This window comes from Macaca nemestrina, chromosome 10 (genome assembly GCF_043159975.1).
Source record: "Macaca nemestrina isolate mMacNem1 chromosome 10, mMacNem.hap1, whole genome shotgun sequence".
In the NCBI taxonomy this organism is placed as follows: Eukaryota; Metazoa; Chordata; class Mammalia; order Primates; family Cercopithecidae; genus Macaca; species Macaca nemestrina.
The window spans coordinates 99,061,074-99,205,252 of NC_092134.1; positions in this window are offsets into that span (position 1 = coordinate 99,061,074).

Here is a 144,179-nt window from a genome sequence, read left to right on the forward strand (position 1 = left end):
TGAGAAGGCTTCTTTCTCTTTGTTATCGGAGGATATTTCCTTTGGCCCTATAGTCTTCAAAGGGATCCGAAATATCTGTTCTCAGATTCCACAGAAATAAGGCTAGCAAAGAGATCTACGAAACACAGATGTAACTGTGAGATGAATTCACAGAACACTAAGCAGTTTCTCAGAAAGCTTCTTTCCAGATTTCATCTGAGGATATTTCCTTTTTCACCGTAGCCCTCTATGGGCTTCCAAATATCACTTTGCCAATTCCACAAGAACTGACTTAGCGAAAGGCTTCTTGAGGGGAAAGCTGTAACTCTGTGAGATGATTTCACAGAACACAAAGAAGTTTCTCAGAAAGCTTCTTTCTCTTTGTTATCGGAGCATATTTCCTTTGGCCCTATAGTCTTCAAAGGGATCCGAAATATCTGTTCTCAGATTCCACAGAAATAAGGCTAGCAAAGAGATCTACGAAACACAGATGTAACTCTGTGAGATGAATTCACAGAACACTAAGCAGTTTCTCAGAAAGCTTCTTTCCAGATTTCATCTGTGGATATTTCCTTTTTCACCATAGCCCTCTCTGGGCTTCCAAATATCACTTTGCCAATTCCACAAGAACTGTCTTAGCGAAAGGCTTCTTGAGGGGAAAGCTGTAACTCTGTGAGATGATTTCACAGAACACAAAGAAGTTTCTCAGAAAGCTTCTTTCTCTTTGTTATCGGAGGATATTTCCTTTGGCCCTATAGTCTTCAAAGGGATCCGAAATATCTGTTCTCAGATTCCACAGAAATAAGGCTAGCAAAGAGATCTACGAAACACAGATGTAACTCTGTGAGATGAATTCACAGAACACTAAGCAGTTTCTCAGAAAGCTTCTTTCCAGATTTCATCTGAGGATATTTCCTTTTTCTCCATAGCCCTCTATCGGCTTCCAAATATCACTTTGCCAATTCCACAAGAACTGTCTTAGCGAAAGGCTTCTTGATGGGAAAGCTGTATCTCTGTGAGATGATTTCAAAGAACACAAAGAAGTTTCTCAGAAAGCTTCTTTCTCTTTGTTATCGGAGGATATTTCCTTTGGCCCTGTAGTCTTCAAAGGGATCCGAAATATCTGTTTTAAGATTCCACAGAAATAAGGCTAGCAAAGAGATCTACGAAACACAGATATAACTCTGTGAGATGAATTCACAGAACACTAAGCAGTTTCTCAGAAAGCTTCTTTCCAGATTTCATCTGAGGATATTTCCTTTTTCACCATAGCCCTCTATGGGCTTCCAAATATCACTTTGAAAATTCCACAAGAACTGTCTTAGCGAAAGGCTTCTTGAGGGTAAAGCTGTAACTCTGTGAGATGATTTCACAGAACACAAAGAAGTTTCTCAGAAAGCTTCTTTCTCTTTGTTATCGGAGGATATTTCCTTTGGCCCTATAGTCTTCAAAGGGATCCGAAATATCTGTTCTCAGATTCCACAGAAATAAGGCTAGCAAAGAGATCTACGAAACACAGATGTAACTCTGTGAGATGAATTCACAGAACAGTAAGCAGTTTCTCTGAAAGCTTCTTTCCAGATTTCATCTGAGGAAATTTCCTTTTTCACCATAGCCCTCTATGGGCTTCCAAATATCACTTTGCCACTTCCACAAGAACTGTCTTAGCGAAAGGCTTCTTGAGTGGAAAGCTGTAACTCTGTGAGATGATTTCACAGAACACAAAGAAGTTTCTCAGAAAGCTTCTTTCTCTTTGTTATCGGAGGATATTTCCTTTGGCCCTATAGTCTTCAAAGGGATCCGAAATATCTGTTCTCAGATTCCACAGAAATAAGGCTAGCAAAGAGATCTACGAAACACAGATGTAACTGTGTGAGATGAATTCACAGAACACTAAGCAGTTTCTCAGAAAGCTTCTTTCCAGATTTCATCTGAGGATATTTCCTTTTTCACCATAGCCCTCTATGGGCTTCCTAATATCACTTTGCCAATTCCACAAGAACTGTCTTAGCGAAAGGCTTCTTGAGGAGAAAGCTGTAACTCTGTGAGATGATTTCACAGAATACAAAGAAGTTTCTCAGAAAGCTTCTTTCTCTTTGTTATCGGAGGATATTTCCTTTGGCCCTATAGTCTTCAAAGGGATCCGAAATTTCTGTTCTCAGATTCCACAGAAATAAGGCTAGCAAAGAGATCTACGAAACAAAGATGTAACTGTGTGAGATGAATTCACAGAACACTAAGCAGTTTCTCAGAAAGCTTCTTTCCAGATTTCATCTGAGGATATTTCCTTTTTCACCATAGCCCTCTATGGGCTTCCAAATATCACTTTGCCAATTCCACAAGAACTGTCTTAGCGAAAGGCTTCTTGAGGAGAAAGCTGTAACTCTGTGAGATGATTTCACAGAATACAAAGAAGTTTCTCAGAAAGCTTCTTTCTCTTTGTTATCTGAGGATATTTCCTTTGGCCCTATAGTCTTCAAAGGGATCCGAAATATCTGTTCTCAGATTCCACAGAAATAAGGCTAGCAAAGAGATCTACGAAACACAGATGTAACTCTGTGAGATGAATTCACAGAACACTAAGCAGTTTCTCAGAAAGCTTCTTTCCAGATTTCATCTGAGGATATTTCCTTTTTCCCCATAGCCCTCTATCGGCTTCCAAATATCACTTTGCCAATTCCACAAGAACTGTCTTAGCGAAAGGCTTCTTGAGGGGAAAGCTGTATCTCTGTGAGATGATTTCAAAGAACACAAAGAAGTTTCTCAGAAAGCTTCTTTCTCTTTGTTATCGGAGGATATTTCCTTTGGCCCTGTAGTCTTCAAAGGGATCCGAAATATCTGTTTTAAGATTCCACAGAAATAAGGCTAGCAAAGAGATCTACGAAACACAGATATAACTCTGTGAGATGAATTCACAGAACACTAAGCAGTTTCTCAGAAAGCTTCTTTCCAGATTTCATCTGAGGATATTTCCTTTTTCACCATAGCCCTCAATGGGCTTCCAAATATCACTTTGAAAATTCCACAAGAACTGTCTTAGCGAAAGGCTTCTTGAGGGGAAAGCTGTAACTCTGTGAGATGATTTCACAGAACACAAAGAAGTTTCTCAGAAAGCTTCTTTCTCTTTGTTATCGGAGGATATTTCCTTTGGCCCTATAGTCATCAAAGGGATCCGAAATATCTGTTCTCAGATTCCACAGAAATAAGGCTAGCAAAGAGATCTACGAAACACAGATGTAACTCTGTGAGATGAATTCACAGAACACTAAGCAGTTTCTCAGAAAGCTTCTTTCCAGATTTCATCTGAGGATATTTCCTTTTCCCCATAGCCCTCTATGGGCTTCCAAATATCATTTTGCCAGTTCCACAAGAACTGTCTTATCGAAAGGCTTCTTGAGACGAAAGGTGTAACTCTGTGAGATGATTTCACAGAACACAAAGAAGTTTCTCAGAAAGCTTCTATCTCTCTGTTATCGGAGGATATTTCCTTTGGCCCTATAGTCTTCAAAGGGATCCGAAATATCTGTTCTCAGATTCCACAGAAATAAGGCTAGCAAAGAGATCTACGAAACACAGATGTAACTCTGTGAGATGAATTCACAGAACACTAAGCAGTTTCTCAGAAAGCTTCTTTCCAGATTTCATCTGAGGATATTTCCTTTTTCACCATAGCCCTCTATGGGCTTGCAAATATCACTTTGCCAATTCCACAAGAACTGTCTTAGCGAAAGGCTTCTTGAGGGGAAAGCTGTAACTCTGTGAGATGATTTCACAGAACACAAAGAAGTTTCTCAGAAAGCTTCTTTCTCTTTGTTATCGGAGGATATTTCCTTTGGCCCTATAGTTTTCAAAGGGATCCGAAATATCTGTTCTCAGATTCCACAGAAATAAGGCTAGCAAAGAGATCTACGAAACACAGATGTAACTCTGTGAGATGAATTCACAGAACAGTAAGCAGTTTCTCAGAAAGCTTCTTTCCAGAATTCATCTGAGGAAATTTCCTTATTCACCATAGCCCTCTATGGGCTTCCAAATATCACTTTGACAATTCCACAAGAACTGTCTTAGCGAAAGGCTTCTTGAGGGGAAAGCTGTATCTCTGTGTGATGATTTCACAGAACACAAAGAAGTTTCTCAGAAAGCTTCTTTCTCTTTGTTATCGGAGGATATTTCCTTTGGCCCTATAGTCTTCAAAGGGATCCGAAATATCTGTTCTCAAATTCCACAGAAATAAGGCTAGCAAAGAGATCTACGAAACACAGATGTAACTCTGTGAGATGAATTCACAGAACACTAAGCAGTTTCTCAGAGAGCTTCTTTCCAGATTTCATCTGAGGAAATTTCCTTTTTCAACATAGCCCTCTATGGGCTTCCAAATATCACTTTGCCAATTCCACAAGAACTGTGTTAGCGAAAGGCTTCTTGAGGGGAAAGCTGTAACTCTGTGAGATGATTTCACAGAACACAAAGAAGTTTCTCAGAAAGCTTCTTTCTCTTTGTTATCGGAGGATATTTCCTTTGGCCCTATAGTCTTCAAAGGGATCCGTAATATCTGTTCTCAGATTCCACAGAAATAAGGCTAGCAAAGAGATCTACGAAACACAGATGTAACTCTGTGAGATGAATTCACAGAACACTAAGCAGTTTCTCAGAAAGCTTCTTTCCAGATTTCATCTTAGGATATTTCCTTTTCCCCATAGCCCTCTATGGGCTTCCAAATATCATTTTGCCAGTTCCACAAGAACTGTCTTAGCGAAAGGCTTCTTGAGTCGAAAGGTGTAACTCTGTGAGATGATTTCACAGAATACAAAGAAGTTTCTCAGAAAGCTTCTTTCTCTCTGTTATCGGAGGATATTTCCTTTGGCCCTATAGTCTTCAAAGGGATCCGAAATATCTGTTCTCAGATTCCACAGAAATAAGGCTAGCAAAGAGATCTACGAAACACAGATGTAACTCTGTGAGATGAATTCACAGAACACTAAGCAGTTTCTCAGAAAGCTTCTTTCCAGATTTCATCTGAGGATATTTCCCTTTCCACCATAGCCCTCTATGGGCTTCCAAATATCACTTTGCCAATTCCACAAGAACTGTCTTAGCGAAAGGCTTCTGGAGGTGAAAGCTGTAACTCTGTGAGATGATTTCACAGAACACAAAGAAGTTTCTCAGAAAGCTTCTTTCACTTTGTTATCGGAGGATATTTCCTTTGGCCCTATAGTCTTCAAAGGGATCCGAAATATCTGTTCTCAGATTCCACAGAAATAAGGCTAGCAAAGAGATCTACGAAACACCGATGTAACTCTGTGAGATGAATTCACAGAACACTATGCAGTTTCTCAGAAAGCTTCTTTCCAGATTTCATCTGAGGATATTTCCTTTTTCACCATAGCCCTCTATGGGCTTCCAAATATCACTTTGCCAATTCCAGAAAAACTGTCTTAGCGAAAGGCTTCTTGAGGGGAAAGCTGTAACTCTGTGAGATGATTTCACAGAACACAAAGAAGTTTCTCAGAAAGCTTCTTTCTCTTTGTTATCGGAGGATATTTCCTTTGGCCGTCTAGTCTTCAAAGGGATCCGAAATATCTGTTCTCAGATTCCACAGAAATAAGGCTAGCAAACAGATCTACGAAACACAGATGTAACTCTGTGAGATGAATTCACAGAACACTAAGCAGTTTCTCAGAAAGCTTCTTTCCAGATTTCATCTTAGGATATTTCCTTTTCCCCATAGCCCTCTATGGGCTTCCAAATATCATTTTGCAAGTTCCACAAGAACTGTCTTATCGAAAGGCTTCTTGAGACGAAAGGTGTAACTCTGTGAGATGATTTCACAGAACACAAAGAAGTTTCTCAGAAAGCTTCTATCTCTCTATTATCGGAGGATATTTCCTTTGGCCCTATAGTCTTCAAAGGGATCCGAAATATCTGTTCTCAGATTCCACAGAAATAAGGCTAGCAAAGAGATCTACGAAACACAGATGTAACTCTGTGAGATGAATTCACAGAACACTAAGCAGCTTCTCAGAAAGCTTCTTTCCAGATTACATCTGAGGATATTTCCTTTTTCACCATAGCCCTCTATGGGCTTGCAAATATCACTTTGCCAATTCCACAAGAACTGTCTTAGCAAAAGGCTTCTTGAGGGGAAAGCTGTAACTCTGTGAGATGATTTCACAGAACACAAAGAAGTTTCTCAGAAAGCTTCTTTCTCTTTGTTATCGGAGGATATTTCCTTTGGCCCTATAGTCTTCAAAGGGATCCGAAATATCTGTTCTCAGATTCCACAGAAATAAGGCTAGCAAAGAGATCTACGAAACACAGATGTAACTCTGTGAGATGAATTCACAGAACACTAAGCAGTTTCTCAGAAAGCTTCTTTCCAGATTTCATCTGAGGATATTTCCTTTTTCACCATAGCCCTCTATGGGCTTCCAAATATCACTTTGCCAATTCCACAAGAACTGTCTTAGCGAAAGGCTTCTTGAGGGGAAAGCTGTAACTCTGTGAGATGATTTCACAGAACATAAAAAAATTTCTCAGAAAGCTTCTTTCTCTTTGTTATCGGAGGATATTTCCTTTGGCCCTATAGTCTTCAAAGGGATCCGAAATATCTGTTCTCAGATTCCACAGAAATAAGGCTGGCAAAGAGATCTACGAAACACAGATGTAACTCTGTGAGATGAATTCACAGAACACTAAGCAGTTTCTCTGAAAGCTTCTTTCCAGATTTCATCTGAGGATATTTCCTTTTTCACCATAGCCCTCTATGGGCTTCCAAATATCACTTTGCCAATTCCACAAGAACTGTCTTAGCGAAAGGCTTCTTGAGGGGAAAGCTGTAACTCTGTGAGATGATTTCACAGAACACAAAGAAGTTTCTGATAAGGCTTCTTTCTCTTTGTTATCGGAGGATATTTCCTTTGGCCCTATAGTCTTCAAAGGGATCCGAAATATCTGTTCTCAGATTCCACAGAAATAAGGCTAGCAAAGAGATCTACGAAACGCAGATGTAACTGTGAGATGAATTCACAGAACACTAAGCAGTTTCTCAGAAAGCTTCTTTCCAGATTTCATCTGAGGATATTTCCTTTTTCACCGTAGCCCTCTATGGGCTTCCAAATATCACTTTGCCAATTCCACAAGAACTGACTTAGCGAAAGGCTTCTTGAGGGGAAAGCTGTAACTCTGTGAGATGATTTCACAGAACACAAAGAAGTTTCTCAGAAAGCTTCTTTCTCTTTGTTATCGGAGCATATTTCCTTTGGCCCTATAGTCTTCAAAGGGATCCGAAATATCTGTTCTCAGATTCCACAGAAATAAGGCTAGCAAAGAGATCTACGAAACACAGATGTAACTCTGTGAGATGAATTCACAGAACACTAAGCAGTTTCTCAGAAAGCTTCTTTCCAGATTTCATCTGTGGATATTTCCTTTTTCACCATAGCCCTCTATGGGCTTCCAAATATCACTTTGCGAATTCCACAAGAACTGTCTTAGCGAAAGGCTTCTTGAGGGGAAAGCTGTAACTCTGTGAGATGATTTCACAGAACACAAAGAAGTTTCTAAGAAAGCTTCTTTCTCTTTGTTATCGGAGGATATTTCCTTTGGCCCTATAGTCTTCAAAGGGATCCGAAATATCTGTTCTCAGATTCCACAGAAATAAGGCTAGCAAAGAGATCTACGAAACACAGATGTAACTCTGTGAGATGAATTCACAGAACACTAAGCAGTTTCTCAGAAAGCTTCTTTCCAGATTTCATCTGAGGAAATTTCCTTTTTCACCATAGCCCTCTATAGGCTTCCAAATATCACTTTGCCAATTCCACAAGAACTGTCTTAGCGAAAGGCTTCTTGAGGGGAAAGCTGTAACTCTGTGAGATGATTTCACAGAACACAAAAAAATTTCTCAGAAAGCTTCTTTCTCTTTGTTATCGGAGGATATTTCCTTTGGCCCTATAGTCTTCAAAGGGATCCGAAATATCTGTTCTCAGATTCCACAGAAATAAGGCTAGCAAAGAGATCTACGAAACACAGATGTAACTGTGTGAGATGAATTCACAGAACACTAAGCAGTTTTTCAGAAAGCTTCTTTCCAGATTTCATCTGAGGATATTTCCTTTTTCACCATAGCCCTCTATGGGCTTCCAAATATCACTTTGCCAATTCCACAAGAACTGTCTTAGCGAAAGGCTTCTTGAGGAGAAAGCTGTAACTCTGTGAGATGATTTCACAGAATACAAAGAAGTTTCTCAGAAAGCTTCTTTCTCTTTGTTATCGGAGGATATTTCCTTTGGCCCTATAGTCTTCAAAGGGATCCGAAATATCTGTTCTCAGATTCCACAGAAATAAGGCTAGCAAAGAGATCTACGAAACACAGATGTAACTCTGTGAGATGAATTCACAGAACACTAAGCAGTTTCTCAGAAAGCTTCTTTCCAGATTTCATCTGAGGATATTTCCTTTTTCCCCATAGCCCTCTATGGGCTTCCAAATATCACTTTGCCAATTCCACAAGAACTGTCTTAGCGAAAGGCTTCTTGAGGGGAAAGCTGTATCTCTGTGAGATGATTTCAAAGAACACAAAGAAGTTTCTCAGAAAGCTTCTTTCTCTTTGTTATCGGAGGATATTTCCTTTGGCCCTGTAGTCTTCAAAGGGATCCGAAATATCTGTTTTAAGATTCCACAGAAAAAAGGCTAGCAAAGAGATCTACGAAACACAGATATAACTCTGTGAGATGAATTCACAGAACACTAAGCAGTTTCTCAGAAAGCTTCTTTCCAGATTTCATCTGAGGATATTTCCTTTTTCACCATAGCCCTCTATGGGCTTCCAAATATCACTTTGAAAATTCCACAAGAACTGTCTTAGCGAAAGGCTTCTTGAGGGGAAAGCTGTAACTCTGTGAGATGATTTCACAGAACACAAAGAAGTTTCTCAGAAAGCTTCTTTCTCTTTGTTATCGGAGGATATTTCCTTTGGCCCTATAGTCTTCAAAGGGATCCGAAATATCTGTTCTCAGATTCCACAGAAATAAGCCTAGCAAAGAAATCTACGAAACACAGATGTAATTCTGTTAGATGAACTCACAGAACACTAAGCAGTTTCTCAGAAAGCTTCTTTCCAGATTTCATCTGAGGATATTTCCTTTTTCACCATAGCCCTCTATGGGCTTCCAAATATCACTTTGCCAATTCCACAAGAACTGTCTTAGCGAAAGACTTCTTCAGGGGAAAGCTGTAACTCTGTGAGATGATTTCACAGAACACAAAGAAGTTTCTCAGAAAGCTTCTTTCTCTTTGTTATCGGAGGATATTTCCTTTGGCCCTATAGTCTTCAAAGGGATCCGAAATATCTGTTCTCAGATTCCACAGAAATAAGGCTAGCAAGGAGATCTACGAAACACAGATGTAACTCGGTGAGATGAATTCACAGAACACTAAGCAGTTTCTCTGAAAGCTTCTTTCCAGATTTCACCTGAGGATATTTCCTTTTTCACCATAGCCCTCTAGGGGCTTCCAAATATCACTTTGCCAATTCCACAAGAACTGACTTAGCGAAAGGCTTCTTCAGGGGAAAGCTGTAACTCTGTGAGATGATTTCACAGAACACAAAGAAGTTTCTCAGAAAGCTTCTTTCTCTTTGTTATCGGAGGATATTTCCTTTGGCCCTATAGTCTTCAAAGGGATCCGAAATATCTGTTCTCAGATTCCACAGAAATAAGGCTAGCAAAGAGATCTACGAAACACAGATGTAACTCTGTGAGATGAATTCACAGAACACTAAGCAGTTTCTCAGAAAGCTTCTTTCCAGATTTCATCTGAGGATATTTCCTTTTTCACCATAGCCTTCTAGGGGCTTCCAAATATCACTTTGCCAATTCCACAAGAACTGTCTTAGCGAAAGGCTTCTTCAGGGGAAAGCTGTAACTCTGTGAGATGATTTCACAGAACACAAAGAAGTTTCTCAGAAAGCTTCTTTCTCTTTGTTATCGGAGGATATTTCCTTTGGCCCTATAGTCTTCAAAGGGATCCGAAATATCTGTTCTCAGATTCCACAGAAATAAGGCTAGCAAAGAGATCTACGAAACACAGATGTAACTCTGTGAGATGAATTCACAGAACACTAAGCAGTTTCTCAGAAAGCTTCTTTCCAGATTTCATCAGAGGATATTTCCTTTTTCACCATAGCCCTCTATGGGCTTCCAAATATCACTTTGCCAATTCCACAAGAACTGTCTTAGCGAAAGGCTTCTTGAGGCGAAAGGTGTAACTCTGTGAGATTATTTCACAGAACACAAAGAAGTTTCTCAGAAAGCTTCCCTCTCTTTGTTATCGGAGGATATTTCCTTTGGCCCTATAGTTTTCAAAGGGATCCGAAATATCTGTTCTCAGATTCCACAGAAATAAGGCTAGCAAAGAGATCTACGAAGCAAAGATGTAACTCTGTGAGATGAATTCACAGAACACTAAGCAGTTTCTCAGAAAGCTTCTTTCCAGATTTCATCTGAGGATATTTTCTTTTTCACCCTAGCCCTCTATGGGCTTCCAAATATCACTTTGCCAGTTCCACAAGAACTGTCTTAGCGAAAGGCTTCTTGAGATGAAAAGTGTAACTATGTGAGATGATTTCACAGAACACAAAGAAGTTTCTCAGAAAGCTTCTTTCTCTTTGTTATCGGAGGATATTTCCTTTGGCCCTATAGTCTTCAAAGGGATCCGAAATATCTGTTCACAGATTCCACAGAAATAAGGCTAGCAAAGAGATCTACGAAACACAGATGTAACTGTGAGATGAATTCACAGAACACTAAGCAGTTTCTCAGAAAGCTTCTTTCCAGATTTCATCTGAGTATATTTCCTTTTTCACCATAGCCCTCTATGGGCTTCCAAATATCACTTTGCCAATTCCACAAGAACTGTCTTAGCGAAAGGCTTCTGGAGGTGAAAGCTGTAACTCTGTGAGATGATTTCACAGAACACAAAGAAGTTTCTCAGAAAGCTTCTTTCACTTTGTTATCGGAGGATATTTCCTTTGGCCCTATAGTCTTCAAAGGGATCCGAAATATCTGTTCTCAGATTCCACAGAAATAAGGCTAGCAAAGAGATCTACGAAACACCGATGTAACTCTGTGAGATGAATTCACAGAACACTATGCAGTTTCTCAGAAAGCTTCTTTCCAGATTTCATCTGAGGATATTTCCTTTTTCACCATAGCCCTCTATGGGCTTCCAAATATCACTTTGCCAATTCCAGAAAAACTGTCTTAGCGAAAGGCTTCTTGAGGGGAAAGCTGTAACTCTGTGAGATGATTTCACAGAACACAAAGAAGTTTCTCAGAAAGCTTCTTTCTCTTTGTTATCGGAGGATATTTCCTTTGGCCGTCTAGTCTTCAAAGGGATCCGAAATATCTGTTCTCAGATTCCACAGAAATAAGGCTAGCAAACAGATCTACGAAACACAGATGTAACTCTGTGAGATGAATTCACAGAACACTAAGCAGTTTCTCAGAAAGCTTCTTTCCAGATTTCATCTTAGGATATTTCCTTTTCCCCATAGCCCTCTATGGGCTTCCAAATATCATTTTGCAAGTTCCACAAGAACTGTCTTATCGAAAGGCTTCTTGAGACGAAAGGTGTAACTCTGTGAGATGATTTCACAGAACACAAAGAAGTTTCTCAGAAAGCTTCTATCTCTCTATTATCGGAGGATATTTCCTTTGGCCCTATAGTCTTCAAAGGGATCCGAAATATCTGTTCTCAGATTCCACAGAAATAAGGCTAGCAAAGAGATCTACGAAACACAGATGTAACTCTGTGAGATGAATTCACAGAACACTAAGCAGCTTCTCAGAAAGCTTCTTTCCAGATTACATCTGAGGATATTTCCTTTTTCACCATAGCCCTCTATGGGCTTGCAAATATCACTTTGCCAATTCCACAAGAACTGTCTTAGCAAAAGGCTTCTTGAGGGGAAAGCTGTAACTCTGTGAGATGATTTCACAGAACACAAAGAAGTTTCTCAGAAAGCTTCTTTCTCTTTGTTATCGGAGGATATTTCCTTTGGCCCTATAGTCTTCAAAGGGATCCGAAATATCTGTTCTCAGATTCCACAGAAATAAGGCTAGCAAAGAGATCTACGAAACACAGATGTAACTCTGTGAGATGAATTCACAGAACACTAAGCAGTTTCTCAGAAAGCTTCTTTCCAGATTTCATCTGAGGATATTTCCTTTTTCACCATAGCCCTCTATGGGCTTCCAAATATCACTTTGCCAATTCCACAAGAACTGTCTTAGCGAAAGGCTTCTTGAGGGGAAAGCTGTAACTCTGTGAGATGATTTCACAGAACATAAAAAAATTTCTCAGAAAGCTTCTTTCTCTTTGTTATCGGAGGATATTTCCTTTGGCCCTATAGTCTTCAAAGGGATCCGAAATATCTGTTCTCAGATTCCACAGAAATAAGGCTGGCAAAGAGATCTACGAAACACAGATGTAACTCTGTGAGATGAATTCACAGAACACTAAGCAGTTTCTCTGAAAGCTTCTTTCCAGATTTCATCTGAGGATATTTCCTTTTTCACCATAGCCCTCTATGGGCTTCCAAATATCACTTTGCCAATTCCACAAGAACTGTCTTAGCGAAAGGCTTCTTGAGGGGAAAGCTGTAACTCTGTGAGATGATTTCACAGAACACAAAGAAGTTTCTGATAAGGCTTCTTTCTCTTTGTTATCGGAGGATATTTCCTTTGGCCCTATAGTCTTCAAAGGGATCCGAAATATCTGTTCTCAGATTCCACAGAAATAAGGCTAGCAAAGAGATCTACGAAACGCAGATGTAACTGTGAGATGAATTCACAGAACACTAAGCAGTTTCTCAGAAAGCTTCTTTCCAGATTTCATCTGAGGATATTTCCTTTTTCACCGTAGCCCTCTATGGGCTTCCAAATATCACTTTGCCAATTCCACAAGAACTGACTTAGCGAAAGGCTTCTTGAGGGGAAAGCTGTAACTCTGTGAGATGATTTCACAGAACACAAAGAAGTTTCTCAGAAAGCTTCTTTCTCTTTGTTATCGGAGCATATTTCCTTTGGCCCTATAGTCTTCAAAGGGATCCGAAATATCTGTTCTCAGATTCCACAGAAATAAGGCTAGCAAAGAGATCTACGAAACACAGATGTAACTCTGTGAGATGAATTCACAGAACACTAAGCAGTTTCTCAGAAAGCTTCTTTCCAGATTTCATCTGTGGATATTTCCTTTTTCACCATAGCCCTCTATGGGCTTCCAAATATCACTTTGCGAATTCCACAAGAACTGTCTTAGCGAAAGGCTTCTTGAGGGGAAAGCTGTAACTCTGTGAGATGATTTCACAGAACACAAAGAAGTTTCTAAGAAAGCTTCTTTCTCTTTGTTATCGGAGGATATTTCCTTTGGCCCTATAGTCTTCAAAGGGATCCGAAATATCTGTTCTCAGATTCCACAGAAATAAGGCTAGCAAAGAGATCTACGAAACACAGATGTAACTCTGTGAGATGAATTCACAGAACACTAAGCAGTTTCTCAGAAAGCTTCTTTCCAGATTTCATCTGAGGAAATTTCCTTTTTCACCATAGCCCTCTATAGGCTTCCAAATATCACTTTGCCAATTCCACAAGAACTGTCTTAGCGAAAGGCTTCTTGAGGGGAAAGCTGTAACTCTGTGAGATGATTTCACAGAACACAAAAAAATTTCTCAGAAAGCTTCTTTCTCTTTGTTATCGGAGGATATTTCCTTTGGCCCTATAGTCTTCAAAGGGATCCGAAATATCTGTTCTCAGATTCCACAGAAATAAGGCTAGCAAAGAGATCTACGAAACACAGATGTAACTGTGTGAGATGAATTCACAGAACACTAAGCAGTTTTTCAGAAAGCTTCTTTCCAGATTTCATCTGAGGATATTTCCTTTTTCACCATAGCCCTCTATGGGCTTCCAAATATCACTTTGCCAATTCCACAAGAACTGTCTTAGCGAAAGGCTTCTTGAGGAGAAAGCTGTAACTCTGTGAGATGATTTCACAGAATACAAAGAAGTTTCTCAGAAAGCTTCTTTCTCTTTGTTATCGGAGGATATTTCCTTTGGCCCTATAGTCTTCAAAGGGATCCGAAATATCTGTTCTCAGATTCCACAGAAATAAGGCTAGCAAAGAGATCTACGAAACACAGATGTAACTCTGTGAGATGAATTCACAGAACACTAAGCAGTTTCTCAGAAAGCTTCTTTCCAGATTTCATCTGAGGATATTTCCTTTTTCCCCATAGCCCTCTATGGGCTTCCAAATATCACTTTGCCAATTCCACAAGAACTGTCTTAGCGAAAGGCTTCTTGAGGGGAAAGCTGTATCTCTGTGAGATGATTTCAAAGAACACAAAGAAGTTTCTCAGAAAGCTTCTTTCTCTTTGTTATCGGAGGATATTTCCTTTGGCCCTGTAGTCTTCAAAGGGATCCGAAATATCTGTTTTAAGATTCCACAGAAAAAAGGCTAGCAAAGAGATCTACGAAACACAGATATAACTCTGTGAGATGAATTCACAGAACACTAAGCAGTTTCTCAGAAAGCTTCTTTCCAGATTTCATCTGAGGATATTTCCTTTTTCACCATAGCCCTCTATGGGCTTCCAAATATCACTTTGAAAATTCCACAAGAACTGTCTTAGCGAAAGGCTTCTTGAGGGGAAAGCTGTAACTCTGTGAGATGATTTCACAGAACACAAAGAAGTTTCTCAGAAAGCTTCTTTCTCTTTGTTATCGGAGGATATTTCCTTTGGCCCTATAGTCTTCAAAGGGATCCGAAATATCTGTTCTCAGATTCCACAGAAATAAGCCTAGCAAAGAAATCTACGAAACACAGATGTAATTCTGTTAGATGAACTCACAGAACACTAAGCAGTTTCTCAGAAAGCTTCTTTCCAGATTTCATCTGAGGATATTTCCTTTTTCACCATAGCCCTCTATGGGCTTCCAAATATCACTTTGCCAATTCCACAAGAACTGTCTTAGCGAAAGACTTCTTCAGGGGAAAGCTGTAACTCTGTGAGATGATTTCACAGAACACAAAGAAGTTTCTCAGAAAGCTTCTTTCTCTTTGTTATCGGAGGATATTTCCTTTGGCCCTATAGTCTTCAAAGGGATCCGAAATATCTGTTCTCAGATTCCACAGAAATAAGGCTAGCAAGGAGATCTACGAAACACAGATGTAACTCGGTGAGATGAATTCACAGAACACTAAGCAGTTTCTCTGAAAGCTTCTTTCCAGATTTCATCTGAGGATATTTCCTTTTTCACCATAGCCCTCTAGGGGCTTCCAAATATCACTTTGCCAATTCCACAAGAACTGACTTAGCGAAAGGCTTCTTCAGGGGAAAGCTGTAACTCTGTGAGATGATTTCACAGAACACAAAGAAGTTTCTCAGAAAGCTTCTTTCTCTTTGTTATCGGAGGATATTTCCTTTGGCCCTATAGTCTTCAAAGGGATCCGAAATATCTGTTCTCAGATTCCACAGAAATAAGGCTAGCAAAGAGATCTACGAAACACAGATGTAACTCTGTGAGATGAATTCACAGAACACTAAGCAGTTTCTCAGAAAGCTTCTTTCCAGATTTCATCTGAGGATATTTCCTTTTTCACCATAGCCTTCTAGGGGCTTCCAAATATCACTTTGCCAATTCCACAAGAACTGTCTTAGCGAAAGGCTTCTTCAGGGGAAAGCTGTAACTCTGTGAGATGATTTCACAGAACACAAAGAAGTTTCTCAGAAAGCTTCTTTCTCTTTGTTATCGGAGGATATTTCCTTTGGCCCTATAGTCTTCAAAGGGATCCGAAATATCTGTTCTCAGATTCCACAGAAATAAGGCTAGCAAGGAGATCTACGAAACACAGATGTAACTCTGTGAGATGAATTCACAGAACACTAAGCAGTTTCTCAGAAAGCTTCTTTCCAGATTTCATCAGAGGATATTTCCTTTTTCACCATAGCCCTCTATGGGCTTCCAAATATCACTTTGCCAATTCCACAAGAACTGTCTTAGCGAAAGGCTTCTTGAGGCGAAAGGTGTAACTCTGTGAGATTATTTCACAGAACACAAAGAAGTTTCTCAGAAAGCTTCCCTCTCTTTGTTATCGGAGGATATTTCCTTTGGCCCTATAGTTTTCAAAGGGATCCGAAATATCTGTTCTCAGATTCCACAGAAATAAGGCTAGCAAAGAGATCTACGAAGCAAAGATGTAACTCTGTGAGATGAATTCACAGAACACTAAGCAGTTTCTCAGAAAGCTTCTTTCCAGATTTCATCTGAGGATATTTCCTTTTTCACCCTAGCCCTCTATGGGCTTCCAAATATCACTTTGCCAGTTCCACAAGAACTGTCTTAGCGAAAGGCTTCTTGAGATGAAAAGTGTAACTATGTGAGATGATTTCACAGAACACAAAGAAGTTTCTCAGAAAGCTTCTTTCTCTTTGTTATCGGAGGATATTTCCTTTGGCCCTATAGTCTTCAAAGGGATCCGAAATATCTGTTCACAGATTCCACAGAAATAAGGCTAGCAAAGAGATCTACGAAACACAGATGTAACTGTGAGATGAATTCACAGAACACTAAGCAGTTTCTCAGAAAGCTTCTTTCCAGATTTCATCTGAGTATATTTCCTTTTTCACCATAGCCCTCTATGGGCTTCCAAATATCACTTTGCCAATTCCACAAGAACTGTCTTAGCGAAAGGCTTCTTGAGGGGAAAGCTGTAACTCTGTGAGATGATTTCACAGAACACAAAGAAGTTTCTGAGAAGGCTTCTTTCTCTTTGTTATTGGAGGATATTTCCTTTGGCCCTATAGTCTTCAAAGGGATCCGAAATATCTGTTCTCAGATTCCACAGAAATAAGGCTAGCAAAGACATCTACGAAACACAGATATAACTCTGTGAGATGAATTCACAGAACACTAAGCAGTTTCTCAGAAAGCTTCTCTCCAGATTTCATCTGAGGATATTTCCTTTTCACCATAGCCCTCTATGGGCTTCCAAATATCACTTTGCCAGTTCCACAAGAACTGTCTTAGCGAAAGGCTTCTTGAGACGAAAGGTGTAACTCTGTGAGATGATTTCACAGAACACAAAGAAGTTTCTCAAAAAGCTTCTTTCTCTTTGTTATCGGAGGATATTTCTTTTGGCCCTATAGTCTTCAAAGGGATCCGAAATATCTGTTCACAGATTCCACAGAAATAAGGCTAGCAAAGAGATCTACGAAACACAGATGTAACTGTGAGATGAATTCACAGAAGACTAAGCAGTTTCTCAGAAAGCTTCTTTCCAGATTTCATCTGAGGATATTTCCTTTTTCACCGTAGCCCTCTATGGGCTTCCAAATATCACTTTGCCAATTCCACAAGAACTGTCTTAGCGAAAGGCTTCTTGAGGGGAAAGCTGTAACTCTGTGAGATGATTTCACAGAATACAAAGAAGTTTCTCAGAAAGCTTCTTTCTCTTTGTTATCGGAGGATATTTCCTTTGGCCCTATAGTCTTCAAAGGGATCCGAAATATCTGTTCTCAGATTCCACAGAAATAAGGCTAGCAAAGAGATCTACGAAACACAGATGTAACTCTGTGAGATGAATTCACAGAACACTAAGCAGTTTCTCTGAAAGCTTCTTTCCAGATTTCATCTGAGGATATTTCCTTTTTCACCATAGCCCTCTATGGGCTTCCAAATATCACTTTGCCAATTCCACAAGAACTGTCTTAGCGAAAGGCTTCTTCAGGGGAAAGCTGTAACTCTGTGAGATGATTTCACAGAACACAAAGAAGTTTCTCAGAAAGCTTCTTTTTCTTTGTTATCGGAGGATATTTCCTTTGGCCCTATAGTCTTCAAAGGGATCCGAAATATCTGTTTTCAGATTCCACAGAAAGAAGGCTAGAAAGAGATCCACGAAATACAGATGTAACTCTGTGAGATGAATTAACAGAACACTAAGCTGTTTCTCAGAAAGCTTCTTTCCAGATTTCATCTGAGGATATTTCCTTTTTCACCATAGCCCTCTATGGGCTTCCAAATATCACTTTGCCAATTCCACAAGAACTGTCTTACCGAAAGGCTTCTTCAGGGGAAAGCTGTAACTCTGCGAGATGATTTCACAGAACACAAAGAAGTTTCTCCGAAAGCTTCTTTCTCTTTGTTATCGGAGGATATTTCCTTTGGCCCTATAGTCTTCAAAGAGATCCGAAATATCTGTTCTCAGATTCCACAGAAATAAGGCTAGCAAAGAGATCTACGAAACACAGATGTAACTGTGAGATGAATTCACAGAACACTAAGCAGTTTCTCAGAAAGCTTCTTTCCAGATTTCATCTGAGTATATTTCCTTTTTCACCATAGCCCTCTATGGGCTTCCAAATATCACTTTGCCAATTCCACAAGAACTGTCTTAGCGAAAGGCTTCTTGAGGGGAAAGCTGTAACTCTGTGAGATGATTTCACAGAACACAAAGAAGTTTCTCAGAAAGCTTCTTTCTCTTTGTTATCGGAGGATATTTCCTTTGGCCCTCTAGTCTTCAAAGGGATCCGAAATATCTGTTCTCAGATTCCACAGAAATAAGGCTAGCAAAGAGATCTACGAAACACAGATGTAACTCTGTGAGATGAATTCACAGAACACTAAGCAGTTTCTCTGAAAGCTTCTTTCCAGATTTCATCTGAGGATATTTCCTTTTTCACCATAGCCCTCTATGGGCTTCCAAATATCACTTTGCCAATTCCACAAGAACTGTCTTAGCGAAAGGCTTCTTGAGGGGAAAGCTGTAACTCTGTGAGATGATTTCACAGAACACAAAGAAGTTTCTGAGAAGGCTTCTTTCTCTTTGTTATTGGAGGATATTTCCTTTGGCCCTATAGTCTTCAAAGGGATCCGAAATATCTGTTCTCAGATTCCACAGAAATAAGGCTAGCAAAGACATCTACGAAACACAGATATAACTCTGTGAGATGAATTCACAGAACACTAAGCAGTTTCTCAGAAAGCTTCTCTCCAGATTTCATCTGAGGATATTTCCTTTTCACCATAGCCCTCTATGGGCTTCCAAATATCACTTTGCCAGTTCCACAAGAACTGTCTTAGCGAAAGGCTTCTTGAGACGAAAGGTGTAACTCTGTGAGATGATTTCACAGAACACAAAGAAGTTTCTCAAAAAGCTTCTTTCTCTTTGTTATCGGAGGATATTTCTTTTGGCCCTATAGTCTTCAAAGGGATCCGAAATATCTGTTCACAGATTCCACAGAAATAAGGCTAGCAAAGAGATCTACGAAACACAGATGTAACTGTGAGATGAATTCACAGAAGACTAAGCAGTTTCTCAGAAAGCTTCTTTCCAGATTTCATCTGAGGATATTTCCTTTTTCACCGTAGCCCTCTATGGGCTTCCAAATATCACTTTGCCAATTCCACAAGAACTGTCTTAGCGAAAGGCTTCTTGAGGGGAAAGCTGTAACTCTGTGAGATGATTTCACAGAATACAAAGAAGTTTCTCAGAAAGCTTCTTTCTCTTTGTTATCGGAGGATATTTCCTTTGGCCCTATAGTCTTCAAAGGGATCCGAAATATCTGTTCTCAGATTCCACAGAAATAAGGCTAGCAAAGAGATCTACGAAACACAGATGTAACTCTGTGAGATGAATTCACAGAACACTAAGCAGTTTCTCTGAAAGCTTCTTTCCAGATTTCATCTGAGGATATTTCCTTTTTCACCATAGCCCTCTATGGGCTTCCAAATATCACTTTGCCAATTCCACAAGAACTGTCTTAGCGAAAGGCTTCTTGAGGGGAAAGCTGTAACTCTGTGAGATGATTTCACAGAACACAAAGAAGTTTCTGAGAAGGCTTCTTTCTCTTTGTTATTGGAGGATATTTCCTTTGGCCCTATAGTCTTCAAAGGGATCCGAAATATCTGTTCTCAGATTCCACAGAAATAAGGCTAGCAAAGACATCTACGAAACACAGATATAACTCTGTGAGATGAATTCACAGAACACTAAGCAGTTTCTCAGAAAGCTTCTCTCCAGATTTCATCTGAGGATATTTCCTTTTCACCATAGCCCTCTATGGGCTTCCAAATATCACTTTGCCAGTTCCACAAGAACTGTCTTAGCGAAAGGCTTCTTGAGACGAAAGGTGTAACTCTGTGAGATGATTTCACAGAACACAAAGAAGTTTCTCAAAAAGCTTCTTTCTCTTTGTTATCGGAGGATATTTCTTTTGGCCCTATAGTCTTCAAAGGGATCCGAAATATCTGTTCACAGATTCCACAGAAATAAGGCTAGCAAAGAGATCTACGAAACACAGATGTAACTGTGAGATGAATTCACAGAAGACTAAGCAGTTTCTCAGAAAGCTTCTTTCCAGATTTCATCTGAGGATATTTCCTTTTTCACCGTAGCCCTCTATGGGCTTCCAAATATCACTTTGCCAATTCCACAAGAACTGTCTTAGCGAAAGGCTTCTTGAGGGGAAAGCTGTAACTCTGTGAGATGATTTCACAGAATACAAAGAAGTTTCTCAGAAAGCTTCTTTCTCTTTGTTATCGGAGGATATTTCCTTTGGCCCTATAGTCTTCAAAGGGATCCGAAATATCTGTTCTCAGATTCCACAGAAATAAGGCTAGCAAAGAGATCTACGAAACACAGATGTAACTCTGTGAGATGAATTCACAGAACACTAAGCAGTTTCTCAGAAAGCTTCTTTCCAGATTTCATCTGAGGATATTTCCTTTTTCACCATAGCCCTCTATGGGCTTCCAAATATCACTTTGCCAATTCCACAAGAACTGTCTTAGCGAAAGGCTTCTTCAGGGGAAAGCTGTAACTCTGTGAGATGATTTCACAGAACACAAAGAAGTTTCTCAGAAAGCTTCTTTTTCTTTGTTATCGGAGGATATTTCCTTTGGCCCTATAGTCTTCAAAGGGATCCGAAATATCTGTTTTCAGATTCCACAGAAAGAAGGCTAGAAAGAGATCCACGAAATACAGATGTAACTCTGTGAGATGAATTAACAGAACACTAAGCTGTTTCTCAGAAAGCTTCTTTCCAGATTTCATCTGAGGATATTTCCTTTTTCACCATAGCCCTCTATGGGCTTCCAAATATCACTTTGCCAATTCCACAAGAACTGTCTTACCGAAAGGCTTCTTCAGGGGAAAGCTGTAACTCTGCGAGATGATTTCACAGAACACAAAGAAGTTTCTCCGAAAGCTTCTTTCTCTTTGTTATCGGAGGATATTTCCTTTGGCCCTATAGTCTTCAAAGAGATCCGAAATATCTGTTCTCAGATTCCACAGAAATAAGGCTAGCAAAGAGATCTACGAAACACAGATGTAACTCTGTGAGATGAATTCACAGAACACTAAGCAGTTTCTCAGAAATCTTCTTTCCAGATTTCATCTGAGGATATTTGCTATTTCACCATAGCCCTCTATGGGCTTCCAAATATCACATTGCCAATTCCACCAGAACTGTCTTAGCGAAAGGCTTCTTGAGGTGAAAGCTGTAACTCTGTGAGATGATTTCACAGAACACAAAGAAGTTTCTCAGAAAGCTTCTTTCTCTTTGTTATCGGAGGATATTTACTTTGGCCCTGTAGTCTTCAAAGGGATCCGAAATATCTGTTCTCAGATTCCACAGAAATAAGGCTAGCAAAGAGATCTACGAAACACAGATGTAACTCTGTGACTTGAATTCACAGAACACTAAGCAGTTTCTCAGAAAGCTTCTTTCCGAATTTCATCTGAGAATATTTGCTATTTCACCATAGCCCTCTATGGGCTTCCAAATATCACTTTGCCAATTCCGCAAGAACTGTCTTAGCGAAAGGCTTCTTGAGGTGAAAGCTGTAACTCTGTGAGATGATTTCACAGAACACAAAGAAGTTTCTCAGAAAGCTTCTTTCTCTTTGTTATCGGAGGATATTTCCTTGGGCCCTATAGTCTTCAAAGGGATCCGAAATATCTGTTCTCAGATTCCACAGAAATAAGGCTAGCAAAGAGATCTACGAAACACAGATGTAATTCTGTGAGATGAATTCACAGAACACTAAGCAGTTTCTCAGAAAACTTCTTTCCAGATTTCATCTGAGGATATTTCCTTTTTCACCATAGCCCTCTATAGGCTTCCAAATATCACTTTGCCAATTCCACAAGAACTGTCTTACCGAAAGGCTTCTTCAGGGGAAAGCTGTAACTATGTGAGATGATTTCACAGAACACAAAGAAGTTTCTCAGAAAGCTTCTTTCTCTTTGTTATCGGAGGATATTTCCTTTGGCCCTATAGTCTTCAAAGGGATCCTAAATATCTGTTCTCAGATTCCACAGAAATAAGGCTAGCAAAGAGATCTACGAAACACAGATGTAACACTGTGAGATGAATTCACAGAACACTAAGCAGTTTCTCAGAAAGCTTCTTTCCAGATTTCATCTGAGGATAGTTCCTTTTTCACCATAGCCCTCTATGGGCTTCCAAATATCACTTTGCCAATTCCACAAGAACTGTCTTAGCGAAAGGCTTCTTGAGGGTAAAGCTGTAACTCTGTGAGATGATTTCACAGAACACAAAGAAGTTTCTCAGAAAGCTTCTTTCTCTTTGTTATCGGAGGATATTTCCTTGGGCCGTATAGTCTTCAAAGGGATCCGAAATATCTGTTCTCAGATTCCACAGAAATAAGGCTAGCAAAGAGATCTACGAAACACAGATGTAACTCTGTGAGTTGAATTCACAGAACACTAAGCAGTTTCTCAGAAAGCTTCTTTCCAGATTTCATCTGAGGATATTTCCTTTTTCACCATAGCCCTCTATGGGCTTCCAAATATCACTTTGCCAATTCCACAAGAACTGTCTTAGCGAAAGGCTTCTTGAGGGGAAAGCTGTAACTCTGTGAGATGATTTCACAGAACACAAAGAAGTTTCTCAGAAAGCTTCTTTCTCTTTGTTATCGGAGGATATTTCCTTTGGCCCTATAGTCTTCAAAGGGATCCGAAATATCTGTTCTCAGACTCCACAGAAATAAGGCTAGCAAAGAGATCTACGAAACACAGATGTAACTCTGTGAGATGAATTCACAGAACACTAAGCAGTTTCTCAGAAAGCTCCTTTCCAGATTTCATCTGAGGATATTTCCTTTTTCACCATATCCCTCTAGGGGCTTCCAAATATCACTTTGCCAATTCCACAAGAACTGTCTTAGCGAAAGGCTTCTTCAGGGGAAAGCTGTAACTCTGTTTGATGATTTCACAGAACACAAAGAAGTTTCTCAGAATGCTTCTTTCTCTTTGTTATCGGAGGATATTTCCTTTGGCCCTATAGTCTTCAAAGGGATCCGAAATATCTGTTCTCAGATTCCACAGAAATAAGGCTAGCAAAGAGATCTACGAAACACAGATGTAACTCTGTGAGATGAATTCACAGAACACTAAGCAGTTTCTCAGAAAGCTTCTTTCCAGATTTCTCTGAGGATATTTCCTTTTTCACCCTAGCCCTCTATGGGCTTCCAAATATCACTTTGCCAGTTCCACAAGAACTGTCTTAGCGAAAGGCTTCTTGAGACGAAAGGTGTAACTATGTGAGATGATTTCACAGAACACAAAGGAGTTTCTCAGAAAGCTTCTTTCTCTTTGTTATCGGAGGATATTTCCTTTGGCCCTATAGTCTTCAAAGGGATCCGAAATATCTGTTCTCAGATTCCACAGAAAGAAGGCTAGCAAAGAGATCTACGAAACACAGATGTAACTCTGTGAGATGAATTCACAGAACACTAAGCAGTTTCTCAGAAAGCTTCTTTCCAGATATCATCTGAGGATATTTCCTTTTTCACCATAGCCCTCTATAGGCTTCCAAATATCACTTTGCCAATTCCACAAGAACTGTCTTAGCGAAAGGCTTCTTGAGGGGAAAGCTGTAACTCTGAGTGATGATTTCACAGAACACAAAGAAGTTTCTCAGAAAGCTTCTTTCTCTTTGTTATCGGAGGATATTTCCTTTGGCCCTATAGTCTTCAAAGGGATCCGAAATATCTGTTCTCAGATTCCACAGAAATAAGGCTAGCAAAGAGATCTACGAAACACAGATGTAACACTGTGAGATGAATTCACAGAACACTAAGCAGTTTCTCAGAAAGCTTCTTTCCAGATTTCATCTGAGGATAGTTCCTTTTTCACCATAGCCCTCTATGGGCTTCCAAATATCACTTTGCCAATTCCACAAGAACTGTCTTAGCGAAAGGCTTCTTGAGGGTAAAGCTGTAACTCTGTGAGATGATTTCACAGAACACAAAGAAGTTTCTCAGAAAGCTTCTTTCTCTTTGTTATCGGAGGATATTTCCTTGGGCCGTATAGTCTTCAAAGGGATCCGAAATATCTGTTCTCAGATTCCACAGAAATAAGGCTAGCAAAGAGATCTACGAAACACAGATGTAACTCTGTGAGTTGAATTCACAGAACACTAAGCAGTTTCTCAGAAAGCTTCTTTCCAGATTTCATCTGAGGATATTTCCTTTTTCACCATAGCCCTCTATGGGCTTCCAAATATCACTTTGCCAATTCCACAAGAACTGTCTTAGCGAAAGGCTTCTTGAGGGGAAAGCTGTAACTCTGTGAGATGATTTCACAGAACACAAAGAAGTTTCTCAGAAAGCTTCTTTCTCTTTGTTATCGGAGGATATTTCCTTTGGCCCTATAGTCTTCAAAGGGATCCGAAATATCTGTTCTCAGACTCCACAGAAATAAGGCTAGCAAAGAGATCTACGAAACACAGATGTAACTCTGTGAGATGAATTCACAGAACACTAAGCAGTTTCTCAGAAAGCTCCTTTCCAGATTTCATCTGAGGATATTTCCTTTTTCACCATATCCCTCTAGGGGCTTCCAAATATCACTTTGCCAATTCCACAAGAACTGTCTTAGCGAAAGGCTTCTTCAGGGGAAAGCTGTAACTCTGTTTGATGATTTCACAGAACACAAAGAAGTTTCTCAGAATGCTTCTTTCTCTTTGTTATCGGAGGATATTTCCTTTGGCCCTATAGTCTTCAAAGGGATCCGAAATATCTGTTCTCAGATTCCACAGAAATAAGGCTAGCAAAGAGATCTACGAAACACAGATGTAACTCTGTGAGATGAATTCACAGAACACTAAGCAGTTTCTCAGAAAGCTTCTTTCCAGATTTCTCTGAGGATATTTCCTTTTTCACCCTAGCCCTCTATGGGCTTCCAAATATCACTTTGCCAGTTCCACAAGAACTGTCTTAGCGAAAGGCTTCTTGAGACGAAAGGTGTAACTATGTGAGATGATTTCACAGAACACAAAGGAGTTTCTCAGAAAGCTTCTTTCTCTTTGTTATCGGAGGATATTTCCTTTGGCCCTATAGTCTTCAAAGGGATCCGAAATATCTGTTCTCAGATTCCACAGAAAGAAGGCTAGCAAAGAGATCTACGAAACACAGATGTAACTCTGTGAGATGAATTCACAGAACACTAAGCAGTTTCTCAGAAAGCTTCTTTCCAGATATCATCTGAGGATATTTCCTTTTTCACCATAGCCCTCTATAGGCTTCCAAATATCACTTTGCCAATTCCACAAGAACTGTCTTAGCGAAAGGCTTCTTCAGGGGAAAGCTGTAACTCTGAGTGATGATTTCACAGAACACAAAGAAGTTTCTCAGAAAGCTTCTTTCTCTTTGTTATCGGAGGATATTTCCTTTGGCCCTATAGTCTTCAAAGGGATCCGAAATATCTGTTCTCAGATTCCACAGAAATAAGGCTAGCAAAGAGATCTACGAAACACAGATGTAATTCTGTGAGATGAATTCACAGAACACTAAGCAGTTTCTCAGAAAGCTTCTTTCCAGATTTCATCTGAGGATATTTCCTTTTTCACCATAGCCCTCTATGGGCTTCCAAATATCACTTTGCCAATTCCACAAGAACTGTCTTAGCAAAAGGCTTCTGGAGGGGAAAGCTGTAACTCTCTGAGATGATTTCACAGAACACAAAGAAGTTTCTCAGAAAGCTTCTTTCTCTTTTTTATCGGAGGATATTTCCTTTGGTCCTATAGTCTTCAAAGGGATCCGAAATATCTGTTCTCAGATTCCACAAAAATAAGGCTAGCAAAGAGATCTACGAAACACAGATATAACTCTGTGAGATGAATTCACAGAACACTAAGCAGTTTCTCAGAAAGCTTCTTTCCAGATTTCATCTGAGGATATTTCCTTTTTCCCCATAGCCCTCTATGGGCTTGCAAATATCACTTTGCCAATTCCACAAGAACTGTCTTAGCGAAAGGCTTCTTCAGGGGAAAGCTGTAACTCTGTGAGATGATTTCACAGAACACAAAGAAGTTTCTCAGAAAGCTTCTTTCTCTTTGTTATCGGAGGATAATTCTTTTGGCCCTATAGTCTTCAAAGGGATCCGAAATATCTGTTCTCAGATTCCACAGAAATAAGGCTAGCAAAGAGATCTACGAAACACAGATGTAACTCTGTGAGATGAATTCACAGAACACTAAGCAGTTTCTCAGAAAGCTTCTTTCCAGATATCATCTGAGGATATTTCCTTTTTCACCATAGCCCTCTATAGGCTTCCAAATATCACTTTGCCAATTCCACAAGAACTGTCTTAGCGAAAGGCTTCTTCAGGGGAAACCTGTAACTCTGAGTGATGATTTCACAGAACACAAAGAAGTTTCTCAGAAAGCTTCTTTCTCTTTGTTATCGGAGGATATTTCCTTTGGCCCTATAGTCTTCAAAGGGATCCGAAATATCTGTTCTCAGATTCCACAGAAATAAGGCTAGCAAAGAGATCTACGAAACACAGATGTAATTCTGTGAGATGAATTCACAGAACACTAAGCAGTTTCTCAGAAAGCTTCTTTCCAGATTTCATCTGAGGATATTTCCTTTTTCACCATAGCCCTCTATGGGCTTCCAAATATCACTTTGCCAATTCCACAAGAACTGTCTTAGCAAAAGGCTTCTGGAGGTGAAAGCTGTAACTCTCTGAGATGATTTCACAGAACACAAAGAAGTTTCTCAGAAAGCTTCTTTCTCTTTATTATCGGAGGATATTTCCTTTGGCCCTATAGTCTTCAAAGGGATCCGAAATATCTGTTCTCAGATTCCACAGAAATAAGGCTAGCAAAGAGATCTACGAAACACAGATGTAACTCTGTGAGATGAATTCACAGAACACTAAGCAGTTTCTCAGAAAGCTTCTTTCCAGATTTCATCTGAGGATATTTCCTTTTTCACCATAGCCCTCTATGGGCTTCCAAATATCACTTTGCCAATTCCACAAGAACTGTCTTAGCGAAAGGCTTCTTCAGGGGAAAGCTGTAACTCTGTGAGATGATTTCACAGAACACAAAGAAGTTTCTCAGAAAGCTTCTTTTTCTTTGTTATCGGAGGATATTTCCTTTGGCCCTATAGTCTTCAAAGGGATCCGAAATATCTGTTTTCAGATTCCACAGAAAGAAGGCTAGAAAGAGATCCACGAAATACAGATGTAACTCTGTGAGATGAATTAACAGAACACTAAGCTGTTTCTCAGAAAGCTTCTTTCCAGATTTCATCTGAGGATATTTCCTTTTTCACCATAGCCCTCTATGGGCTTCCAAATATCACTTTGCCAATTCCACAAGAACTGTCTTACCGAAAGGCTTCTTCAGGGGAAAGCTGTAACTCTGCGAGATGATTTCACAGAACACAAAGAAGTTTCTCCGAAAGCTTCTTTCTCTTTGTTATCGGAGGATATTTCCTTTGGCCCTATAGTCTTCAAAGAGATCCGAAATATCTGTTCTCAGATTCCACAGAAATAAGGCTAGCAAAGAGATCTACGAAACACAGATGTAACTCTGTGAGATGAATTCACAGAACACTAAGCAGTTTCTCAGAAATCTTCTTTCCAGATTTCATCTGAGGATATTTGCTATTTCACCATAGCCCTCTATGGGCTTCCAAATATCACATTGCCAATTCCACCAGAACTGTCTTAGCGAAAGGCTTCTTGAGGTGAAAGCTGTAACTCTGTGAGATGATTTCACAGAACACAAAGAAGTTTCTCAGAAAGCTTCTTTCTCTTTGTTATCGGAGGATATTTACTTTGGCCCTGTAGTCTTCAAAGGGATCCGAAATATCTGTTCTCAGATTCCACAGAAATAAGGCTAGCAAAGAGATCTACGAAACACAGATGTAACTCTGTGAGATGAATTCACAGAACACTAAGCAGTTTCTCTGAAAGCTTCTTTCCAGATTTCATCTGAGGATATTTCCTTTTTCACCATAGCCCTCTATGGGCTTCCAAATATCACTTTGCCAATTCCACAAGAACTGTCTTAGCGAAAGGCTTCTTGAGGGGAAAGCTGTAACTCTGTGAGATGATTTCACAGAACACAAAGAAGTTTCTGAGAAGGCTTCTTTCTCTTTGTTATTGGAGGATATTTCCTTTGGCCCTATAGTCTTCAAAGGGATCCGAAATATCTGTTCTCAGATTCCACAGAAATAAGGCTAGCAAAGACATCTACGAAACACAGATATAACTCTGTGAGATGAATTCACAGAACACTAAGCAGTTTCTCAGAAAGCTTCTCTCCAGATTTCATCTGAGGATATTTCCTTTTCACCATAGCCCTCTATGGGCTTCCAAATATCACTTTGCCAGTTCCACAAGAACTGTCTTAGCGAAAGGCTTCTTGAGACGAAAGGTGTAACTCTGTGAGATGATTTCACAGAACACAAAGAAGTTTCTCAAAAAGCTTCTTTCTCTTTGTTATCGGAGGATATTTCTTTTGGCCCTATAGTCTTCAAAGGGATCCGAAATATCTGTTCACAGATTCCACAGAAATAAGGCTAGCAAAGAGATCTACGAAACACAGATGTAACTGTGAGATGAATTCACAGAAGACTAAGCAGTTTCTCAGAAAGCTTCTTTCCAGATTTCATCTGAGGATATTTCCTTTTTCACCGTAGCCCTCTATGGGCTTCCAAATATCACTTTGCCAATTCCACAAGAACTGTCTTAGCGAAAGGCTTCTTGAGGGGAAAGCTGTAACTCTGTGAGATGATTTCACAGAATACAAAGAAGTTTCTCAGAAAGCTTCTTTCTCTTTGTTATCGGAGGATATTTCCTTTGGCCCTATAGTCTTCAAAGGGATCCGAAATATCTGTTCTCAGATTCCACAGAAATAAGGCTAGCAAAGAGATCTACGAAACACAGATGTAACTCTGTGAGATGAATTCACAGAACACTAAGCAGTTTCTCAGAAAGCTTCTTTCCAGATTTCATCTGAGGATATTTCCTTTTTCACCATAGCCCTCTATGGGCTTCCAAATATCACTTTGCCAATTCCACAAGAACTGTCTTAGCGAAAGGCTTCTTCAGGGGAAAGCTGTAACTCTGTGAGATGATTTCACAGAACACAAAGAAGTTTCTCAGAAAGCTTCTTTTTCTTTGTTATCGGAGGATATTTCCTTTGGCCCTATAGTCTTCAAAGGGATCCGAAATATCTGTTTTCAGATTCCACAGAAAGAAGGCTAGAAAGAGATCCACGAAATACAGATGTAACTCTGTGAGATGAATTAACAGAACACTAAGCTGTTTCTCAGAAAGCTTCTTTCCAGATTTCATCTGAGGATATTTCCTTTTTCACCATAGCCCTCTATGGGCTTCCAAATATCACTTTGCCAATTCCACAAGAACTGTCTTACCGAAAGGCTTCTTCAGGGGAAAGCTGTAACTCTGCGAGATGATTTCACAGAACACAAAGAAGTTTCTCCGAAAGCTTCTTTCTCTTTGTTATCGGAGGATATTTCCTTTGGCCCTATAGTCTTCAAAGAGATCCGAAATATCTGTTCTCAGATTCCACAGAAATAAGGCTAGCAAAGAGATCTACGAAACACAGATGTAACTCTGTGAGATGAATTCACAGAACACTAAGCAGTTTCTCAGAAATCTTCTTTCCAGATTTCATCTGAGGATATTTGCTATTTCACCATAGCCCTCTATGGGCTTCCAAATATCACATTGCCAATTCCACCAGAACTGTCTTAGCGAAAGGCTTCTTGAGGTGAAAGCTGTAACTCTGTGAGATGATTTCACAGAACACAAAGAAGTTTCTCAGAAAGCTTCTTTCTCTTTGTTATCGGAGGATATTTACTTTGGCCCTGTAGTCTTCAAAGGGATCCGAAATATCTGTTCTCAGATTCCACAGAAATAAGGCTAGCAAAGAGATCTACGAAACACAGATGTAACTCTGTGACTTGAATTCACAGAACACTAAGCAGTTTCTCAGAAAGCTTCTTTCCGAATTTCATCTGAGAATATTTGCTATTTCACCATAGCCCTCTATGGGCTTCCAAATATCACTTTGCCAATTCCGCAAGAACTGTCTTAGCGAAAGGCTTCTTGAGGTGAAAGCTGTAACTCTGTGAGATGATTTCACAGAACACAAAGAAGTTTCTCAGAAAGCTTCTTTCTCTTTGTTATCGGAGGATATTTCCTTGGGCCCTATAGTCTTCAAAGGGATCCGAAATATCTGTTCTCAGATTCCACAGAAATAAGGCTAGCAAAGAGATCTACGAAACACAGATGTAATTCTGTGAGATGAATTCACAGAACACTAAGCAGTTTCTCAGAAAACTTCTTTCCAGATTTCATCTGAGGATATTTCCTTTTTCACCATAGCCCTCTATAGGCTTCCAAATATCACTTTGCCAATTCCACAAGAACTGTCTTACCGAAAGGCTTCTTCAGGGGAAAGCTGTAACTATGTGAGATGATTTCACAGAACACAAAGAAGTTTCTCCGAAAGCTTCTTTCTCTTTGTTATCGGAGGATATTTCCTTTGGCCCTATAGTCTTCAAAGGGATCCTAAATATCTGTTCTCAGATTCCACAGAAATAAGGCTAGCAAAGAGATCTACGAAACACAGATGTAACACTGTGAGATGAATTCACAGAACACTAAGCAGTTTCTCAGAAAGCTTCTTTCCAGATTTCATCTGAGGATAGTTCCTTTTTCACCATAGCCCTCTATGGGCTTCCAAATATCACTTTGCCAATTCCACAAGAACTGTCTTAGCGAAAGGCTTCTTGAGGGTAAAGCTGTAACTCTGTGAGATGATTTCACAGAACACAAAGAAGTTTCTCAGAAAGCTTCTTTCTCTTTGTTATCGGAGGATATTTCCTTGGGCCGTATAGTCTTCAAAGGGATCCGAAATATCTGTTCTCAGATTCCACAGAAATAAGGCTAGCAAAGAGATCTACGAAACACAGATGTAACTCTGTGAGTTGAATTCACAGAACACTAAGCAGTTTCTCAGAAAGCTTCTTTCCAGATTTCATCTGAGGATATTTCCTTTTTCACCATAGCCCTCTATGGGCTTCCAAATATCACTTTGCCAATTCCACAAGAACTGTCTTAGCGAAAGGCTTCTTGAGGGGAAAGCTGTAACTCTGTGAGATGATTTCACAGAACACAAAGAAGTTTCTCAGAAAGCTTCTTTCTCTTTGTTATCGGAGGATATTTCCTTTGGCCCTATAGTCTTCAAAGGGATCCGAAATATCTGTTCTCAGACTCCACAGAAATAAGGCTAGCAAAGAGATCTACGAAACACAGATGTAACTCTGTGAGATGAATTCACAGAACACTAAGCAGTTTCTCAGAAAGCTCCTTTCCAGATTTCATCTGAGGATATTTCCTTTTTCACCATATCCCTCTAGGGGCTTCCAAATATCACTTTGCCAATTCCACAAGAACTGTCTTAGCGAAAGGCTTCTTCAGGGGAAAGCTGTAACTCTGTTTGATGATTTCACAGAACACAAAGAAGTTTCTCAGAATGCTTCTTTCTCTTTGTTATCGGAGGATATTTCCTTTGGCCCTATAGTCTTCAAAGGGATCCGAAATATCTGTTCTCAGATTCCACAGAAATAAGGCTAGCAAAGAGATCTACGAAACACAGATGTAACTCTGTGAGATGAATTCACAGAACACTAAGCAGTTTCTCAGAAAGCTTCTTTCCAGATTTCTCTGAGGATATTTCCTTTTTCACCCTAGCCCTCTATGGGCTTCCAAATATCACTTTGCCAGTTCCACAAGAACTGTCTTAGCGAAAGGCTTCTTGAGACGAAAGGTGTAACTATGTGAGATGATTTCACAGAACACAAAGGAGTTTCTCAGAAAGCTTCTTTCTCTTTGTTATCGGAGGATATTTCCTTTGGCCCTATAGTCTTCAAAGGGATCCGAAATATCTGTTCTCAGATTCCACAGAAAGAAGGCTAGCAAAGAGATCTACGAAACACAGATGTAACTCTGTGAGATGAATTCACAGAACACTAAGCAGTTTCTCAGAAAGCTTCTTTCCAGATATCATCTGAGGATATTTCCTTTTTCACCATAGCCCTCTATAGGCTTCCAAATATCACTTTGCCAATTCCACAAGAACTGTCTTAGCGAAAGGCTTCTTGAGGGGAAAGCTGTAACTCTGAGTGATGATTTCACAGAACACAAAGAAGTTTCTCAGAAAGCTTCTTTCTCTTTGTTATCGGAGGATATTTCCTTTGGCCCTATAGTCTTCAAAGGGATCCGAAATATCTGTTCTCAGATTCCACAGAAATAAGGCTAGCAAAGAGATCTACGAAACACAGATGTAACACTGTGAGATGAATTCACAGAACACTAAGCAGTTTCTCAGAAAGCTTCTTTCCAGATTTCATCTGAGGATAGTTCCTTTTTCACCATAGCCCTCTATGGGCTTCCAAATATCACTTTGCCAATTCCACAAGAACTGTCTTAGCGAAAGGCTTCTTGAGGGTAAAGCTGTAACTCTGTGAGATGATTTCACAGAACACAAAGAAGTTTCTCAGAAAGCTTCTTTCTCTTTGTTATCGGAGGATATTTCCTTGGGCCGTATAGTCTTCAAAGGGATCCGAAATATCTGTTCTCAGATTCCACAGAAATAAGGCTAGCAAAGAGATCTACGAAACACAGATGTAACTCTGTGAGTTGAATTCACAGAACACTAAGCAGTTTCTCAGAAAGCTTCTTTCCAGATTTCATCTGAGGATATTTCCTTTTTCACCATAGCCCTCTATGGGCTTCCAAATATCACTTTGCCAATTCCACAAGAACTGTCTTAGCGAAAGGCTTCTTGAGGGGAAAGCTGTAACTCTGTGAGATGATTTCACAGAACACAAAGAAGTTTCTCAGAAAGCTTCTTTCTCTTTGTTATCGGAGGATATTTCCTTTGGCCCTATAGTCTTCAAAGGGATCCGAAATATCTGTTCTCAGACTCCACAGAAATAAGGCTAGCAAAGAGATCTACGAAACACAGATGTAACTCTGTGAGATGAATTCACAGAACACTAAGCAGTTTCTCAGAAAGCTCCTTTCCAGATTTCATCTGAGGATATTTCCTTTTTCACCATATCCCTCTAGGGGCTTCCAAATATCACTTTGCCAATTCCACAAGAACTGTCTTAGCGAAAGGCTTCTTCAGGGGAAAGCTGTAACTCTGTTTGATGATTTCACAGAACACAAAGAAGTTTCTCAGAATGCTTCTTTCTCTTTGTTATCGGAGGATATTTCCTTTGGCCCTATAGTCTTCAAAGGGATCCGAAATATCTGTTCTCAGATTCCACAGAAATAAGGCTAGCAAAGAGATCTACGAAACACAGATGTAACTCTGTGAGATGAATTCACAGAACACTAAGCAGTTTCTCAGAAAGCTTCTTTCCAGATTTCTCTGAGGATATTTCCTTTTTCACCCTAGCCCTCTATGGGCTTCCAAATATCACTTTGCCAGTTCCACAAGAACTGTCTTAGCGAAAGGCTTCTTGAGACGAAAGGTGTAACTATGTGAGATGATTTCACAGAACACAAAGGAGTTTCTCAGAAAGCTTCTTTCTCTTTGTTATCGGAGGATATTTCCTTTGGCCCTATAGTCTTCAAAGGGATCCGAAATATCTGTTCTCAGATTCCACAGAAAGAAGGCTAGCAAAGAGATCTACGAAACACAGATGTAACTCTGTGAGATGAATTCACAGAACACTAAGCAGTTTCTCAGAAAGCTTCTTTCCAGATATCATCTGAGGATATTTCCTTTTTCACCATAGCCCTCTATAGGCTTCCAAATATCACTTTGCCAATTCCACAAGAACTGTCTTAGCGAAAGGCTTCTTCAGGGGAAAGCTGTAACTCTGAGTGATGATTTCACAGAACACAAAGAAGTTTCTCAGAAAGCTTCTTTCTCTTTGTTATCGGAGGATATTTCCTTTGGCCCTATAGTCTTCAAAGGGATCCGAAATATCTGTTCTCAGATTCCACAGAAATAAGGCTAGCAAAGAGATCTACGAAACACAGATGTAATTCTGTGAGATGAATTCACAGAACACTAAGCAGTTTCTCAGAAAGCTTCTTTCCAGATTTCATCTGAGGATATTTCCTTTTTCACCATAGCCCTCTATGGGCTTCCAAATATCACTTTGCCAATTCCACAAGAACTGTCTTAGCAAAAGGCTTCTGGAGGGGAAAGCTGTAACTCTCTGAGATGATTTCACAGAACACAAAGAAGTTTCTCAGAAAGCTTCTTTCTCTTTTTTATCGGAGGATATTTCCTTTGGTCCTATAGTCTTCAAAGGGATCCGAAATATCTGTTCTCAGATTCCACAAAAATAAGGCTAGCAAAGAGATCTACGAAACACAGATATAACTCTGTGAGATGAATTCACAGAACACTAAGCAGTTTCTCAGAAAGCTTCTTTCCAGATTTCATCTGAGGATATTTCCTTTTTCCCCATAGCCCTCTATGGGCTTGCAAATATCACTTTGCCAATTCCACAAGAACTGTCTTAGCGAAAGGCTTCTTCAGGGGAAAGCTGTAACTCTGTGAGATGATTTCACAGAACACAAAGAAGTTTCTCAGAAAGCTTCTTTCTCTTTGTTATCGGAGGATAATTCTTATGGCCCTATAGTCTTCAAAGGGATCCGAAATATCTGTTCTCAGATTCCACAGAAATAAGGCTAGCAAAGAGATCTACGAAACACAGATGTAACTCTGTGAGATGAATTCACAGAACACTAAGCAGTTTCTCAGAAAGCTTCTTTCCAGATATCATCTGAGGATATTTCCTTTTTCACCATAGCCCTCTATAGGCTTCCAAATATCACTTTGCCAATTCCACAAGAACTGTCTTAGCGAAAGGCTTCTTCAGGGGAAACCTGTAACTCTGAGTGATGATTTCACAGAACACAAAGAAGTTTCTCAGAAAGCTTCTTTCTCTTTGTTATCGGAGGATATTTCCTTTGGCCCTATAGTCTTCAAAGGGATCCGAAATATCTGTTCTCAGATTCCACAGAAATAAGGCTAGCAAAGAGATCTACGAAACACAGATGTAATTCTGTGAGATGAATTCACAGAACACTAAGCAGTTTCTCAGAAAGCTTCTTTCCAGATTTCATCTGAGGATATTTCCTTTTTCACCATAGCCCTCTATGGGCTTCCAAATATCACTTTGCCAATTCCACAAGAACTGTCTTAGCAAAAGGCTTCTGGAGGTGAAAGCTGTAACTCTCTGAGATGATTTCACAGAACACAAAGAAGTTTCTCAGAAAGCTTCTTTCTCTTTATTATCGGAGGATATTTCCTTTGGCCCTATAGTCTTCAAAGGGATCCGAAATATCTGTTCTCAGATTCCACAGAAATAAGGCTAGCAAAGAGATCTACGAAACACAGATGTAACTCTGTGAGATGAATTCACAGAACACTAAGCAGTTTCTCAGAAAGCTTCTTTCCAGATTTCATCTGAGGATATTTCCTTTTTCACCATAGCCCTCTATGGGCTTCCAAATATCACTTTGCCAATTCCACAAGAACTGTCTTAGCGAAAGGCTTCTTCAGGGGAAAGCTGTAACTCTGTGAGATGATTTCACAGAACACAAAGAAGTTTCTCAGAAAGCTTCTTTTTCTTTGTTATCGGAGGATATTTCCTTTGGCCCTATAGTCTTCAAAGGGATCCGAAATATCTGTTTTCAGATTCCACAGAAAGAAGGCTAGAAAGAGATCCACGAAATACAGATGTAACTCTGTGAGATGAATTAACAGAACACTAAGCTGTTTCTCAGAAAGCTTCTTTCCAGATTTCATCTGAGGATATTTCCTTTTTCACCATAGCCCTCTATGGGCTTCCAAATATCACTTTGCCAATTCCACAAGAACTGTCTTACCGAAAGGCTTCTTCAGGGGAAAGCTGTAACTCTGCGAGATGATTTCACAGAACACAAAGAAGTTTCTCCGAAAGCTTCTTTCTCTTTGTTATCGGAGGATATTTCCTTTGGCCCTATAGTCTTCAAAGAGATCCGAAATATCTGTTCTCAGATTCCACAGAAATAAGGCTAGCAAAGAGATCTACGAAACACAGATGTAACTCTGTGAGATGAATTCACAGAACACTAAGCAGTTTCTCAGAAATCTTCTTTCCAGATTTCATCTGAGGATATTTGCTATTTCACCATAGCCCTCTATGGGCTTCCAAATATCACATTGCCAATTCCACCAGAACTGTCTTAGCGAAAGGCTTCTTGAGGTGAAAGCTGTAACTCTGTGAGATGATTTCACAGAACACAAAGAAGTTTCTCAGAAAGCTTCTTTCTCTTTGTTATCGGAGGATATTTACTTTGGCCCTGTAGTCTTCAAAGGGATCCGAAATATCTGTTCTCAGATTCCACAGAAATAAGGCTAGCAAAGAGATCTACGAAACACAGATGTAACTCTGTGACTTGAATTCACAGAACACTAAGCAGTTTCTCAGAAAGCTTCTTTCCGAATTTCATCTGAGAATATTTGCTATTTCACCATAGCCCTCTATGGGCTTCCAAATATCACTTTGCCAATTCCGCAAGAACTGTCTTAGCGAAAGGCTTCTTGAGGTGAAAGCTGTAACTCTGTGAGATGATTTCACAGAACACAAAGAAGTTTCTCAGAAAGCTTCTTTCTCTTTGTTATCGGAGGATATTTCCTTGGGCCCTATAGTCTTCAAAGGGATCCGAAATATCTGTTCTCAGATTCCACAGAAATAAGGCTAGCAAAGAGATCTACGAAACACAGATGTAATTCTGTGAGATGAATTCACAGAACACTAAGCAGTTTCTCAGAAAACTTCTTTCCAGATTTCATCTGAGGATATTTCCTTTTTCACCATAGCCCTCTATAGGCTTCCAAATATCACTTTGCCAATTCCACAAGAACTGTCTTACCGAAAGGCTTCTTCAGGGGAAAGCTGTAACTATGTGAGATGATTTCACAGAACACAAAGAAGTTTCTCCGAAAGCTTCTTTCTCTTTGTTATCGGAGGATATTTCCTTTGGCCCTATAGTCTTCAAAGGGATCCTAAATATCTGTTCTCAGATTCCACAGAAATAAGGCTAGCAAAGAGATCTACGAAACACAGATGTAACACTGTGAGATGAATTCACAGAACACTAAGCAGTTTCTCAGAAAGCTTCTTTCCAGATTTCATCTGAGGATAGTTCCTTTTTCACCATAGCCCTCTATGGGCTTCCAAATATCACTTTGCCAATTCCACAAGAACTGTCTTAGCGAAAGGCTTCTTGAGGGTAAAGCTGTAACTCTGTGAGATGATTTCACAGAACACAAAGAAGTTTCTCAGAAAGCTTCTTTCTCTTTGTTATCGGAGGATATTTCCTTGGGCCGTATAGTCTTCAAAGGGATCCGAAATATCTGTTCTCAGATTCCACAGAAATAAGGCTAGCAAAGAGATCTACGAAACACAGATGTAACTCTGTGAGTTGAATTCACAGAACACTAAGCAGTTTCTCAGAAAGCTTCTTTCCAGATTTCATCTGAGGATATTTCCTTTTTCACCATAGCCCTCTATGGGCTTCCAAATATCACTTTGCCAATTCCACAAGAACTGTCTTAGCGAAAGGCTTCTTGAGGGGAAAGCTGTAACTCTGTGAGATGATTTCACAGAACACAAAGAAGTTTCTCAGAAAGCTTCTTTCTCTTTGTTATCGGAGGATATTTCCTTTGGCCCTATAGTCTTCAAAGGGATCCGAAATATCTGTTCTCAGACTCCACAGAAATAAGGCTAGCAAAGAGATCTACGAAACACAGATGTAACTCTGTGAGATGAATTCACAGAACACTAAGCAGTTTCTCAGAAAGCTCCTTTCCAGATTTCATCTGAGGATATTTCCTTTTTCACCATATCCCTCTAGGGGCTTCCAAATATCACTTTGCCAATTCCACAAGAACTGTCTTAGCGAAAGGCTTCTTCAGGGGAAAGCTGTAACTCTGTTTGATGATTTCACAGAACACAAAGAAGTTTCTCAGAATGCTTCTTTCTCTTTGTTATCGGAGGATATTTCCTTTGGCCCTATAGTCTTCAAAGGGATCCGAAATATCTGTTCTCAGATTCCACAGAAATAAGGCTAGCAAAGAGATCTACGAAACACAGATGTAACTCTGTGAGATGAATTCACAGAACACTAAGCAGTTTCTCAGAAAGCTTCTTTCCAGATTTCTCTGAGGATATTTCCTTTTTCACCCTAGCCCTCTATGGGCTTCCAAATATCACTTTGCCAGTTCCACAAGAACTGTCTTAGCGAAAGGCTTCTTGAGACGAAAGGTGTAACTATGTGAGATGATTTCACAGAACACAAAGGAGTTTCTCAGAAAGCTTCTTTCTCTTTGTTATCGGAGGATATTTCCTTTGGCCCTATAGTCTTCAAAGGGATCCGAAATATCTGTTCTCAGATTCCACAGAAAGAAGGCTAGCAAAGAGATCTACGAAACACAGATGTAACTCTGTGAGATGAATTCACAGAACACTAAGCAGTTTCTCAGAAAGCTTCTTTCCAGATATCATCTGAGGATATTTCCTTTTTCACCATAGCCCTCTATAGGCTTCCAAATATCACTTTGCCAATTCCACAAGAACTGTCTTAGCGAAAGGCTTCTTGAGGGGAAAGCTGTAACTCTGAGTGATGATTTCACAGAACACAAAGAAGTTTCTCAGAAAGCTTCTTTCTCTTTGTTATCGGAGGATATTTCCTTTGGCCCTATAGTCTTCAAAGGGATCCGAAATATCTGTTCTCAGATTCCACAGAAATAAGGCTAGCAAAGAGATCTACGAAACACAGATGTAACACTGTGAGATGAATTCACAGAACACTAAGCAGTTTCTCAGAAAGCTTCTTTCCAGATTTCATCTGAGGATAGTTCCTTTTTCACCATAGCCCTCTATGGGCTTCCAAATATCACTTTGCCAATTCCACAAGAACTGTCTTAGCGAAAGGCTTCTTGAGGGTAAAGCTGTAACTCTGTGAGATGATTTCACAGAACACAAAGAAGTTTCTCAGAAAGCTTCTTTCTCTTTGTTATCGGAGGATATTTCCTTGGGCCGTATAGTCTTCAAAGGGATCCGAAATATCTGTTCTCAGATTCCACAGAAATAAGGCTAGCAAAGAGATCTACGAAACACAGATGTAACTCTGTGAGTTGAATTCACAGAACACTAAGCAGTTTCTCAGAAAGCTTCTTTCCAGATTTCATCTGAGGATATTTCCTTTTTCACCATAGCCCTCTATGGGCTTCCAAATATCACTTTGCCAATTCCACAAGAACTGTCTTAGCGAAAGGCTTCTTGAGGGGAAAGCTGTAACTCTGTGAGATGATTTCACAGAACACAAAGAAGTTTCTCAGAAAGCTTCTTTCTCTTTGTTATCGGAGGATATTTCCTTTGGCCCTATAGTCTTCAAAGGGATCCGAAATATCTGTTCTCAGACTCCACAGAAATAAGGCTAGCAAAGAGATCTACGAAACACAGATGTAACTCTGTGAGATGAATTCACAGAACACTAAGCAGTTTCTCAGAAAGCTCCTTTCCAGATTTCATCTGAGGATATTTCCTTTTTCACCATATCCCTCTAGGGGCTTCCAAATATCACTTTGCCAATTCCACAAGAACTGTCTTAGCGAAAGGCTTCTTCAGGGGAAAGCTGTAACTCTGTTTGATGATTTCACAGAACACAAAGAAGTTTCTCAGAATGCTTCTTTCTCTTTGTTATCGGAGGATATTTCCTTTGGCCCTATAGTCTTCAAAGGGATCCGAAATATCTGTTCTCAGATTCCACAGAAATAAGGCTAGCAAAGAGATCTACGAAACACAGATGTAACTCTGTGAGATGAATTCACAGAACACTAAGCAGTTTCTCAGAAAGCTTCTTTCCAGATTTCTCTGAGGATATTTCCTTTTTCACCCTAGCCCTCTATGGGCTTCCAAATATCACTTTGCCAGTTCCACAAGAACTGTCTTAGCGAAAGGCTTCTTGAGACGAAAGGTGTAACTATGTGAGATGATTTCACAGAACACAAAGGAGTTTCTCAGAAAGCTTCTTTCTCTTTGTTATCGGAGGATATTTCCTTTGGCCCTATAGTCTTCAAAGGGATCCGAAATATCTGTTCTCAGATTCCACAGAAAGAAGGCTAGCAAAGAGATCTACGAAACACAGATGTAACTCTGTGAGATGAATTCACAGAACACTAAGCAGTTTCTCAGAAAGCTTCTTTCCAGATATCATCTGAGGATATTTCCTTTTTCACCATAGCCCTCTATAGGCTTCCAAATATCACTTTGCCAATTCCACAAGAACTGTCTTAGCGAAAGGCTTCTTCAGGGGAAAGCTGTAACTCTGAGTGATGATTTCACAGAACACAAAGAAGTTTCTCAGAAAGCTTCTTTCTCTTTGTTATCGGAGGATATTTCCTTTGGCCCTATAGTCTTCAAAGGGATCCGAAATATCTGTTCTCAGATTCCACAGAAATAAGGCTAGCAAAGAGATCTACGAAACACAGATGTAATTCTGTGAGATGAATTCACAGAACACTAAGCAGTTTCTCAGAAAGCTTCTTTCCAGATTTCATCTGAGGATATTTCCTTTTTCACCATAGCCCTCTATGGGCTTCCAAATATCACTTTGCCAATTCCACAAGAACTGTCTTAGCAAAAGGCTTCTGGAGGGGAAAGCTGTAACTCTCTGAGATGATTTCACAGAACACAAAGAAGTTTCTCAGAAAGCTTCTTTCTCTTTTTTATCGGAGGATATTTCCTTTGGTCCTATAGTCTTCAAAGGGATCCGAAATATCTGTTCTCAGATTCCACAAAAATAAGGCTAGCAAAGAGATCTACGAAACACAGATATAACTCTGTGAGATGAATTCACAGAACACTAAGCAGTTTCTCAGAAAGCTTCTTTCCAGATTTCATCTGAGGATATTTCCTTTTTCCCCATAGCCCTCTATGGGCTTGCAAATATCACTTTGCCAATTCCACAAGAACTGTCTTAGCGAAAGGCTTCTTCAGGGGAAAGCTGTAACTCTGTGAGATGATTTCACAGAACACAAAGAAGTTTCTCAGAAAGCTTCTTTCTCTTTGTTATCGGAGGATAATTCTTTTGGCCCTATAGTCTTCAAAGGGATCCGAAATATCTGTTCTCAGATTCCACAGAAATAAGGCTAGCAAAGAGATCTACGAAACACAGATGTAACTCTGTGAGATGAATTCACAGAACACTAAGCAGTTTCTCAGAAAGCTTCTTTCCAGATATCATCTGAGGATATTTCCTTTTTCACCATAGCCCTCTATAGGCTTCCAAATATCACTTTGCCAATTCCACAAGAACTGTCTTAGCGAAAGGCTTCTTCAGGGGAAACCTGTAACTCTGAGTGATGATTTCACAGAACACAAAGAAGTTTCTCAGAAAGCTTCTTTCTCTTTGTTATCGGAGGATATTTCCTTTGGCCCTATAGTCTTCAAAGGGATCCGAAATATCTGTTCTCAGATTCCACAGAAATAAGGCTAGCAAAGAGATCTACGAAACACAGATGTAATTCTGTGAGATGAATTCACAGAACACTAAGCAGTTTCTCAGAAAGCTTCTTTCCAGATTTCATCTGAGGATATTTCCTTTTTCACCATAGCCCTCTATGGGCTTCCAAATATCACTTTGCCAATTCCACAAGAACTGTCTTAGCAAAAGGCTTCTGGAGGTGAAAGCTGTAACTCTCTGAGATGATTTCACAGAACACAAAGAAGTTTCTCAGAAAGCTTCTTTCTCTTTATTATCGGAGGATATTTCCTTTGGCCCTATAGTCTTCAAAGGGATCCGAAATATCTGTTCTCAGATTCCACAGAAATAAGGCTAGCAAAGAGATCTACGAAACACAGATGTAACACTGTGAGATGAATTCACAGAACACTAAGCAGTTTCTCAGAAAGCTTCTTTCCAGATTTCATCTGAGGATATTTCCTTTTTCACCATAGCCCTCTATGGGCTTCCAAATATCACTTTGCCAATTCCACAAGAACTGTCTTAGCGAAAGGCTTCTTGAGGGGAAAGCTGTAACTCTGTGAGATGATTTCACAGAACACAAAGAAGTTTCTCAGAAAGCTTCTTTCTCTTTGTTATCGGAGCATATTTCCTTTGGCCCTATAGTCTTCAAAGGGATCCGAAATATCTGTTCTCAGATTCCACAGAAATAAGGCTAGCAAAGAGATCTACGAAACACAGATGTAACTCTGTGAGATGAATTCACAGAACACTAAGCAGTTTCTCAGAAAGCTTCTTTCCAGATTTCATCTGAGGATATTTCCTTTTTCACCATAGCCCTCTATGGGCTTCCAAATATCACTTTGCCAATTCCACAAGAACTGTCTTAGCGAAAGGCTTCTTCAGGGGAAAGCTGTAACTCTGTGAGATGATTTCACAGAACACAAAGAAGTTTCTCAGAAAGCTTCTTTCTCTTTGTTATTGGAGGATATTTCGTTTGGTCCTATAGTCTTCAAAGGGATCCGAAATATCTGTTCTCAGATTCCACAGAAATAAGGCTAGCAAAGAGATTTACGAAACACAGATATAACTCTGTGAGATGAATTCACAGAACACTAAGCAGTTTCTCAGATAGCTTCTTTCCAGATTTCATCTGAGGATATTTCCTTTTTCCCCATAGCCCTCTATGGGCTTCCAAATATCACATTGCCAATTCCACAAGAACTGTCTTAGCGAAAGGCTTCTTGAGACGAAAGGTGTAACTATGTGAGATGATTTCACAGAACACAAAGAAGTTTCTCAGAAAGCTTCTTTCTCTTTGTTATCGGAGGATATTTCCTTTGGCTCTATAGTCTTCAAAGGGATCCGAAATATCTGTTCTCAGATTCCACAGAAATAAGGCTAGCAAAGAGATCTACGAAACACAGATGTAATTGTGTGAGATGAATTCACAGAACACTAAGCAGTTTCTCAGAAAGCTTCTTTCCAGATTTCATCTGAGGATATTTCCTTTTTCACCATAGCCCTCTATAGGCTTCCAAATATCACTTTGCCAATTCCACAAGAACTGTCTTAGCGAAAGGCTTCTTGAGGGTAAAGCTGTAACTCTGTGAGATGATTTCAAAGAACACAAAGAAGTTTCTCAGAAAGCTTCTTTCTCTTTGTTATCGGAGGATATTTCCTTTGGCCCTATAGTCTTCTAAGGGATCCGAAATATCTGTTCTCAGATTCCACAGAAATAAGGCTAGCAAAGAGATCTACGAAACACAGAAGTAACTCTGTGAGATGAATTCACAGAACACTAAGCAGTTTCTCAGAAAGCTTCTTTCCAGATTTCATCTGAGGATATTTCCTTTTTCACCATAGCCCTCTATGGGCTTCCAAATATCACTTTGCCAATTCCATAAGAACTGTCTTAGCGAAAGGCTTCTTGAGGGGAAAGCTGTAACTCTGTGAGATGATTTCACAGAACACAAAGAAGTTTCTCAGAAAGCTTCTTTCTCTTTGTTATCGGAGGATATTTCCTTTGGCCCTACAGTCTTCAAAGGGATCCGAAATATCTGTTCTCAGATTCCACAGAAATAAAGCTAGCAAAGAGATGTACGAAACACAGAAGTAACTCTGTGAGATGAATTCACAGAACACTAAGCAGTTTCTCAGAAAGCTTCTTTCCAGATTTCATCTGAGGATATTTCCTATTTCACCATAGCCCTCTATGTGCTTCCAAATATCACTTTGCCAATTCCACAAGAACTGTCTTAGCGAAAGGCTTCTGGAGGGGAAAGCTGTAACTCTGTGAGATGATTTCACAGAACACAAAGAAGTTTCTCAGAAAGCTTCTTTCTCTTTGTTATCGGAGGATACTTCCTTTGGCCCTATAGTCTTCAAAGGGATCCGAAATATCTGTTCTCAGATTCCACAGAAATAAGGCTAGCAAAGAGATCTACGAAACACAGATGTAATTGTGTGAGATGAATTCACAGAACACTAAGCAGTTTCTCAGAAAGCTTCTTTCCAGATTTCATCTGAGGATATTTCCTTTTTCACCATAGCCCTCTATGGGCTTCCAAATATCACTTTGCCAATTCCACAAGAACTGTCTTAGCGAAAGGCTTCTTGAGGGGAAAGCTGTAACTCTGTGAGATGATTTCACAGAACACAAAGAAGTTTCTCTGAAAGCTTCTTTCTCTTTGTTATCGGAGGATAATTCCTTTGGCCCTATAGTCTTCAAAGGGATCCGAAATATCTGTTCTCAGATTCCACAGAAATAAGGCTAGCAAAGAGATCTACGAAACACAGATGTAACTCTGTGAGATGAATTCACAGAACACTAAGCAGTTTCTCAGAAAGCTTCTTTCCAGATTTCATCTGAGGATATTTCCTTTTTCACCATAGCCCTCTATAGGCTTCCAAATATCACTTTGCCAATTCCACAAGAACTGTCTTAGCGAAAGGCTTCTTCAGGGTAAAGCTGTAACTCTGTGAGATGATTTCAAAGAACACAAAGAAGTTTCTCAGAAAGCTTCTTTCTCTTTGTTATCGGAGGATATTTCCTTTGGCCCTATAGTCTTCTAAGGGATCCGAAATATCTGTTCTCAGATTCCACAGAAATAAGGCTAGCAAAGAGATATACGAAACACAGAAGTAACTCTGTGAGATGAATTCACAGAACACTAAGCAGTTTCTCAGAAAGCTTCTTTCCAGATTTCATCTGAGGATATTTCCTTTTTCACCATAGCCCTCTATGGGCTTCCAAATATCACTTTGCCAGTTCCACAAGAACTGTCTTAGCGAAAGGCTTCTTGAGGGGAAAGGTGTAACTCTGTGAGATGATTTCACGGAACACAAAGAAGTTTCTCAGAAAGCTTCTTTCTCTTTGTTATCGGAGGATATTTCCTTTGGCCCTATAGTCTTCAAAGGGATCCGAAATATCTGTTCTCAGATTCCACAGAAAGAAGGCTAGCAAAGAGATCTACGAAACACAGATGTAACTCTGTGAGATGAATTCACAGAACACTAAGCAGTTTCTCAGAAAGCTTCTTTCCAGATTTCATCTGAGGATATTTCCTTTTTCACCATAGCCCTCTATGGGCTTCCAAATATCACTTTGCCAATTCCATAAGAACTGTCTTAGCGAAAGGCTTCTTGAGGGGAAAGCTGTAACTCTGTGAGATGATTTCACAGAACACAAAGAAGTTTCTCAGAAAGCTTCTTTCTCTTTGTTATCGGAGGATAATTCCTTTGGCCCTATAGTCTTCAAAGGGATCCGAAATATCTGTTCTCAGTTTCCACAGAAATAAGGCTAGCAAAGAGATCTACGAAAAACAGATGTAACTCTGTGAGATGAATTCACAGAACACTAAGCAGTTTCTCAGAAAGCTTCTTTCCAGATTTCATCTGAGGATATTTCCTTTTTCACCATAGCCCTCTATAGGCTTCCAAATATCACTTTGCCAATTCCACAAGAACTGTCTTAGCGAAAGGCTTCTTGAGGGTAAAGCTGTAACTCTGTGAGATGATTTCAAAGAACACAAAGAAGTTTCTCAGAAAGCTTCTTTCTCTTTGTTATCGGAGGATATTTCCTTTGGCCCTATAGTCTTCTAAGGGATCCGAAATATCTGTTCTCAGATTCCACAGAAATAAGGCTAGCAAAGAGATCTACGAAACACAGAAGTAACTCTGTGAGATGAATTCACAGAACACTAAGCAGTATCTCAGAAAGCTTCTTTCCAGATTTCATCTGAGGATATTTCCTTTTTCACCATAGCCCTCTATGGGCTTCCAAATATCACTTTGCCAGTTCCACAAGAACTGTCTTAGCGAAAGGCCTCTTGAGACGAAAGGTTTAACTATGTGAGATGATTTCACAGACCACAAAGAAGTTTCTCAGAAAGCTTCTTTCTCTTTGTTATCGGAGGATATTTCCTTTGGCCCTATAGTCTTCAAAGGGATCCGAAATATCTGTTCTCAGATTCCACAGAAATAAGGCTAGCAAAGCGATCTACGAAACACAGATGTAACTCTGTGAGAAGAATTCACAGAACACTAAGCAGTTTCTCAGAAAGCTTCTTTCCAGATTTCATCTGAGGATATTTTCTTTTTCCCCATAGCCCTCTATGGGCTTCCAAATATCACTTTGCCAATTACACAAGAACTGTCTTAGCGAAAGGCTTCTTGAGGGGAAAGCTGTAACTCTGTGAGATGATTTCACAGAACATAAAAAAATTTCTCAGAAAGCTTCTTTCTCTTTGTTATCGGAGGATATTTCCTTTGGCCCTATAGTCTTCAAAGGGATCCGAAATATCTGTTCTCAGATTCCACAGAAATAAGGCTAGCAAAGAGATCTACGAAACACAGATGTAACTCTGTGAGATGAATTCACAGAACACTAAGCAGTTTCTCAGAAAGCTTCTTTCCAGATTTCATCTGAGGATATTTCCTTTTTCACCATAGCCCTCTATAGGCTTCCAAATATCACTTTGCCAATTCCACAAGAACTGTCTTAGCGAAAGGCTTCTTCAGGGGAAAGCTGTAACTCTGTGTGATGATTTCACAGAACACAAAGAAGTTTCTCAGAAAGCTTCTTTCTCTTTGTTATCGGAGGATATTTCCTTTGGCCCTTAGTCTTCAAAGGGATCTGAAATATCTGTTCTCAGATTCCACAGAAATAAGGTTAGCAAAGAGATCTACGAAACACAGATGTAACTCTGTGAGATGAATTCACAGAACACTAAGCAGTTTCTCAGAAAGCTTCTTTCCAGATTTCATCTGAGGATATTTCCTTTTTCACCATAGCCCTCTATGGGCTTCCAAATATCACTTTTCCAATTCCACAAGAACTGTCTTAGCAAAAGGATTCTTGAGGGGAAAGCTGTAACTCTGTGAGATGATTTCACAGAACACAAAGAAGTTTCTCAGAAAGCTTCTTTCTCTTTGTTATCGGAGGATATTTCCTTTGGCCCTATAGTCTTCAAAGGGATCCGAAATATCTGTTCTCAGATTCCACAAAAATAAGGCTAGCAAAGAGATCTACGAAACACAGATGTAACTCTGTGAGATGAATTCACAGAACACTAAGCAGTTTCTCAGAAAGCTTCTTTCCAGATTTCATCTGAGGATATTTCCTTTTTCACCATAGCCCTCTATGGGCTTCCAAATATCACTTTGCCAATTCCACAAGAACTGTCTTAGCGAAAGGCTTCTTGAGGGGAAAGCTGTAACTCTGTGAGATGATTTCACAGAACACAAAGAAGTTTCTCAGAAAGCTTCTTTCTCTTTGTTATCGGAGGATATTTCCTTTGGCCCTATAGTCTTCTAAGGGATCCGAAATATCTGTTCTCAGATTCCACAGAAATAAGGCTAGCAAAGAGATCTACGAAACACAGAAGTAACTCAGTGAGATGAATTCACAGAACACTAAGCAGTTTCTCAGAAAGCTTCTTTCCAGATTTCATCTGAGGATATTTCCTTTTTCACCATAGCCCTCTATGGGCTTCCAAATATCACTTTGCCAGTTCCACAAGAACTGTCTTAGCGAAAGGCTTCTTGAGACGAAAGGTTTAACTATGTGAGATGATTTCACAGACCACAAAGAAGTTTCTCAGAAAGCTTCTTTCTCTTTGTTATCGGAGGATATTTCCTTTGGCCCTATAGTCTTCAAAGGGATCCGAAATATCTGTTCTCAGATTCCACAGAAATAAGGCTAGCAAAGCGATCTACGAAACACAGATGTAACTCTGTGAGAAGAATTCACAGAACACTAAGCAGTTTCTCAGAAAGCTTCTTTCCAGATTTCATCTGAGGATATTTCCTTTTTCACCATAGCCCTCTATGGGCTTCCAAATATCACTTTTCCAATTCCACAAGAACTGTCTTAGCAAAAGGATTCTTGAGGGGAAAGCTGTAACTCTGTGAGATGATTTCACAGAACACAAAGAAGTTTCTCAGAAAGCTTCTTTCTCTTTGTTATCGGAGGATATTTCCTTTGGCCCTATAGTCTTCAAAGGGATCCGAAATATCTGTTCTCAGATTCCACAAAAATAAGGCTAGCAAAGAGATCTACGAAACACAGATGTAACTCTGTGAGATGAATTCACAGAACACTAAGCAGTTTCTCAGAAAGCTTCTTTCCAGATTTCATCTGAGGATATTTCCTTTTTCACCATAGCCCTCTATAGGCTTCCAAATATCACTTTGCCAATTCCACAAGAACTGTCTTAGCGAAAGGCTTCTTCAGGGGAAAGCTGTAACTCTGTGTGATGATTTCACAGAACACAAAGAAGTTTCTCAGAAAGCTTCTTTCTCTTTGTTATCGGAGGATATTTCCTTTGGCCCTTAGTCTTCAAAGGGATCTGAAATATCTGTTCTCAGATTCCACAGAAATAAGGTTAGCAAAGAGATCTACGAAACACAGATGTAACTCTGTGAGATGAATTCACAGAACACTAAGCAGTTTCTCAGAAAGCTTCTTTCCAGATTTCATCTGAGGATATTTCCTTTTTCCCCATAGCCCTCTATGGGCTTCCAAATATCACTTTGCCAATTCCACAAGAACTGTCTTAGCGAAAGGCTTCTTGAGGGGAAAGCTGTAACTCTGTGAGATGATTTCACAGAACACAAAGAAGTTTCTCAGAAAGCTTCTTTCTCTTTGTTATCGGAGGATATTTCCTTTGGCCCTATAGTCTTCTAAGGGATCCGAAATATCTGTTCTCAGATTCCACAGAAATAAGGCTAGCAAAGAGATCTACGAAACACAGAAGTAACTCAGTGAGATGAATTCACAGAACACTAAGCAGTTTCTCAGAAAGCTTCTTTCCAGATTTCATCTGAGGATATTTCCTTTTTCACCATAGCCCTCTATGGGCTTCCAAATATCACTTTGCCAGTTCCACAAGAACTGTCTTAGCGAAAGGCTTCTTGAGACGAAAGGTTTAACTATGTGAGATGATTTCACAGACCACAAAGAAGTTTCTCAGAAAGCTTCTTTCTCTTTGTTATCGGAGGATATTTCCTTTGGCCCTATAGTATTCAAAGGGATCCGAAATATCTGTTCTCAGATTCCACAGAAATAAGGCTAGCAAAGCGATCTACGAAACACAGATGTAACTCTGTGAGAAGAATTCACAGAACACTAAGCAGTTTCTCAGAAAGCTTCTTTCCAGATTTCATCTGAGGATATTTTCTTTTTCCCCATAGCCCTCTATGGGCTTCCAAATATCACTTTGCCAATTACACAAGAACTGTCTTAGCGAAAGGCTTCTTGAGGGGAAAGCTGTAACTCTGTGAGATGATTTCACAGAACATAAAAAAATTTCTCAGAAAGCTTCTTTCTCTTTGTTATCGGAGGATATTTCCTTTGGCCCTATAGTCTTCAAAGGGATCCGAAATATCTGTTCTCAGATTCCACAGAAATAAGGCTAGCAAAGAGATCTACGAAACACAGATGTAATTGTGTGAGATGAATTCACAGAACACTAAGCAGTTTCTCAGAAAGCTTCTTTCCAGATTTCATCTGAGGATATTTCCTTTTTCACCATAGCCCTCTATGGGCTTCCAAATATCACTTTGCCAATTCCACAAGAACTGTCTTAGCGAAAGGCTTCTTGAGGGGAAAGCTGTAACTCTGTGAGATGATTTCACAGAACACAAAGAAGTTTCTCTGAAAGCTTCTTTCTCTTTGTTATCGGAGGATAATTCCTTTGGCCCTATAGTCTTCAAAGGGATCCGAAATATCTGTTCTCAGATTCCACAGAAATAAGGCTAGCAAAGAGATCTACGAAACACAGATGTAACTCTGTGAGATGAATTCACAGAACACTAAGCAGTTTCTCAGAAAGCTTCTTTCCAGATTTCATCTGAGGATATTTCCTTTTTCACCATAGCCCTCTATAGGCTTCCAAATATCACTTTGCCAATTCCACAAGAACTGTCTTAGCGAAAGGCTTCTTGAGGGTAAAGCTGTAACTCTGTGAGATGATTTCAAAGAACACAAAGAAGTTTCTCAGAAAGCTTCTTTCTCTTTGTTATCGGAGGATATTTCCTTTGGCCCTATAGTCTTCTAAGGGATCCGAAATATCTGTTCTCAGATTCCACAGAAATAAGGCTAGCAAAGAGATATACGAAACACAGAAGTAACTCTGTGAGATGAATTCACAGAACACTAAGCAGTTTCTCAGAAAGCTTCTTTCCAGATTTCATCTGAGGATATTTCCTTTTTCACCATAGCCCTCTATGGGCTTCCAAATATCACTTTGCCAGTTCCACAAGAACTGTCTTAGCGAAAGGCTTCTTGAGGGGAAAGGTGTAACTCTGTGAGATGATTTCACGGAACACAAAGAAGTTTCTCAGAAAGCTTCTTTCTCTTTGTTATCGGAGGATATTTCCTTTGGCCCTATAGTCTTCAAAGGGATCCGAAATATCTGTTCTCAGATTCCACAGAAAGAAGGCTAGCAAAGAGATCTACGAAACACAGATGTAACTCTGTGAGATGAATTCACAGAACACTAAGCAGTTTCTCAGAAAGCTTCTTTCCAGATTTCATCTGAGGATATTTCCTTTTTCACCATAGCCCTCTATGGGCTTCCAAATATCACTTTGCCAATTCCATAAGAACTGTCTTAGCGAAAGGCTTCTTGAGGGGAAAGCTGTAACTCTGTGAGATGATTTCACAGAACACAAAGAAGTTTCTCAGAAAGCTTCTTTCTCTTTGTTATCGGAGGATAATTCCTTTGGCCCTATAGTCTTCAAAGGGATCCGAAATATCTGTTCTCAGTTTCCACAGAAATAAGGCTAGCAAAGAGATCTACGAAAAACAGATGTAACTCTGTGAGATGAATTCACAGAACACTAAGCAGTTTCTCAGAAAGCTTCTTTCCAGATTTCATCTGAGGATATTTCCTTTTTCACCATAGCCCTCTATAGGCTTCCAAATATCACTTTGCCAATTCCACAAGAACTGTCTTAGCGAAAGGCTTCTTGAGGGTAAAGCTGTAACTCTGTGAGATGATTTCAAAGAACACAAAGAAGTTTCTCAGAAAGCTTCTTTCTCTTTGTTATCGGAGGATATTTCCTTTGGCCCTATAGTCTTCTAAGGGATCCGAAATATCTGTTCTCAGATTCCACAGAAATAAGGCTAGCAAAGAGATCTACGAAACACAGAAGTAACTCTGTGAGATGAATTCACAGAACACTAAGCAGTATCTCAGAAAGCTTCTTTCCAGATTTCATCTGAGGATATTTCCTTTTTCACCATAGCCCTCTATGGGCTTCCAAATATCACTTTGCCAGTTCCACAAGAACTGTCTTAGCGAAAGGCCTCTTGAGACGAAAGGTTTAACTATGTGAGATGATTTCACAGACCACAAAGAAGTTTCTCAGAAAGCTTCTTTCTCTTTGTTATCGGAGGATATTTCCTTTGGCCCTATAGTCTTCAAAGGGATCCGAAATATCTGTTCTCAGATTCCACAGAAATAAGGCTAGCAAAGCGATCTACGAAACACAGATGTAACTCTGTGAGAAGAATTCACAGAACACTAAGCAGTTTCTCAGAAAGCTTCTTTCCAGATTTCATCTGAGGATATTTTCTTTTTCCCCATAGCCCTCTATGGGCTTCCAAATATCACTTTGCCAATTACACAAGAACTGTCTTAGCGAAAGGCTTCTTGAGGGGAAAGCTGTAACTCTGTGAGATGATTTCACAGAACATAAAAAAATTTCTCAGAAAGCTTCTTTCTCTTTGTTATCGGAGGATATTTCCTTTGGCCCTATAGTCTTCAAAGGGATCCGAAATATCTGTTCTCAGATTCCACAGAAATAAGGCTAGCAAAGAGATCTACGAAACACAGATGTAACTCTGTGAGATGAATTCACAGAACACTAAGCAGTTTCTCAGAAAGCTTCTTTCCAGATTTCATCTGAGGATATTTCCTTTTTCACCATAGCCCTCTATAGGCTTCCAAATATCACTTTGCCAATTCCACAAGAACTGTCTTAGCGAAAGGCTTCTTCAGGGGAAAGCTGTAACTCTGTGTGATGATTTCACAGAACACAAAGAAGTTTCTCAGAAAGCTTCTTTCTCTTTGTTATCGGAGGATATTTCCTTTGGCCCTTAGTCTTCAAAGGGATCTGAAATATCTGTTCTCAGATTCCACAGAAATAAGGTTAGCAAAGAGATCTACGAAACACAGATGTAACTCTGTGAGATGAATTCACAGAACACTAAGCAGTTTCTCAGAAAGCTTCTTTCCAGATTTCATCTGAGGATATTTCCTTTTTCACCATAGCCCTCTATGGGCTTCCAAATATCACTTTTCCAATTCCACAAGAACTGTCTTAGCAAAAGGATTCTTGAGGGGAAAGCTGTAACTCTGTGAGATGATTTCACAGAACACAAAGAAGTTTCTCAGAAAGCTTCTTTCTCTTTGTTATCGGAGGATATTTCCTTTGGCCCTATAGTCTTCAAAGGGATCCGAAATATCTGTTCTCAGATTCCACAAAAATAAGGCTAGCAAAGAGATCTACGAAACACAGATGTAACTCTGTGAGATGAATTCACAGAACACTAAGCAGTTTCTCAGAAAGCTTCTTTCCAGATTTCATCTGAGGATATTTCCTTTTTCACCATAGCCCTCTATAGGCTTCCAAATATCACTTTGCCAATTCCACAAGAACTGTCTTAGCGAAAGGCTTCTTCAGGGGAAAGCTGTAACTCTGTGTGATGATTTCACAGAACACAAAGAAGTTTCTCAGAAAGCTTCTTTCTCTTTGTTATCGGAGGATATTTCCTTTGGCCCTTAGTCTTCAAAGGGATCTGAAATATCTGTTCTCAGATTCCACAGAAATAAGGTTAGCAAAGAGATCTACGAAACACAGATGTAACTCTGTGAGATGAATTCACAGAACACTAAGCAGTTTCTCAGAAAGCTTCTTTCCAGATTTCATCTGAGGATATTTCCTTTTTCACCATAGCCCTCTATGGGCTTCCAAATATCACTTTGCCAATTCCACAAGAACTGTCTTAGCGAAAGGCTTCTTGAGGGGAAAGCTGTAACTCTGTGAGATGATTTCACAGAACACAAAGAAGTTTCTCAGAAAGCTTCTTTCTCTTTGTTATCGGAGGATATTTCCTTTGGCCCTATAGTCTTCTAAGGGATCCGAAATATCTGTTCTCAGATTCCACAGAAATAAGGCTAGCAAAGAGATCTACGAAACACAGAAGTAACTCAGTGAGATGAATTCACAGAACACTAAGCAGTTTCTCAGAAAGCTTCTTTCCAGATTTCATCTGAGGATATTTCCTTTTTCACCATAGCCCTCTATGGGCTTCCAAATATCACTTTGCCAGTTCCACAAGAACTGTCTTAGCGAAAGGCTTCTTGAGACGAAAGGTTTAACTATGTGAGATGATTTCACAGACCACAAAGAAGTTTCTCAGAAAGCTTCTTTCTCTTTGTTATCGGAGGATATTTCCTTTGGCCCTATAGTCTTCAAAGGGATCCGAAATATCTGTTCTCAGATTCCACAGAAATAAGGCTAGCAAAGCGATCTACGAAACACAGATGTAACTCTGTGAGAAGAATTCACAGAACACTAAGCAGTTTCTCAGAAAGCTTCTTTCCAGATTTCATCTGAGGATATTTCCTTTTTCACCATAGCCCTCTATGGGCTTCCAAATATCACTTTTCCAATTCCACAAGAACTGTCTTAGCAAAAGGATTCTTGAGGGGAAAGCTGTAACTCTGTGAGATGATTTCACAGAACACAAAGAAGTTTCTCAGAAAGCTTCTTTCTCTTTGTTATCGGAGGATATTTCCTTTGGCCCTATAGTCTTCAAAGGGATCCGAAATATCTGTTCTCAGATTCCACAAAAATAAGGCTAGCAAAGAGATCTACGAAACACAGATGTAACTCTGTGAGATGAATTCACAGAACACTAAGCAGTTTCTCAGAAAGCTTCTTTCCAGATTTCATCTGAGGATATTTCCTTTTTCACCATAGCCCTCTATAGGCTTCCAAATATCACTTTGCCAATTCCACAAGAACTGTCTTAGCGAAAGGCTTCTTCAGGGGAAAGCTGTAACTCTGTGTGATGATTTCACAGAACACAAAGAAGTTTCTCAGAAAGCTTCTTTCTCTTTGTTATCGGAGGATATTTCCTTTGGCCCTTAGTCTTCAAAGGGATCTGAAATATCTGTTCTCAGATTCCACAGAAATAAGGTTAGCAAAGAGATCTACGAAACACAGATGTAACTCTGTGAGATGAATTCACAGAACACTAAGCAGTTTCTCAGAAAGCTTCTTTCCAGATTTCATCTGAGGATATTTCCTTTTTCCCCATAGCCCTCTATGGGCTTCCAAATATCACTTTGCCAATTCCACAAGAACTGTCTTAGCGAAAGGCTTCTTGAGGGGAAAGCTGTAACTCTGTGAGATGATTTCACAGAACACAAAGAAGTTTCTCAGAAAGCTTCTTTCTCTTTGTTATCGGAGGATATTTCCTTTGGCCCTATAGTCTTCTAAGGGATCCGAAATATCTGTTCTCAGATTCCACAGAAATAAGGCTAGCAAAGAGATCTACGAAACACAGAAGTAACTCAGTGAGATGAATTCACAGAACACTAAGCAGTTTCTCAGAAAGCTTCTTTCCAGATTTCATCTGAGGATATTTCCTTTTTCACCATAGCCCTCTATGGGCTTCCAAATATCACTTTGCCAGTTCCACAAGAACTGTCTTAGCAAAAGGATTCTTGAGGGGAAAGCTGTAACTCTGTGAGATGATTTCACAGAACACAAAGAAGTTTCTCAGAAAGCTTCTTTCTCTTTGTTATCGGAGGATATTTCCTTTGGCCCTATAGTCTTCAAAGGGATCCGAAATATCTGTTCTCAGATTCCACAAAAATAAGGCTAGCAAAGAGATCTACGAAACACAGATGTAACTCTGTGAGATGAATTCACAGAACACTAAGCAGTTTCTCAGAAAGCTTCTTTCCAGATTTCATCTGAGGATATTTCCTTTTTCACCATAGCCCTCTATAGGCTTCCAAATATCACTTTGCCAATTCCACAAGAACTGTCTTAGCGAAAGGCTTCTTCAGGGGAAAGCTGTAACTCTGTGTGATGATTTCACAGAACACAAAGAAGTTTCTCAGAAAGCTTCTTTCTCTTTGTTATCGGAGGATATTTCCTTTGGCCCTTAGTCTTCAAAGGGATCTGAAATATCTGTTCTCAGATTCCACAGAAATAAGGTTAGCAAAGAGATCTACGAAACACAGATGTAACTCTGTGAGATGAATTCACAGAACACTAAGCAGTTTCTCAGAAAGCTTCTTTCCAGATTTCATCTGAGGATATTTCCTTTTTCACCATAGCCCTCTATGGGCTTCCAAATATCACTTTGCCAAGTCCACAAGAACTGTCTTAGCGAAAGGCTTCTTCAGGGGAAAGCTGTAACTCTGTGTGATGATTTCACAGAACACAAAGAAGTTTCTCAGAAAGCTTCTTTCTCTTTGTTATCGGAGGATATTTCCTTTGGCCCTTAGTCTTCAAAGGGATCTGAAATATCTGTTCTCAGATTCCACAGAAATAAGGTTAGCAAAGAGATCTACGAAACACAGATGTAACTCTGTGAGATGAATTCACAGAACACTAAGCAGTTTCTCAGAAAGCTTCTTTCCAGATTTCATCTGAGGATATTTCCTTTTTCACCATAGCCCTCTATGGGCTTCCAAATATCACTTTTCCAATTCCACAAGAACTGTCTTAGCAAAAGGATTCTTGAGGGGAAAGCTGTAACTCTGTGAGATGATTTCACAGAACACAAAGAAGTTTCTCAGAAAGCTTCTTTCTCTTTGTCATCGGAGGATATTTCCTTTGGCCCTATAGTCTTCAAAGGGATCCGAAATATCTGTTCTCAGATTCCACAAAAATAAGGCTAGCAAAGAGATCTACGAAACACAGATGTAACTCTGTGAGATGAATTCACAGAACACTAAGCAGTTTCTCAGAAAGCTTCTTTCCAGATTTCATCTGAGGATATTTCCTTTTTCACCATAGCCCTCTATAGGCTTCCAAATATCACTTTGCCAATTCCACAAGAACTGTCTTAGCGAAAGGCTTCTTCAGGGGAAAGCTGTAACTCTGTGTGATGATTTCACAGAACACAAAGAAGTTTCTCAGAAAGCTTCTTTCTCTTTGTTATCGGAGGATATTTCCTTTGGCCCTTAGTCTTCAAAGGGATCTGAAATATCTGTTCTCAGATTCCACAGAAATAAGGTTAGCAAAGAGATCTACGAAACACAGATGTAACTCTGTGAGATGAATTCACAGAACACTAAGCAGTTTCTCAGAAAGCTTCTTTCCAGATTTCATCTGAGGATATTTCCTTTTTCACCATAGCCCTCTATGGGCTTCCAAATATCACTTTGCCAATTCCACAAGAACTGTCTTAGCGAAAGGCTTCTTCAGGGGAAAGCTGTAACTCTGTGTGATGATTTCACAGAACACAAAGAAGTTTCTCAGAAAGCTTCTTTCTCTTTGTTATCGGAGGATATTTCCTTTGGCCCTATAGTCTTCAAAGGGATCCGAAATATCTGTTCTCAGATACCACAGAAATAAGGCTAGTAAAGAGATCTACGAAACACAGATGTAACTCTGTGAGATGAATTCACAGAACACTAAGCAGTTTCTCAGAAAGCTTCTTTCCAGATTCCATCTGAGGATATTTCCTTTTTCACCATAGCCCTCTATGGGCTTCCAAATATCACTTTGCCAATTCCACAAGAACTGTCTTAGCGAAAGGCTTCTTCAGGCGAAAGCTGTAACTCTGTGAGATGATTTCACAGAACACAAAGAAGTTTCTCAGAAACCTTCTTTCTCTTTGTTATCGGAGGATATTTCCTTTGTCCCTATAGTCTTCAAAGATATCCGAAATATCTGTTCTCAGATTCCACAGAAATAAGGCTAGCAAAGAGATCTACGAAACACAGATGTAACTCTGTGAGATGAATTCACAGAACACTAAGCAGTTTCTCAGAAAGCTTCTTTCCAGATTTCATCTGAGGATATTTCCTTTTTCACCATTGCCCTCTATGGGCTTCCAAATATCACTTTGCCAATTCCACAAGAACTGTCTTAGCGAAAGGCTTCTTGAGGGGAAAGCTGTAACTCTGTGAGATGATTTCACAGAACACAAAGAAGTTTCTCAGAAAGCTTCTTTCTCTTTGTTATCGGAGGATATTTCCTTTGGCCCTTAGTCTTCAAAGGGATCTGAAATATCTGTTCTCAGATTCCACAGAAATAAGGTTAGCAAAGAGATCTACGAAACACAGATGTAACTCTGTGAGATGAATTCACAGAACACTAAGCAGTTTCTCAGAAAGCTTCTTTCCAGATTTCATCTGAGGATATTTCCTTTTTCCCCATAGCCCTCTATGGGCTTCCAAATATCACTTTGCCAATTCCACAAGAACTGTCTTAGCGAAAGGCTTCTTGAGGGGAAAGCTGTAACTCTGTGAGATGATTTCACAGAACACAAAGAAGTTTCTCAGAAAGCTTCTTTCTCTTTGTTATCGGAGGATATTTCCTTTGGCCCTATAGTCTTCTAAGGGATCCGAAATATCTGTTCTCAGATTCCACAGAAATAAGGCTAGCAAAGAGATCTACGAAACACAGAAGTAACTCAGTGAGATGAATTCACAGAACACTAAGCAGTTTCTCAGAAAGCTTCTTTCCAGATTTCATCTGAGGATATTTCCTTTTTCACCATAGCCCTCTATGGGCTTCCAAATATCACTTTGCCAGTTCCACAAGAACTGTCTTAGCGAAAGGCTTCTTGAGACGAAAGGTTTAACTATGTGCGATGATTTCACAGACCACAAAGAAGTTTCTCAGAAAGCTTCTTTCTCTTTGTTATCGGAGGATATTTCCTTTGGCCCTATAGTATTCAAAGGGATCCGAAATATCTGTTCTCAGATTCCACAGAAATAAGGCTAGCAAAGCGATCTACGAAACACAGATGTAACTCTGTGAGAAGAATTCACAGAACACTAAGCAGTTTCTCAGAAAGCTTCTTTCCAGATTTCATCTGAGGATATTTTCTTTTTCCCCATAGCCCTCTATGGGCTTCCAAATATCACTTTGCCAATTACACAAGAACTGTCTTAGCGAAAGGCTTCTTGAGGGGAAAGCTGTAACTCTGTGAGATGATTTCACAGAACATAAAAAAATTTCTCAGAAAGCTTCTTTCTCTTTGTTATCGGAGGATATTTCCTTTGGCCCTATAGTCTTCAAAGGGATCCGAAATATCTGTTCTCAGATTCCACAGAAATAAGGCTAGCAAAGAGATCTACGAAACACAGATGTAACTCTGTGAGATGAATTCACAGAACACTAAGCAGTTTCTCAGAAAGCTTCTTTCCAGATTTCATCTGAGGATATTTCCTTTTTCACCATAGCCCTCTATAGGCTTCCAAATATCACTTTGCCAATTCCACAAGAACTGTCTTAGCGAAAGGCTTCTTCAGGGGAAAGCTGTAACTCTGTGTGATGATTTCACAGAACACAAAGAAGTTTCTCAGAAAGCTTCTTTCTCTTTGTTATCGGAGGATATTTCCTTTGGCCCTTAGTCTTCAAAGGGATCTGAAATATCTGTTCTCAGATTCCACAGAAATAAGGTTAGCAAAGAGATCTACGAAACACAGATGTAACTCTGTGAGATGAATTCACAGAACACTAAGCAGTTTCTCAGAAAGCTTCTTTCCAGATTTCATCTGAGGATATTTCCTTTTTCACCATAGCCCTCTATGGGCTTCCAAATATCACTTTTCCAATTCCACAAGAACTGTCTTAGCAAAAGGATTCTTGAGGGGAAAGCTGTAACTCTGTGAGATGATTTCACAGAACACAAAGAAGTTTCTCAGAAAGCTTCTTTCTCTTTGTTATCGGAGGATATTTCCTTTGGCCCTATAGTCTTCAAAGGGATCCGAAATATCTGTTCTCAGATTCCACAAAAATAAGGCTAGCAAAGAGATCTACGAAACACAGATGTAACTCTGTGAGATGAATTCACAGAACACTAAGCAGTTTCTCAGAAAGCTTCTTTCCAGATTTCATCTGAGGATATTTCCTTTTTCACCATAGCCCTCTATAGGCTTCCAAATATCACTTTGCCAATTCCACAAGAACTGTCTTAGCGAAAGGCTTCTTCAGGGGAAAGCTGTAACTCTGTGTGATGATTTCACAGAACACAAAGAAGTTTCTCAGAAAGCTTCTTTCTCTTTGTTATCGGAGGATATTTCCTTTGGCCCTTAGTCTTCAAAGGGATCTGAAATATCTGTTCTCAGATTCCACAGAAATAAGGTTAGCAAAGAGATCTACGAAACACAGATGTAACTCTGTGAGATGAATTCACAGAACACTAAGCAGTTTCTCAGAAAGCTTCTTTCCAGATTTCATCTGAGGATATTTCCTTTTTCACCATAGCCCTCTATGGGCTTCCAAATATCACTTTGCCAAGTCCACAAGAACTGTCTTAGCGAAAGGCTTCTTCAGGGGAAAGCTGTAACTCTGTGTGATGATTTCACAGAACACAAAGAAGTTTCTCAGAAAGCTTCTTTCTCTTTGTTATCGGAGGATATTTCCTTTGGCCCTTAGTCTTCAAAGGGATCTGAAATATCTGTTCTCAGATTCCACAGAAATAAGGTTAGCAAAGAGATCTACGAAACACAGATGTAACTCTGTGAGATGAATTCACAGAACACTAAGCAGTTTCTCAGAAAGCTTCTTTCCAGATTTCATCTGAGGATATTTCCTTTTTCACCATAGCCCTCTATGGGCTTCCAAATATCACTTTTCCAATTCCACAAGAACTGTCTTAGCAAAAGGATTCTTGAGGGGAAAGCTGTAACTCTGTGAGATGATTTCACAGAACACAAAGAAGTTTCTCAGAAAGCTTCTTTCTCTTTGTTATCGGAGGATATTTCCTTTGGCCCTATAGTCTTCAAAGGGATCCGAAATATCTGTTCTCAGATTCCACAAAAATAAGGCTAGCAAAGAGATCTACGAAACACAGATGTAACTCTGTGAGATGAATTCACAGAACACTAAGCAGTTTCTCAGAAAGCTTCTTTCCAGATTTCATCTGAGGATATTTCCTTTTTCACCATAGCCCTCTATAGGCTTCCAAATATCACTTTGCCAATTCCACAAGAACTGTCTTAGCGAAAGGCTTCTTCAGGGGAAAGCTGTAACTCTGTGTGATGATTTCACAGAACACAAAGAAGTTTCTCAGAAAGCTTCTTTCTCTTTGTTATCGGAGGATATTTCCTTTGGCCCTTAGTCTTCAAAGGGATCTGAAATATCTGTTCTCAGATTCCACAGAAATAAGGTTAGCAAAGAGATCTACGAAACACAGATGTAACTCTGTGAGATGAATTCACAGAACACTAAGCAGTTTCTCAGAAAGCTTCTTTCCAGATTTCATCTGAGGATTTTTCCTTTTTCACCATAGCCCTCTATGGGCTTCCAAATATCACTTTGCCAATTCCACAAGAACTGTCTTAGCGAAAGGCTTCTTCAGGGGAAAGCTGTAACTCTGTGTGATGATTTCACAGAACACAAAGAAGTTTCTCAGAAAGCTTCTTTCTCTTTGTTATCGGAGGATATTTCCTTTGGCCCTATAGTCTTCAAAGGGATCCGAAATATCTGTTCTCAGATACCACAGAAATAAGGCTAGTAAAGAGATCTACGAAACACAGATGTAACTCTGTGAGATGAATTCACAGAACACTAAGCAGTTTCTCAGAAAGCTTCTTTCCAGATTCCATCTGAGGATATTTCCTTTTTCACCATAGCCCTCTATGGGCTTCCAAATATCACTTTGCCAATTCCACAAGAACTGTCTTAGCGAAAGGCTTCTTCAGGCGAAAGCTGTAACTCTGTGAGATGATTTCACAGAACACAAAGAAGTTTCTCAGAAACCTTCTTTCTCTTTGTTATCGGAGGATATTTCCTTTGTCCCTATAGTCTTCAAAGATATCCGAAATATCTGTTCTCAGATTCCACAGAAATAAGGCTAGCAAAGAGATCTACGAAACACAGATGTAACTCTGTGAGATGAATTCACAGAACACTAAGCAGTTTCTCAGAAAGCTTCTTTCCAGATTTCATCTGAGGATATTTCCTTTTTCACCATTGCCCTCTATGGGCTTCCAAATATCACTTTGCCAATTCCACAAGAACTGTCTTAGCGAAAGGCTTCTTGAGGGGAAAGCTGTAACTCTGTGAGATGATTTCACAGAACACAAAGAAGTTTCTCAGAAAGCTTCTTTCTCTTTGTTATCGGAGGATATTTCCTTTGGCCCTATAGTCTTCAAAGGGATCCGAAATATCTGTTCTCAGATTCCACAGAAATAAGGCTAGCAAAGAGATCTACGAAACACAGATGTAACTCTGTGAGATGAATTCACAGAACACTAAGCAGTTTCTCAGAAAGCTTCTTTCCAGATTTCATCTGAGGATATTACCTTTTTCACCATAGCCCTCTATGGGCTTCCAAATATCACTTTGCCAATTCCACAAGAACTGTCTTAGCGAAAGGCTTCTTGAGGGGAAAGCTGTAACTCTGTGAGATGATTTCACAGAACACAAAGAAGTTTCTCAGAAAGCTTCTTTCTCTTTGTTATCGGAGGATATTTCCTTTGGCCCTATAGTCTTCAAAGGGATCCGAAATATCTGTTCTCAGATTCCACAGAAATAAGGCTAGCAAAGAGATCTACGAAACACAGATGTAACTCTGTGAGATGAATTCACAGAACACTAAGCAGTTTCTCAGAAAGCTTCTTTCCAGATTTCATCTGAGGATATTTCCTTTTTCACCATAGCCCTCTATGGGCTTCCAAATATCACTTTGCCAATTCCACAAGAACTGTCTTAGCGAAAGGCTTCTTGAGGGGAAAGCTGTAACTCTGTGAGATGATTTCACAGAACACAAAGAAGTTTCTCAGAAAGCTTCTTTCTCTTTGTTATCGGAGGATATTTCATTTGGCCCTATAGTCATCAAAGGGATCCGAAATATCTGTTCTCAGATTCCACAGAAATAAGGCTAGCAAAGATATCTACAAAACACAGATGTAACTCTGTGAGATGAATTCACAGAACACTAAGCAGTTTCGCAGAAAGCTTCTTTCCAGATTTCATCTGAGGATATTTCCTTTTTCACCCTAGCCCTCTATGGGCTTCCAAATATCACTTTGCCAGTTCCACAAGAACTGTCTTAGCGAAAGGCTTCTTGAGACGAAAGGTTTAACTATGTGAGATGATTTCACAGAACTCAAAGAAGTTTCTCAGAAAGCTTCTTTCTCTTTGTTATCGGAGGATATTTCCTTTGGCCCTATAGTCTTCAAAGGGATCCGAAATATCTGTTCTCAGATTCCACAGAAATAAGGCTAGCAAAGCGATCTACGAAACACAGATGTAACTCTGTGAGAAGAATTCACAGAACACTAAGCAGTTTCTCAGAAAGCTTCTTTCCAGATTTCATCTGAGGATATTTTCTTTTTCCCCATAGCCCTCTATGGGCTTCCAAATATCACTTTGCCAATTACACAAGAACTGTCTTAGCGAAAGGCTTCTTGAGGGGAAAGCTGTAACTCTGTGAGATGATTTCACAGAACATACAAAAATTTCTCAGAAAGCTTCTTTCTCTTTGTTATCGGAGGATATTTCCTTTGGCCCTATAGTCTTCAAAGGGATCCGAAATATCTGTTCTCAGATTCCACAGAAATAAGGCTAGCAAAGAGATCTACGAAACACAGATGTAACTCTGTGAGATGAATTCACAGAACACTAAGCAGTTTCTCTGAAAGCTTCTTTCCAGATTTCATCTGAGGATATTTCCTTTTTCACCATATAGCCCTCTATGGGCTTCCAAATATCACTTTGCCAATTCCACAAGAACTGTCTTAGCGAAAGGCTTCTTGAGGGGAAAGCTGTAACTCTGTGAGATGATTTCACAGAACACAAAGAAGTTTCTCAGAAAGCTTCTTTCTCTTTGTTATCGGAGGATATTTCCTTTGGCCCTATAGTCTTCAAAGGGATCCGAAATATCTGTTCTCAGATTCCACAGAAATAAGGCTAGCAAAGAGATCTACGAAACACAGATGTAACTCTGTGAGATGAATTCACAGAACACTAAGCAGTTTCTCAGAAAGCTTCATTCCAGATTTCATCTGAGGATATTTCCTTTTTCACCATAGCCCTCTATAGGCTTCCAAATATCACTTTGCCAATTCCACAAGAACTGTCTTAGCGAAAGGCTTCTTCAGGGGAAAGCTGTAACTCTGTGTGATGATTTCACAGAACACAAAGAAGTTTCTCAGAAAGCTTCTTTCTCTTTGTTATCGGAGGATATTTCCTTTGGCCCTTAGTCTTCAAAGGGATCTGAAATATCTGTTCTCAGATTCCACAGAAATAAGGTTAGCAAAGAGATCTACGAAACACAGATGTAACTCTGTGAGATGAATTCACAGAACACTAAGCAGTTTCTCAGAAAGCTTCTTTCCAGATTTCATCTGAGGATATTTCCTTTTTCAACATAGCCCTCTATGGGCTTGCAAATATCACTTTTCCAATTCCACAAGAACTGTCTTAGCAAAAGGATTCTTGAGGGGAAAGCTGTAACTCTGTGAGATGATTTCACAGAACACAAAGAAGTTTCTCAGAAAGCTTCTTTCTCTTTGTTATCGGAGGATATTTCCTTTGGCCCTATAGTCTTCAAAGGGATCCGAAATATCTGTTCTCAGATTCCACAGAAATAAGGCTAGCAAAGACATCTACGAAACACAGATGTAACTCTGTGAGATGAATTCACAGAACACTAAGCAGTTTCTCAGAAAGCTTCTTTCCAGATTACATCTGAGGATATTTCCTTTTTCACCATAGCCCTCTATGGGCTTCCAAATATCACTTTGCCAATTCCACAAGAACTGTCTTAGCGAAAGGCTTCTTGAGGGGAAAGCTGTAACTCTGTGAGATGATTTCACAGAACACAAAGAAGTTTCTCAAAAAGCTTCTTTCTCTTTGTTATCGGAGGATATTTCCTTTGGCCCTATAGTCATCAAAGGGATCCGAAATATCTGTTCTCAGATTCCACAGAAATAAGGCTAGCAAAGATATCTTCAAAACACAGATGTAACTCTGTGAGATGAATTCACAGAACACTAAGCAGTTTCTCAGAAAGCTTCTTTCCAGATTTCATCTGAGGATATTTCCTTTTTCACCATAGCCCTCTATGGGCTTCCAAATATCACTTTGCCAATTCCACAAGAACTGTCTTAGCGAAAGGCTTCTTGAGGGGAAAGCTGTAACTCTGTGAGATGATTTCACAGAACACAAAGAAGTTTCTCAGAAAGCTTCTTTCTCTTTGTTATCGGAGGATATTTCCTTTGGCCCTATAGTCTTCAAAGGGATCCGAAATATCTGTTCTCAGATTCCACAGAAATAAGGCTAGCAAAGAGATCTACGAAACACAGATGTAACTCTGTGAGATGAATTCACAGAACACTAAGCAGTTTCTCAGAAAGCTTCTTTCCAGATTTCATCTGAGGATATTTCCTTTTTCACCAGAGCCCTCTATGGGCTTCCAAATATCACTTTGCCAATTCCACAAGAACTGTCTTAGCGAAAGGCTTCTTGAGGGGAAAGCTGTAACTCTGTGAGATGATTTCACAGAACACAAAGAAGTTTCTCAGAAAGCTTCTTTCTCTTTGTTATCGGAGGATATTTCCTTTGGCCCTATAGTCTTCAAAGGGATCCGAAATATCTGTTCTCAGATTCCACAGAAATAAGGCTAGCAAAGAGATCTACGAAACACAGAAGTAACTCTGTGAGATGAATTCACAGAACACTAAGCAGTTTCTCAGAAAGCTTCTTTCCAGATTTCATCTGAGGATATTTCCTTTTTCACCCTGGCCCTCTATGGGCTTCCAAATATCACTTTGCCAGTTCCACAAGAACTGTCTTAGCGAAAGGCTTCTTGAGGGGAAAGCTGTAACTTTGTGAGATGATTTCACAGAACACAAAGAAGTTTCTCAGAAAGCTTCTTTCTCTTTGTTATCGGAGGATATTTCCTTTGGCCCTATAGTCTTCAAAGGGATCCGAAATATCTGTTCTCAGATTCCACAGAAATAAGGCTAGCAAAGAGATCTACGAAACACAGAAGTAACTCTGTGAGATGAATTCACAGAACACTAAGCAGTTTCTCAGAAAGCTTCTTTCCAGATTTCATCTGAGGATATTTCCTTTTTCACCATAGCCCTCTATGGGCTTCCAAATATCACTTTGCCAATTCCACAAGAACTGTCTTAGCGAAAGGCTTCTTGAGGGGAAAGCTGTAACTCTGTGAGATGATTTCACAGAACACAAAGAAGTTTCTCAGAAAGCTTCTCTCTCTTTGTTATCGGAGGATATTTCCTTTGGCCCTATAGTCTTCAAAGGGATACGAAATATCTGTTCTCAGATTCCACAGAAATAAAGCTAGCAAAGAGATGTACGAAACACAGAAGTAACCCTGTGAGATGAATTCAGAGAACACTAAGCAGTTTCTCAGAAAGCTTCTTTCCAGATTTCATCTGAGGGTATTTCCTTTTTCACCATAGCCCTCTATGGGCTTCCAAATATCACTTTGCCAATTCCACAAGAACTGTCTTAGCGAAAGGCTTCTTGAGGGGAAAGCTGTAACTCTGTGAGATGATTTAACAGAACACAAAGAAGTTTCTTAAAAAGCTTCTTTCTTTTTGTTATCGGAGGATATTTCCTTTGGCCCTATAGTCTTCAAAGGGATCCGAAATATCTGTTCTCAGATTCCACAAAAATAAGGCTAGCAAAGAGATCTACGAAACACAGATGTAACTCTGTGAGATGAATTCACAGAACACTAAGCAGTTTCTCAGAAAGCTTCTTTCCAGATTTCATCTGAGGATATTTCCTTTTTCACCATAGCCCTCTATAGGCTTCAAAATATCACTTTGCCAATTCCACAAGAACTGTCTTAGCGAAAGGCTTCTTCAGGGGAAAGCTGTAACTCTGTGTGATGATTTCACAGAACACAAAGAAGTTTCTCAGAAAGCTTCTTTCTCTTTGTTATCGGAGGATATTTCCTTTGGCCCTTAGTCTTCAAAGGGATCTGAAATATCTGTTCTCAGATTCCACAGAAATAAGGTTAGCAAAGAGATCTACGAAACACAGATGTAACTCTGTGAGATGAATTCACAGAACACTAAGCAGTTTCTCAGAAAGCTTCTTTCCAGATTTCATCTGAGGATATTTCCTTTTTCACCATAGCCCTCTATGGGCTTCCAAATATCACTTTGCCAATTCCACAAGAACTGTCTTAGCGAAAGGCTTCTTCAGGGGAAAGCTGTAACTCTGTGTGATGATTTCACAGAACACAAAGAAGTTTCTCAGAAAGCTTCTTTCTCTTTGTTATCGGAGGATATTTCCTTTGGCCCTATAGTCTTCAAAGGGATCCGAAATATCTGTTCTCAGATTCCACAGAAATAAGGCTAGCAAAGAGATCTACGAAACGCAGATGTAACTCTGTGAGATGAATTCACAGAACACTAAGCAGTTTCTCAGAAAGCTTCTTTCCAGATTCCATCTGAGGATATTTCCTTTTTCACCATAGCCCTCTATGGGCTTCCAAATATCACTTTGCCAATTCCACAAGAACTGTCTTAGCGAAAGGCTTCTTCAGGCGAAAGCTGTAACTCTGTGAGATGATTTCACAGAACACAAAGAAGTTTCTCAGAAACCTTCTTTCTCTTTGTTATCGGAGGATATTTCCTTTGTCCCTATAGTCTTCAAAGATATCCGAAATATCTGTTCTCAGATTCCACAGAAATAAGGCTAGCAAAGAGATCTACGAAACACAGATGTAACTCTGTGAGATGAATTCACAGAACACTATGCAGTTTCTCAGAAAGCTTCTTTCCAGATTTCATCTGAGGATATTTCCTTTTTCACCATAGCCCTCTATGGGCTTCCAAATATCACTTTGCCAATTCCAGAAGAACTGTCTTAGCGAAAGGCTTCTTGAGGGGAAAGCTGTAACTCTGTGAGATGATTTCACAGAACACAAAGAAGTTTCTCAGAAAGCTTCTTTCTCTTTGTTATCGGAGGATATTTCCTTTGGCCCTATAGTCATCAAAGGGATCCGAAATATCTGTTCTCAGATTCCACAGAAATAAGGCTAGCAAAGAGATCTACGAAACACAGATGTAACTCTGTGAGATGAATTCACAGAACACTAAGCAGTTTCTCAGAAAGCTTCTTTCCAGATTTCATCTGAGGATATTTCCTTTTCCCCATAGCCCTCTATGGGCTTCCAAATATCATTTTGCCAGTTCCACAAGAACTGTCTTATCGAAAGGCTTCTTGAGACGAAAGGTGTAACTCTGTGAGATGATTTCACAGAACACAAAGAAGTTTCTCAGAAAGCTTCTATCTCTCTGTTATCGGAGGATATTTCCTTTGGCCCTATAGTCTTCAAAGGGATCCGAAATATCTGTTCTCAGATTCCACAGAAATAAGGCTAGCAAAGAGATCTACGAAACACAGATGTAACTCTGTGAGATGAATTCACAGAACACTAAGCAGTTTCTCAGAAAGCTTCTTTCCAGATTTCATCTGAGGATATTTCCTTTTTCACCATAGCCCTCTATGGGCTTGCAAATATCACTTTGCCAATTCCACAAGAACTGTCTTAGCGAAAGGCTTCTTGAGGGGAAAGCTGTAACTCTGTGAGATGATTTCACAGAACACAAAGAAGTTTCTCAGAAAGCTTCTTTCTCTTTGTTATCGGAGGATATTTCCTTTGGCCCTATAGTCTTCAAAGGGATCCGAAATATCTGTTCTCAGATTCCACAGAAATAAGGCTAGCAAAGAGATCTACGAAACACAGATGTAACTCTGTGAGATGAATTCACAGAACAGTAAGCAGTTTCTCAGAAAGCTTCTTTCCAGATTTCATCTGAGGAAATTTCCTTTTTCACCATAGCCCTCTATGGGCTTCCAAATATCACTTTGACAATTCCACAAGAACTGTCTTAGCGAAAGGCTTCTTGAGGGGAAAGCTGTATCTCTGTGTGATGATTTCACAGAACACAAAGAAGTTTCTCAGAAAGCTTCTTTCTCTTTGTTATCGGAGGATATTTCCTTTGGCCCTATAGTCTTCAAAGGGATCCGAAATATCTGTTCTCAAATTCCACAGAAATAAGGCTAGCAAAGAGATCTACGAAACACAGATGTAACTCTGTGAGATGAATTCACAGAACACTAAGCAGTTTCTCAGAGAGCTTCTTTCCAGATTTCATCTGAGGAAATTTCCTTTTTCAACATAGCCCTCTATGGGCTTCCAAATATCACTTTGCCAATTCCACAAGAACTGTGTTAGCGAAAGGCTTCTTGAGGGGAAAGCTGTAACTCTGTGAGATGATTTCACAGAACACAAAGAAGTTTCTCAGAAAGCTTCTTTCTCTTTGTTATCGGAGGATATTTCCTTTGGCCCTATAGTCTTCAAAGGGATCCGTAATATCTGTTCTCAGATTCCACAGAAATAAGGCTAGCAAAGAGATCTACGAAACACAGATGTAACTCTGTGAGATGAATTCACAGAACACTAAGCAGTTTCTCAGAAAGCTTCTTTCCAGATTTCATCTTAGGATATTTCCTTTTCCCCATAGCCCTCTATGGGCTTCCAAATATCATTTTGCCAGTTCCACAAGAACTGTCTTAGCGAAAGGCTTCTTGAGTCGAAAGGTGTAACTCTGTGAGATGATTTCACAGAATACAAAGAAGTTTCTCAGAAAGCTTCTTTCTCTCTGTTATCGGAGGATATTTCCTTTGGCCCTATAGTCTTCAAAGGGATCCGAAATATCTGTTCTCAGATTCCACAGAAATAAGGCTAGCAAAGAGATCTACGAAACACAGATGTAACTCTGTGAGATGAATTCACAGAACACTAAGCAGTTTCTCAGAAAGCTTCTTTCCAGATTTCATCTGAGGATATTTCCCTTTCCACCATAGCCCTCTATGGGCTTCCAAATATCACTTTGCCAATTCCACAAGAACTGTCTTAGCGAAAGGCTTCTGGAGGTGAAAGCTGTAACTCTGTGAGATGATTTCACAGAACACAAAGAAGTTTCTCAGAAAGCTTCTTTCACTTTGTTATCGGAGGATATTTCCTTTGGCCCTATAGTCTTCAAAGGGATCCGAAATATCTGTTCTCAGATTCCACAGAAATAAGGCTAGCAAAGAGATCTACGAAACACCGATGTAACTCTGTGAGATGAATTCACAGAACACTATGCAGTTTCTCAGAAAGCTTCTTTCCAGATTTCATCTGAGGATATTTCCTTTTTCACCATAGCCCTCTATGGGCTTCCAAATATCACTTTGCCAATTCCAGAAGAACTGTCTTAGCGAAAGGCTTCTTGAGGGGAAAGCTGTAACTCTGTGAGATGATTTCACAGAACACAAAGAAGTTTCTCAGAAAGCTTCTTTCTCTTTGTTATCGGAGGATATTTCCTTTGGCCGTCTAGTCTTCAAAGGGATCCGAAATATCTGTTCTCAGATTCCACAGAAATAAGGCTAGCAAACAGATCTACGAAACACAGATGTAACTCTGTGAGATGAATTCACAGAACACTAAGCAGTTTCTCAGAAAGCTTCTTTCCAGATTTCATCTTAGGATATTTCCTTTTCCCCATAGCCCTCTATGGGCTTCCAAATATCATTTTGCAAGTTCCACAAGAACTGTCTTATCGAAAGGCTTCTTGAGACGAAAGGTGTAACTCTGTGAGATGATTTCACAGAACACAAAGAAGTTTCTCAGAAAGCTTCTATCTCTCTATTATCGGAGGATATTTCCTTTGGCCCTATAGTCTTCAAAGGGATCCGAAATATCTGTTCTCAGATTCCACAGAAATAAGGCTAGCAAAGAGATCTACGAAACACAGATGTAACTCTGTGAGATGAATTCACAGAACACTAAGCAGCTTCTCAGAAAGCTTCTTTCCAGATTACATCTGAGGATATTTCCTTTTTCACCATAGCCCTCTATGGGCTTGCAAATATCACTTTGCCAATTCCACAAGAACTGTCTTAGCAAAAGGCTTCTTGAGGGGAAAGCTGTAACTCTGTGAGATGATTTCACAGAACACAAAGAAGTTTCTCAGAAAGCTTCTTTCTCTTTGTTATCGGAGGATATTTCCTTTGGCCCTATAGTCTTCAAAGGGATCCGAAATATCTGTTCTCAGATTCCACAGAAATAAGGCTAGCAAAGAGATCTACGAAACACAGATGTAACTCTGTGAGATGAATTCACAGAACACTAAGCAGTTTCTCAGAAAGCTTCTTTCCAGATTTCATCTGAGGATATTTCCTTTTTCACCATAGCCCTCTATGGGCTTCCAAATATCACTTTGCCAATTCCACAAGAACTGTCTTAGCGAAAGGCTTCTTGAGGGGAAAGCTGTAACTCTGTGAGATGATTTCACAGAACATAAAAAAATTTCTCAGAAAGCTTCTTTCTCTTTGTTATCGGAGGATATTTCCTTTGGCCCTATAGTCTTCAAAGGGATCCGAAATATCTGTTCTCAGATTCCACAGAAATAAGGCTGGCAAAGAGATCTACGAAACACAGATGTAACTCTGTGAGATGAATTCACAGAACACTAAGCAGTTTCTCTGAAAGCTTCTTTCCAGATTTCATCTGAGGATATTTCCTTTTTCACCATAGCCCTCTATGGGCTTCCAAATATCACTTTGCCAATTCCACAAGAACTGTCTTAGCGAAAGGCTTCTTGAGGGGAAAGCTGTAACTCTGTGAGATGATTTCACAGAACACAAAGAAGTTTCTGATAAGGCTTCTTTCTCTTTGTTATCGGAGGATATTTCCTTTGGCCCTATAGTCTTCAAAGGGATCCGAAATATCTGTTCTCAGATTCCACAGAAATAAGGCTAGCAAAGAGATCTACGAAACGCAGATGTAACTGTGAGATGAATTCACAGAACACTAAGCAGTTTCTCAGAAAGCTTCTTTCCAGATTTCATCTGAGGATATTTCCTTTTTCACCGTAGCCCTCTATGGGCTTCCAAATATCACTTTGCCAATTCCACAAGAACTGACTTAGCGAAAGGCTTCTTGAGGGGAAAGCTGTAACTCTGTGAGATGATTTCACAGAACACAAAGAAGTTTCTCAGAAAGCTTCTTTCTCTTTGTTATCGGAGCATATTTCCTTTGGCCCTATAGTCTTCAAAGGGATCCGAAATATCTGTTCTCAGATTCCACAGAAATAAGGCTAGCAAAGAGATCTACGAAACACAGATGTAACTCTGTGAGATGAATTCACAGAACACTAAGCAGTTTCTCAGAAAGCTTCTCTCCAGATTTCATCTGTGGATATTTCCTTTTTCACCATAGCCCTCTATGGGCTTCCAAATATCACTTTGCCAATTCCACAAGAACTGTCTTAGCGAAAGGCTTCTTGAGGGGAAAGCTGTAACTCTGTGAGATGATTTCACAGAACACAAAGAAGTTTCTAAGAAAGCTTCTTTCTCTTTGTTATCGGAGGATATTTCCTTTGGCCCTATAGTCTTCAAAGGGATCCGAAATATCTGTTCTCAGATTCCACAGAAATAAGGCTAGCAAAGAGATCTACGAAACACAGATGTAACTCTGTGAGATGAATTCACAGAACACTAAGCAGTTTCTCAGAAAGCTTCTTTCCAGATTTCATCTGAGGAAATTTCCTTTTTCACCATAGCCCTCTATAGGCTTCCAAATATCACTTTGCCAATTCCACAAGAACTGTCTTAACGAAAGGCTTCTTGAGGGGAAAGCTGTAACTCTGTGAGATGATTTCACAGAACACAAAAAAATTTCTCAGAAAGCTTCTTTCTCTTTGTTATCGGAGGATATTTCCTTTGGCCCTATAGTCTTCAAAGGGATCCGAAATATCTGTTCTCAGATTCCACAGAAATAAGGCTAGCAAAGAGATCTACGAAACACAGATGTAACTGTGTGAGATGAATTCACAGAACACTAAGCAGTTTTTCAGAAAGCTTCTTTCCAGATTTCATCTGAGGATATTTCCTTTTTCACCATAGCCCTCTATGGGCTTCCAAATATCACTTTGCCAATTCCACAAGAACTGTCTTAGCGAAAGGCTTCTTGAGGAGAAAGCTGTAACTCTGTGAGATGATTTCACAGAATACAAAGAAGTTTCTCAGAAAGCTTCTTTCTCTTTGTTATCGGAGGATATTTCCTTTGGCCCTATAGTCTTCAAAGGGATCCGAAATATCTGTTCTCAGATTCCACAGAAATAAGGCTAGCAAAGAGATCTACGAAACACAGATGTAACTCTGTGAGATGAATTCACAGAACACTAAGCAGTTTCTCAGAAAGCTTCTTTCCAGATTTCATCTGAGGATATTTCCTTTTTCCCCATAGCCCTCTATGGGCTTCCAAATATCACTTTGCCAATTCCACAAGAACTGTCTTAGCGAAAGGCTTCTTGAGGGGAAAGCTGTATCTCTGTGAGATGATTTCAAAGAACACAAAGAAGTTTCTCAGAAAGCTTCTTTCTCTTTGTTATCGGAGGATATTTCCTTTGGCCCTATAGTCTTCAAAGGGATCCGAAATATCTGTTCTCAGATTCCACAGAAATAAGGCTGGCAAAGAGATCTACGAAACACAGATGTAACTCTGTGAGATGAATTCACAGAACACTAAGCAGTTTCTCTGAAAGCTTCTTTCCAGATTTCATCTGAGGATATTTCCTTTTTCACCATAGCCCTCTATGGGCTTCCAAATATCACTTTGCCAATTCCACAAGAACTGTCTTAGCGAAAGGCTTCTTGAGGGGAAAGCTGTAACTCTGTGAGATGATTTCACAGAACACAAAGAAGTTTCTGATAAGGCTTCTTTCTCTTTGTTATCGGAGGATATTTCCTTTGGCCCTATAGTCTTCAAAGGGATCCGAAATATCTGTTCTCAGATTCCACAGAAATAAGGCTAGCAAAGAGATCTACGAAACGCAGATGTAACTGTGAGATGAATTCACAGAACACTAAGCAGTTTCTCAGAAAGCTTCTTTCCAGATTTCATCTGAGGATATTTCCTTTTTCACCGTAGCCCTCTATGGGCTTCCAAATATCACTTTGCCAATTCCACAAGAACTGACTTAGCGAAAGGCTTCTTGAGGGGAAAGCTGTAACTCTGTGAGATGATTTCACAGAACACAAAGAAGTTTCTCAGAAAGCTTCTTTCTCTTTGTTATCGGAGCATATTTCCTTTGGCCCTATAGTCTTCAAAGGGATCCGAAATATCTGTTCTCAGATTCCACAGAAATAAGGCTAGCAAAGAGATCTACGAAACACAGATGTAACTCTGTGAGATGAATTCACAGAACACTAAGCAGTTTCTCAGAAAGCTTCTCTCCAGATTTCATCTGTGGATATTTCCTTTTTCACCATAGCCCTCTATGGGCTTCCAAATATCACTTTGCCAATTCCACAAGAACTGTCTTAGCGAAAGGCTTCTTGAGGGGAAAGCTGTAACTCTGTGAGATGATTTCACAGAACACAAAGAAGTTTCTAAGAAAGCTTCTTTCTCTTTGTTATCGGAGGATATTTCCTTTGGCCCTATAGTCTTCAAAGGGATCCGAAATATCTGTTCTCAGATTCCACAGAAATAAGGCTAGCAAAGAGATCTACGAAACACAGATGTAACTCTGTGAGATGAATTCACAGAACACTAAGCAGTTTCTCAGAAAGCTTCTTTCCAGATTTCATCTGAGGAAATTTCCTTTTTCACCATAGCCCTCTATAGGCTTCCAAATATCACTTTGCCAATTCCACAAGAACTGTCTTAACGAAAGGCTTCTTGAGGGGAAAGCTGTAACTCTGTGAGATGATTTCACAGAACACAAAAAAATTTCTCAGAAAGCTTCTTTCTCTTTGTTATCGGAGGATATTTCCTTTGGCCCTATAGTCTTCAAAGGGATCCGAAATATCTGTTCTCAGATTCCACAGAAATAAGGCTAGCAAAGAGATCTACGAAACACAGATGTAACTGTGTGAGATGAATTCACAGAACACTAAGCAGTTTTTCAGAAAGCTTCTTTCCAGATTTCATCTGAGGATATTTCCTTTTTCACCATAGCCCTCTATGGGCTTCCAAATATCACTTTGCCAATTCCACAAGAACTGTCTTAGCGAAAGGCTTCTTGAGGAGAAAGCTGTAACTCTGTGAGATGATTTCACAGAATACAAAGAAGTTTCTCAGAAAGCTTCTTTCTCTTTGTTATCGGAGGATATTTCCTTTGGCCCTATAGTCTTCAAAGGGATCCGAAATATCTGTTCTCAGATTCCACAGAAATAAGGCTAGCAAAGAGATCTACGAAACACAGATGTAACTCTGTGAGATGAATTCACAGAACACTAAGCAGTTTCTCAGAAAGCTTCTTTCCAGATTTCATCTGAGGATATTTCCTTTTTCCCCATAGCCCTCTATGGGCTTCCAAATATCACTTTGCCAATTCCACAAGAACTGTCTTAGCGAAAGGCTTCTTGAGGGGAAAGCTGTATCTCTGTGAGATGATTTCAAAGAACACAAAGAAGTTTCTCAGAAAGCTTCTTTCTCTTTGTTATCGGAGGATATTTCCTTTGGCCCTGTAGTCTTCAAAGGGATCCGAAATATCTGTTTTAAGATTCCACAGAAATAAGGCTAGCAAAGAGATCTACGAAACACAGATATAACTCTGTGAGATGAATTCACAGAACACTAAGCAGTTTCTCAGAAAGCTTCTTTCCAGATTTCATCTGAGGATATTTCCTTTTTCACCATAGCCCTCTATGGGCTTCCAAATATCACTTTGAAAATTCCACAAGAACTGTCTTAGCGAAAGGCTTCTTGAGGGGAAAGCTGTAACTCTGTGAGATGATTTCACAGAACACAAAGAAGTTTCTCAGAAAGCTTCTTTCTCTTTGTTATCGGAGGATATTTCCTTTGGCCCTATAGTCTTCAAAGGGATCCGAAATATCTGTTCTCAGATTCCACAGAAATAAGCCTAGCAAAGAAATCTACGAAACACAGATGTAATTCTGTTAGATGAACTCACAGAACACTAAGCAGTTTCTCAGAAAGCTTCTTTCCAGATTTCATCTGAGGATATTTCCTTTTTCACCATAGCCCTCTATGGGCTTCCAAATATCACTTTGCCAATTCCACAAGAACTGTCTTAGCGAAAGACTTCTTCAGGGGAAAGCTGTAACTCTGTGAGATGATTTCACAGAACACAAAGAAGTTTCTCAGAAAGCTTCTTTCTCTTTGTTATCGGAGGATATTTCCTTTGGCCCTATAGTCTTCAAAGGGATTCGAAATATCTGTTCTCAGATTCCACAGAAATAAGGCTAGCAAGGAGATCTACGAAACACAGATGTAACTCGGTGAGATGAATTCACAGAACACTAAGCAGTTTCTCAGAAAGCTTCTTTCCAGATTTCATCTGAGGATATTTCCTTTTTCACCATAGCCCTCTAGGGGCTTCCAAATATCACTTTGCCAATTCCACAAGAACTGACTTAGCGAAAGGCTTCTTCAGGGGAAAGCTGTAACTCTGTGAGATGATTTCACAGAACACAAAGAAGTTTCTCAGAAAGCTTCTTTCTCTTTGTTATCGGAGGATATTTCCTTTGGCCCTATAGTCTTCAAAGGGATCCGAAATATCTGTTCTCAGATTCCACAGAAATAAGGCTAGCAAAGAGATCTACGAAACACAGATGTAACTCTGTGAGATGAATTCACAGAACACTAAGCAGTTTCTCAGAAAGCTTCTTTCCAGATTTCATCTGAGGATATTTCCTTTTTCACCATAGCCTTCTAGGGGCTTCCAAATATCACTTTGCCAATTCCACAAGAACTGTCTTAGCGAAAGGCTTCTTCAGGGGAAAGCTGTAACTCTGTGAGATGATTTCACAGAACACAAAGAAGTTTCTCAGAAAGCTTCTTTCTCTTTGTTATCGGAGGATATTTCCTTTGGCCCTATAGTCTTCAAAGGGATCCGAAATATCTGTTCTCAGATTCCACAGAAATAAGGCTAGGAAAGAGATCTACGAAACACAGATGTAACTCTGTGAGATGAATTCACAGAACACTAAGCGGTTTCTCAGAAAGCTTCTTTCCAGATTTCATCAGAGGATATTTCCTTTTTCACCATAGCCCTCTATGGGCTTCCAAATATCACTTTGCCAATTCCACAAGAACTGTCTTAGCGAAAGGCTTCTTGAGGCGAAAGGTGTAACTCTGTGAGATTATTTCACAGAACACAAAGAAGTTTCTCAGAAAGCTTCCTTCTCTTTGTTATCGGAGGATATTTCCTTTGGCCCTATAGTTTTCAAAGGGATCCGAAATATCTGTTCTCAGATTCCACAGAAATAAGGCTAGCAAAGAGATCTACGAAGCAAAGATGTAACTCTGTGAGATGAATTCACAGAACACTAAGCAGTTTCTCAGAAAGCTTCTTTCCAGATTTCATCTGAGGATATTTCCTTTTTCACCCTAGCCCTCTATGGGCTTCCAAATATCACTTTGCCAGTTCCACAAGAACTGTCTTAGCGAAAGGCTTCTTGAGATGAAAAGTGTAACTATGTGAGATGATTTCACAGAACACAAAGAAGTTTCTCAGAAAGCTTCTTTCTCTTTGTTATCGGAGGATATTTCCTTTGGCCCTATAGTCTTCAAAGGGATCCGAAATATCTGTTCACAGATTCCACAGAAATAAGGCTAGCAAAGAGATCTACGAAACACAGATGTAACTGTGAGATGAATTCACAGAACACTAAGCAGTTTCTCAGAAAGCTTCTTTCCAGATTTCATCTGAGTATATTTCCTTTTTCACCATAGCCCTCTATGGGCTTCCAAATATCACTTTGCCAATTCCACAAGAACTGTCTTAGCGAAAGGCTTCTTGAGGGGAAAGCTGTAACTCTGTGAGATGATTTCACAGAACACAAAGAAGTTTCTCAGAAAGCTTCTTTCTCTTTGTTATCGGAGGATATTTCCTTTGGCCCTATAGTCTTCAAAGGGATCCGAAATATCTGTTCTCAGATTCCACAGAAATAAGGCTAGCAAAGAGATCTACGAAACACAGATGTAACTCTGTGAGATGAATTCACAGAACACTAAGCAGTTTCTCTGAAAGCTTCTTTCCAGATTTCATCTGAGGATATTTCCTTTTTCACCATAGCCCTCTATGGGCTTCCAAATATCACTTTGCCAATTCCACAAGAACTGTCTTAGCGAAAGGCTTCTTGAGGGGAAAGCTGTAACTCTGTGAGATGATTTCACAGAACACAAAGAAGTTTCTGAGAAGGCTTCTTTCTCTTTGTTATTGGAGGATATTTCCTTTGGCCCTATAGTCTTCAAAGGGATCCGAAATATCTGTTCTCAGATTCCACAGAAATAAGGCTAGCAAAGACATCTACGAAACACAGATATAACTCTGTGAGATGAATTCAGAGAACACTAAGCAGTTTCTCAGAAAGCTTCTCTCCAGATTTCATCTGAGGATATTTCCTTTTCACCATAGCCCTCTATGGGCTTCCAAATATCACTTTGCCAGTTCCACAAGAACTGTCTTAGCGAAAGGCTTCTTGAGACGAAAGGTGTAACTCTGTGAGATGATTTCACAGAACACAAAGAAGTTTCTCAAAAAGCTTCTTTCTCTTTGTTATCGGAGGATATTTCTTTTGGCCCTATAGTCTTCAAAGGGATCCGAAATATCTGTTCACAGATTCCACAGAAATAAGGCTAGCAAAGAGATCTACGAAACACAGATGTAACTGTGAGATGAATTCACAGAAGACTAAGCAGTTTCTCAGAAAGCTTCTTTCCAGATTTCATCTGAGGATATTTCCTTTTTCACCGTAGCCCTCTATGGGCTTCCAAATATCACTTTGCCATATCCACAAGAACTGTCTTAGCGAAAGGCTTCTTGAGGGGAAAGCTGTAACTCTGTGAGATGATTTCACAGAATACAAAGAAGTTTCTCAGAAAGCTTCTTTCTCTTTGTTATCGGAGGATATTTCCTTTGGCCCTATACTCTTCAAAGGGATCCGAAATATCTGTTCTCAGATTCCACAGAAATAAGGCTAGCAAAGAGATCTACGAAACACAGATGTAACTCTGTGAGATGAATTCACAGAACACTAAGCAGTTTCTCAGAAAGCTTCTTTCCAGATTTCATCTGAGGATATTTCCTTTTTCACCATAGCCCTCTATGGGCTTCCAAATATCACTTTGCCAATTCCACAAGAACTGTCTTAGCGAAAGGCTTCTTCAGGGGAAAGCTGTAACTCTGTGAGATGATTTCACAGAACACAAAGAAGTTTCTCAGAAAGCTTCTTTTTCTTTGTTATCGGAGGATGTTTCCTTTGGCCCTATAGTCTTCAAAGGGATCCGAAATATCTGTTTTCAGATTCCACAGAAAGAAGGCTAGAAAGAGATCCACGAAATACAGATGTAACTCTGTGAGATGAATTAACAGAACACTAAGCTGTTTCTCAGAAAGCTTCTTTCCAGATTTCATCTGAGGATATTTCCTTTTTCACCATAGCCCTCTATGGGCTTCCAAATATCACTTTGCCAATTCCACAAGAACTGTCTTACCGAAAGGCTTCTTCAGTGGAAAGCTGTAACTCTGCGAGATGATTTCACAGAACACAAAGAAGTTTCTCCGAAAGCTTCTTTCTCTTTGTTATCGGAGGATATTTCCTTTGGCCCTATAGTCTTCAAAGAGATCCGAAATATCTGTTCTCAGATTCCACAGAAATAAGGCTAGCAAAGAGATCTACGAAACACAGATGTAACTCTGTGAGATGAATTCACAGAACACTAAGCAGTTTCTCAGAAATCTTCTTTCCAGATTTCATCTGAGGATATTTGCTATTTCACCATAGCCCTCTATGGGCTTCCAAATATCACATTGCCAATTCCACCAGAACTGTCTTAGCGAAAGGCTTCTTGAGGTGAAAGCTGTAACTCTGTGAGATGATTTCACAGAACACAAAGAAGTTTCTCAGAAAGCTTCTTTCTCTTTGTTATCGGAGGATATTTACTTTGGCCCTGTAGTCTTCAAAGGGATCCGAAATATCTGTTCTCAGATTCCACAGAAATAAGGCTAGCAAAGAGATCTACGAAACACAGATGTAACTCTGTGACTTGAATTCACAGAACACTAAGCAGTTTCTCAGAAAGCTTCTTTCCGAATTTCATCTGAGAATATTTGCTATTTCACCATAGCCCTCTATGGGCTTCCAAATATCACTTTGCCAATTCCGCAAGAACTGTCTTAGCGAAAGGCTTCTTGAGGTGAAAGCTGTAACTCTGTGAGATGATTTCACAGAACACAAAGAAGTTTCTCAGAAAGCTTCTTTCTCTTTGTTATCGGAGGATATTTCCTTGGGCCCTATAGTCTTCAAAGGGATCCGAAATATCTGTTCTCAGATTCCACAGAAATAAGGCTAGCAAAGAGATCTACGAAACACAGATGTAATTCTGTGAGATGAATTCACAGAACACTAAGCAGTTTCTCAGAAAACTTCTTTCCAGATTTCATCTGAGGATATTTCCTTTTTCACCATAGCCCTCTATAGGCTTCCAAATATCACTTTGCCAATTCCACAAGAACTGTCTTACCGAAAGGCTTCTTCAGGGGAAAGCTGTAACTATGTGAGATGATTTCACAGAACACAAAGAAGTTTCTCCGAAAGCTTCTTTCTCTTTGTTATCGGAGGATATTTCCTTTGGCCCTATAGTCTTCAAAGGGATCCTAAATATCTGTTCTCAGATTCCACAGAAATAAGGCTAGCAAAGAGATCTACGAAACACAGATGTAACACTGTGAGATGAATTCACAGAACACTAAGCAGTTTCTCAGAAAGCTTCTTTCCAGATTTCATCTGAGGATAGTTCCTTTTTCACCATAGTCCTCTATGGGCTTCCAAATATCACTTTGCCAATTCCACAAGAACTGTCTTAGCGAAAGGCTTCTTGAGGGTAAAGCTGTAACTCTGTGAGATGATTTCACAGAACACAAAGAAGTTTCTCAGAAAGCTTCTTTCTCTTTGTTATCGGAGGATATTTCCTTGGGCCGTATAGTCTTCAAAGGGATCCGAAATATCTGTTCTCAGATTCCACAGAAATAAGGCTAGCAAAGAGATCTACGAAACACAGATGTAACTCTGTGAGATGAATTCACAGAACACTAAGCAGTTTCTCAGAAAGCTCCTTTCCAGATTTCATCTGAGGATATTTCCTTTTTCACCATATCCCTCTAGGGGCTTCCAAATATCACTTTGCCAATTCCACAAGAACTGTCTTAGCGAAAGGCTTCTTCAGGGGAAAGCTGTAACTCTGTTTGATGATTTCACAGAACACAAAGAAGTTTCTCAGAATGCTTCTTTCTCTTTGTTATCGGAGGATATTTCCTTTGGCCCTATAGTCTTCAAAGGGATCCGAAATATCTGTTCTCAGATTCCACAGAAATAAGGCTAGCAAAGAGATCTACGAAACACAGATGTAACTCTGTGAGATGAATTCACAGAACACTAAGCAGTTTCTCAGAAAGCTTCTTTCCAGATTTCTCTGAGGATATTTCCTTTTTCACCCTAGCCCTCTATGGGCTTCCAAATATCACTTTGCCAGTTCCACAAGAACTGTCTTAGCGAAAGGCTTCTTGAGGGGAAAGCTGTAACTCTGTGAGATGATTTCACAGAACACAAAGGAGTTTCTCAGAAAGCTTCTTTCTCTTTGTTATCGGAGGATATTTCCTTTGGCCCTATAGTCTTCAAAGGGATCCGAAATATCTGTTCTCAGATTCCACAGAAAGAAGGCTAGCAAAGAGATCTACGAAACACAGATGTACCTCTGTGAGATGAATTCACAGAACACTAAGCAGTTTCTCAGAAAGCTTCTTTCCAGATATCATCTGAGGATATTTCCTTTTTCACCATAGCCCTCTATAGGCTTCCAAATATCACTTTGCCAATTCCACAAGAACTGTCTTAGCGAAAGGCTTCTTCAGGGGAAAGCTGTAACTCTGAGTGATGATTTCACAGAACACAAAGAAGTTTCTCAGAAAGCTTCTTTCTCTTTGTTATCGGAGGATATTTCCTTTGGCCCTATAGTCTTCAAAGGGATCCGAAATATCTGTTCTCAGATTCCACAGAAATAAGGCTAGCAAAGAGATCTACGAAACACAGATGTAATTCTGTGAGATGAATTCACAGAACACTAAGCAGTTTCTCAGAAAGCTTCTTTCCAGATTTCATCTGAGGATATTTCCTTTTTCACCATAGCCCTCTATGGGCTTCCAAATATCACTTTGCCAATTCCACAAGAACTGTCTTAGCAAAAGGCTTCTGGAGGGGAAAGCTGTAACTCTCTGAGATGATTTCACAGAACACAAAGAAGTTTCTCAGAAAGCTTCTTTCTCTTTTTTATCGGAGGATATTTCCTTTGGTCCTATAGTCTTCAAAGGGATCCGAAATATCTGTTCTCAGATTCCACAAAAATAAGGCTAGCAAAGAGATCTACGAAACACAGATATAACTCTGTGAGATGAATTCACAGAACACTAAGCAGTTTCTCAGAAAGCTTCTTTCCAGATTTCATCTGAGGATATTTCCTTTTTCCCCATAGCCCTCTATGGGCTTGCAAATATCACTTTGCCAATTCCACAAGAACTGTCTTAGCGAAAGGCTTCTTCAGGGGAAAGCTGTAACTCTGTGAGATGATTTCACAGAACACAAAGAAGTTTCTCAGAAAGCTTCTTTCTCTTTGTTATCGGAGGATAATTCTTTTGGCCCTATAGTCTTCAAAGGGATCCGAAATATCTGTTCTCAGATTCCACAGAAATAAGGCTAGCAAAGAGATCTACGAAACACAGATGTAACTCTGTGAGATGAATTCACAGAACACTAAGCAGTTTCTCAGAAAGCTTCTTTCCAGATATCATCTGAGGATATTTCCTTTTTCACCATAGCCCTCTATAGGCTTCCAAATATCACTTTGCCAATTCCACAAGAACTGTCTTAGCGAAAGGCTTCTTCAGGGGAAAGCTGTAACTCTGAGTGATGATTTCACAGAACACAAAGAAGTTTCTCAGAAAGCTTCTTTCTCTTTGTTATCGGAGGATATTTCCTTTGGCCCTATAGTCTTCAAAGGGATCCGAAATATCTGTTCTCAGATTCCACAGAAATAAGGCTAGCAAAGAGATCTACGAAACACAGATGTAACTCTGTGAGATGAATTCACAGAACACTAAGCAGTTTCTCAGAAAGCTTCTTTCCAGATTTCATCTGAGGATATTTCCTTTTTCACCATAGCCCTCTATGGGCTTCCAAATATCACTTTGCCAATTCCACAAGAACTGTCTTAGCAAAAGGCTTCTGGAGGGGAAAGCTGTAACTCTCTGAGATGATTTCACAGAACACAAAGAAGTTTCTCAGAAAGCTTCTTTCTCTTTATTATCGGAGGATATTTCCTTTGGCCCTATAGTCTTCAAAGGGATCCGAAATATCTGTTCTCAGATTCCACAGAAATAAGGCTAGCAAAGAGATCTACGAAACACAGATGTAACACTGTGAGATGAATTCACAGAACACTAAGCAGTTTCTCAGAAAGCTTCTTTCCAGATTTCATCTGAGGATATTTCCTTTTTCACCATAGCCCTCTATGGGCTTCCAAATATCACTTTGCCAATTCCACAAGAACTGTCTTAGCGAAAGGCTTCTTGAGGGGAAAGCTGTAACTCTGTGAGATGATTTCACAGAACACAAAGAAGTTTCTCAGAAAGCTTCTTTCTCTTTGTTATCGGAGCATATTTCCTTTGGCCCTATAGTCTTCAAAGGGATCCGAAATATCTGTTCTCAGATTCCACAGAAATAAGGCTAGCAAAGAGATCTACGAAACACAGATGTAACTCTGTGAGATGAATTCACAGAACACTAAGCAGTTTCTCAGAAAGCTTCTTTCCAGATTTCATCTGAGGATATTTCCTTTTTCACCATAGCCCTCTATGGGCTTCCAAATATCACTTTGCCAATTCCACAAGAACTGTCTTAGCGAAAGGCTTCTTCAGGGGAAAGCTGTAACTCTGTGAGATGATTTCACAGAACACAAAGAAGTTTCTCAGAAAGCTTCTTTCTCTTTGTTATTGGAGGATATTTCGTTTGGTCCTATAGTCTTCAAAGGGATCCGAAATATCTGTTCTCAGATTCCACAGAAATAAGGCTAGCAAAGAGATTTACGAAACACAGATATAACTCTGTGAGATGAATTCACAGAACACTAAGCAGTTTCTCAGATAGCTTCTTTCCAGATTTCATCTGAGGATATTTCCTTTTTCCCCATAGCCCTCTATGGGCTTCCAAATATCACATTGCCAATTCCACAAGAACTGTCTTAGCGAAAGGCTTCTTGAGACGAAAGGTGTAACTATGTGAGATGATTTCACAGAACACAAAGAAGTTTCTCAGAAAGCTTCTTTCTCTTTGTTATCGGAGGATAATTCCTTTGGCTCTATAGTCTTCAAAGGGATCCGAAATATCTGTTCTCAGATTCCACAGAAATAAGGCTAGCAAAGAGATCTACGAAACACAGATGTAATTGTGTGAGATGAATTCACAGAACACTAAGCAGTTTCTCAGAAAGCTTCTTTCCAGATTTCATCTGAGGATATTTCCTTTTTCACCATAGCCCTCTATAGGCTTCCAAATATCACTTTGCCAATTCCACAAGAACTGTCTTAGCGAAAGGCTTCTTGAGGGTAAAGCTGTAACTCTGTGAGATGATTTCAAAGAACACAAAGAAGTTTCTCAGAAAGCTTCTTTCTCTTTGTTATCGGAGGATATTTCCTTTGGCCCTATAGTCTTCTAAGGGATCCGAAATATCTGTTCTCAGATTCCACAGAAATAAGGCTAGCAAAGAGATCTACGAAACACAGAAGTAACTCTGTGAGATGAATTCACAGAACACTAAGCAGTATCTCAGAAAGCTTCTTTCCAGATTTCATCTGAGGATATTTCCTTTTTCACCATAGCCCTCTATGGGCTTCCAAATATCACTTTGCCAGTTCCACAAGAACTGTCTTAGCGAAAGGCTTCTTGAGACGAAAGGTTTAACTATGTGAGATGATTTCACAGACCACAAAGAAGTTTCTCAGAAAGCTTCTTTCTCTTTGTTATCGGAGGATATTTCCTTTGGCCCTATAGTCTTCAAAGGGATCCGAAATATCTGTTCTCAGATTCCACAGAAATAAGGCTAGCAAAGCGATCTACGAAACACAGATGTAACTCTGTGAGAAGAATTCACAGAACACTAAGCAGTTTCTCAGAAAGCTTCTTTCCAGATTTCATCTGAGGATATTTTCTTTTTCCCCATAGCCCTCTATGGGCTTCCAAATATCACTTTGCCAATTACACAAGAACTGTCTTAGCGAAAGGCTTCTTGAGGGGAAAGCTGTAACTCTGTGAGATGATTTCACAGAACATAAAAAAATTTCTCAGAAAGCTTCTTTCTCTTTGTTATCGGAGGATATTTCCTTTGGCCCTATTGTCTTCAAAGGGATCCGAAATATCTGTTCTCAGATTCCACAGAAATAAGGCTAGCAAAGAGATCTACGAAACACAGATGTAACTCTGTGAGATGAATTCACAGAACACTAAGCAGTTTCTCAGAAAGCTTCTTTCCAGATTTCATCTGAGGATATTTCCTTTTTCACCATAGCCCTCTATAGGCTTCCAAATATCACTTTGCCAATTCCACAAGAACTGTCTTAGCGAAAGGCTTCTTCAGGGGAAAGCTGTACCTCTGTGTGATGATTTCACAGAACACAAAGAAGTTTCTCAGAAAGCTTCTTTCTCTTTGTTATCGGAGGATATTTCCTTTGGCCCTTAGTCTTCAAAGGGATCTGAAATATCTGTTCTCAGATTCCACAGAAATAAGGTTAGCAAAGAGATCTACGAAACACAGATGTAACTCTGTGAGATGAATTCACAGAACACTAAGCAGTTTCTCAGAAAGCTTCTTTCCAGATTTCATCTGAGGATATTTCCTTTTTCACCATAGCCTTCTATGGGCTTCCAAATATCACTTTTCCAATTCCACAAGAACTGTCTTAGCAAAAGGATTCTTGAGGGGAAAGCTGTAACTCTGTGAGATGATTTCACAGAACACAAAGAAGTTTCTCAGAAAGCTTCTTTCTCTTTGTTATCGGAGGATATTTCCTTTGGCCCTATAGTCTTCAAAGGGATCCGAAATATCTGTTCTCAGATTCCACAAAAATAAGGCTAGCAAAGAGATCTACGAAACACAGATGTAACTCTGTGAGATGAATTCACAGAACACTAAGCAGTTTCTCAGAAAGCTTCTTTCCAGATTTCATCTGAGGATATTTCCTTTTTCACCATAGCCCTCTATAGGCTTCCAAATATCACTTTGCCAATTCCACAAGAACTGTCTTAGCGAAAGGCTTCTTCAGGGGAAAGCTGTAACTCTGTGTGATGATTTCACAGAACACAAAGAAGTTTCTCAGAAAGCTTCTTTCTCTTTGTTATCGGAGGATATTTCCTTTGGCCCTTAGTCTTCAAAGGGATCTGAAATATCTGTTCTCAGATTCCACAGAAATAAGGTTAGCAAAGAGATCTACGAAACACAGATGTAACTCTGTGAGATGAATTCACAGAACACTAAGCAGTTTCTCAGAAAGCTTCTTTCCAGATTTCATCTGAGGATATTTCCTTTTTCACCATAGCCCTCTATGGGCTTCCAAATATCACTTTGCCAATTCCACAAGAACTGTCTTAGCGAAAGGCTTCTTGAGGGGAAAGCTGTAACTCTGTGAGATGATTTCACAGAACACAAAGAAGTTTCTCAGAAAGCTTCTTTCTCTTTGTTATCGGAGGATATTTCCTTTGGCCCTATAGTCTTCTAAGGGATCCGAAATATCTGTTCTCAGATTCCACAGAAATAAGGCTAGCAAAGAGATCTACGAAACACAGAAGTAACTCAGTGAGATGAATTCACAGAACACTAAGCAGTTTCTCAGAAAGCTTCTTTCCAGATTTCATCTGAGGATATTTCCTTTTTCACCATAGCCCTCTATGGGCTTCGAAATATCACTTTGCCAGTTCCACAAGAACTGTCTTAGCGAAAGGCTTCTTGAGACGAAAGGTTTAACTATGTGAGATGATTTCACAGACCACAAAGAAGTTTCTCAGAAAGCTTCTTTCTCTTTGTTATCGGAGGATATTTCCTTTGGCCCTATAGTCTTCAAAGGGATCCGAAATATCTGTTCTCAGATTCCACAGAAATAAGGCTAGCAAAGCGATCTACGAAACACAGATGTAACTCTGTGAGAAGAATTCACAGAACACTAAGCAGTTTCTCAGAAAGCTTCTTTCCAGATTTCATCTGAGGATATTTCCTTTTTCACCATAGCCCTCTATGGGCTTCCAAATATCACTTTTCCAATTCCACAAGAACTGTCTTAGCAAAAGGATTCTTGAGGGGAAAGCTGTAACTCTGTGAGATGATTTCACAGAACACAAAGAAGTTTCTCAGAAAGCTTCTTTCTCTTTGTTATCGGAGGATATTTCCTTTGGCCCTATAGTCTTCAAAGGGATCCGAAATATCTGTTCTCAGATTCCACAAAAATAAGGCTAGCAAAGAGATCTACGAAACACAGATGTAACTCTGTGAGATGAATTCACAGAACAGTAAGCAGTTTCTCAGAAAGCTTCTTTCCAGATTTCATCTGAGGATATTTCCTTTTTCACCATAGCCCTCTATAGGCTTCCAAATATCACTTTGCCAATTCCACAAGAACTGTCTTAGCGAAAGGCTTCTTCAGGGGAAAGCTGTAACTCTGTGTGATGATTTCACAGAACACAAAGAAGTTTCTCAGAAAGCTTCTTTCTCTTTGTTATCGGAGGATATTTCCTTTGGCCCTTAGTCTTCAAAGGGATCTGAAATATCTGTTCTCAGATTCCACAGAAATAAGGTTAGCAAAGAGATCTACGAAACACAGATGTAACTCTGTGAGATGAATTCACAGAACACTAAGCAGTTTCTCAGAAAGCTTCTTTCCAGATTTCATCTGAGGATATTTCCTTTTTCACCATAGCCCTGTATGGGCTTCCAAATATCACTTTGCCAATTCCACAAGAACTGTCTTAGCGAAAGGCTTCTTGAGGGGAAAGCTGTAACTCTGTGAGATGATTTCACAGAACACAAAGAAGTTTCTCAGAAAGCTTCTTTCTCTTTGTTATCGGAGGATATTTCCTTTGGCCCTATAGTCTTCTAAGGGATCCGAAATATCTGTTCTCAGATTCCACAGAAATAAGGCTAGCAAAGAGATCTACGAAACACAGAAGTAACTCAGTGAGATGAATTCACAGAACACTAAGCAGTTTCTCAGAAAGCTTCTTTCCAGATTTCATCTGAGGATATTTCCTTTTTCACCATAGCCCTCTATGGGCTTCCAAATATCACTTTGCCAGTTCCACAAGAACTGTCTTAGCGAAAGGCTTCTTGAGACGAAAGGTTTAACTATGTGAGATGATTTCACAGACCACAAAGAAGTTTCTCAGAAAGCTTCTTTCTCTTTGTTATCGGAGGATATTTCCTTTGGCCCTATAGTATTCAAAGGGATCCGAAATATCTGTTCTCAGATTCCACAGAAATAAGGCTAGCAAAGAGATCTACGAAACACAGATGTAACTCTGTGAGAAGAATTCACAGAACACTAAGCAGTTTCTCAGAAAGCTTCTTTCCAGATTTCATCTGAGGATATTTTCTTTTTCCCCATAGCCCTCTATGGGCTTCCAAATATCACTTTGCCAATTACACAAGAACTGTCTTAGCGAAAGGCTTCTTGAGGGGAAAGCTGTAACTCTGTGAGATGATTTCACAGAACATAAAAAAATTTCTCAGAAAGCTTCTTTCTCTTTGTTATCGGAGGATATTTCCTTTGGCCCTATAGTCTTCAAAGGGATCCGAAATATCTGTTCTCAGATTCCACAGAAATAAGGCTAGCAAAGAGATCTACGAAACACAGATGTAACTCTGTGAGATGAATTCACAGAACACTAAGCAGTTTCTCAGAAAGCTTCTTTCCAGATTTCATCTGAGGATATTTCCTTTTTCACCATAGCCCTCTATAGGCTTCCAAATATCACTTTGCCAATTCCACAAGAACTGTCTTAGCGAAAGGCTTCTTCAGGGGAAAGCTGTAACTCTGTGTGATGATTTCACAGAACACAAAGAAGTTTCTCAGAAAGCTTCTTTCTCTTTGTTATCGGAGGATATTTCCTTTGGCCCTTAGTCTTCAAAGGGATCTGAAATATCTGTTCTCAGATTCCACAGAAATAAGGTTAGCAAAGAGATCTACGAAACACAGATGTAACTCTGTGAGATGAATTCACAGAACACTAAGCAGTTTCTCAGAAAGCTTCTTTCCAGATTTCATCTGAGGATATTTCCTTTTTCACCATAGCCCTCTATGGGCTTCCAAATATCACTTTTCCAATTCCACAAGAACTGTCTTAGCAAAAGGATTCTTGAGGGGAAAGCTGTAACTCTGTGAGATGATTTCACAGAACACAAAGAAGTTTCTCAGAAAGCTTCTTTCTCTTTGTTATCGGAGGATATTTCCTTTGGCCCTATAGTCTTCAAAGGGATCCGAAATATCTGTTCTCAGATTCCACAAAAATAAGGCTAGCAAAGAGATCTACGAAACACAGATGTAACTCTGTGAGATGAATTCACAGAACACTAAGCAGTTTCTCAGAAAGCTTCTTTCCAGATTTCATCTGAGGATATTTCCTTTTTCACCATAGCCCTCTATAGGCTTCCAAATATCACTTTGCCAATTCCACAAGAACTGTCTTAGCGAAAGGCTTCTTCAGGGGAAAGCTGTAACTCTGTGTGATGATTTCACAGAACACAAAGAAGTTTCTCAGAAAGCTTCTTTCTCTTTGTTATCGGAGGATATTTCCTTTGGCCCTTAGTCTTCAAAGGGATCTGAAATATCTGTTCTCAGATTCCACAGAAATAAGGTTAGCAAAGAGATCTACGAAACACAGATGTAACTCTGTGAGATGAATTCACAGAACACTAAGCAGTTTCTCAGAAAGCTTCTTTCCAGATTTCATCTGAGGATATTTCCTTTTTCACCATAGCCCTCTATGGGCTTCCAAATATCACTTTGCCAAGTCCACAAGAACTGTCTTAGCGAAAGGCTTCTTGAGGGGAAAGCTGTAACTCTGTGTGATGATTTCACAGAACACAAAGAAGTTTCTCAGAAAGCTTCTTTCTCTTTGTTATCGGAGGATATTTCCTTTGGCCCTTAGTCTTCAAAGGGATCTGAAATATCTGTTCTCAGATTCCACAGAAATAAGGTTAGCAAAGAGATCTACGAAACACAGATGTAACTCTGTGAGATGAATTCACAGAACACTAAGCAGTTTCTCAGAAAGCTTCTTTCCAGATTTCATCTGAGGATATTTCCTTTTTCACCATAGCCCTCTATGGGCTTCCAAATATCACTTTTCCAATTCCACAAGAACTGTCTTAGCAAAAGGATTCTTGAGGGGAAAGCTGTAACTCTGTGAGATGATTTCACAGAACACAAAGAAGTTTCTCAGAAAGCTTCTTTCTCTTTGTTATCGGAGGATATTTCCTTTGGCCCTATAGTCTTCAAAGGGATCCGAAATATCTGTTCTCAGATTCCACAGAAATAAGGCTAGCAAAGAGATCTAAGAAACACAGATGTAACTCTGTGAGATGAATTCACAGAACACTAAGCAGTTTCTCAGAAAGCTTCTTTCCAGATTTCATCTGAGGATATTTCCTTTTTCACCATAGCCCTCTATGGGCTTCCAAATATCACTTTGCCAATTCCACAAGAACTGTCTTAGCGAAAGGCTTCTTGAGGGGAAAGCTGTAACTCTGTGAGATGATTTCACAGAACACAAAGAAGTTTCTCAGAAAGCTTCTTTCTCTTTGTTATCGGAGGATATTTCCTTTGGCCCTATAGTCATCAAAGGGATCCGAAATATCTGTTCTCAGATTCCACAGAAATAAGGCTAGCAAAGATATCTACAAAACACAGATGTAACTCTGTGAGATGAATTCACAGAACACTAAGCAGTTTCGCAGAAAGCTTCTTTCCAGATTTCATCTGAGGATATTTCCTTTTTCACCCTAGCCCTCTATGGGCTTCCAAATATCACTTTGCCAGTTCCACAAGAACTGTCTTAGCGAAAGGCTTCCTGAGACGAAAGGTTTAACTATGTGAGATGATTTCACAGAACTCAAAGAAGTTTCTCAGAAAGCTTCTTTCTCTTTGTTATCGGAGGATATTTCCTTTGGCCCTATAGTCTTCAAAGGGATCCGAAATATCTGTTCTCAGATTCCACAGAAATAAGGCTAGCAAAGCGATCTACGAAACACAGATGTAACTCTGTGAGAAGAATTCACAGAACACTAAGCAGTTTCTCAGAAAGCTTCTTTCCAGATTTCATCTGAGGATATTTTCTTTTTCCCCATAGCCCTCTATGGGCTTCCAAATATCACTTTGCCAATTACACAAGAACTGTCTTAGCGAAAGGCTTCTTGAGGGGAAAGCTGTAACTCTGTGAGATGATTTCACAGAACATACAAAAATTTCTCAGAAAGCTTCTTTCTCTTTGTTATCGGAGGATATTTCCTTTGGCCCTATAGTCTTCAAAGGGATCCGAAATATCTGTTCTCAGATTCCACAGAAATAAGGCTAGCAAAGAGATCTACGAAACACAGATGTAACTCTGTGAGATGAATTCACAGAACACTAAGCAGTTTCTCTGAAAGCTTCTTTCCAGATTTCATCTGAGGATATTTCCTTTTTCACCATATAGCCCTCTATGGGCTTCCAAATATCACTTTGCCAATTCCACAAGAACTGTCTTAGCGAAAGGCTTCTTGAGGGGAAAGCTGTAACTCTGTGAGATGATTTCACAGAACACAAAGAAGTTTCTCAGAAAGCTTCTTTCTCTTTGTTATCGGAGGATATTTCCTTTGGCCCTATAGTCTTCAAAGGGATCCGAAATATCTGTTCTCAGATTCCACAGAAATAAGGCTAGCAAAGAGATCTACGAAACACAGATGTAACTCTGTGAGATGAATTCACAGAACACTAAGCAGTTTCTCAGAAAGCTTCATTCCAGATTTCATCTGAGGATATTTCCTTTTTCACCATAGCCCTCTATAGGCTTCCAAATATCACTTTGCCAATTCCACAAGAACTGTCTTAGCGAAAGGCTTCTTCAGGGGAAAGCTGTAACTCTGTGTGATGATTTCACAGAACACAAAGAAGTTTCTCAGAAAGCTTCTTTCTCTTTGTTATCGGAGGATATTTCCTTTGGCCCTTAGTCTTCAAAGGGATCTGAAATATCTGTTCTCAGATTCCACAGAAATAAGGTTAGCAAAGAGATCTACGAAACACAGATGTAACTCTGTGAGATGAATTCACAGAACACTAAGCAGTTTCTCAGAAAGCTTCTTTCCAGATTTCATCTGAGGATATTTCCTTTTTCAACATAGCCCCCTATGGGCTTGCAAATATCACTTTTCCAATTCCACAAGAACTGTCTTAGCAAAAGGATTCTTGAGGGGAAAGCTGTAACTCTGTGAGATGATTTCACAGAACACAAAGAAGTTTCTCAGAAAGCTTCTTTCTCTTTGTTATCGGAGGATATTTCCTTTGGCCCTATAGTCTTCAAAGGGATCCGAAATATCTGTTCTCAGATTCCACAGAAATAAGGCTAGCAAAGACATCTACGAAACACAGATGTAACTCTGTGAGATGAATTCACAGAACACTAAGCAGTTTCTCAGAAAGCTTCTTTCCAGATTACATCTGAGGATATTTCCTTTTTCACCATAGCCCTCTATGGGCTTCCAAATATCACTTTGCCAATTCCACAAGAACTGTCTTAGCGAAAGGCTTCTTGAGGGGAAAGCTGTAACTCTGTGAGATGATTTCACAGAACACAAAGAAGTTTCTCAAAAAGCTTCTTTCTCTTTGTTATCGGAGGATATTTCCTTTGGCCCTATAGTCATCAAAGGGATCCGAAATATCTGTTCTCAGATTCCACAGAAATAAGGCTAGCAAAGATATCTTCAAAACACAGATGTAACTCTGTGAGATGAATTCACAGAACACTAAGCAGTTTCTCAGAAAGCTTCTTTCCAGATTTCATCTGAGGATATTTCCTTTTTCACCATAGCCCTCTATGGGCTTCCAAATATCACTTTGCCAATTCCACAAGAACTGTCTTAGCGAAAGGCTTCTTGAGGGGAAAGCTGTAACTCTGTGAGATGATTTCACAGAACACAAAGAAGTTTCTCAGAAAGCTTCTTTCTCTTTGTTATCGGAGGATATTTCCTTTGGCCCTATAGTCTTCAAAGGGATCCGAAATATCTGTTCTCAGATTCCACAGAAATAAGGCTAGCAAAGAGATCTACGAAACACAGATGTAACTCTGTGAGATGAATTCACAGAACACTAAGCAGTTTCTCAGAAAGCTTCTTTCCAGATTTCATCTGAGGATATTTCCTTTTTCACCATAGCCCTCTATGGGCTTCCAAATATCACTTTGCCAATTCCACAAGAACTGTCTTAGCGAAAGGCTTCTTGAGGGGAAAGCTGTAACTCTGTGAGATGATTTCACAGAACACAAAGAAGTTTCTCAGAAAGCTTCTTTCTCTTTGTTATCGGAGGATATTTCCTTTGGCCCTATAGTCTTCAAAGGGATCCGAAATATCTGTTCTCAGATTCCACAGAAATAAGGCTAGCAAAGAGATCTACGAAACACAGAAGTAACTCTGTGAGATGAATTCACAGAACACTAAGCAGTTTCTCAGAAAGCTTCTTTCCAGATTTCATCTGAGGATATTTCCTTTTTCACCCTGGCCCTCTATGGGCTTCCAAATATCACTTTGCCAGTTCCACAAGAACTGTCTTAGCGAAAGGCTTCTTGAGGGGAAAGCTGTAACTTTGTGAGATGATTTCACAGAACACAAAGAAGTTTCTCAGAAAGCTTCTTTCTCTTTGTTATCGGAGGATATTTCCTTTGGCCCTATAGTCTTCAAAGGGATCCGAAATATCTGTTCTCAGATTCCACAGAAATAAGGCTAGCAAAGAGATCTACGAAACACAGAAGTAACTCTGTGAGATGAATTCACAGAACACTAAGCAGTTTCTCAGAAAGCTTCTTTCCAGATTTCATCTGAGGATATTTCCTTTTTCACCATAGCCCTCTATGGGCTTCCAAATATCACTTTGCCAATTCCATAAGAACTGTCTTAGCGAAAGGCTTCTTGAGGGGAAAGCTGTAACTCTGTGAGATGATTTCACAGAACACAAAGATGTTTCTCAGAAAGCTTCTTTCTCTTTGTTATCGGAGGATATTTCCTTTGGCCCTATAGTCTTCAAAGGGATCCGAAATATCTGTTCTCAGATTCCACAGAAATAAGGCTAGCAAAGAGATCTACGAAACACAGATGTAACTCTGTGAGATGAATTCACAGAACACTAAGCAGTTTCTCAGAAAGCTTCTTTCCAGATTTCATCTGAGGATATTTCCTTTTTCACCATAGCCCTCTATGGGCTTCCAAATATCACTTTGCCAATTCCACAAGAACTGTCTTAGCGAAAGGCTTCTTGAGGGGAAAGCTGTAACTCTGTGAGATGATTTCACAGAACACAAAGAAGTTTCTCAGAAAGCTTCTCTCTCTTTGTTATCGGAGGATATTTCCTTTGGCCCTATAGTCTTCAAAGGGATACGAAATATCTGTTCTCAGATTCCACAGAAATAAAGCTAGCAAAGAGATGTACGAAACACAGAAGTAACCCTGTGAGATGAATTCAGAGAACACTAAGCAGTTTCTCAGAAAGCTTCTTTCCAGATTTCATCTGAGGGTATTTCCTTTTTCACCATAGCCCTCTATGGGCTTCCAAATATCACTTTGCCAATTCCACAAGAACTGTCTTAGCGAAAGGCTTCTTGAGGGGAAAGCTGTAACTCTGTGAGATGATTTAACAGAACACAAAGAAGTTTCTTAAAAAGCTTCTTTCTTTTTGTTATCGGAGGATATTTCCTTTGGCCCTATAGTCTTCAAAGGGATCCGAAATATCTGTTCTCAGATTCCACAAAAATAAGGCTAGCAAAGAGATCTACGAAACACAGATGTAACTCTGTGAGATGAATTCACAGAACACTAAGCAGTTTCTCAGAAAGCTTCTTTCCAGATTTCATCTGAGGATATTTCCTTTTTCACCATAGCCCTCTATAGGCTTCAAAATATCACTTTGCCAATTCCACAAGAACTGTCTTAGCGAAAGGCTTCTTCAGGGGAAAGCTGTAACTCTGTGTGATGATTTCACAGAACACAAAGAAGTTTCTCAGAAAGCTTCTTTCTCTTTGTTATCGGAGGATATTTCCTTTGGCCCTTAGTCTTCAAAGGGATCTGAAATATCTGTTCTCAGATTCCACAGAAATAAGGTTAGCAAAGAGATCTACGAAACACAGATGTAACTCTGTGAGATGAATTCACAGAACACTAAGCAGTTTCTCAGAAAGCTTCTTTCCAGATTTCATCTGAGGATATTTCCTTTTTCACCATAGCCCTCTATGGGCTTCCAAATATCACTTTGCCAATTCCACAAGAACTGTCTTAGCGAAAGGCTTCTTCAGGGGAAAGCTGTAACTCTGTGTGATGATTTCACAGAACACAAAGAAGTTTCTCAGAAAGCTTCTTTCTCTTTGTTATCGGAGGATATTTCCTTTGGCCCTATAGTCTTCAAAGGGATCCGAAATATCTGTTCTCAGATTCCACAGAAATAAGGCTAGCAAAGAGATCTACGAAACACAGATGTAACTCTGTGAGATGAATTCACAGAACACTAAGCAGTTTCTCAGAAAGCTTCTTTCCAGATTCCATCTGAGGATATTTCCTTTTTCACCATAGCCCTCTATGGGCTTCCAAATATCACTTTGCCAATTCCACAAGAACTGTCTTAGCGAAAGGCTTCTTCAGGCGAAAGCTGTAACTCTGTGAGATGATTTCACAGAACACAAAGAAGTTTCTCAGAAACCTTCTTTCTCTTTGTTAACGGAGGATATTTCCTTTGTCCCTATAGTCTTCAAAGATATCCGAAATATCTGTTCTCAGATTCCACAGAAATAAGGCTAGCAAAGAGATCTACGAAACACAGATGTAACTCTGTGAGATGAATTCACAGAACACTAAGCAGTTTCTCAGAAAGCTTCTTTCCAGATTTCATCTGAGGATATTTCCTTTTTCACCATTGCCCTCTATGGGCTTCCAAATATCACTTTGCCAATTCCACAAGAACTGTCTTAGCGAAAGGCTTCTTGAGGGGAAAGCTGTAACTCTGTGAGATGATTTCACAGAACACAAAGAAGTTTCTCAGAAAGCTTCTTTCTCTTTGTTATCGGAGGATATTTCCTTTGGCCCTATAGTCTTCAAAGGGATCCGAAATATCTGTTCTCAGATTCCACAGAAATAAGGCTAGCAAAGAGATCTACGAAACACAGATGTAACTCTGTGAGATGAATTCACAGAACACTAAGCAGTTTCTCAGAAAGCTTCTTTCCAGATTTCATCTGAGGATATTACCTTTTTCACCATAGCCCTCTATGGGCTTCCAAATATCACTTTGCCAATTCCACAAGAACTGTCTTAGCGAAAGGCTTCTTGAGGGGAAAGCTGTAACTCTGTGAGATGATTTCACAGAACACAAAGAAGTTTCTCAGAAAGCTTCTTTCTCTTTGTTATCGGAGGATATTTCCTTTGGCCCTATAGTCTTCAAAGGGATCCGAAATATCTGTTCTCAGATTCCACAGAAATAAGGCTAGCAAAGAGATCTACGAAACACAGATGTAACTCTGTGAGATGAATTCACAGAACACTAAGCAGTTTCTCAGAAAGCTTCTTTCCAGATTTCATCTGAGGATATTTCCTTTTTCACCATAGCCCTCTATGGGCTTCCAAATATCACTTTGCCAATTCCACAAGAACTGTCTTAGCGAAAGGCTTCTTGAGGGGAAAGCTGTAACTCTGTGAGATGATTTCACAGAACACAAAGAAGTTTCTCAGAAAGCTTCTTTCTCTTTGTTATCGGAGGATATTTCCTTTGGCCCTATAGTCATCAAAGGGATCCGAAATATCTGTTCTCAGATTCCACAGAAATAAGGCTAGCAAAGATATCTACAAAACACAGATGTAACTCTGTGAGATGAATTCACAGAACACTAAGCAGTTTTGCAGAAAGCTTCTTTCCAGATTTCATCTGAGGATATTTCCTTTTTCACCCTAGCCCTCTATGGGCTTCCAAATATCACTTTGCCAGTTCCACAAGAACTGTCTTAGCGAAAGGCTTCTTGAGACGAAAGGTTTAACTATGTGAGATGATTTCACAGAACTCAAAGAAGTTTCTCAGAAAGCTTCTTTCTCTTTGTTATCGGAGGATATTTCCTTTGGCCCTATAGTCTTCAAAGGGATCCGAAATATCTGTTCTCAGATTCCACAGAAATAAGGCTAGCAAAGCGATCTACGAAACACAGATGTAACTCTGTGAGAAGAATTCACAGAACACTAAGCAGTTTCTCAGAAAGCTTCTTTCCAGATTTCATCTGAGGATATTTTCTTTTTCTCCATAGCCCTCTATGGGCTTCCAAATATCACTTTGCCAATTACACAAGAACTGTCTTAGCGAAAGGCTTCTTGAGGGGAAAGCTGTAACTCTGTGAGATGATTTCACAGAACATACAAAAATTTCTCAGAAAGCTTCTTTCTCTTTGTTATCGGAGGATATTTCCCTTGGCCCTATAGTCTTCTAAGGGATCCGAAATATCTGTTCTCAGATTCCACAGAAATAAGGCTAGCAAAGAGATCTACGAAACACAGATGTAACTCTGTGAGATGAATTCACAGAACACTAAGCAGTTTCTCTGAAAGCTTCTTTCCAGATTTCATCTGAGGATATTTCCTTTTTCACCATATAGCCCTCTATGGGCTTCCAAATATCACTTTGCCAATTCCACAAGAACTGTCTTAGCGAAAGGCTTCTTGAGGGGAAAGCTGAAACTCTGTGAGATGATTTCACAGAACACAAAGAAGTTTCTCAGAAAGCTTCTTTCTCTTTGTTATCGGAGGATATTTCCTTTGGCCCTATAGTCTTCAAAGGGATCCGAAATATCTGTTCTCAGATTCCACAGAAATAAGGCTAGCAAAGAGATCTACGAAACACAGATGTAACTCTGTGAGATGAATTCACAGAACACTAAGCAGTTTCTCAGAAAGCTTCATTCCAGATTTCATCTGAGGATATTTCCTTTTTCACCATAGCCCTCTATAGGCTTCCAAATATCACTTTGCCAATTCCACAAGAACTGTCTTAGCGAAAGGCTTCTTCAGGGGAAAGCTGTAACTCTGTGTGATGATTTCACAGAACACAAAGAAGTTTCTCAGAAAGCTTCTTTCTCTTTGTTATCGGAGGATATTTCCTTTGGCCCTTAGTCTTCAAAGGGATCTGAAATATCTGTTCTCAGATTCCACAGAAATAAGGTTAGCAAAGAGATCTACGAAACACAGATGTAACTCTGTGAGATGAATTCACAGAACACTAAGCAGTTTCTCAGAAAGCTTCTTTCCAGATTTCATCTGAGGATATTTCCTTTTTCAACATAGCCCTCTATGGGCTTGCAAATATCACTTTTCCAATTCCACAAGAACTGTCTTAGCAAAAGGATTCTTGAGGGGAAAGCTGTAACTCTGTGAGACGATTTCACAGAACACAAAGAAGTTTCTCAGAAAGCTTCTTTCTCTTTGTTATCGGAGGATATTTCCTTTGGCCCTATAGTCTTCAAAGGGATCCGAAATATCTGTTCTCAGATTCCACAGAAATAAGGCTAGCAAAGACATCTACGAAACACAGATGTAACTCTGTGAGATGAATTCACAGAACACTAAGCAGTTTCTCAGAAAGCTTCTTTCCAGATTACATCTGAGGATATTTCCTTTTTCACCATAGCCCTCTATGGGCTTCCAAATATCACTTTGCCAATTCCACAAGAACTGTCTTAGCGAAAGGCTTCTTGAGGGGAAAGCTGTAACTCTGTGAGATGATTTCACAGAACACAAAGAAGTTTCTCAAAAAGCTTCTTTCTCTTTGTTATCGGAGGATATTTCCTTTGGCCCTATAGTCATCAAAGGGATCCGAAATATCTGTTCTCAGATTCCACAGAAATAAGGCTAGCAAAGATATCTTCAAAACACAGATGTAACTCTGTGAGATGAATTCACAGAACACTAAGCAGTTTCTCAGAAAGCTTCTTTCCAGATTTCATCTGAGGATATTTCCTTTTTCACCATAGCCCTCTATGGGCTTCCAAATATCACTTTGCCAATTCCACAAGAACTGTCTTAGCGAAAGGCTTCTTGAGGGGAAAGCTGTAACTCTGTGAGATGATTTCACAGAACACAAAGAAGTTTCTCAGAAAGCTTCTTTCTCTTTGTTATCGGAGGATATTTCCTTTGGCCCTATAGTCTTCAAAGGGATCCGAAATATCTGTTCTCAGATTCCACAGAAATAAGGCTAGCAAAGAGATCTACGAAACACAGATGTAACTCTGTGAGATGAATTCACAGAACACTAAGCAGTTTCTCAGAAAGCTTCTTTCCAGATTTCATCTGAGGATATTTCCTTTTTCACCAGAGCCCTCTATGGGCTTCCAAATATCAATTTGCCAATTCCACAAGAACTGTCTTAGCGAAAGGCTTCTTGAGGGGAAAGCTGTAACTCTGTGAGATGATTTCACAGAACACAAAGAAGTTTCTCAGAAAGCTTCTTTCTCTTTGTTATCGGAGGATATTTCCTTTGGCCCTGTAGTCTTCAAAGGGATCCGAAATATCTGTTCTCAGATTCCACAGAAATAAGGCTAGCAAAGAGATCTACGAAACACAGAAGTAACTCTGTGAGATGAATTCACAGAACACTAAGCAGTTTCTCAGAAAGCTTCTTTCCAGATTTCATCTGAGGATATTTCCTTTTTCACCCTGGCCCTCTATGGGCTTCCAAATATCACTTTGCCAGTTCCACAAGAACTGTCTTAGCGAAAGGCTTCTTGAGGGGAAAGCTGTAACTTTGTGAGATGATTTCACAGAACACAAAGAAGTTTCTCAGAAAGCTTCTTTCTCTTTGTTATCGGAGGATATTTCCTTTGGCCCTATAGTCTTCAAAGGGATCCGAAATATCTGTTCTCAGATTCCACAGAAATAAGGCTAGCAAAGAGATCTACGAAACACAGAAGTAACTCTGTGAGATGAATTCACAGAACACTAAGCAGTTTCTCAGAAAGCTTCTTTCCAGATTTCATCTGGGGATATTTCCTTTTTCACCATAGCCCTCTATGGGCTTCCAAATATCACTTTGCCAATTCCATAAGAACTGTCTTAGCGAAAGGCTTCTTGAGGGGAAAGCTGTAACTCTGTGAGATGATTTCACAGAACACAAAGATGTTTCTCAGAAAGCTTCTTTCTCTTTGTTATCGGAGGATATTTCCTTTGGCCCTATAGTCTTCAAAGGGATCCGAAATATCTGTTCTCAGATTCCACAGAAATAAGGCTAGCAAAGAGATCTACGAAACACAGATGTAACTCTGTGAGATGAATTCACAGAACACTAAGCAGTTTCTCAGAAAGCTTCTTTCCAGATTTCATCTGAGGATATTTCCTTTTTCACCATAGCCCTCTATGGGCTTCCAAATATCACTTTGCCAATTCCACAAGAACTGTCTTAGCGAAAGGCTTCTTGAGGGGAAAGCTGTAACTCTGTGAGATGATTTCACAGAACACAAAGAAGTTTCTCAGAAAGCTTCTCTCTCTTTGTTATCGGAGGATATTTCCTTTGGCCCTATAGACTTCAAAGGGATACGAAATATCTGTTCTCAGATTCCACAGAAATAAAGCTAGCAAAGAGATGTACGAAACACAGAAGTAACTCTGTGAGATGAATTCAGAGAACACTAAGCAGTTTCTCAGAAAGCTTCTTTCCAGATTTCATCTGAGGGTATTTCCTTTTTCACCATAGCCCTCTATGGGCTTCCAAATATCACTTTGCCAATTCCACAAGAACTGTCTTAGCGAAAGGCTTCTTGAGGGGAAAGCTGTAACTCTGTGAGATGATTTAACAGAACACAAAGAAGTTTCTTAAAAAGCTTCTTTCTTTTTGTTATCGGAGGATATTTCCTTTGGCCCTATAGTCTTCAAAGGGATCCGAAATATCTGTTCTCAGATTCCACAGAAATAAGGCTAGCAAAGAGACCTACGAAACACAGATGTAACTCTGTGAGATGAATTCACAGAACACTAAGCAGTTTCTCAGAAAGCTTCTTTCCAGATTTCATCTGAGGATATTTCCTTTTTCACCATACCCCTCTATGGGCTTCCAAATATCACTTTGCCAGTTCCACAAGAAGTGTCTTAGCGAAAGGCTTCTTGAGACGAAAGGTGTAACTATGTGAGATGATTTCACAGAACACAAAGAAGTTTCACAGAAAGCTTCTTTCTCTTTGTTATCCGAGGATATTTCCTTTGGCCCTATAGTCTTCAAAGGGATCAGAAATATCTGTTCTCAGATTCCACAGAAATAAGGCTAGCAAAGCGATCTACGAAACACAGATGTAACTCTGTGAGAAGAATTCACAGAACACTAAGCAGTTTCTCAGAAAGCTTCTTTCCAGATTTCATCTGAGGATATTTTCTTTTTCCCCATAGCCCTCTATGGGCTTCCAAATATCACTTTGCCAATTACACAAGAACTGTCTTAGCGAAAGGCTTCTTGTGGGGAAAGCTGTAACTCTGTGAGATGATTTCACAGAACATAAAAAAATTTCTCAGAAAGCTTCTTTCTCTTTGTTATCGGAGGATATTTCCTTTGGCCCTATAGTCTTCAAAGGGATCCGAAATATCTGTTCTCAGATTCCACAAAAATAAGGCTAGCAAAGAGATCTACGAAACACAGAAGTAACTCTGTGAGATGAATTCACAGAACACTAAGCAGTTTCTCAGAAAGCTTCTTTCCAGATTTCATCTGAGGATATTTCCTTTTTCACCATAGCCCTCTATGGGCTTCCAAATATCACTTTGCCAATTCCATAAGAACTGTCTTAGCAAAGGCTTCTTGAGGGGAAAGCTGTAACTCTGTGAGATGATTTCACAGAACACAAAGATGTTTCTCAGAAAGCTTCTTTCTCTTTGTTATCGGAGGATATTTCCTTTGGCCCTATAGTCTTCAAAGGGATCCGAAATATCTGTTCTCAGATTCCACAGAAATAAGGCTAGCAAAGAGATCTACGAAACACAGATGTAACTCTGTGAGATGAATTCACAGAACACTAAGCAGTTTCTCAGAAAGCTTCTTTCCAGATTTCATCTGAGGATATTTCCTTTTTCACCATAGCCCTCTATGGGCTTCCAAATATCACTTTGCCAATTCCACAAGAACTGTCTTAGCGAAAGGCTTCTTGAGGGGAAAGCTGTAACTCTGTGAGATGATTTCACAGAACACAAAGAAGTTTCTCAGAAAGCTTCTCTCTCTTTGTTATCGGAGGATATTTCCTTTGGCCCTATAGTCTTCAAAGGGATCCGAAATATCTGTTCTCAGATTCCACAGAAATAAAGCTAGCAAAGAGATGTACGAAACACAGAAGTAACTCTGTGAGATGAATTCAGAGAACACTAAGCAGTTTCTCAGAAAGCTTCTTTCCAGATTTCATCTGAGGATATTTCCTTTTTCACCATAGCCCTCTATGGGCTTCCAAATATCACTTTGCCAATTCCACAAGAACTGTCTTAGCGAAAGGCTTCTGGAGGGGAAAGCTGTAACTCTGTGAGATGATTTCACTGAACCCAAAGAAGTTTCTCAGAAAGCTTCTTTCTCTTTGTTATCGGAGGATATTTCCTTTGGCCCTTAGTCTTCAAAGGGATCTGAAATATCTGTTCTCAGATTCCACAGAAATAAGGTTAGCAAAGAGATCTACGAAACACAGATGTAACTCTGTGAGATGAATTCACAGAACATTAAGCAGTTTCTCAGAAAGCTTCTTTCCAGATTTCATCTGAGGATATTTCCTTTTTCACCATAGCCCTCTATGGGCTTCCAAATATCACTTTGCCAATTCCACAAGAACTGTCTTAGCGAAAGGCTTCTTGAGGGGAAAGCTGTAACTCTGTGAGATGATTTCACAGAACACAAAGAAGTTTCTCAGAAAGCTTCTTTCTCTTTGTTATCGGAGGATATTTCCTTTGGCCCTATAGTCATCAAAGGGATCCGAAATATCTGTTCTCAGATTCCACAGAAATAAGGCTAGCAAAGATATCTACAAAACACAGATGTAACTCTGTGAGATGAATTCACAGAACACTAAGCAGTTTTGCAGAAAGCTTCTTTCCAGATTTCATCTGAGGATATTTCCTTTTTCACCCTAGCCTTCTATGGGCTTCCAAATATCACTTTGCCAGTTCCACAAGAACTGTCTTAGCGAAAGGCTTCTTGAGACGAAAGGTTTAACTATGTGAGATGATTTCACAGAACTCAAAGAAGTTTCTCAGAAAGCTTCTTTCTCTTTGTTATCGGAGGATATTTCCTTTGGCCCTATAGTCTTCAAAGGGATCCGAAATATCTGTTCTCAGATTCCACAGAAATAAGGCTAGCAAAGCGATCTACGAAACACAGATGTAACTCTGTGAGAAGAATTCACAGAACACTAAGCAGTTTCTCAGAAAGCTTCTTTCCAGATTTCATCTGAGGATATTTTCTTTTTCTCCATAGCCCTCTATGGGCTTCCAAATATCACTTTGCCAATTACACAAGAACTGTCTTAGCGAAAGGCTTCTTGAGGGGAAAGCTGTAACTCTGTGAGATGATTTCACAGAACATACAAAAATTTCTCAGAAAGCTTCTTTCTCTTTGTTATCGGAGGATATTTCCCTTGGCCCTATAGTCTTCTAAGGGATCCGAAATATCTGTTCTCAGATTCCACAGAAATAAGGCTAGCAAAGAGATCTACGAAACACAGATGTAACTCTGTGAGATGAATTCACAGAACACTAAGCAGTTTCTCTGAAAGCTTCTTTCCAGATTTCATCTGAGGATATTTCCTTTTTCACCATATAGCCCTCTATGGGCTTCCAAATATCACTTTGCCAATTCCACAAGAACTGTCTTAGCGAAAGGCTTCTTGAGGGAAAAGCTGTAACTCTGTGAGATGATTTCACAGAACACAAAGAAGTTTCTCAGAAAGCTTCTTTCTCTTTGTTATCGGAGGATATTTCCTTTGGCCCTATAGTCTTCAAAGGGATCCGAAATATCTGTTCTCAGATTCCACAGAAATAAGGCTAGCAAAGAGATCTACGAAACACAGATGTAACTCTGTGAGATGAATTCACAGAACACTAAGCAGTTTCTCAGAAAGCTTCATTCCAGATTTCATCTGAGGATATTTCCTTTTTCACCATAGCCCTCTATAGGCTTCCAAATATCACTTTGCCAATTCCACAAGAACTGTCTTAGCGAAAGGCTTCTTCAGGGGAAAGCTGTAACTCTGTGTGATGATTTCACAGAACACAAAGAAGTTTCTCAGAAAGCTTCTTTCTCTTTGTTATCGGAGGATATTTCCTTTGGCCCTTAGTCTTCAAAGGGATCTGAAATATCTGTTCTCAGATTCCACAGAAATAAGGTTAGCAAAGAGATCTACGAAACACAGATGTAACTCTGTGAGATGAATTCACAGAACACTAAGCAGTTTCTCAGAAAGCTTCTTTCCAGATTTCATCTGAGGATATTTCCTTTTTCAACATAGCCCTCTATGGGCTTGCAAATATCACTTTTCCAATTCCACAAGAACTGTCTTAGCAAAAGGATTCTTGAGGGGAAAGCTGTAACTCTGTGAGACGATTTCACAGAACACAAAGAAGTTTCTCAGAAAGCTTCTTTCTCTTTGTTATCGGAGGATATTTCCTTTGGCCCTATAGTCTTCAAAGGGATCCGAAATATCTGTTCTCAGATTCCACAGAAATAAGGCTAGCAAAGACATCTACGAAACACAGATGTAACTCTGTGAGATGAATTCACAGAACACTAAGCAGTTTCTCAGAAAGCTTCTTTCCAGATTACATCTGAGGATATTTCCTTTTTCACCATAGCCCTCTATGGGCTTCCAAATATCACTTTGCCAATTCCACAAGAACTGTCTTAGCGAAAGGCTTCTTGAGGGGAAAGCTGTAACTCTGTGAGATGATTTCACAGAACACAAAGAAGTTTCTCAAAAAGCTTCTTTCTCTTTGTTATCGGAGGATATTTCCTTTGGCCCTATAGTCATCAAAGGGATCCGAAATATCTGTTCTCAGATTCCACAGAAATAAGGCTAGCAAAGATATCTTCAAAACACAGATGTAACTCTGTGAGATGAATTCACAGAACACTAAGCAGTTTCTCAGAAAGCTTCTTTCCAGATTTCATCTGAGGATATTTCCTTTTTCACCATAGCCCTCTATGGGCTTCCAAATATCACTTTGCCAATTCCACAAGAACTGTCTTAGCGAAAGGCTTCTTGAGGGGAAAGCTGTAACTCTGTGAGATGATTTCACAGAACACAAAGAAGTTTCTCAGAAAGCTTCTTTCTCTTTGTTATCGGAGGATATTTCCTTTGGCCCTATAGTCTTCAAAGGGATCCGAAATATCTGTTCTCAGATTCCACAGAAATAAGGCTAGCAAAGAGATCTACGAAACACAGATGTAACTCTGTGAGATGAATTCACAGAACACTAAGCAGTTTCTCAGAAAGCTTCTTTCCAGATTTCATCTGAGGATATTTCCTTTTTCACCAGAGCCCTCTATGGGCTTCCAAATATCAATTTGCCAATTCCACAAGAACTGTCTTAGCGAAAGGCTTCTTGAGGGGAAAGCTGTAACTCTGTGAGATGATTTCACAGAACACAAAGAAGTTTCTCAGAAAGCTTCTTTCTCTTTGTTATCGGAGGATATTTCCTTTGGCCCTGTAGTCTTCAAAGGGATCCGAAATATCTGTTCTCAGATTCCACAGAAATAAGGCTAGCAAAGAGATCTACGAAACACAGATGTAACTCTGTGAGATGAATTCACAGAACACTAAGCAGTTTCTCAGAAAGCTTCTTTCCAGATTTCATCTGAGGATATTTCCTTTTTCACCATAGCCCTCTATGGGCTTCCAAATATCACTTTGCCAATTCCACAAGAACTGTCTTAGCGAAAGGCTTCTTGAGGGGAAAGCTGTAACTCTGTGAGATGATTTCACAGAACACAAAGAAGTTTCTCAGAAAGCTTCTCTCTCTTTGTTATCGGAGGATATTTCCTTTGGCCCTATAGTCTTCAAAGGGATCCGAAATATCTGTTCTCAGATTCCACAGAAATAAAGCTAGCAAAGAGATGTACGAAACACAGAAGTAACTCTGTGAGATGAATTCAGAGAACACTAAGCAGTTTCTCAGAAAGCTTCTTTCCAGATTTCATCTGAGGATATTTCCTTTTTCACCATAGCCCTCTATGGGCTTCCAAATATCACTTTGCCAATTCCACAAGAACTGTCTTAGCGAAAGGCTTCTGGAGGGGAAAGCTGTAACTCTGTGAGATGATTTCACTGAACCCAAAGAAGTTTCTCAGAAAGCTTCTTTCTCTTTGTTATCGGAGGATATTTCCTTTGGCCCTTAGTCTTCAAAGGGATCTGAAATATCTGTTCTCAGATTCCACAGAAATAAGGTTAGCAAAGAGATCTACGAAACACAGATGTAACTCTGTGAGATGAATTCACAGAACATTAAGCAGTTTCTCAGAAAGCTTCTTTCCAGATTTCATCTGAGGATATTTCCTTTTTCACCATAGCCCTCTATGGGCTTCCAAATATCACTTTGCCAATTCCACAAGAACTGTCTTAGCAAAAGGCTTCTTGAGGGGAAAGCTGTAACTCTGTGAGATGATTTCACAGAACACAAAGAAGTTTCTCAGAAAGCTTCTTTCTCTTTGTTATCGGAGGATATTTCCTTTGGCCCTATAGTCTTCAAAGGGATCCGAAATATCTGTTCTCAGATTCCACAGAAATAAGGCTAGCAAAGAGATCTACGAAACACAGATGTAACTCTGTGAGATGAATTCACAGAACACTAAGCAGTTTCTCAGAAAGCTCCTTTCCAGATTTCATCTGAGGATATTTCCTTTTTCACCATAGCCCTCTATGGGCTTCCAAATATCACTTTGCCAATTCCACAAGAACTGTCTTAGCGAAAGGCTTCTTGAGGGGAAAGCTGTAACTCTGTGAGATGATTTCACAGAACACAAAGAAGTTTCTCAGAAAGCTTCTTTCTCTTTGTTATCGGAGGATATTTCCTTTGTCCCTATAGTCTTCAAAGGGATCCGAAATATCTGTTCTCAGATTCCACAGAAATAAGGCTAGCAAAGAGATCTACGAAACACAGATGTAACTCTGTGAGATGAATTCACAGAACACTAAGCAGTTTCTCAGAAAGCTTCTTTCCAGATTTCATATGAGGATATTTCCTTTTTCACCATAGCCCTCTATGGGCTTCCAAATATCACTTTGCCAATTCCACAAGAACTGTCTTAGCGAAAGGCTTCTTGAGGGGAAAGCTGTAACTCTGTGAGATGATTTCACAGAACACAAAGAAGTTTCTCAGAAAGCTTCTTTCTCTTTGTTATCGGAGGATATTTCCTTTGTCCCTATAGTCTTCAAAGGGATCCGAAATATCTGTTCTCAGATTCCACAGAAATAAGGCTAGCAAAGAGATCTACGAAACACAGATGTAACTCTGTGAGATGAATTCAAAGAACACTAAGCAGTTTCTCAGAAAGCTTCTTTCCAGATTTCATCTGAGGATATTTCCTTTTTCACCATAGCCCTCTATGGGCTTCCAAATATCACTTTGCCAATTCCACAAGAACTGTCTTAGCGAAAGGCTTCTGGAGGGGAAAGCTGTAACTCTGTGAGATGATTTCACAGAACACAAAGAAGTTTCTCAGAAAGCTTCTTTCTCTTTGTTATCGGAGGATATTTCCTTTGTCCCTATAGTCTTCAAAGGGATCCGAAATATCTGTTCTCAGATTCCACAGAAATAAGGCTAGCAAAGAGATCTACGAAACACAGATGTAACTCTGTGAGATGAATTCACAGAACACTAAGCAGTTTCTCAGAAAGCTTCTTTCCAGATTACATCTGAGGATATTTCCTTTTTCACCATACCCCTCTATGGGCTTCCAAATATCACTTTGCCAATTCCACAAGAACTGTCTTAGCGAAAGGCTTCTTGAGGGGAAAGCTGTAACTCTGTGAGATGATTTCACAGAACACAAAGAAGTTTCTCAAAAAGCTTCTTTCTCTTTGTTATCGGAGGATATTTCCTTTGGCCCTATAGTCATCAAAGGGATCCGAAATATCTGTTCTCAGATTCCACAGAAATAAGGCTGGCAAAGATATCTACAAAACACAGATGTAACTCTGTGAGATGAATTCACAGAACACTAAGCAGTTTCTCAGAAAGCTTCTTTCCAGATTTCATCTGAGGATATTTCCTTTTTCACCTTAGCCCTCTATGGGCTTCCAAATATCACTTTGCCAGTTCCACAAGAACTGTCTTAGCGAAAGGCTTCTTGAGACGAAAGGTTTAACTATGTGAGATGATTTCACAGAACTCAAAGAAGTTTCTCAGAAAGCTTCTTTCTCTTTGTTATCGGAGGATATTTCCTTTGGCCCTATAGTCTTCAAAGGGATCCGAAATATCTGTTCTCAGATTCCACAGAAATAAGGCTAGCAAAGCGATCTACGAAACACAGATGTAACTCTGTGAGAAGAATTCACAGAACACTAAGCAGTTTCTCAGAAAGCTTCTTTCCAGATTTCATCTGAGGATATTTTCTTTTTCACCATAGGCCTCTATGGGCTTCCAAATATCACTTTGCCAATTACACAAGAACTGTCTTAGCGAAAGGCTTCTTGAGGGGAAAGCTGTAACTCTGTGAGATGATTTCACAGAACATAAAAAAATTTCTCAGAAAGCTTCTTTCTCTTTGTTATCGGAGGATATTTCCTTTGGCCCTATAGTCTTCAAAGGGATCCGAAATATCTATTCTCAGATTCCACAGAAATTAGGCTAGCAAAGAGATCTACGAAACACAGATGTAACTCTGTGAGATGAATTCACAGAACACTAAGCAGTTTCTCTGAAAGCTTCTTTCCAGATTTCATCTGAGGATATTTCCTTTTTCACCATAGCCCTCTATGGGCTTCCAAATATCACTTTGCCAATTACACAAGAACTGTCTTAGCGAAAGGCTTCTTGAGGGGAAAGCTGTAACTCTGCGAGATGATTTCACAGAACACAAAGAAGTTTCTCAGAAAGCTTCTTTCTCTTTGTTATCGGAGGATATTTCCTTTTGTCCTATAGTCTTCAAAGGGATCCGAAATATCTGTTCTCAGATTCCACAGAAATAAGGCTAGCAAAGAGATCTACGAAACACAGATATAACTCTGTGACATGAATTCACAGAACACTAAGCAGTTTCTCACAAAGCTTCTTTCCAGATTTCATCTGAGGATATTTCCTTTTTCACCGTAGCCCTCTATGGGCTTCCAAATATCACTTTGCCAATTCCACAAGAACTGTCTTAGCGAAAGGCTTCTTCAGGGGAAAGCTGTAACTCTGTGAGATGATTTCACAGAACACAAAGAAGTTTCTCAGAAAGATTCTTTCTCTTTGTTATCGGAGGATATTTTCTTTGGCCCTATAGTCTTCAAAGGGATCCGAAATATCTGTTCTCAGATTCCACAGAAATAAGGCTAGCAAAGAGATCTACGAAACACAGATGTAACTCTGTGAGATGAATTCACAGAACACTAAGCAGTTTCTCAGAAAGCTTCTTTCCAGATTTCATCTGAGGATATTTCCTTTTTCCCCATAGCCCTCTATGGGCTTCCAAATATCACTTTGCCAATTACACAAGAACTGTCTTAGCGAAAGGCTTCTTGAGGGGAAAGCTGTAACTCTGTGAGATGATTTCACAGAACACAAAGAAGTTTCTCAGAAAGCTTCTCTCTCTTTGTTATCGGAGGATATTTCCTTTGGCCCTATAGTCTTCAAAGGGATACGAAATATCTGTTCTCAGATTTCACAGAAATAAAGCTAGCAAAGAGATGTACGAAACACAGAAGTAACTCTGTGAGATGAATTCAGAGAACACTAAGCAGTTTCTCAGAAAGCTTCTTTCCAGATTTCATCTGAGGATATTTCCTTTTTCACCATAGCCCTCTATGGGCTTCCAAATATCACTTTGCCAATTCCACAAGAACTGTCTTAGCGAAAGGCTTCTGGAGGGGAAAGCTGTAACTCTGTGAGATGATTTCACTGAACACAAAGAAGTTTCTCAGAAAGCTTCTTTCTCTTTGTTATCGGAGGATATTTCCTTTGGCCCTATCGTCTTCAAAGGGATCCGAAATATCTGTTCTCAGATTCCACAGAAATAAGGCTAGCAAAGAGATCTACGAAACACAGATGTAATTCTGTGAGATGAATTCACAGAACACTAAGCAGTTTCTCAGAAAGCTTCTTTCCAGATTACATCTGAGGATATTTCCTTTTTCACCATAGCCCTCTATGGGCTTCCAAATATCACTTTGCCAATTCCACAAGAACTGTCTTAGCGAAAGGCTTCTTCAGGGGAAAGCTGTAACTCTGTGAGATGATTTATCAGAACACAAAGAAGTTTCTTAAAAAGCTTCTTTCTTTTTGTTATCGGAGGATATTTCCTTTGGCCCTATAGTCATCAAAGGGATCCTAAATATCTGTTCTCAGATTCCACAGAAATAAGGCTAGCAAAGAGATCTACGAAACACAGATGTAACTCTGTGAGATGAATTCACAGAACACTAAGCAGTTTCTCAGAAAGCTTCTTTCCAGATTTCATCTGAGGATATTTCCTTTTTCACCATAGCCCTCTATGGGCTTCCATATATCACTTTGCCAGTTCCACAAGAAGTGTCTTAGCGAAAGGCTTCTTGAGACGAAAGGTGTAACTATGTGAGATGATTTCACAGAACACAAAGAAGTTTCTCAGAAAGCTTCTTTCTCTTTGTTATCCGAGGATATTTCCTTTGGCCCTATAGTCTTCAAAGGGATCCGAAATATCTGTTCTCAGATTCCACAGAAATAAGGCTAGCAAAGCGATCTACGAAACACAGATGTAACTCTGTGAGAAGAATTCACAGAACACTAGGCAGTTTCTCAGAAAGCTTCTTTCCAGATTTCATCTGAGGATATTTTCTTTTTCCCCATAGCCCTCTATGGGCTTCCAAATATCACTTTGCCAATTACACAAGAACTGTCTTAGCGAAAGGCTTCTTGAGGGGAAAGCTGTAACTCTGTGAGATGATTTCACAGAACATAAAAAAATTTCTCAGAAAGCTTCTTTCTCTTTGTTATCGGAGGATATTTCCTTTGGCCCTATAGTCTTCAAAGGGATCCGAAATATCTGTTCTCAGATTCCACAGAAATAAGGCTAGCAAAGAGATCTACGAAACACAGATGTAACTCTGTGAGATGAATTCACAGAACACTAAGCAGTTTCTCAGAAAGCTTCTTTCCAGATTTCATCTGAGGATATTTCCTTTTTCACCATAGCCCTCTATGGGCTTCCAAATATCACTTTGCCAGTTCCACAAGAAGTGTCTTAGCGAAAGGCTTCTTGAGACGAAAGGTGTAACTCTGTGAGATGATTTCAGAGAACACAAAGAAGTTTCTCAGAAAGCTTCTTTCTCTTTGTTATCCGAGGATATTTCCTTTGGCCCTATAGTCTTCAAAGGGATCCGAAATATCTGTTCTCAGATTCCACAGAAATAAGGCTAGCAAAGAGATCTACGAAACACAGATGTAACTCTGTGAGAAGAATTCACAGAACACTAAGCAGTTTCTCAGAAAGCTTCTTTCCAGATTTCATCTGAGGATATTTTCTTTTTCCCCATAGCCCTCTATGGGCTTCCAAATATCACTTTGCCAATTACACAAGAACTGTCTTAGCGAAAGGCTTCTTGAGGGGAAAGCTGTAACTCTGTGAGATGATTTCACAGAACATAAAAAAATTTCTCAGAAAGCTTCTTTCTCTTTGTTATCGGAGGATATTTCCTTTGGCCCTATAGTCTTCAAAGGGATCCGAAATATCTGTTCTCAGATTCCACAGAAATAAGGCTAGCAAAGAGATCTACGAAACACAGATGTAACTCTGTGAGATGAATTCACAGAACACTAAGCAGTTTCTCAGAAAGCTTCTTTCCAGATTTCATCTGAGGATATTTCCTTTTTCACCATAGCCCTCTATAGGCTTCCAAATATCACTTTGCCAATTCCACAAGAACTGTCTTAGCGAAAGGCTTCTTCAGGGGAAAGCTGTAACTCTGTGTGATGATTTCACAGAACACAAAGAAGTTTCTCAGAAAGCTTATTTCTCTTTGTTATCGGAGGATATTTCCTTTGGCCCTTAGTCTTCAAAGGGATCTGAAATATCTGTTCTCAGATTCCAAAGAAATAAGGTTAGCAAAGAGATCTACGAAACACAGATGTAACTCTGTGAGATGAATTCACAGAACACTAAGCAATTTCTCAGAAAGCTTCTTTCCAGATTTCATCTGAGGATATTTCCTTTTTCACCATAGCCCTCTATGGGCTTCCAAATATCACTTTTCCAATTCCACAAGAACTGTCTTAGCAAAAGGATTCTTGAGGGGAAAGCTGTAACTCTGTGAGATGATTTCACAGAACACAAAGAAGTTTCTCAAAAAGCTTCTTTCTCTTTGTTATCGGAGGATATTTCCTTTGGCCCTATAGTCTTCAAAGGGATCCGAAATATCTGTTCTCAGATTCCACAAAAATAAGGCTAGCAAAGAGATCTACGAAACACAGAAGTAACTCTGTGAGATGAATTCACAGAACACTAAGCAGTTTCTCAGAAAGCTTCTTTCCAGATTTCATCTGAGGATATTTCCTTTTTCACCATAGCCCTCTATGGGCTTCCAAATATCACTTTGCCAATTCCATAAGAACTGTCTTAGCGAAAGGCTTCTTGAGGGGAAAGCTGTAACTCTGTGAGATGATTTCACAGAACACAAAGATGTTTCTCAGAAAGCTTCTTTCTCTTTGTTATCGGAGGATATTTCCTTTGGCCCTATAGTCTTCAAAGGGATCCGAAATATCTGTTCTCAGATTCCACAGAAATAAGGCTAGCAAAGAGATCTACGAAACACAGATGTAACTCTGTGAGATGAATTCACAGAACACTAAGCAGTTTCTCAGAAAGCTTCTTTCCAGATTTCATCTGAGGATATTTCCTTTTTCACCATAGCCCTCTATGGGCTTCCAAATATCACTTTGCCAATTCCACAAGAACTGTCTTAGCGAAAGGCTTCTTGAGGGGAAAGCTGTAACTCTGTGAGATGATTTCACAGAACACAAAGAAGTTTCTCAGAAAGCTTCTCTCTCTTTGTTATCGGAGGATATTTCCTTTGGCCCTATAGTCTTCAAAGGGATCCGAAATATCTGTTCTCAGATTCCACAGAAATAAAGCTAGCAAAGAGATGTACGAAACACAGAAGTAACTCTGTGAGATGAATTCAGAGAACACTAAGCAGTTTCTCAGAAAGCTTCTTTCCAGATTTCATCTGAGGATATTTCCTTTTTCACCATAGCCCTCTATGGGCTTCCAAATATCACTTTGCCAATTCCACAAGAACTGTCTTAGCGAAAGGCTTCTGGAGGGGAAAGCTGTAACTCTGTGAGATGATTTCACTGAACCCAAAGAAGTTTCTCAGAAAGCTTCTTTCTCTTTGTTATCGGAGGATATTTCCTTTGGCCCTTAGTCTTCAAAGGGATCTGAAATATCTGTTCTCAGATTCCACAGAAATAAGGTTAGCAAAGAGATCTACGAAACACAGATGTAACTCTGTGAGATGAATTCACAGAACATTAAGCAGTTTCTCAGAAAGCTTCTTTCCAGATTTCATCTGAGGATATTTCCTTTTTCACCATAGCCCTCTATGGGCTTCCAAATATCACTTTGCCAATTCCACAAGAACTGTCTTAGCAAAAGGCTTCTTGAGGGGAAAGCTGTAACTCTGTGAGATGATTTCACAGAACACAAAGAAGTTTCTCAGAAAGCTTCTTTCTCTTTGTTATCGGAGGATATTTCCTTTGGCCCTATAGTCTTCAAAGGGATCCGAAATATCTGTTCTCAGATTCCACAGAAATAAGGCTAGCAAAGAGATCTACGAAACACAGATGTAACTCTGTGAGATGAATTCACAGAACACTAAGCAGTTTCTCAGAAAGCTCCTTTCCAGATTTCATCTGAGGATATTTCCTTTTTCACCATAGCCCTCTATGGGCTTCCAAATATCACTTTGCCAATTCCACAAGAACTGTCTTAGCGAAAGGCTTCTTGAGGGGAAAGCTGTAACTCTGTGAGATGATTTCACAGAACACAAAGAAGTTTCTCAGAAAGCTTCTTTCTCTTTGTTATCGGAGGATATTTCCTTTGTCCCTATAGTCTTCAAAGGGATCCGAAATATCTGTTCTCAGATTCCACAGAAATAAGGCTAGCAAAGAGATCTACGAAACACAGATGTAACTCTGTGAGATGAATTCACAGAACACTAAGCAGTTTCTCAGAAAGCTTCTTTCCAGATTTCATATGAGGATATTTCCTTTTTCACCATAGCCCTCTATGGGCTTCCAAATATCACTTTGCCAATTCCACAAGAACTGTCTTAGCGAAAGGCTTCTTGAGGGGAAAGCTGTAACTCTGTGAGATGATTTCACAGAACACAAAGAAGTTTCTCAGAAAGCTTCTTTCTCTTTGTTATCGGAGGATATTTCCTTTGTCCCTATAGTCTTCAAAGGGATCCGAAATATCTGTTCTCAGATTCCACAGAAATAAGGCTAGCAAAGAGATCTACGAAACACAGATGTAACTCTGTGAGATGAATTCAAAGAACACTAAGCAGTTTCTCAGAAAGCTTCTTTCCAGATTTCATCTGAGGATATTTCCTTTTTCACCATAGCCCTCTATGGGCTTCCAAATATCACTTTGCCAATTCCACAAGAACTGTCTTAGCGAAAGGCTTCTGGAGGGGAAAGCTGTAACTCTGTGAGATGATTCCACAGAACACAAAGAAGTTTCTCAGAAAGCTTCTTTCTCTTTGTTATCGGAGGATATTTCCTTTGTCCCTATAGTCTTCAAAGGGATCCGAAATATCTGTTCTCAGATTCCACAGAAATAAGGCTAGCAAAGAGATCTACGAAACACAGATGTAACTCTGTGAGATGAATTCACAGAACACTAAGCAGTTTCTCAGAAAGCTTCTTTCCAGATTACATCTGAGGATATTTCCTTTTTCACCATACCCCTCTATGGGCTTCCAAATATCACTTTGCCAATTCCACAAGAACTGTCTTAGCGAAAGGCTTCTTGAGGGGAAAGCTGTAACTCTGTGAGATGATTTCACAGAACACAAAGAAGTTTCTCAAAAAGCTTCTTTCTCTTTGTTATCGGAGGATATTTCCTTTGGCCCTATAGTCATCAAAGGGATCCGAAATATCTGTTCTCAGATTCCACAGAAATAAGGCTGGCAAAGATATCTACAAAACACAGATGTAACTCTGTGAGATGAATTCACAGAACACTAAGCAGTTTCTCAGAAAGCTTCTTTCCAGATTTCATCTGAGGATATTTCCTTTTTCACCTTAGCCCTCTATGGGCTTCCAAATATCACTTTGCCAGTTCCACAAGAACTGTCTTAGCGAAAGGCTTCTTGAGACGAAAGGTTTAACTATGTGAGATGATTTCACAGAACTCAAAGAAGTTTCTCAGAAAGCTTCTTTCTCTTTGTTATCGGAGGATATTTCCTTTGGCCCTATAGTCTTCAAAGGGATCCGAAATATCTGTTCTCAGATTCCACAGAAATAAGGCTAGCAAAGCGATCTACGAAACACAGATGTAACTCTGTGAGAAGAATTCACAGAACACTAAGCAGTTTCTCAGAAAGCTTCTTTCCAGATTTCATCTGAGGATATTTTCTTTTTCACCATAGGCCTCTATGGGCTTCCAAATATCACTTTGCCAATTACACAAGAACTGTCTTAGCGAAAGGCTTCTTGAGGGGAAAGCTGTAACTCTGTGAGATGATTTCACAGAACATAAAAAAATTTCTCAGAAAGCTTCTTTCTCTTTGTTATCGGAGGATATTTCCTTTGGCCCTATAGTCTTCAAAGGGATCCGAAATATCTATTCTCAGATTCCACAGAAATTAGGCTAGCAAAGAGATCTACGAAACACAGATGTAACTCTGTGAGATGAATTCACAGAACACTAAGCAGTTTCTCTGAAAGCTTCTTTCCAGATTTCATCTGAGGATATTTCCTTTTTCACCATAGCCCTCTATGGGCTTCCAAATATCACTTTGCCAATTACACAAGAACTGTCTTAGCGAAAGGCTTCTTGAGGGGAAAGCTGTAACTCTGCGAGATGATTTCACAGAACACAAAGAAGTTTCTCAGAAAGCTTCTTTCTCTTTGTTATCGGAGGATATTTCCTTTTGTCCTATAGTCTTCAAAGGGATCCGAAATATCTGTTCTCAGATTCCACAGAAATAAGGCTAGCAAAGAGATCTACGAAACACAGATATAACTCTGTGACATGAATTCACAGAACACTAAGCAGTTTCTCACAAAGCTTCTTTCCAGATTTCATCTGAGGATATTTCCTTTTTCACCGTAGCCCTCTATGGGCTTCCAAATATCACTTTGCCAATTCCACAAGAACTGTCTTAGCGAAAGGCTTCTTCAGGGGAAAGCTGTAACTCTGTGAGATGATTTCACAGAACACAAAGAAGTTTCTCAGAAAGATTCTTTCTCTTTGTTATCGGAGGATATTTTCTTTGGCCCTATAGTCTTCAAAGGGATCCGAAATATCTGTTCTCAGATTCCACAGAAATAAGGCTAGCAAAGAGATCTACGAAACACAGATGTAACTCTGTGAGATGAATTCACAGAACACTAAGCAGTTTCTCAGAAAGCTTCTTTCCAGATTTCATCTGAGGATATTTCCTTTTTCCCCATAGCCCTCTATGGGCTTCCAAATATCACTTTGCCAATTACACAAGAACTGTCTTAGCGAAAGGCTTCTTGAGGGGAAAGCTGTAACTCTGTGAGATGATTTCACAGAACACAAAGAAGTTTCTCAGAAAGCTTCTCTCTCTTTGTTATCGGAGGATATTTCCTTTGGCCCTATAGTCTTCAAAGGGATACGAAATATCTGTTCTCAGATTTCACAGAAATAAAGCTAGCAAAGAGATGTACGAAACACAGAAGTAACTCTGTGAGATGAATTCAGAGAACACTAAGCAGTTTCTCAGAAAGCTTCTTTCCAGATTTCATCTGAGGATATTTCCTTTTTCACCATAGCCCTCTATGGGCTTCCAAATATCACTTTGCCAATTCCACAAGAACTGTCTTAGCGAAAGGCTTCTGGAGGGGAAAGCTGTAACTCTGTGAGATGATTTCAGTGAACACAAAGAAGTTTCTCAGAAAGCTTCTTTCTCTTTGTTATCGGAGGATATTTCCTTTGGCCCTATCGTCTTCAAAGGGATCCGAAATATCTGTTCTCAGATTCCACAGAAATAAGGCTAGCAAAGAGATCTACGAAACACAGATGTAATTCTGTGAGATGAATTCACAGAACACTAAGCAGTTTCTCAGAAAGCTTCTTTCCAGATTACATCTGAGGATATTTCCTTTTTCACCATAGCCCTCTATGGGCTTCCAAATATCACTTTGCCAATTCCACAAGAACTGTCTTAGCGAAAGGCTTCTTCAGGGGAAAGCTGTAACTCTGTGAGATGATTTATCAGAACACAAAGAAGTTTCTTAAAAAGCTTCTTTCTTTTTGTTATCGGAGGATATTTCCTTTGGCCCTATAGTCATCAAAGGGATCCTAAATATCTGTTCTCAGATTCCACAGAAATAAGGCTAGCAAAGAGATCTACGAAACACAGATGTAACTCTGTGAGATGAATTCACAGAACACTAAGCAGTTTCTCAGAAAGCTTCTTTCCAGATTTCATCTGAGGATATTTCCTTTTTCACCATAGCCCTCTATGGGCTTCCATATATCACTTTGCCAGTTCCACAAGAAGTGTCTTAGCGAAAGGCTTCTTGAGACGAAAGGTGTAACTATGTGAGATGATTTCACAGAACACAAAGAAGTTTCTCAGAAAGCTTCTTTCTCTTTGTTATCCGAGGATATTTCCTTTGGCCCTATAGTCTTCAAAGGGATCCGAAATATCTGTTCTCAGATTCCACAGAAATAAGGCTAGCAAAGCGATCTACGAAACACAGATGTAACTCTGTGAGAAGAATTCACAGAACACTAGGCAGTTTCTCAGAAAGCTTCTTTCCAGATTTCATCTGAGGATATTTTCTTTTTCCCCATAGCCCTCTATGGGCTTCCAAATATCACTTTGCCAATTACACAAGAACTGTCTTAGCGAAAGGCTTCTTGAGGGGAAAGCTGTAACTCTGTGAGATGATTTCACAGAACATAAAAAAATTTCTCAGAAAGCTTCTTTCTCTTTGTTATCGGAGGATATTTCCTTTGGCCCTATAGTCTTCAAAGGGATCCGAAATATCTGTTCTCAGATTCCACAGAAATAAGGCTAGCAAAGAGATCTACGAAACACAGATGTAACTCTGTGAGATGAATTCACAGAACACTAAGCAGTTTCTCAGAAAGCTTCTTTCCAGATTTCATCTGAGGATATTTCCTTTTTCACCATAGCCCTCTATGGGCTTCCAAATATCACTTTGCCAGTTCCACAAGAAGTGTCTTAGCGAAAGGCTTCTTGAGACGAAAGGTGTAACTCTGTGAGATGATTTCAGAGAACACAAAGAAGTTTCTCAGAAAGCTTCTTTCTCTTTGTTATCCGAGGATATTTCCTTTGGCCCTATAGTCTTCAAAGGGATCCGAAATATCTGTTCTCAGATTCCACAGAAATAAGGCTAGCAAAGAGATCTACGAAACACAGATGTAACTCTGTGAGAAGAATTCACAGAACACTAAGCAGTTTCTCAGAAAGCTTCTTTCCAGATTTCATCTGAGGATATTTTCTTTTTCCCCATAGCCCTCTATGGGCTTCCAAATATCACTTTGCCAATTCCACAAGAACTGTCTTAGCGAAAGGCTTCTTGAGGGGAAAGCTGTAACTCTGTGAGATGATTTCACAGAACATAAAAAAATTTCTCAGAAAGCTTCTTTCTCTTTGTTATCGGAGGATATTTCCTTTGGCCCTATAGTCTTCAAAGGGATCCGAAATATCTGTTCTCAGATTCCACAGAAATAAGGCTAGCAAAGAGATCTACGAAACACAGATGTAACTCTGTGAGATGAATTCACAGAACACTAAGCAGTTTCTCAGAAAGCTTCTTTCCAGATTTCATCTGAGGATATTTCCTTTTTCACCATAGCCCTCTATAGGCTTCCAAATATCACTTTGCCAATTCCACAAGAACTGTCTTAGCGAAAGGCTTCTTCAGGGGAAAGCTGTAACTCTGTGTGATGATTTCACAGAACACAAAGAAGTTTCTCAGAAAGCTTCTTTCTCTTTGTTATCGGAGGATATTTCCTTTGGCCCTTAGTCTTCAAAGGGATCTGAAATATCTCTTCTCAGATTCCACAGAAATAAGGTTAGCAAAGAGATCTACGAAGCACAGATGTAACTCTGTGAGATGAATTCACAGAACACTAAGCAGTTTCTCAGAAAGCTTCTTTCCAGATTTCATCTGAGGATATTTCCTTTTTCACCATAGCCCTCTATGGGCTTCCAAATATCACTTTGCCAGTTCCGCAAGAAGTGTCTTAGCGAAAGGCTTCTTGAGACGAAAGGTGTAACTCTGTGAGATGATTTCACAGAACACAAAGAAGTTTCTCAGAAAGCTTCTTTCTCTTTGTTATCCGAGGATATTTCCTTTGGCCCTATAGTCTTCAAAGGGATCCGAAATATCTGTTCTCAGATTCCACAGAAATAAGGCTAGCAAAGAGATCTACGAAACACAGATGTAACTCTGGGAGATGAATTCACAGAACACTAAGCAGTTTCTCAGAAAGCTTCTTTCCAGATTTCATCTGAGGATATTTTCTTTTTCCCCATAGCCCTCTATGGGCTTCCAAATATCACTTTGCCAATTCCACAAGAACTGTCTTAGCGAAAGGCTTCTGGAGGGGAAAGCTGTAACTCTGTGAGATGATTTCACAGAACATAAAAAAATTTCTCAGAAAGCTTCTTTCTCTTTGTTATCGGAGGATATTTCCTTTGGCCCTATAGTCTTCAAAGGGATCCGAAATATCTGTTCTCAGATTCCACAGAAATAAGGCTAGCAAAGAGATCTACGAAACACAGATGTAACTCTGTGAGATGAATTCACAGAACACTAAGCAGTTTCTCAGAAAGCTTCTTTCCAGATTTCATCTGAGGATATTTCCTTTTTCACCATAGCCCTCTATAGGCTTCCAAATATCACTTTGCTAATTCCACAAGAACTGTCTTAGCGAAAGGCTTCTTCAGGGGAAAGCTGTAACTCTGTGTGATGATTTCACAGAACACAAAGAAGTTTCTCAGAAAGCTTCTTTCTCTTTGTTATCGGAGGATATTTCCTTTGGCCCTTAGTCTTCAAAGGGATCTGAAATATCTCTTCTCAGATTCCACAGAAATAAGGTTAGCAAAGAGATCTACGAAGCACAGATGTAACTCTGTGAGATGAATTCAAAGAACACTAAGCAGTTTCTCAGAAAGCTTCTTTCCAGATTTCATCTGAGGATATTTCCTTTTTCACCATAGCCCTCTATGGGCTTCCAAATATCACTTTTCCAATTCCACAAGAACTGTCTTAGCAAAAGGATTCTTGAGGGGAAAGCTGTAACTCTGTGAGATGATTTCACAGAACACAAAGAAGTTTCTCAGAAAGCTTCTTTCTCTTTGTTATCGGAGGATATTTCCTTTGGCCCTATAGTCTTCAAAGGGATCCGAAATATCTGTTCTCAGATTCCACAAAAATAAGGCTAGCAAAGAGATCTACGAAACACAGATGTAACTCTGTGAGATGAATTCACAGAACACTAAGCAGTTTCTCAGAAAGCTTCTTTCCAGATTTCATCTGAGGATATTTCCTTTTTCACCCTGGCCCTCTATGGGCTTCCAAATATCACTTTGCCAGTTCCACAAGAACTGTCTTAGCGAAAGGCTTCTTGAGGGGAAAGCTGTAACTTTGTGAGATGATTTCACAGAACACAAAGAAGTTTCTCAGAAAGCTTCTTTCTCTTTGTTATCGGAGGATATTTCCTTTGGCCCTATAGTCTTCAAAGGGATCCGAAATATCTGTTCTCAGATTCCACAGAAATAAGGCTAGCAAAGAGATCTACGAAACACAGAAGTAACTCTGTGAGATGAATTCACAGAACACTAAGCAGTTTCTCAGAAAGCTTCTTTCCAGATTTCATCTGGGGATATTTCCTTTTTCACCATAGCCCTCTATGGGCTTCCAAATATCACTTTGCCAATTCCATAAGAACTGTCTTAGCGAAAGGCTTCTTGAGGGGAAAGCTGTAACTCTGTGAGATGATTTCACAGAACACAAAGATGTTTCTCAGAAAGCTTCTTTCTCTTTGTTATCGGAGGATATTTCCTTTGGCCCTATAGTCTTCAAAGGGATCCGAAATATCTGTTCTCAGATTCCACAGAAATAAGGCTAGCAAAGAGATCTACGAAACACAGATGTAACTCTGTGAGATGAATTCACAGAACACTAAGCAGTTTCTCAGAAAGCTTCTTTCCAGATTTCATCTGAGGATATTTCCTTTTTCACCATAGCCCTCTATGGGCTTCCAAATATCACTTTGCCAATTCCACAAGAACTGTCTTAGCGAAAGGCTTCTTGAGGGGAAAGCTGTAACTCTGTGAGATGATTTCACAGAACACAAAGAAGTTTCTCAGAAAGCTTCTCTCTCTTTGTTATCGGAGGATATTTCCTTTGGCCCTATAGACTTCAAAGGGATACGAAATATCTGTTCTCAGATTCCACAGAAATAAAGCTAGCAAAGAGATGTACGAAACACAGAAGTAACTCTGTGAGATGAATTCAGAGAACACTAAGCAGTTTCTCAGAAAGCTTCTTTCCAGATTTCATCTGAGGGTATTTCCTTTTTCACCATAGCCCTCTATGGGCTTCCAAATATCACTTTGCCAATTCCACAAGAACTGTCTTAGCGAAAGGCTTCTTGAGGGGAAAGCTGTAACTCTGTGAGATGATTTAACAGAACACAAAGAAGTTTCTTAAAAAGCTTCTTTCTTTTTGTTATCGGAGGATATTTCCTTTGGCCCTATAGTCTTCAAAGGGATCCGAAATATCTGTTCTCAGATTCCACAGAAATAAGGCTAGCAAAGAGACCTACGAAACACAGATGTAACTCTGTGAGATGAATTCACAGAACACTAAGCAGTTTCTCAGAAAGCTTCTTTCCAGATTTCATCTGAGGATATTTCCTTTTTCACCATACCCCTCTATGGGCTTCCAAATATCACTTTGCCAGTTCCACAAGAAGTGTCTTAGCGAAAGGCTTCTTGAGACGAAAGGTGTAACTATGTGAGATGATTTCACAGAACACAAAGAAGTTTCACAGAAAGCTTCTTTCTCTTTGTTATCCGAGGATATTTCCTTTGGCCCTATATTCTTCAAAGGGATCAGAAATATCTGTTCTCAGATTCCACAGAAATAAGGCTAGCAAAGCGATCTACGAAACACAGATGTAACTCTGTGAGAAGAATTCACAGAACACTAAGCAGTTTCTCAGAAAGCTTCTTTCCAGATTTCATCTGAGGATATTTTCTTTTTCCCCATAGCCCTCTATGGGCTTCCAAATATCACTTTGCCAATTACACAAGAACTGTCTTAGCGAAAGGCTTCTTGTGGGGAAAGCTGTAACTCTGTGAGATGATTTCACAGAACATAAAAAAATTTCTCAGAAAGCTTCTTTCTCTTTGTTATCGGAGGATATTTCCTTTGGCCCTATAGTCTTCAAAGGGATCCGAAATATCTGTTCTCAGATTCCACAGAAATAAGGCTAGCAAAGAGATCTACGAAACACAGATGTAACTCTGTGAGATGAATTCACAGAACCCTAAGCAGTTTCTCAGAAAGCTTCTTTCCAGATTTCATCTGAGGATATTTCCTTTTTCACCATAGCCCTCTATAGGCTTCCAAATATCACTTTGCCAATTCCACAAGAACTGTCTTAGCGAAAGACTTCTTCAGGGGAAAGCTGTAACTCTGTGTGATGATTTCACAGAACACAAAGAAGTTTCTCAGAAAGCTTATTTCTCTTTGTTATCGGAGGATATTTCCTTTGGCCCTTAGTCTTCAAAGGGATCTGAAATATCTGTTCTCAGATTCCAAAGAAATAAGGTTAGCAAAGAGATCTACGAAACACAGATGTAACTCTGTGAGATGAATTCACAGAACACTAAGCAATTTCTCAGAAAGCTTCTTTCCAGATTTCATCTGAGGATATTTCCTTTTTCACCATAGCCCTCTATGGGCTTCCAAATATCACTTTTCCAATTCCACAAGAACTGTCTTAGCAAAAGGATTCTTGAGGGGAAAGCTGTAACTCTGTGAGATGATTTCACAGAACACAAAGAAGTTTCTCAAAAAGCTTCTTTCTCTTTGTTATCGGAGGATATTTCCTTTGGCCCTATAGTCTTCAAAGGGATCCGAAATATCTGTTCTCAGATTCCACAAAAATAAGGCTAGCAAAGAGATCTACGAAACACAGAAGTAACTCTGTGAGATGAATTCACAGAACACTAAGCAGTTTCTCAGAAAGCTTCTTTCCAGATTTCATCTGAGGATATTTCCTTTTTCACCATAGCCCTCTATGGGCTTCCAAATATCACTTTGCCAATTCCATAAGAACTGTCTTAGCGAAAGGCTTCTTGAGGGGAAAGCTGTAACTCTGTGAGATGATTTCACAGAACACAAAGATGTTTCTCAGAAAGCTTCTTTCTCTTTGTTATCGGAGGATATTTCCTTTGGCCCTATAGTCTTCAAAGGGATCCGAAATATCTGTTCTCAGATTCCACAGAAATAAGGCTAGCAAAGAGATCTACGAAACACAGATGTAACTCTGTGAGATGAATTCACAGAACACTAAGCAGTTTCTCAGAAAGCTTCTTTCCAGATTTCATCTGAGGATATTTCCTTTTTCACCATAGCCCTCTATGGGCTTCCAAATATCACTTTGCCAATTCCACAAGAACTGTCTTAGCGAAAGGCTTCTTGAGGGGAAAGCTGTAACTCTGTGAGATGATTTCACAGAACACAAAGAAGTTTCTCAGAAAGCTTCTCTCTCTTTGTTATCGGAGGATATTTCCTTTGGCCCTATAGTCTTCAAAGGGATCCGAAATATCTGTTCTCAGATTCCACAGAAATAAAGCTAGCAAAGAGATGTACGAAACACAGAAGTAACTCTGTGAGATGAATTCAGAGAACACTAAGCAGTTTCTCAGAAAGCTTCTTTCCAGATTTCATCTGAGGATATTTCCTTTTTCACCATAGCCCTCTATGGGCTTCCAAATATCACTTTGCCAATTCCACAAGAACTGTCTTAGCGAAAGGCTTCTGGAGGGGAAAGCTGTAACTCTGTGAGATGATTTCACTGAACCCAAAGAAGTTTCTCAGAAAGCTTCTTTCTCTTTGTTATCGGAGGATATTTCCTTTGGCCCTTAGTCTTCAAAGGGATCTGAAATATCTGTTCTCAGATTCCACAGAAATAAGGTTAGCAAAGAGATCTACGAAACACAGATGTAACTCTGTGAGATGAATTCACAGAACATTAAGCAGTTTCTCAGAAAGCTTCTTTCCAGATTTCATCTGAGGATATTTCCTTTTTCACCATAGCCCTCTATGGGCTTCCAAATATCACTTTGCCAATTCCACAAGAACTGTCTTAGCAAAAGGCTTCTTGAGGGGAAAGCTGTAACTCTGTGAGATGATTTCACAGAACACAAAGAAGTTTCTCAGAAAGCTTCTTTCTCTTTGTTATCGGAGGATATTTCCTTTGGCCCTATAGTCTTCAAAGGGATCCGAAATATCTGTTCTCAGATTCCACAGAAATAAGGCTAGCAAAGAGATCTACGAAACACAGATGTAACTCTGTGAGATGAATTCACAGAACACTAAGCAGTTTCTCAGAAAGCTCCTTTCCAGATTTCATCTGAGGATATTTCCTTTTTCACCATAGCCCTCTATGGGCTTCCAAATATCACTTTGCCTATTCCACAAGAACTGTCTTAGCGAAAGGCTTCTTGAGGGGAAAGCTGTAACTCTGTGAGATGATTTCACAGAACACAAAGAAGTTTCTCAGAAAGCTTCTTTCTCTTTGTTATCGGAGGATATTTCCTTTGTCCCTATAGTCTTCAAAGGGATCCGAAATATCTGTTCTCAGATTCCACAGAAATAAGGCTAGCAAAGAGATCTACGAAACACAGATGTAACTCTGTGAGATGAATTCACAGAACACTAAGCAGTTTCTCAGAAAGCTTCTTTCCAGATTTCATATGAGGATATTTCCTTTTTCACCATAGCCCTCTATGGGCTTCCAAATATCACTTTGCCAATTCCACAAGAACTGTCTTAGCGAAAGGCTTCTTGAGGGGAAAGCTGTAACTCTGTGAGATGATTTCACAGAACACAAAGAAGTTTCTCAGAAAGCTTCTTTCTCTTTGTTATCGGAGGATATTTCCTTTGGCCCTATAGTCATCAAAGGGATCCGAAATATCTGTTCTCAGATTCCACAGAAATAAGGCTGGCAAAGATATCTACAAAACACAGATGTAACTCTGTGAGATGAATTCACAGAACACTAAGCAGTTTCTCAGAAAGCTTCTTTCCAGATTTCATCTGAGGATATTTCCTTTTTCACCTTAGCCCTCTATGGGCTTCCAAATATCACTTTGCCAGTTCCACAAGAACTGTCTTAGCGAAAGGCTTCTTGAGACGAAAGGTTTAACTATGTGAGATGATTTCACAGAACTCAAAGAAGTTTCTCAGAAAGCTTCTTTCTCTTTGTTATCGGAGGATATTTCCTTTGGCCCTATAGTCTTCAAAGGGATCCGAAATATCTGTTCTCAGATTCCACAGAAATAAGGCTAGCAAAGCGATCTACGAAACACAGATGTAACTCTGTGAGAAGAATTCACAGAACACTAAGCAGTTTCTCAGAAAGCTTCTTTCCAGATTTCATCTGAGGATATTTTCTTTTTCACCATAGGCCTCTATGGGCTTCCAAATATAACTTTGCCAATTACACAAGAACTGTCTTAGCGAAAGGCTTCTTGAGGGGAAAGCTGTAACTCTGTGAGATGATTTCACAGAACATAAAAAAATTTCTCAGAAAGCTTCTTTCTCTTTGTTATCGGAGGATATTTCCTTTGGCCCTATAGTCTTCAAAGGGATCCGAAATATCTATTCTCAGATTCCACAGAAATTAGGCTAGCAAAGAGATCTACGAAACACAGATGTAACTCTGTGAGATGAATTCACAGAACACTAAGCAGTTTCTCTGAAAGCTTCTTTCCAGATTTCATCTGAGGATATTTCCTTTTTCACCATAGCCCTCTATGGGCTTCCAAATATCACTTTGCCAATTACACAAGAACTGTCTTAGCGAAAGGCTTCTTGAGGGGAAAGCTGTAACTCTGCGAGATGATTTCACAGAACACAAAGAAGTTTCTCAGAAAGCTTCTTTCTCTTTGTTATCGGAGGATATTTCCTTTTGTCCTATAGTCTTCAAAGGGATCCGAAATATCTGTTCTCAGATTCCACAGAAATAAGGCTAGCAAAGAGATCTACGAAACACAGATATAACTCTGTGACATGAATTCACAGAACACTAAGCAGTTTCTCACAAAGCTTCTTTCCAGATTTCATCTGAGGATATTTCCTTTTTCACCGTAGCCCTCTATGGGCTTCCAAATATCACTTTGCCAATTCCACAAGAACTGTCTTAGCGAAAGGCTTCTTCAGGGGAAAGCTGTAACTCTGTGAGATGATTTCACAGAACACAAAGAAGTTTCTCAGAAAGATTCTTTCTCTTTGTTATCGGAGGATATTTTCTTTGGCCCTATAGTCTTCAAAGGGATCCGAAATATCTGTTCTCAGATTCCACAGAAATAAGGCTAGCAAAGAGATCTACGAAACACAGATGTAACTCTGTGAGATGAATTCACAGAACACTAAGCAGTTTCTCAGAAAGCTTCTTTCCAGATTTCATCTGAGGATATTTCCTTTTTCCCCATAGCCCTCTATGGGCTTCCAAATATCACTTTGCCAATTACACAAGAACTGTCTTAGCGAAAGGCTTCTTGAGGGGAAAGCTGTAACTCTGTGAGATGATTTCACAGAACACAAAGAAGTTTCTCAGAAAGCTTCTCTCTCTTTGTTATCGGAGGATATTTCCTTTGGCCCTATAGTCTTCAAAGGGATACGAAATATCTGTTCTCAGATTTCACAGAAATAAAGCTAGCAAAGAGATGTACGAAACACAGAAGTAACTCTGTGAGATGAATTCAGAGAACACTAAGCAGTTTCTCAGAAAGCTTCTTTCCAGATTTCATCTGAGGATATTTCCTTTTTCACCATAGCCCTCTATGGGCTTCCAAATATCACTTTGCCAATTCCACAAGAACTGTCTTAGCGAAAGGCTTCTGGAGGGGAAAGCTGTAACTCTGTGAGATGATTTCACTGAACACAAAGAAGTTTCTCAGAAAGCTTCTTTCTCTTTGTTATCGGAGGATATTTCCTTTGGCCCTATCGTCTTCAAAGGGATCCGAAATATCTGTTCTCAGATTCCACAGAAATAAGGCTAGCAAAGAGATCTACGAAACACAGATGTAATTCTGTGAGATGAATTCACAGAACACTAAGCAGTTTCTCAGAAAGCTTCTTTCCAGATTACATCTGAGGATATTTCCTTTTTCACCATAGCCCTCTATGGGCTTCCAAATATCACTTTGCCAATTCCACAAGAACTGTCTTAGCGAAAGGCTTCTTCAGGGGAAAGCTGTAACTCTGTGAGATGATTTATCAGAACACAAAGAAGTTTCTTAAAAAGCTTCTTTCTTTTTGTTATCGGAGGATATTTCCTTTGGCCCTATAGTCATCAAAGGGATCCTAAATATCTGTTCTCAGATTCCACAGAAATAAGGCTAGCAAAGAGATCTACGAAACACAGATGTAACTCTGTGAGATGAATTCACAGAACACTAAGCAGTTTCTCAGAAAGCTTCTTTCCAGATTTCATCTGAGGATATTTCCTTTTTCACCATAGCCCTCTATGGGCTTCCATATATCACTTTGCCAGTTCCACAAGAAGTGTCTTAGCGAAAGGCTTCTTGAGACGAAAGGTGTAACTATGTGAGATGATTTCACAGAACACAAAGAAGTTTCTCAGAAAGCTTCTTTCTCTTTGTTATCCGAGGATATTTCCTTTGGCCCTATAGTCTTCAAAGGGATCCGAAATATCTGTTCTCAGATTCCACAGAAATAAGGCTAGCAAAGCGATCTACGAAACACAGATGTAACTCTGTGAGAAGAATTCACAGAACACTAGGCAGTTTCTCAGAAAGCTTCTTTCCAGATTTCATCTGAGGATATTTTCTTTTTCCCCATAGCCCTCTATGGGCTTCCAAATATCACTTTGCCAATTACACAAGAACTGTCTTAGCGAAAGGCTTCTTGAGGGGAAAGCTGTAACTCTGTGAGATGATTTCACAGAACATAAAAAAATTTCTCAGAAAGCTTCTTTCTCTTTGTTATCGGAGGATATTTCCTTTGGCCCTATAGTCTTCAAAGGGATCCGAAATATCTGTTCTCAGATTCCACAGAAATAAGGCTAGCAAAGAGATCTACGAAACACAGATGTAACTCTGTGAGATGAATTCACAGAACACTAAGCAGTTTCTCAGAAAACTTCTTTCCAGATTTCATCTGAGGATATTTCCTTTTTCACCATAGCCCTCTATGGGCTTCCAAATATCACTTTGCCAGTTCCACAAGAAGTGTCTTAGCGAAAGGCTTCTTGAGACGAAAGGTGTAACTCTGTGAGATGATTTCAGAGAACACAAAGAAGTTTCTCAGAAAGCTTCTTTCTCTTTGTTATCCGAGGATATTTCCTTTGGCCCTATAGTCTTCAAAGGGATCCGAAATATCTGTTCTCAGATTCCACAGAAATAAGGCTAGCAAAGAGATCTACGAAACACAGATGTAACTCTGTGAGAAGAATTCACAGAACACTAAGCAGTTTCTCAGAAAGCTTCTTTCCAGATTTCATCTGAGGATATTTTCTTTTTCCCCATAGCCCTCTATGGGCTTCCAAATATCACTTTGCCAATTCCACAAGAACTGTCTTAGCGAAAGGCTTCTTGAGGGGAAAGCTGTAACTCTGTGAGATGATTTCACAGAACATAAAAAAATTTCTCAGAAAGCTTCTTTCTCTTTGTTATCGGAGGATATTTCCTTTGGCCCTATAGTCTTCAAAGGGATCCGAAATATCTGTTCTCAGATTCCACAGAAATAAGGCTAGCAAAGAGATCTACGAAACACAGATGTAACTCTGTGAGATGAATTCACAGAACACTAAGCAGTTTCTCAGAAAGCTTCTTTCCAGATTTCATCTGAGGATATTTCCTTTTTCACCATAGCCCTCTATAGGCTTCCAAATATCACTTTGCCAATTCCACAAGAACTGTCTTAGCGAAAGGCTTCTTCAGGGGAAAGCTGTAACTCTGTGTGATGATTTCACAGAACACAAAGAAGTTTCTCAGAAAGCTTCTTTCTCTTTGTTATCGGAGGATATTTCCTTTGGCCCTTAGTCTTCAAAGGGATCTGAAATATCTCTTCTCAGATTCCACAGAAATAAGGTTTGCAAAGAGATCTACGAAGCACAGATGTAACTCTGTGAGATGAATTCACAGAACACTAAGCAGTTTCTCAGAAAGCTTCTTTCCAGATTTCTTCTGAGGATATTTCCTTTTTCACCATAGCCCTCTATGGGCTTCCAAATATCACTTTGCCAGTTCCGCAAGAAGTGTCTTAGCGAAAGGCTTCTTGAGACGAAAGGTGTAACTCTGTGAGATGATTTCACAGAACACAAAGAAGTTTCTCAGAAAGCTTCTTTCTCTTTGTTATCCGAGGATATTTCCTTTGGCCCTATAGTCTTCAAAGGGATCCGAAATATCTGTTCTCAGATTCCACAGAAATAAGGCTAGCAAAGAGATCTACGAAACACAGATGTAACTCTGGGAGAAGAATTCACAGAACACTAAGCAGTTTCTCAGAAAGCTTCTTTCCAGATTTCATCTGAGGATATTTTCTTTTTCCCCATAGCCCTCTATGGGCTTCCAAATATCACTTTGCCAATTCCACAAGAACTGTCTTAGCGAAAGGCTTCTTGAGGGGAAAGCTGTAACTCTGTGAGATGATTTCACAGAACATAAAAAAATTTCTCAGAAAGCTTCTTTCTCTTTGTTATCGGAGGATATTTCCTTTGGCCCTATAGTCTTCAAAGGGATCCGAAATATCTGTTCTCAGATTCCACAGAAATAAGGCTAGCAAAGAGATCTACGAAACACAGATGTAACTCTGTGAGATGAATTCACAGAACACTAAGCAGTTTCTCAGAAAGCTTCTTTCCAGATTTCATCTGAGGATATTTCCTTTTTCACCATAGCCCTCTATAGGCTTCCAAATATCACTTTGCTAATTCCACAAGAACTGTCTTAGCGAAAGGCTTCTTCAGGGGAAAGCTGTAACTCTGTGTGATGATTTCACAGAACACAAAGAAGTTTCTCAGAAAGCTTCTTTCTCTTTGTTATCGGAGGATATTTCCTTTGGCCCTTAGTCTTCAAAGGGATCTGAAATATCTCTTCTCAGATTCCACAGAAATAAGGTTAGCAAAGAGATCTACGAAGCACAGATGTAACTCTGTGAGATGAATTCAAAGAACACTAAGCAGTTTCTCAGAAAGCTTCTTTCCAGATTTCATCTGAGGATATTTCCTTTTTCACCATAGCCCTCTATGGGCTTCCAAATATCACTTTTCCAATTCCACAAGAACTGTCTTAGCAAAAGGATTCTTGAGGGGAAAGCTGTAACTCTGTGAGATGATTTCACAGAACACAAAGAAGTTTCTCAGAAAGCTTCTTTCTCTTTGTTATCGGAGGATATTTCCTTTGGCCCTATAGTCTTCAAAGGGATCCGAAATATCTGTTCTCAGATTCCACAAAAATAAGGCTAGCAAAGAGATCTACGAAACACAGATGTAACTCTGTGAGATGAATTCACAGAACACTAAGCAGTTTCTCAGAAAGCTTCTTTCCAGATTTCATCTGAGGATATTTCCTTTTTCACCATAGCCCTCTATGGGCTTCCAAATATCACTTTGCCAATTCCATAAGAACTGTCTTAGCGAAAGGCTTCTTGAGGGGAAAGCTGTAACTCTGTGAGATGATTTCACAGAACACAAAGATGTTTCTCAGAAAGCTTCTTTCTCTTTGTTATCGGAGGATATTTCCTTTGGCCCTATAGTCTTCAAAGGGATCCGAAATATCTGTTCTCAGATTCCACAGAAATAAGGCTAGCAAAGAGATCTACGAAACACAGATGTAACTCTGTGAGATGAATTCACAGAACACTAAGCAGTTTCTCAGAAAGCTTCTTTCCAGATTTCATCTGAGGATATTTCCTTTTTCACCATAGCCCTCTATGGGCTTCCAAATATCACTTTGCCAATTCCACAAGAACTGTCTTAGCGAAAGGCTTCTTGAGGGGAAAGCTGTAACTCTGTGAGATGATTTCACAGAACACAAAGAAGTTTCTCAGAAAGCTTCTCTCTCTTTGTTATCGGAGGATATTTCCTTTGGCCCTATAGTCTTCAAAGGGATCCGAAATATCTGTTCTCAGATTCCACAGAAATAAAGCTAGCAAAGAGATGTACGAAACACAGAAGTAACTCTGTGAGATGAATTCAGAGAACACTAAGCAGTTTCTCAGAAAGCTTCTTTCCAGATTTCATCTGAGGATATTTCCTTTTTCACCATAGCCCTCTATGGGCTTCCAAATATCACTTTGCCAATTCCACAAGAACTGTCTTAGCGAAAGGCTTCTGGAGGGGAAAGCTGTAACTCTGTGAGATGATTTCACTGAACACAAAGAAGTTTCTCAGAAAGCTTCTTTCTCTTTGTTATCCGAGGATATTTCCTTTGGCCCTTAGTCTTCAAAGGGATCTGAAATATCTGTTCTCAGATTCCACAGAAATAAGGTTAGCAAAGAGATCTACGAAACACAGATGTAACTCTGTGAGATGAATTCACAGAACACTAAGCAGTTTCTCAGAAAGCTTCTTTCCAGATTTCATCTGAGGATATTTCCTTTTTCACCATAGCCCTCTATGGGCTTCCAAATATCACTTTGCCAATTCCACAAGAACTGTCTTAGCGAAAGGCTTCTTGAGGGGAAAGCTGTAACTCTGTGAGATGATTTCACAGAACACAAAGAAGTTTCTCAGAAAGCTTCTTTCTCTTTGTTATCGGAGGATATTTCCTTTGGCCCTATAGTCTTCAAAGGGATCCGAAATATCTGTTCTCAGATTCCACAGAAATAAGGCTACCAAAGAGATCTACGAAACACAGATGTAACTCTGTGAGATGAATTCACAGAACACTAAGCAGTTTCTCAGAAAGCTTCTTTCCAGATTTCATCTGAGGATATTTCCTTTTTCACCATAGCCCTCTATGGGCTTCCAAATATCACTTTGCCAATTCCACAAGAACTGTCTTAGCGAAAGGCTTCTTCAGGCGAAAGCTGTAACTCTGTGAGATGATTTCACAGAACACAAAGAAGTTTCTCAGAAAGCTTCTTTCTCTTTGTTATCGGAGGATATTTCCTTTGGCCCTATAGTCTTCAAAGGGATCCGAAATATCTGTTCGCAGATTCCACAGAAATAAGGCTAGCAAAGAGATCTACGAAACACAGATGTAACTCTGTGAGATGAATTCACAGAACACTAAGCAGTTTCTCAGAAAGCTTCTTTCCAGATTTCATCTGAGGATATTTCCTTTTTCACCATAGCCCTCTATGGGCTTCCAAATATCACTTTGCCAATTCCACAAGAACTGTCTTAGCGAAAGGCTTCTTGAGGGGAAAGCTGTAACTCTGTGAGATGATTTCACAGAACACAAAGAAGTTTCTCAGAAAGCTTCTTTCTCTTTGTTATCGGAGGATATTTCCTTTGTCCCTATAGTCTTCAAAGGGATCCGAAATATCTGTTCTCAGATTCCACAGAAATAAGGCTAGCAAAGAGATCTACGAAACACAGATGTAACTCTGTGAGATGAATTCACATAACACTAAGCAGTTTCTCAGAAAGCTTCTTTCCAGATTACATCTGAGGATATTTCCTTTTTCACCATACCCCTCTAAGGGCTTCCAAATATCACTTTGCCAATTCCACAAGAACTGTCTTAGCGAAAGGCTTCTTGAGGGGAAAGCTGTAACTCTGTGAGATGATTTCACAGAACACAAAGAAGTTTCTCAAAAAGCTTCTTTCTCTTTGTTATCGGAGGATATTTCCTTTGGCCCTATAGTCTTCAAAGGGATCCGAAATATCTGTTCTCAGATTCCACAGAAATAAGGCTAGCAAAGAGATCTACGAAACACAGATGTAACTCTGTGAGATGAATTCACAGAACACTAAGCAGTTTCTCAGAAAGCTTCTTTCCAGATTTCATCTGAGGATATTTCCTTTTTCACCCTAGCCCTCTATGGGCTTCCAAATATCACTTTGCCAGTTCCACAAGAACTGTCTTAGCGAAAGGCTTCTTGAGACGAAAGGTTTAACTATGTGAGATGATTTCACAGAACTCAAAGAAGTTTCTCAGAAAGCTTCTTTCTCTTTGTTATCGGAGGATATTTCCTTTGGCCCTATAGTCTTCAAAGGGATCCGAAATATCTGTTCTCAGATTCCACAGAAATTAGGCTAGCAAAGCGATCTACGAAACACAGATGTAACTCTGTGAGAAGAATTCACAGAACACTAAGCAGTTTCTCAGAAAGCTTCTTTCCAGATTTCATCTGAGGATATTTTCTTTTTCACCATAGGCCTCTATGGGCTTCCAAATATCACTTTGCCAATTACACAAGAACTGTCTTAGCGAAAGGCTTCTTGAGGGGAAAGCTGTAACTCTGTGAGATGATTTCACAGAACATAAAAAAATTTCTCAGAAAGCTTCTTTCTCTTTGTTATCGGAGGATATTTCCTTTGGCCCTATAGTCTTCAAAGGGATCCGAAATATCCGTTATCAGATTCCACAGAAATTAGGCTAGCAAAGAGATCTACGAAACACAGATGTAACTCTGTGAGATGAACTCACAGAACACTAAGCAGTTTCTCTGAAAGCTTCTTTCCAGATTTCATCTGAGGATATTTCCTTTTTCACCATAGCCCTCTATGGGCTTCCAAATATCACTTTGCCAATTCCACAAGAACTGTCTTAGCGAAAGGCTTCTTCAGGGGAAAGCTGTAACTCTGTGAGATGATTTCACAGAACACAAAGAAGTTTCTCAGAAAGCTTCTTTCTCTTTGTTATCGGAGGATATTTCCTTTGGCCCTATAGTCTTCAAAGGGATCCGAAATATCTGTTCTCAGATTCCACAGAAATAAGGCTAGCAAAGAGATCTACGAAACACAGATGTAACTCTGTGAGATGAATTCACAGAACACTAAGCAGTTTCTCAGAAAGCTTCTTTCCAGATTTCATCTGAGGATATTTCCTTTTTCCCCATAGCCCTCTATGGCCACCAAATATCACTTTGCCAATTACACAAGAACTGTCTTAGCGAAAGGTTTCTTGAGGGGAAAGCTGTAACTCTGCGAGATGATTTCACAGAACACAAAGAAGTTTCTCAGAAAGCTTCTTTCTCTTTGTTATCGGAGGATATTTCCTTTGGTCCTATAGTCTTCAAAGGGATCCGAAATATCTGTTCTCAGATTCCACAGAAATAAGGCTAGCAAAGAGATCTACCAAACACAGATATAACTCTGTGAGATGAATTCACAGAACACTAAGCAGTTTCTCACAAAGCTTCTTTCCAGATTTCTTCTGAGGATATTTCCTTTTTCCCCATAGCCCTCTATGAGCTTGCAAATATCACTTTGCCAATTCCACAAGAACTGTCTTAGCGAAAGGCTTCTTCAGGGGAAAGCTGTATCTCTGTGAGATGATTTCACAGAACACAAAGAAGTTTCTCAGAATGCTTCTTTCTCTTTGTTATCGGAGGATATTTCCTTTGGCCCTATAGTCTTCAAAGGGATCCGAAATATCTGTTCTCAGATTCCACAGAAATAAGGCTAGCAAAGAGATCTACGAAACACAGAAGTAACTCTGTGAGATGAATTCACAGAACACTAAGCAGTTTCTCAGAAAGCTTCTTTCCAGATTTCATCTGAGGATATTTCCTTTTTCACCCTAGCCCTCTATGGGCTTCCAAATATCACTTTGCCAGTTCCACAAGAACTGTCTTAGCGAATGGCTTCTTGAGACGAAAGGTGTAACTATGTGAGATGATTTCACAGAACACAAAGAAGTTTCTCAGAAAGCTTCTTTCTCTTTGTTATCGGAGGATATTTCCTTTGGCCCTATAGTCTTCAAAGGGATCCGAAATATCTGTTCGCAGATTCCACAGAAATAAGGCTAGCAAAGAGATCTACGAAACACAGATGTAACTCTGTGAGAAGAATTCACAGAACACTAAGCAGTTTCTCAGAAAGCTTCTTTCCAGATTTCATCTGAGGATATTTTCTTTTTCCCCATAGCCCTCTATGGGCTTCCAAATATCACTTTGCCAATTACACAAGAACTGTCTTAGCGAAAGGCTTCTTGAGGGGAAAGCTGTAACTCTGTGAGATGATTTCACAGAACATAAAAAAATTTCTCAGAAAGCTTCTTTCTCTTTGTTATCGGAGGATATTTCCTTTGGCCCTATAGTCTTCAAAGGGATCCGAAATATCTGTTCTCAGATTCCACAGAAATAAGGCTAGCAAAGAGATCTACGAAACACAGATGTAACTCTGTGAGATGAATTCACAGAACACTAAGCAGTTTCTCAGAAAGCTTCTTTCCAGATTTCATCTGAGGATATTTCCTTTTTCACCATAGCCCTCTATAGGCTTCCAAATATCACTTTGCCAATTCCACAAGAACTGTCTTAGCGAAAGGCTTCTTCAGGGGAAAGCTGTAACTCTGTGTGATGATTTCACAGAACACAAAGAAGTTTCTCAGAAAGCTTCTTTCTCTTTGTTATCGGAGGATATTTCCTTTGGCCCTTAGTCTTCAAAGGGATCTGAAATATCTGTTCTCAGATTCCACAGAAATAAGGTTAGCAAAGAGATCTACGAAGCACAGATGTAACTCTGTGAGATGAATTCACAGAACACTAAGCAGTTTCTCAGAAAGCTTCTTTCCAGATTTCATCTGAGGATATTTCCTTTTTCACCATAGCCCTCTAAGGGCTTCCAAATATCACTTTTCCAATTCCACAAGAACTGTCTTAGCAAAAGGATTCTTGAGGGGAAAGCTGTAACTCTGTGAGATGATTTCACAGAACACAAAGAAGTTTCTCAGAAAGCTTCTTTCTCTTTGTTATCGGAGGATATTTCCTTTGGCCCTATAGTCTTCAAAGGGATCCGAAATATCTGTTCTCAGATTCCACAAAAATAAGGCTAGCAAAGAGATCTACGAAACACAGATGTAACTCTGTGAGATGAATTCACAGAACACTAAGCAGTTTCTCAGAAAGCTTCTTTCCAGATTTCATCTGAGGATATTTCCTTTTTCACCATAGCCCTCTATGGGCTTCCAAATATCACTTTGCCAATTCCACAAGAACTGTCTTAGCGAAAGGCTTCTTGAGGGGAAAGCTGTAACTCTGTGAGATGATTTCACAGAACACAAAGATGTTTCTCAGAAAGCTTCTTTCTCTTTGTTATCGGAGGATATTTCCTTTGGCCCTATAGTCTTCGAAGGGATCCGAAATATCTGTTCTCAGATTCCACAGAAATAAGGCTAGCAAAGAGATCTACGAAACACAGATGTAACTCTGTGAGATGAATTCACGGAACACTAAGCAGTTTCTCAGAAAGCTTCTTTCCAGATTTCATCTGAGGATATTTCCTTTTTCACCATAGCCCTCTATGGGCTTCCAAATATCACTTTGCCAATTCCACAAGAACTGTCTTAGCGAAAGGCTTCTTGAGGGGAAAGCTGTAACTCTGTGAGATGATTTCACAGAACACAAAGAAGTTTCTCAGAAAGCTTCTCTCTCTTTGTTATCGGAGGATATTTCCTTTGGCCCTATAGTCTTCAAAGGGATCCGAAATATCTGTTCTCAGATTCCACAGAAATAAAGCTAGCAAAGAGATGTACGAAACACAGAAGTAACTCTGTGAGATGAATTCAGAGTACACTAAGCAGTTTCTCAGAAAGCTTCTTTCCAGATTTCATCTGAGGATATTTCCTTTTTCACCATAGCCCTCTATGGGCTTCCAAATATCACTTTGCCAATTCCACAAGAACTGTCTTAGCGAAAGGCTTCTGGAGGGGAAAGCTGTAACTCTGTGAGATGATTTCACTGAACACAAAGAAGTTTCTCAGAAAGCTTCTTTCTCTTTGTTATCGGAGGATATTTCCTTTGGCCCTTAGTCTTCAAAGGGATCTGAAATATCTGTTCTCAAATTCCACAGAAATAAGGTTAGCAAAGAGATCTACGAAACACAGATGTAACTCTGTGAGATGAATTCACAGAACACTAAGCAGTTTCTCAGAAAGCTTCTTTCCAGATTTCATCTGAGGATATTTCCTTTTTCACCATAGCCCTCTATGGGCTTCCAAATATCACTTTGCCAATTCCACAAGAACTGTCTTAGCAAAAGGCTTCTTGAGGGGAAAGCTGTAACTCTGTGAGATGATTTCACAGAACACAAAGAAGTTTCTCAGAAAGCTTCTTTCTCTTTGTTATCGGAGGATATTTCCTTTGGCCCTATAGTCTTCAAAGGGATCCGAAATATCTGTTCTCAGATTCCACAGAAATAAGGCTACCAAAGAGATCTACGAAACACAGATGTAACTCTGTGAGATGAATTCACAGAACACTAAGCAGTTTCTCAGAAAGCTTCTTTCCAGATTTCATCTGAGGATATTTCCTTTTTCACCATAGCCCTCTATGGGCTTCCAAATATCACTTTGCCAATTCCACAAGAACTGTCTTAGCGAAAGGCTTCTTGATGGAAAAGCTGTAACTCTGGGAGATGATTTCACAGAACACAAAGAAGTTTCTCAGAAAGCTTCTTTCTCTTTGTTATCGGAGGATATTTCCTTTGTCCCTATAGTCTTCAAAGGGATCCGAAATATCTGTTCTCAGATTCCACAGAAATAAGGCTAGCAAAGAGATCTACGAAACACAGATGTAACTCTGTGAGATGAATTCACAGAACACTAAGCAGTTTCTCAGAAAGCTTCTTTCCAGATTTCATCTGAGGATATTTCCTTTTTCACCATAGCCCTCTATGGGCTTCCAAATATCACTTTGCCAATTCCACAAGAACTGTCTTAGCGAAAGGCTTCTTGAGGGGAAAGCTGTAACTCTGTGAGATGATTTCACAGAACACAAAGAAGTTTCTCAGAAAGCTTCTTTCTCTTTGTTATCGGAGGATATTTCCTTTGTCCCTATAGTCTTCAAAGGGATCCGAAATATCTGTTCTCAGATTCCACAGAAATAAGGCTAGCAAAGAGATCTACGAAACACAGATGTAACTCTGTGAGATGAATTCACATAACACTAAGCAGTTTCTCAGAAAGCTTCTTTCCAGATTACATCTGAGGATATTTCCTTTTTCACCATACCCCTCTATGGGCTTCCAAATATCACTTTGCCAGTTCCACAAGAACTGTCTTAGCGAAAGGCTTCTTGAGGGGAAAGCTGTAACTCTGTGAGATGATTTCACAGAACACCAAGAAGTTCCTCAAAAAGCTTCTTTCTCTTTGTTATCGGAGGATATTTCCTTTGGCCCTATAGTCTTCAAAGGGATCCGAAATATCTGTTCTCAGATTCCACAGAAATAAGGCTAGCAAAGAGATCTACAAAACACAGATGTAACTCTGTGAGATGAATTCACAGAACACTAAGCAGTTTCTCAGAAAGCTTCTTTCCAGATTTCATCTGAGGATATTTCCTTTTTCACCCTAGCCCTCTATGGGCTTCCAAATATCACTTTGCCAGTTCCACAAGAACTGTCTTAGCGAAAGGCTTCTTGAGACGAAAGGTTTAACTATGTGAGATGATTTCACAGAACTCAAAGAAGTTTCTCAGAAAGCTTCTTTCTCTTTGTTATCGGAGGATATTTCCTTTGGCCCTATAGTCTTCAAAGGGATCCGAAATATCTGTTCTCAGATTCCACAGAAATAAGGCTAGCAAAGCGATCTACGAAACACAGATGTAACTCTGTGAGAAGAATTCACGGAACACTAAGCAGTTTCTCAGAAAGCTTCTTTCCAGATTTCATCTGAGGATATTTTCTTTTTCACCGTAGGCCTCTATGGGCTTCCAAATATCACTTTGCCAATTACACAAGAACTGTCTTAGCGAAAGGCTTCTTGAGGGGAAAGCTGTAACTCTGTGAGATGATTTCACAGAACATAAAAAAATTTCTCAGAAAGCTTCTTTCTCTTTGTTATCGGAGGATATTTCCTTTGGCCCTATAGTCTTCAAAGGGATCCGAAATATCTGTTCTCAGATTCCACAGAAATTAGGCTAGCAAAGAGATCTACGAAACACAGATGTAACTCTGTGAGATGAATTCACAGAACACTAAGCAGTTTCTCTGAAAGCTTCTTTCCAGATTTCATCTGAGGATATTTCCTTTTTCACCATAGCCCTCTATGGGCTTCCAAATATCACTTTGCCAATTCCACAAGAACTGTCTTAGCGAAAGGCTTCTGGAGGGGAAAGCTGTAACTCTGTGAGATGATTTCACAGAACACAAAGAAGTTTCTCAGAAAGCTTCTTTCTCTTTGTTATCGGAGGATATTTCCTTTGGCCCTATAGTCTTCAAAGGGATCCGAAATATCTGTTCTCAGATTCCACAGAAATAAGGCTAGCAAAGAGATCTACGAAACACAGATGTAACTCTGTGAGATGAATTCACAGAACACTAAGCAGTTTCTCAGAAAGCTTCTTTCCAGATTTCATCTGAGGATATTTCCTTTTTCCCCATAGCCCTCTATGGGCTTACAAATATCACTTTGCCAATTACACAAGAACTGTCTTAGCGAAAGGCTTCTTGAGGGGAAAGCTGTAACTCTGCGAGATGATTTCACAGAACACAAAGAAGTTTCTCAGAAAGCTTCTTTCTCTTTGTTATCGGAGGATATTTCCTTTGGTCCTATAGTCTTCAAAGGGATCCGAAATATCTGTTCTCAGATTCCACAGAAATAAGGCTAGCAAAGAGATCTACGAAACACAGATATAACTCTGTGAGATGAATTCACAGAACACTAAGCAGTTTCTCACAAAGCTTCTTTCCAGATTTCATCTGAGGATATTTCCTTTTTCCCCATAGCCCTCTATGAGCTTGCAAATATCACTTTGCCAATTACACAAGAACTGTCTTAGCGAAAGGCTTCTTCAGGGGAAAGCTGTATCTCTGTGAGATGATTTCACAGAACACAAAGAAGTTTCTCAGAAAGCTTCTTTCTCTTTGTTATCGGAGGATATTTCCTTTGGCCCTATAGTCTTCAAAGGGATCCGAAATATCTGTTCTCAGATTCCACAGAAATAAGGCTAGCAAAGAGATCTACGAAACACAGATGTAACTCTGTGAGATGAATTCACAGAACACTAAGCAGTTTCTCAGAAAGCTTCTTTCCAGATTTCATCTGAGGATATTTCCTTTTTCACCATAGCCCTCTATGGGCTTCCAAATATCACTTTGCCAATTCCACAAGAACTGTCTTAGTAAAAGGCTTCTTGAGGGGAAAGCTGTAACTCTGTGATATGATTTAACAGAACACAAAGAAGTTTCTCAGAAAGCTTCTTTCTCTTTGTTATCGGAGGATATTTCCTTTGGCCCTATAGTCTTCAAAGGGATCCGAAATATCTGTTCTCAGATTCCACAGAAATAAGGCTAGCAAAGAGATCTACGAAACACAGATGTAACTCTGTGAGATGAATTCAGAGAACACTAAGCAGTTTCTCAGAAAGCTTCTTTCCAGATTTCATCTGAGGATATTTCCTTTTTCACCATAGCCCTCTATGGGCTTCCAAATATCACTTTGCCAATTCCACAAGAACTGTCTTAGCGAAAGGCTTCTGGAGGGGAAAGCTGTAACTCTGTGAGATGATTTCACAGAACACAAAGAAGTTTCTCAGAAAGCTTCTTTCTCTTTGTTATCGGAGGATATTTCCTTTGTCCCTATAGTCTTCAAAGGGATCCGAAATATCTGTTCTCAGATTCCACAGAAATAAGGCTAGCAAAGAGATCTACGAAACACAGAAGTAACTCTGTGAGATGAATTCACAGAACACTAAGCAGTTTCTCAGAAAGCTTCTTTCCAGATTTCATCTGAGGATATTTCCTATTTCACCCTAGCCCTCTATGGGCTTCCAAATATCACTTTGCCACTTCCACAAGAACTGTCTTAGCGAAAGGCTTCTGGAGGGGAAAGCTGTAACTCTGTGAGATGATTTCACAGAACACAAAGAAGTTTCTCAGAAAGCTTCTTTCTCTTTGTTATCGGAGGATATTTCCTTTGGCCCTATAGTCTTCAAAGGGATCCGAAATATCTGTTCTCAGATTCCACAGAAATAAGGCTAGCAAAGAGATCTACGAAACACAGATGTAACTCTGTGAGATGAATTCACAGAACACTAAGCAGTTTCTCAGAAAGCTTCTTTCCAGATTTCATCTGAGGATATTTCCTTTTTCACCATAGCCCTCTATGGGCTTCCAAATATCACTTTGCCAATTCCATAAGAACTGTCTTAGCGAAAGGCTTCTTGAGGGGAAAGCTGTAACTCTGTGAGATGATTTCACAGAACACAAAGATGTTTCTCAGAAAGCTTCTTTTCTTTGTTATCGGAGGATATTTCCTTTGGCCCTATAGTCTTCAAAGGGATCCGAAATATCTGTTCTCAGATTCCACAGAAATAAGGCTAGCAAAGAGATCTACGAAACACAGATGTAACTCTGTGAGATGAATTCACAGAACACTAAGCAGTTTCTCAGAAAGCTTCTTTCCAGATTTCATCTGAGGATATTTCCTTTTTCACCATAGCCCTCTATGGGCTTCCAAATATCACTTTACCAATTACACAAGAACTGTCTTAGCGAAAGGCTTCTTGAGGGGAAAGCTGTAACTCTGTGAGATGATTTCACAGAACACAAAGAAGTTTCTCAGAAAGCTTCTCTCTCTTTGTTATCGGAGGATATTTCCTTTGGCCCTATAGTCTTCAAAGGGATCCGAAATATCTGTTCTCAGATTCCACAGAAATAAGGCTAGCAAAGAGATCTACGAAACACAGATGTAACTCCGTGAGATGAATTCACAGAACACTAAGCAGTTTCTCTGAAAGCTTCTTTCCAGATTTCATCTGAGGATATTTCCTTTTTCAACATATCCCTCTATGGGCTTCCAAATATCACTTTGCCACTTCCACAAGAACTGTCTTAGCGAAAGGCTTCTGGAGGGGAAAGCTGTAACTCTGTGAGATGATTTCACAGAACACAAAGAAGTTTCTCAGAAAGCTTCTTTCTCTTTGTTATCGGAGGATATTTCCTATGGCCCTATAGTCTTCAAAGGGATCCGAAATATCTGTTCTCAGATTCCACAGAAATAAGGCTAGCAAAGAGATCTACGAAACACAGATGTAACTCTGTGAGATGAATTCACAGAACACTAAGCAGTTTCTCAAAAAACTTCTTTCCAGATTTCATCTGAGGATATTTCCTTTTTCACCATAGCCCTCTATGGGCTTCCAAATATCACTTTGCCAGTTCCACAAGAACTGTCTTATCGAAAGGCTTATTGAGACGAAAGGTGTAACTATGTGAGATGATTTCACAGAACACAAAAAAGTTTCTCAGGAAGCTTCTTTCTCTTTGTTATCGGAGGATATTTCCTTTGGCCCTATAGTCTTCAAAGGGATCCGAAATATCTGTTCTCAGATTCCACAGAAATAAGGCTAGCAAAGAGATCTACGAAACACAGATGTAACTCTGTGAGATGAATTCACAGAACACTAAGCAGTTTCTCAGAAAGCTTCTTTCCAGATTTCATCTGAGGATATTTCCTTTTTCACCATAGCCCTCTATGTGCTTCCAAATATCACTTTGCCAATTCCATAAGAACTGTCTTAGCGAAAGGCTTCTTGAGGGGAAAGCTGTAACTCTGTGAGATGATTTCACAGAACACAAAGATGTTTCTCAGAAAGCTTCTTTTCTTTGTTATCGGAGGATATTTCCTTTGGCCCTATAGTCTTCAAAGGGATCCGAAATATCTGTTCTCAGATTCCACAGAAATAAGGCTAGCAAAGAGATCTACGAAACACAGATGTAACTCTGTGAGATGAATTCACAGAACACTAAGCAGTTTCTCAGAAAGCTTCTTTCCAGATTTCATCTGAGGATATTTCCTTTTTCACCATAGCCCTCTATGGGCTTCCAAATATCACTTTACCAATTACACAAGAACTGTCTTAGCGAAAGGCTTCTTGAGGGGAAAGCTGTAACTCTGTGAGATGATTTCACAGAACACAAAGAAGTTTCTCAGAAAGCTTCTCTCTCTTTGTTATCGGAGGATATTTCCTTTGGCCCTATAGTCTTCAAAAGGATCCGAAATATCTGTTCTCAGATTCCACAGAAATAAAGCTAGCAAAGAGATCTACGAAACACAGATGTAACTCCGTGAGATGAATTCACAGAACACTAAGCAGTTTCTCTGAAAGCTTCTTTCCAGATTTCATCTGAGGATATTTCCTTTTTCACCATATCCCTCTATGGGCTTCCAAATATCACTTTGCCACTTCCACAAGAACTGTCTTAGCGAAAGGCTTCTGGAGGGGAAAGCTGTAACTCTGTGAGATGATTTCACAGAACACAAAGAAGTTTCTCAGAAAGCTTCTTTCTCTTTGTTATCGGAGGATATTTCCTTTGGCCCTATAGTCTTCAAAGGGATCCGAAATATCTGTTCTCAGATTCCACAGAAATAAGGCTAGCAAAGAGATCTACGAAACACAGATGTAACTCTGTGAGATGAATTCACAGAACACTAAGCAGTTTCTCAGAAAACTTCTTTCCAGATTTCATCTGAGGATA